Source organism: Bombina bombina, chromosome 8, assembly GCF_027579735.1.
Source record: "Bombina bombina isolate aBomBom1 chromosome 8, aBomBom1.pri, whole genome shotgun sequence".
Taxonomy (NCBI): domain Eukaryota; kingdom Metazoa; phylum Chordata; class Amphibia; order Anura; family Bombinatoridae; genus Bombina; species Bombina bombina.
Genome location: NC_069506.1, coordinates 291,585,638 through 291,729,816, shown reverse-complemented (window position 1 = coordinate 291,729,816; position 144,179 = coordinate 291,585,638). Strand labels below are relative to the sequence as shown.

The 144,179-nt window shown below is 41.5% G+C and overlaps 1 protein-coding gene across 1 annotated transcript; it reads left to right on the top strand.

The window, feature by feature from the left end:
* The first annotated feature begins 61,584 nt into the window (after window positions 1-61,584).
* Window positions 61,585-138,688, top strand: FBXO2 (F-box protein 2). Its single transcript, XM_053691453.1, has 6 exons — window positions 61,585-61,720; window positions 78,081-78,344; window positions 80,046-80,172; window positions 102,225-102,320; window positions 129,027-129,162; window positions 134,456-138,688. The coding sequence occupies exons 2-6, from the start codon at window positions 78,095-78,097 to the stop codon at window positions 134,588-134,590; spliced, it is 744 nt and encodes a 247-aa protein (XP_053547428.1). The 5' UTR covers window positions 61,585-61,720; window positions 78,081-78,094; the 3' UTR covers window positions 134,591-138,688.
* The last annotated feature ends 5,491 nt before the right edge of the window (window positions 138,689-144,179 follow it).

Here is a 144,179-nt window from a genome sequence, read left to right as displayed (position 1 = left end):
ACTGCAGCACAGACACAGATTAGCAGTAACCTGTACACACACACATACTGCAGCACAGACACAGATCAGCAGTAACCTGTACACACACACACACTGCAGCACAGACACAGATCAGCAGTAACTTGTATACTCACACACATACTGCAGCACAGACACAGATCAGCAGTAACCTGTATACACACACACATACTGCAGCACAGACACAGATCAGCAGTAACCTGTATACATACACACATACTGCAGCACAGACACAGATCAGCAGTAACCTGTATACACACACACACACTGCAGCACAGACACAGATCAGCAGTAACCTGTATACACACATATACTGCAGCACAGACACAGATCAGCAGTAGCCTGTATACACACACACATACTGCAGCACAGACACAGATAAGCAGTAACCTGTATATACACACACATACTGCAGCACAGACACAGATCAGCAGTAACCTGTATATACACACACATACTGCAGCACAGACACAGATCAGCAGTAACCTGTATACACACACATCTGCAGCACAGACACAGATCAGCAGTAGCCTGTATACACGCACACATACTGCAGCACAGACACAGATCAGCAGTAGCCTGTATACACACACATACTGCAGCACAGACACAGATCAGCAGTAACCTGTATACACATACACATACTGCAGCGTAGACACAGATCAGCAGTAGCCTGTCTACACACACATACTGCAGCACAGACACAGATCAGCAGTAACCATTATACACACACACATACTGCAGCACAGACACAGATCAGCAGTAGCCTGTATATACACACATACTGCAGCACAGACACAGATCAGAAGTAACCTGTATACACACACACATAATGTAGCACAGACACAGATCAGCAGTAACCTGTATAAACACACACATAATGCAGCACAGACACAGATCAGCAGTAACCTGTATACACACACACACACACACACACACACATACTGCAGCACAGACACAGATAAGCAGTAACCTGTATACACACACACATACTGCAGCACAGACAAGGATCAGCAGTAACCTGTATACACACACACACACATACTGCAGCACAGACACAGATCAGCAGAAACTTGTATACACACACACATACTGCAGCACAGACACAGATCAGCAGTAACCTGTATATACACATATACTGCAGCACAGACACAGATCAGCAGTAGCCTGTATACACACACACATACTGCAGCACGGACACAGATCAGCAGTAACCTGTGTATACACACACATACTGCAGCACAGACACAGATCAGCAGTAACCTGTATACACACACATACTGCAGCACAGACACAGATCAGCAGTAGCTTGCATACACGCACACATACTGCAGCACAGACACAGATCAGCAGTAGCCTGTATACACACACATACTGCAGCACAGACACAGATCAGCAGTAACCTGTATATACAGACACATACTGCAGCACAGACACAGATCAGCAGTAACCTGTATACACACACATACTGCAGCACAGACACAGATCAGCAGTAGCCTGTATACACACACATACCGCAGCACAGACACAGATAAGCAGTAACCTGTCTACACACACATACTGCAGCACAGACACAGATCAGCAGTAACCTGTATACACATACACATACTGCAGCACAGACACAGATCAGCAGTAGCCTGTATACACACATACATCAGCACAGACACAGATTAGCAGTAACCTGTCTACACACACATACTGCAGTACAGACACAGATCAGCAGTAACCTGTCTACACACACACATACTGCAGCACAGGCACAGATCAGCAGTAACCTGTATATACACACACATACTGCAGCACAGACACAGATCAGCAGTAACCTGTATATACACACACACTGCAGCAGACACAGATCAGCAGTAACCTGTATATATACACACATACTGCAGCACAGACACAGATCAGCAGTAACCTGTACACACACACATACTGCAGCACAGACACAGATCAGCAGTAACTTGTATACACACACACACATACTGCAGCACAGACACAGATCAGCAGTAACCTGTACACACACACACATACTGCAGCACAGACACAGATCAGCAGTAACCTGTATACATACACACATACTGCAGCACAGACACAGATCAGCAGTAACCTGTATATACACACACATAATGCAGCACAGACACATATCAGCAGTAACCTGTATACACACACACATAATGCAGCACAGACACAGATCAGCAGTAACCTGTATACACACACACACATACTGCAGCACAGGCACAGATAAGCAGTAACCTGTATATACACACACATACTGCAGCACAGACACAGATCAGCAGTAACCTGTATATACACACACATACTGCAGCACAGACACAGATCAGCATTAACCTGTCTACACACACACACATACTGCAGCACAGACACAGATCAGCAGTAACTTGTATATACACACACATACTGCAGCACAGACACAGATCAGCAGTAACCTGTATACACACACACACATAATGCAGCACAGACACAGATCAGCAGTAACCTGTACTGTATACACACACACATAATGCAGCACAGACACAGATCAGCAGTAACCTGTACACACACACACACACACACACATACTGCAGCACAGACACAGATAAGCGGCAACCTGTATATACACACATACTGCAGCACAGACACAGATCAGCAGTAACCTGTATACACATACACATACTGCAGCACAGCACAGATCAGCAGTAACCTGTATACACACACATACTGCAGCAGACACAGATCAGCAGTAACCTGTATATACACACACATACTGCAGCACAGACACAGATAAGCAGTAACCTGTATATACACACACATACTGTATACTGCAGCACAGACACAGATCAGCAGTAACCTATACACACACACACATACTGCAGCACAGACACAGATCAGCAGTAACCTGTATACACACACACACTGAAGCACAGACACAGATCAGCAGTAACCTGTATATACACACACACATACTGCAGCACAGACACAGATCAGCAGTAACTTGTATACACACACACATACTGCAGCACAGACACAGATCAGCAGTAACCTGTATACACACATATACTGCAGCACAGACACAGATCAGCAGTAGCCTGTATACACACACACATACTGCAGCACAGACACAGATCAGCAGTAACCTGTGTATACACACATACTGCAGCACAGACACAGATCAGCAGTAACCTTTATACACACACATACTGCAGCACAGACACAGATCAGCAGTAGCTTGCATACACGCACACATACTGCAGCACAGACACAGATCAGCAGTAGCCTGTATACACACACATACTGCAGCACAGACACAGATCAGCAGTAACCTGTATATACACACACATACTGCAGCACAGACACAGATCAGCAGTAACCTGTATACACACACATACTGCAGCACAGACACAGATCAGCAGTAGCCTGTATACACACACATACCGCAGCACAGACACAGATAAGCAGTAACCTGTCTACACACACATACTGCAGCACAGACACAGATCAGCAGTAACCTGTATACACATACACATACTGCAGCACAGACACAGATCAGCAGTAGCCTGTATACACACATACAGCAGCACAGACACAGATTAGCAGTAACCTGTCTACACACACACATACTGCAGCACAGGCACAGATCAGCAGTAACCTGTATATACACACACATACTGCAGCACAGACACAGATCAGCAGTAACCTGTATATACACACACACATACTGCAGCACAGACACAGATCAGCAGTAACCTGTATACACACACACATACTGCAGCACAGACACAGATCAGCAGTAACCTGTATACACATACACATACTGCAGCACAGACATAGATCAGCAGTAGCCTGTATATACACACACATAATGCAGCACAGACAAAGATCAGCAGTAGCCTGTATACACACACATACTGCAGCACTGACACAGATCAGCAGTAACCTGTATACACACACACATAATGCAGCACAGACACAGATCAGCAGTAACCTGTATATACACACACATACTGCAGCACAGACACAGATTAGCAGTAACCTGTTTACACATACACATACTACAGCACAGCACAGATCAGCAGTAACCTGTATACACACACATACTGCAGCAGACACAGATCAGCAGTAACCTGTATATACACACACATACTGCAGCACAGACACAGATAAGCAGTAACCTGTATATACACACACATACTGCAGCACAGACACAGATCAGCAGTAACCTGTACATACACACACATACTGCAGCACAGACACAGATCAGCAGTAACCTGTATACACACACACATACTGCAGCACAGACACAGATCAGCAGTAACCTGTATACACACACATACTGCAGCAGACACAGATCAGCAGTAACCTGTATATACACACACATACTGTAGCACAGACACAGATAAGTAGTAACCTGTATATACACACACATACTGCAGCACAGACACAGATCAGCAGTAGCTTGCATACACGCACACATACTGCAGCACAGACACAGATCAGCAGTAGCCTGTATACACACACATACTGCAGCACAGACACAGATCAGCAGTAACCTGTATATACACACACATACTGCAGCACAGACACAGATCAGCAGTAACCTGTATACACACACATACTGCAGCACAGACACAGATCAGCAGTAGCCTGTATACACACACATACCGCAGCACAGACACAGATAAGCAGTAACCTGTCTACACACACATACTGCAGCACAGACACAGATCAGCAGTAACCTGTATACACATACACATACTGCAGCACAGACACAGATCAGCAGTAGCCTGTATACACACATACAGCAGCACAGACACAGATTAGCAGTAACCTGTCTACACACACACATACTGCAGCACAGGCACAGATCAGCAGTAACCTGTATATACACACACATACTGCAGCACAGACACAGATCAGCAGTAACCTGTATATACACACACACATACTGCAGCACAGACACAGATCAGCAGTAACCTGTATACACACACACATACTGCAGCACAGACACAGATCAGCAGTAACCTCTATACACATACACATACTGCAGCACAGACATAGATCAGCAGTAGCCTGTATATACACACACATAATGCAGCACAGACAAAGATCAGCAGTAGCCTGTATACACACACATACTGCAGCACTGACACAGATCAGCAGTAACCTGTATACACACACACATAATGCAGCACAGACACAGATCAGCAGTAACCTGTATATACACACACATACTGCAGCACAGACACAGATTAGCAGTAACCTGTTTACACATACACATACTACAGCACAGCACAGATCAGCAGTAACCTGTATACACACACATACTGCAGCAGACACAGATCAGCAGTAACCTGTATATACACACACATACTGCAGCACAGACACAGATAAGCAGTAACCTGTATATACACACACATACTGCAGCACAGACACAGATCAGCAGTAACCTGTACATACACACACATACTGCAGCACAGACACAGATCAGCAGTAACCTGTATACACACACACATACTGCAGCACAGACACAGATCAGCAGTAACCTGTATACACACACATACTGCAGCAGACACAGATCAGCAGTAACCTGTATATACACACACATACTGTAGCACAGACACAGATAAGTAGTAACCTGTATATACACACACATACTGCAGCACAGACACGGATCAGCAGTAACCTGTACACACACACGTACTGCAGCACAGACACAGATCAGCAGTAGCCTGTATACACACACATACTGCAGCACAGACACAGATAAGCAGTAACCTGTATATACACACATGTACTGCAGCACAGGCACAGATCAGCAGTAACCTGTCCACACACACACACACACACATACTGCAGCACAGACACAGATCAGCAGTAACCTGTATACACACACACACACATACTGCAGCACAGACACAGATCAGCAGTAACCTGTATACACATACACATACTGCAGTACAGACACAGATCAGCAGTAGCCTGTATACACACATACTGCAGCACAGACACAGATAAGCAGTAACCTGTTTACACACACATACTGCAGCACAGACACAGATCAGCAGTAACCTTTCTACACACACACATACTGCAGCACAGACACAGATCAGCAGTAACCTGTATACACACACACATACTGCAGCACAGACACAGATCAGCAGTAACCTGTATACATACACACACATACTGCAGCACAGACACAGATCAGCAGTAACCTGTATACACACACACACATACTGCAGCCCAGACACAGATCAGCAGTAACCTGTATACACATACACATACAGCAGCACAGACACAGATCAGCAGTAACCTGTATACACACACACATACTGCAGCACAGACACAGATCAGCAGTAGCCTGTATACACACACATAGTGCAGCACAGACACAGATCAGTAGTAACCTGTATACACATACACATACTGCAGCACAGACACAGATAAGCAGTAGCCTGTATACACACACATAGTGTAGCACAGACACAGATCAGCAGTAACCTGTATACACACACAAACACATAATGCAGCACAGACACAGATCAGCAGTAACCTGTATATACACACATATAATGCAGCACAGACACATATCAGCAGTAACCTGTATACACACACACATAATGCAGCACAGACACAGATCAGCAGTAACCTGTATATACACACACATAATGCAGCACAGACACAGATCAGCAGTAGCCTGTATACACACACATAGTGCAGCACAGACACAGATCAGCAGTAACCTGTATACACACACACACACATAATGCAGCACAGAGACAGATCAGCAGTAACCTGTATATACACACACATAATGCAGCACAGACACATATCAGCAGTAACCTGTATACACACACACATAATGCAGCACAGACACAGATCAGCAGTAACCTGTATACACACACACACACACACACACACACACACATACTGCAGCACAGACACAGATAAGCAGTAACCTGTATATACACACACATACTGCAGCACAGACACAGATCAGCAGTAGCTTGCATACACGCACACATACTGCAGCACAGACACAGATCAGCAGTAGCCTGTATACACATACATACTGCAGCACAGACACAGATCAGCAGTAACCTGTATATACACACACATACTGCAGCACAGACACAGATCAGCAGTAACCTGTATACACACACATACTGCAGCACAGACACAGATCAGCAGTAGCCTGTATACACACACATACCGCAGCACAGACACAGATAAGCAGTAACCTGTCTACACACACATACTGCAGCACAGACACAGATCAGCAGTAACCTGTATACACATACACATACTGCAGCACAGACACAGATCAGCAGTAGCCTGTATACACACATACAGCAGCACAGACACAGATTAGCAGTAACCTGTCTACACACACACATACTGCAGCACAGGCACAGATCAGCAGTAACCTGTATATACACACACATACTGCAGCACAGACACAGATCAGCAGTAACCTGTATATACACACACACATACTGCAGCACAGACACAGATCAGCAGTAACCTGTATACACACACACATACTGCAGCACAGACACAGATCAGCAGTAACCTGTATACACATACACATACTGCAGCACAGACATAGATCAGCAGTAGCCTGTATATACACACACATAATGCAGCACAGACAAAGATCAGCAGTAGCCTGTATACACACACATACTGCAGCACTGACACAGATCAGCAGTAACCTGTATACACACACACATAATGCAGCACAGACACAGATCAGCAGTAACCTGTATATACACACACATACTGCAGCACAGACACAGATTAGCAGTAACCTGTTTACACATACACATACTACAGCACAGCACAGATCAGCAGTAACCTGTATACACACACATACTGCAGCAGACACAGATCAGCAGTAACCTGTATATACACACACATACTGCAGCACAGACACAGATAAGCAGTAACCTGTATATACACACACATACTGCAGCACAGACACAGATCAGCAGTAACCTGTACATACACACACATACTGCAGCACAGACACAGATCAGCAGTAACCTGTATACACACACACATACTGCAGCACAGACACAGATCAGCAGTAACCTGTATACACACACATACTGCAGCAGACACAGATCAGCAGTAACCTGTATATACACACACATACTGTAGCACAGACACAGATAAGTAGTAACCTGTATATACACACACATACTGCAGCACAGACACGGATCAGCAGTAACCTGTACACACACACGTACTGCAGCACAGACACAGATCAGCAGTAGCCTGTATACACACACATACTGCAGCACAGACACAGATAAGCAGTAACCTGTATATACACACATGTACTGCAGCACAGGCACAGATCAGCAGTAACCTGTCCACACACACACACACACATACTGCAGCACAGACACAGATCAGCAGTAACCTGTATACACACACACACATACTGCAGCACAGACACAGATCAGCAGTAACCTGTATACACATACACATACTGCAGTACAGACACAGATCAGCAGTAGCCTGTATACACACATACTGCAGCACAGACACAGATAAGCAGTAACCTGTTTACACACACATACTGCAGCACAGACACAGATCAGCAGTAACCTTTCTACACACACACATACTGCAGCACAGACACAGATCAGCAGTAACCTGTATACACACACACATACTGCAGCACAGACACAGATCAGCAGTAACCTGTATATACAGACACATGTTTCTCTCCATACTGCAGTGTGTAATCAATAAACAAACTCTTTTAAACCTGTCTTGGTCTGAAGGAGTTATTCAGTCCAGGGTGAGTATATCACCAACACTGTATACACAAACATACTGCAGCACAGACACAGATCAGCAGTAACCTGTATATACACACACATACTGCAGCACAGACATAGATCAGCAGTAACCTGTATACACACACACACACATACTGCAGCACAGACACAGATCAGCAGTAACCTGTATACATACACACACATACTGCAGCACAGACACAGATCAGCAGTAACCTGTATACACACACACACATACTGCAGCCCAGACACAGATCAGCAGTAACCTGTATACACATACACATACAGCAGCACAGACACAGATCAGCAGTAACCTGTATACACACACACATACTGCAGCATAGACACAGATCAGCAGTAGCCTGTATACACACACATAGTGCAGCACAGACACAGATCAGTAGTAACCTGTATACACATACACATACTGCAGCACAGACACAGATAAGCAGTAGCCTGTATACACACACATAGTGCAGCACAGACACAGATCAGCAGTAACCTGTATACACACACAAACACATAATGCAGCACAGACACAGATCAGCAGTAACCTGTATATACACACATATAATGCAGCACAGACACATATCAGCAGTAACCTGTATACACACACACATAATGCAGCACAGACACAGATCAGCAGTAACCTGTATATACACACACATAATGCAGCACAGACACAGATCAGCAGTAGCCTGTATACACACACATAGTGCAGCACAGACACAGATCAGCAGTAACCTGTATACACACACACACACATAATGCAGCACAGAGACAGATCAGCAGTAACCTGTATATACACACACATAATGCAGCACAGACACATATCAGCAGTAACCTGTATACACACACACATAATGCAGCACAGACACAGATCAGCAGTAACCTGTATACACACACACACACACACACACACACACACACACACACACATACTGCAGCACAGACACAGATAAGCAGTAACCTGTATATACACACACATACTGCAGCACAGACACAGATCAGCAGTAACCTGTATACACACACACACACTGCATCACAGACACAGATCAGCATTAACCTGTATACACACACATACTGCAGCACAGACACAGATCAGCAGTAGCCTGTATACACACATACTGCAGCACAGACACAGATCATCAGTAACCTGTATACACAGTCACACACATACTGCAGCACAGACACAGATCAGCAGTAGCCTGTATACACACATACTGCAGCACAGACACAGATCAGCAGTAACCTGTCTACAAACACACATACTGCAGCACAGACACAGATCAGAAGTAACCGGTATATACACACACATACTGCAGCACAGACACAGATCAGCAGTAACCTGTATATACACACACACATACTGCAGCACAGACACAGATCAGCAGTAACCTGTATACACACACACATACTGCAGCCCAGACACAGATCAGCAGTAACCTGTATACACACACACACACACACACACACACACATACTGCAGCCCAGACACAGATTAGCAGTAACCTGTATACACATACAGATACTGCAGTACAGACACAGATCAGCAGTAGCCTGTATACACACACACATACTGCAGCACAGACACAGATCAGCAGTAACCTGTATACACACACACACACACATACTGCAGCCCAGACACAGATCAGCAGTAACCTGTATACACATACAGATACTGCAGTACAGACACAGATCAGCAGTAGCCTGTCTACACACAAATAATGCAGCACAGACACAGGCAGTGTAGGGCACAATTGGGCCTGGAGCAAAGCTAAGGGTTAAAGCTGTAGGGAGAGATACGAGAAGAGGGCTGGCTAGGGAGGTTAGTAGCAACAATGTTGCATGCAGGGGAGGGGCCCACTACTCACCTTAAAAGTGGGGATCTTCAGCTTCCTGGCCCTCTTCTTCCTGGAATCCGGTGCAGACGAGTTCTTTCTGTTATTGTTCAGGGTGATTTTTAATTTCTGGGAACAATGCAGCGATCCAGACGATCAAAGCTCCCTCCACAGCGCTTCCATGAGTTGGTGTTTGAGAAACCTGGATCAGACAAACAGAAAAAACAGATAAGTGCAGCAGATAGTATTGAAGAGCTTGATGATATAATACCACCTACACAGTACACTAAAAAGGCTAGGCCTAGTGCTACAAAAACGCAGATTAGTCACACAGTTAGTAGGTTAGATATACATGCAACTAGTGATGGAGATAATTCAGCCTATGTATCAGTTGCAATGGCTAGGCCTGATGTGACATCGGCCTGTCTCCAGACTCAGGACCAATTGCCCTCACCACAAATAGATGGCCATGAGGGTGATTTGGGGGTTGAATTGCATGCTTCTACTACTAGGCCTCAAGCCTTAGGTACCCCATTGGGCAGGCCACATGCACAGGCTGCGGCCTATTCGGAGGGCATGGCCTCCCCAACTTCCAGGCCTATTTCTGATAGGCCCCCAGCCATAAGCAATCATGATATGGCGGCCTACTACACGGCCTACGTGGCAACCCCAGGCCCTTCCACCTATTCGAGCCCTCAGGCAGTTACTTCTATGGCCCCTCCGGTAGGCCATGACTTGCCCCCAGGCCCCGGTTTGGCTCTAACTAACCCCCTTTAGCGTCGCCTGCGGCTCATTTATCTACCGGTGCCCTCGCTTCCTCCTCAGGCCGCATGCCCCAATTAGGCCGCACGTCGGAACTAGGGCCCGTTTTGGGCCTTCAATCCGGCCTGGCCGACTTAACTGGATCACATTTCCCCGTTTTGGGCCTTCAATCTGGCCTGTGCCTGGGCGACGTAGCGGTCTCATGTGTTCCCCCATCCGGCCCTTCTATGCTGCCCTCCGCACACCATCCGGTACCTTTTATGCCCTTATCTGCTGCCCCCAGCCACCCGGTAATCTTACCTGAATCGGCGGTCTCATCTCTCATATCCGCGATCCCACCGTCGGCTGCGTCGGCTGTCTCCTCGATCCTGGCTTCCATCGTGGCGGCGATGTCTCCGTCGGGTCCTCCAGCTCCTCTTCACGCGATGCTGGTGTCGGGTCCTCCAAGCCAGGCCGCAGGTCCTCCAAGCCGGGTAGTAAGTGCGCAACCGGAAGTTCCGGTCACGCGCCCCTCCATTTCCGGTTCCGGTTTCGTCGAGCACAGCAGCGTCGGGAGTCCAAGGGAGCGGCCGCATCCTCTTCAGCTCCGGGAAGGTGAGCACCAGCAGAGGATGTCAGTCAGGGGAGGGCTAATTGGCCGCAAGGGAGCTCAAGTGCGGCAGCAGAGGGCACCTTCACGGGTCATTAGCAGGTTGGCGGCAGTAGGTAGGGGGCCCCTTGATGGTGGAAGATGCCTTACAATTAGCACAGGGTCCACCAGAGGTTTTAAAAGAATGAGAGGTGTTACCGCTAGGGGTAATAGATTAACCCCTTTGGGTAGAGGAATTCTATCAAGCACTAACGTGCTAGGACAAGGGATAGGCAGTCAGTTAGGTGGGCAAATAAGTGCTATGGAATCACACCAAATGCACGCCCAGGCTCCAGGACAACACAATGTCGCGCTTGAACAGGCCCAAGGGCATATGCAAGCAGATAACAGGACAGCTCATACTCAATTTAGCGCAGCATCACACACAACCAGTAGCTGCACAAATACTCAAAGTATGAATATACAATCTGTGTCAAATGCAGGTATTTCAGATATGAATGCACAATCTGTTTCACACGCTGGTATTTCAGGCATGAATGTACAATCTGTTTCTAATGAAGGTATTTCAGCTATGAATCTACAATCTGTTTCAAATATAGGTCTTTCGGCTATGAATGTGGCACCATCTCAATTGCAAGTTAGTGGTGCGAATGCAGTGCATGGAACATTGGGTCATGATTCCGTTGGGAACCATAACATACAGAGTTCAGCTGGGAGAGCTGGTGTGTCAAGGGGGGTTTCTAGTGTTGTGAATGCCAGTGTGAGTGCCCAGAATCCATCAGGCTTCGGGTCTACTAACCCTCCCTTTACTGGTGTACATAGTGCTTGCAATCTCTTCTCTTTGTTGCAGAACGCAGCGCAGATGGAACCACAGCAGGTTGCTATGCCTTCGGCTTCGTCTACTTCTACTTCAGCGACTCCGCCCGAACAGGCGGGTTCATCGTTACAGCGAGAAGCGTCTACCAACTCCAATCAACGGGAAGATGGTTCGATGCTTGGTCCTTCTGCTTCAGGTCCGGAGTCTCAGGACAATGCAGTTGCCATCCCCGGTAAGTCCTCCACATTTACACATGACCGACATGACCTGGTTGACTCATCCCTTTCAGACTCTGAATGTGACAGCGACACCTCATTGGGGCTGAGGGGTAAGGGTCAGAAGCGCATGTTTGCAATGGTTAAGAAAATGTGGCAGGTAATACAGTCAGGTTCAGTTGGGAACATAGCACAGACGCAGCTGGCGATAGCTCCACCCGATTCCATGCAGGACAGCACTTCCCCAGCGGACCTACGTCCGCCAATTAATTTGCATGGCGATTCCTTACCATCGTACACCCCCTCTTTGCACGGTCATTTGAAACCAAAAACCATTAAAAAGATACAGCAGGGCAAATATGTTAACATATTTGAATTATCTGCTGAGGCATGTAGACAGAGGGAGAAAAGTGCCAATGGCACTGGACCTAAAAGGTTCAAGCGTCCTGAAACATTTGAGGAGTGGTTAATCTGTTTCAGGGTTTTCTCTTGTTATTTAGAGAAATACCCTAGCCAGTGTCATGCCATTCTTAAATACACCGACAATATACACTGGATCCAGAGGAAGTTTGGTGAAGGGGCATGGAGAGAGTATGATGCGTAATTCAGGCAGAAGATGGCTGGTAATCCAGTTCTCACCTTCGATACCACTGATACGCACCTTTGGCAGCGCCTTGGCTCTCATGGGTCCCCCTCCTCCACCAACACCTCTGGTAACCAGTCCTTTCGTGCTTCCAAAGCGAAGCGCAGGGGAGGTACCTGCTGGGCATTTCAAGATGGCAAATGCGACAGAGGTAACTCATGGGCATTCAGGCACGTGTGCAGATACTGTGCCGGGTCCCACACGGGGAGTGAATGTGCCAGAAAACGGGACTCTGCGTCCGGTAGAGCACAGAACAAGCTCGCTCTTGTTCCTAAGAGCACCAACGCCAGTGAAGGTGCACGCTCTTGAGCCTTGGCTCAGAGTGTACCCAGATTTGCGAGCAGCATCTTTGCTTTTCAGCGGCTTTACTGCTGGTTTTCAGATACCAGTGACAAGGGCTCTAGGTGCTACCGTAACCTTAAATCAGCTTACCAATACCCAACAGTTGTTAGGGAAAAGCTGAATAAGGAAATAACAATGGGCCGTGTAATAGGTCCTTTTCCTTCCCCCCCTTTGCCGAATCTGGTAATTTTCCCCTTAGGTGTGGTACCCAAAAAGGAATTGGGCAAATTCCGTTTAATACAACACCTTTCCCACCCCAGAGGCTATTCGGTCAACAATGCCATTGACCCAGAGCTTAGCTCAGTGCGCTATCAATCTTTTGATAGTGCACTGGAATTGGTACGTGGGGTAGGTCCAGGTGCCTTGTTGGCCAAATTGGATATAGAATCCGCCTTTCGTCTGTTGCCCTTGCATCCTTCATCATTTTATTTGATGGGTTGCAAATTTCAAGGGGGTTTTTATGTGGATAGGTGCTTGCCCATGGGCTGCGCGATCTCTTGCGCATTATTTGAAACCTTCAGTACATTCTTGCACTGGGTTTTGGCCCAGCAGGCGGTCACTAACCGCATTGCACACTATCTGGATGATTTCCTCTTAGTGGGGAGTCCGGGAACTGATGAATGCCATCAACTAATGGAGTCCATGAGGATCCTGATGTTGCAATTCTGTGTCCCTTTGGCGGAAGACACGACCGAGGGCCCAGGTACTTGCATCACGTTCCTGGGTATCGAAATTAATACCGTAGACAAACTTTGTAGGCTGCCTTCTGGTAAAGTCCAGGACATGCTTGAGGCGGTTGGAGCGGCCGTTTCCATGGTAACTATTACACTTAGGCAGTTACAGTCATTGCTCGGCCTTCTTAATTTTGCAGGCAGAGTTATCCCCATGGGGAGAGTCTTCAATCGTAGATTGGAGGCTAAACTAAAGGGCAAACTCAGACCTTCGGAAAAAATTTGGGTTTCCGAAGGTATGAGAGCTGATCTGCAAATCTGGAAGAATTTTCTCCAGCATTTCAATGGGTTTCGATTATGGCGATCTGAACCCATTTCCAGTCAGTTGTTGCACTTATTTACTGATGCTGCAGGATCAAAGGGTTACGGAGCATATTTCAAAGGGGAGTGGAGCGCAGGGCCTTGGCCGCTAGACTGGTCAGCTAGGGGCCTAACCCGTAATCTTACCCTCTTGGAGCTCTTCCCTATTGTTTTGGCTATCGAGCTTTGGGGCAAAAAATTCGCAAACAGGACGGTTAACTTCTGGACAGATAATCTAAGTGTCGTTCACGCGGTGAATGGTCTTTCGGCCACATCTGCGGCTGTAGTTTGTTTGTTGCGACATCTGGTGTTACGCTGTCTCGAACTTAACATCCAGTTTCAGGCATGGCATGTTCCTGGGGTCAATAATGTCTTAGCAGATGCGCTATCAAGGTTTGATTGGGTGACGTTCAGACGTTTGGCTCCTCAGGCTGCAGCAGAAGGCTTACCTTGTCCTGGTTTCCTTTGGCAGCTTCTCCGTCCTGGATATCCTTGCTCCCTTTAGTTCAGGCGTCACTTGCCCCCAACACATGGCGCTCCTACGTCAGACTTTGGCATGAGTGGGAAGAGTTTTGCCGACGTCAGAATGTGGAGGCTGCTGAGGCATCACAAGACACGCTTTGTGACTGGCTGGTGAGTCTTTGGCAAGGGGGCGCTCGGCAGGGGCTGTTCATTCTCGGTTAGTGGCCTTATCATTCTTTCACCGTACGCTCGCTTTGCCGGATCCAGCTAACTCAAAATTTGTGCGTCAGGTTGTTAAAGGTTGGGGCAAGCTGCAACCACAACAGAAGGACTCTAGAGAGCCTATCACGCACGACCGGCTTGAGCGGCTGCTGGAAGCTTTGCCGCACATCTGCTCTACTCATTACGAGTTTTTATTATTCAGGGCTGCTTTTGCATTAGCCTATTCGGCAGCGCTACGGATAAGCAAGCTCGTGGCGCCTTCTAAGTCCAGCACAGACAAAGGCCTACAATTTGGCCATGTCAGAGCCGGAACGGATTCGCTTTTAGTTTATTTGCCGAGATCTAAGACTGATCAAGACGGCAAAGGCGCGTGGATTCCCATATCTCAGTCCGATGGTCACTGCTGCCCTGTTAATTCACGCCAATGGAACTTCACTTTCGTTGTTCCAGTTTTGCAGAATCCTAGCTAGGGCTGCCGCCCCCACGCGGGCTTAAACGTGTCTAAAATAGCCCCCCATTCATTTCGCATAGGGGCAGCTACTAATGCTGCTTTGAAGGGTTCTTCAGTGAAAGCCATCTGCCGTTTGGGTAGATGGCGTTCTAATAAGTTTAAGTGTTATATTCAACCGGTTATTGAATAAATGTGTTTTAGTTTCTAATCCCAGGTTGTTGATTAGTGTTATTTCAGTTGCTAATCCCAGGTTGTTGATTAGTGTTATTTCAGTTGCTAATCCCATGTGTCTTTGCAGGACCTCTCAGCGGCGCCAAGAGGATCTGGATTGTGGGGCACTCCTATGTGCATTGGGCCTCCATCCGTAGTTCAGCCCTTCCGGGGGGAGGGGGGGAGCAGAATCTGGGCTTTCCTTCCACTCTAGTATCTGTTAGATGGTTAGGGGAGAGAGGGATGTGTTGGCCCGCAATCCCATCAAGGATTTCGGAGGCCCTAGTACGCTGGGGTAAACCTCACGTAATAATTCTCTATTTAGGTCTTGGAGCTAATCAAGATCATGCAGGCGGATATTGCTTGGATCAGGGCTCGGATTCCGTATGTGTTGGTCGGTTGGTCCAACATAGTTCCCAGGCTGGAATGGCGCCACATGTCTAGCCACAGCGCTCCTTATAAGGTCAGGAAGAAGATAAATTCCTCAGTTGGTAGAACCGTCACGGGTAATGGGGGATTCATAGTTAAGCACGAATCCCTTACAGCCCACAAGGTGCATTATTATAGGAAAGATAGGGTCCATTTAGAGACAGTTGCCCTAGATATTTTTATAAAGGACATTCGTAAGGCCATAGCAACCCTCCTTTAAGTCCGGTTGAGTTTGTCTTTTGTTTGTTGGCGGCACAGTTATCATTACAATGCTATCTGGTGGCGGGAGGTAACGGCCCTGTTGCGTTGGAAAGGGTGAACGGGGGGAGTGATGACCAATCTAAAAGTGAGAGGGGTGGATAGCCTCAAATGCACGTGAGGTGCCCCTCCTTCCCCTTGCGGGTGGGTCACGTGATCTCATTAACCCCTTAGTAGCAATTTTTCTATGAGCAGAGGTCCCGCTCTGCTGCAGTTTCCGTTTGGGCCGTTTACCTTCTGCAGTGCTGGGTTGTCATTATAGCATTCGTTACAGCTGCCATCATCACCTTGTTGGTTCAAAGTTAGTTATTTAATTAATAAATCAGGTTACGGTTAAAAGTTTACCTACAAAAAGTTGTTGTGTTTTTATTATAGAGTTAAGTTGTTAAATGTACCCTTTCTTCGGCTAGCGACCGGTAGGCATTTAATCCCTTAAGATCAGCAGTAGCCTGTATACACACACATACTGCAGCACAGACACACATCAGCCGTAACCTGTATATACACACACATAATGCAGCACAGACACAGATCAGCAGTAACCTGTATACACACACATACTGCAGCACAGACACACATCAGCCGTAACCTGTATATACACACACATAATGCAGCACAGACACAGATCAGCAGTAACCTGTATACACACACATACTGCAGCACAGACACACATCAGCCGTAACCTGTATATACACACACATAATGCAGCACAGACACAGATCAGCAGTAACCTGTATACACACACACACATACTGCAGCACAGACACAGATCAGCAGTAACCTGTATATACACACACATACTGCAGCACAGACACAGATAAGCAGTAACCTGTATATACACACACATACTGCAGCACAGACACAGATCAGCAGTAACCATTATACACACACACATACTGCAGCACAGACACAGATCAGCAGTAACCTGTATACACACACACACATACTGCAGTACAGACACAGATCAGCAGTAACCTTTACACACACACACACACACACATACTGCAGCACAGACACAGATCAGCAGTAACCTGTATACACACACACACACATACTGCAGCACAGACACAGATCAGCAGTAACCTGTATACACACACATACTGCAGCACAGACACAGATCAGCAGTAGCCTGTATACACACATACAGCAGCACAGACACAGATTAGCAGTAACCTGTCTACACACACATACTGCAGCACAGACACAGATCAGCAGTAACCTGTATACACATACACATACTGCAGCACAGACACAGATAAGCAGTAACCTGTATATACACACACATACTGCAGCACAGACACAGATCAGCAGTAACCTGTATACACACACACACATACTGCAGTACAGACACAGATCAGCAGTAACCTTTACACACACACACACATACTGCAGCACAGACACAGATCAGCAGTAACCTGTATACACACACACACACATACTGCAGCACAGACACAGATCAGCAGTAACCTGTATACACACACATACTGCAGCACAGAAACAGATCAGCAGTAGCCTGTATACACACATACAGCAGCACAGACACAGATTAGCAGTAACCTGTCTACACACACATACTGCAGCACAGACACAGATCAGCAGTAACCTGTATACACATACACATACTGCAGCACAGACACAGATAAGCAGTAACCTGTATATACACACACATACTGCAGCACAGACACAGATCAGCAGTAACCTGTATATACACACACATACTGCAGCACAGACACAGATAAGCAGTAACCTGTATATACACACACATACTGCAGCACAGACACAGATCAGCAGTAACCTGTATACACATACACATACTGCAGCACAGACACAGATAAGCAGTAACCTGTATATACACACACATACTGCAGCACAGACACAGATCAGCAGTAACCTGTATATACACACACATACTGCAGCACAGACACAGATAAGCAGTAACCTGTATATACACACACATACTGCAGCACAGACACAGATCAGCAGTAACCTGTATACATACACACATACTGCAGCACAGACACAGATCAGCAGTAACCTGTATACACACACATACTGCAGCACAGACACAGATCAGCAGTAACCTGTATACATACACATACTGCAGCACAGACACAGATCAGCAGTAACCTGTATACACATAAGGGATTAAATGCCATATCCTCCTCTGTGGAAAGAATAACGTAATAACTATTTACATTCTTGGATTAATGAAAACTCAACTTGATTTCTTAACATAGAAATAAAAACGCAGACAACTTCTTGGTTATAAAACCCGCAGGTCACGTTTATTTTGGCAACACAAGAACTAAACGACCGTCTGAATAAACATGGACCAGGGGGGCGGCAATCAGGTGCTAGCTAAACGTAGTAACCCATGCTAACAAGATGGGCAGTACCAGGGCGCAGGAGAAGAAGCAGAGCGTAGCTCAATACTGAAACAGGGAGTTCTCGGCTTCGGAATCACACGGGCAGGGAACACCCCAGACACGCGTCTGAGGACTTCACCCCTGACCGGAAGTGCCGTCACTCTACCTCGATCACATCCTGCCCCCGGACACTGTCCACCCGCCAGCCCAGGGTGCAAATCCACCACTCCGTACCAGTAGGACCAGGATCAACCAGGTGCCAACCAGATTGAAACCCCTGGGGAGCTGAAACTTAACGTCCTCAGGCTTACAGAAATAGGCTGGCTAGCCCTCATCATGCCTTGGACAACCCTAATCCCTGGGGACCACCATATGGATGTATCCCCCTAACGATTGCCGCCTAAAATAATAAACAAGGGAGGGACAGGGTGGGGAAAACTTTGAAGAAAACAGCAGAAAGAGGAATTGTGCTTCCTGTACTGGGCTAAAAAGGGTAAGCTGGAACCTCTCCTTTCTTTCTGCAACATTGTTTCACACACACAACACAGCACTCCCCTCCTCCGTCTTGGCCTTAACCCTTATGTGCATTCCAGGCAATTTGCCTTACATTTCCTCACACATACTGCAGCACAGACACAGATCAGCAGTAGCCTGTATACACACACACATACTGCAGCACAGACACAGATCAGCAGTAACCTGTATACACACACACACACACACACTGCAGCACAGACACAGATCGGCAGTAACCTGTATATACACACACATACTGCAGCACAGACACAGATCAGCAGTAACCTGTATATACACACACATACTGCAGCACAGACACAGATCAGCAGTAGCCTGTATACACACACACATACTGCAGCACAGACTGGGTGGGCCCCAGAGGCGTAAGACATGTAGGAGGAGGGGCCCGTTGACCGGATGGGAGGAGAAGGCCCCGGTCGCTGGGCGGAGCTCAGACAGGAAGTGACGTGCGAAGGCCAGGGCGAGGCTAGGCAGTTCCTGAACTTACCTGGTCGCGGAAGCAGCTCCCGAAGATTGTCCAGCAGAAGAATCGGTGATTGAAGATGGAGATCGAAGATTTGCTGGCGAGGATCCGGTCAGCAGCAGCGGAGAAAGGCTCTTCTTGGATACAGGACCGGATCGGCAGGCTCCTGGGTGAAGAAGAAGGCGGAGTGGAAGAAGGTGAAGCGGCTCCAAGATCCAGACCGGTGCGACAGACACGGCCTCCCAATCGGCTCAGCCCAGAGCACAGGCCACAAGGGACTCGACGCAGACGGAGTCCAAGCAGAGAGGCGAGGCCGGGTAAGAAGTCGGGGAGTGTGTCGGTCGAGCAGGCAAGGGCAGTGGGGGACGCACGGCGGCTCATGGTAGAGGCAGAGGTGGAGGCACAGAAAAAAGGCCCTCAGCAGGTATGAGCAGGGTTAATGCCAACGGCCCAGGGGGGCCTCTTTGTTCAGGGGGGGAAGGGACAGTGGCGAAGGGGGGGGGGGGGCGGAGTATAATAGGTATGGCACTGGGGGCAAAGAAGCAGGCAGCCGGGGAGCAGGAGACACGGAGGGCATGCAGGGCAGAAGGCGGGAAATGGATTCGGAGAATAGCACAGCGGGGCTTCCTTTTCAAGCGGGAGATAGGCAGCCGGAGGAATTAAGGGCGGGGCCGCAGCGGGAACCCATAGTGGCTAATAAAGCAGGCACCCAGCTGGGAGAGCATAGGGAGGGGCAACACAGGGTTGTTCTGGCGGCCCGCGAGGGGAATGTAAACATAAGGGGGCAACATGAGGCTTGGAGGGGCACAGCGGCCCGTGCCGTTACACAAGCAGAAACAGTTTTGGAAGAGGTAGGTAGGGAAAAAAGCCCAATATTATTCAATGATGATGGGGAGGGGGGAGAAATGTTTAATGACGGTAATTGTCATTTCGAAAGGGAGAGGCCCAGTGGGGGAAGCAGGGTGGCGAGTGGGACAAGTCAACATTGGCACAGGGCATCCCGTCCCCTTAAGGGCCGTGGGAGTGGGAGGGGCAGCAATAAAAAATACAACCCGAGTGTATATAGCGAACCAGTTTGCATTGAGGAATTCCCTAGCTCTTCAGACGGGGAAGACATGATTCCCCCGTCCCCTGACCATAGGGGGGATAGTTACAATACAAGTGGGCGGGAGCAGGGTAAAGAAATTAATTTACATGGAAGAGCAGATGTTGGAAAAAATGTGGGGCAAGCTTTGGAAAAAAGGTTGGATATGAGTAACAATCAGGTTATATATTTAACAGATGCAATGGTGTCCAGGTTACAAGGTAGAGAATTCAGGGACGGCGGCGAGGACGAGCCTTTCCGCCTAGCAGAATCTTGGACGGACACTATACAGCTGGACACGGGTGAAGAGACATACAGTGAGCAGCCCTCTCGGGTCGGAATGGTAAGTGGCTACGCAAAAAGGGGTAGTGGGGTAAGGGACAGGGGGGGATATGTTCTACACCAGGTGGGGGAGGCGGTTAGGAGTAGAGTTTTGGGGAGGAGCCCTCTGGGGCAGAGGGGAGGTACGGCCAGGATGGCCAGCAAAGGAAGGGGGAGTGTGACACAGAATAGGAGAGGTATAGCACAAAACAGAATTATGGAAAAAGTGTTGTCAGGGAGCGGGTGGTAAACACAGTAAGTCGGGCAAGCGACGCAATACCAAAAATCAATACGGGACCATTTGCCGGGGGTCATGCAGTTGGTATATTACAGGTTCACCATGAGGACAAAGGGCCAACAGAAAATGACCAAGGGGAGAGACGATCACAGTGTGGGGGACCGCCGCAGACTGTCGCAGAGTTTTTATTCGTCACAGCGGAAGGGGGAAGGGGCAAGTAGTGATAAAGTATCCATGCAGTTGGTGGAAGGGTTGAGGGCGCTGTTGCGGTCAGTTGAGGCTTCAGCTGTACCCGCGAGTACACAGTTGCCGCTGGAGAGGGCATGGGCCCCGAATGGGGCTGAAGGGCCGATGGTGACAGTGACTAGGCCAAATGTGGGGCCACAAACGGACGCGGCAGTAGTCAGCAATGGGGCAGTAGTAGCGAAGGCACCTGCGGTAGGGCAACAAGGGGGGGCCGAACCCTCGGAGCTCCGAGTGGCGGATACAGCCATGGCTAGGTCATGCTTATGCTCGATTGGTCCGTTAGGGCTGCATTTAACAAAGGAGGTTAGGGGCAGGGTATGGTCCAGGGAATATATAGAGTTGTTCTCTTTGCTTCCTTTGGAACAGTCTTTTGAAGTAACAGATGATCCCAAAAAAGACAGCGTTAAAAAAGAGGAAGATGAGAGAAAGAGGCGATATAGGAAGCTACCAAAAACCTTTTCCAATTGGCTTCAATCTTTCGTGATTTACGCTAGTGTTATGTCAGAGAGGTTTCCAGAACAGGGAGCTTCCATGTACTGTTATCTAGACGAGATCGCAGCAGCCCAGCGCACATACGGGGGTATGGCGTGGTGGACATACGACGAACAGTTTCGTCAGAGGATGGCAGTAAAGCCTGCGATGAGGTGGGATGACCGGGACATGGGGCTTTGGTTAAAAATCATGACACCACTGAGATCGGTGCAGTCCTTTCGGTCGGGGGCCGGCAGTCCGGCCACAGCTACTTCCACATCGCAGTCCGCGAGCAGAAAAGGTTTCTGCTTTGCATACAATGAAGGGCAGTGTAAATGGGGAACTTCGTGTAAGTTTCGACACGAATGCTCAGGTTGTGGCGGGGCCCACGCCTTTGCCAAGTGTTTCAGGAAAGGAAAAGTTGGTGGGAAAGCCAAGTCCCCTAAAGAAGGGGGTGTCCCCAATCAGGGTGGAAAAGATGGAGCCCTGGCTAGGTCGTTACGCCAGTAGATGGGGCTGCAGGGAGGAAGCGGCAAGGTTATTACATGGATTTAGGTTCGGTTTTATCATTCCATCGGTTGGAGGTTCTGACCATTTTGCGGGCAATTTGAAATCGGCTAGGGCAGTGCTTTCCAAACTGTGTGTCGGGACACATTAGTGTGTCGGCGGCAGTGTGTAGGTGTGTCCCTGCTTCAGCACAATTTTTTTTTTAATTTAAAATTCTTTTTATTTTTTTTTTTGGGGGTTTCCGACTTTCCGCCTGCCTGCTACGCATATTACGTGGTTGATACCTAGTGGGTCACAGATCATCTTAACCTATTGGTGCAGCTCAGTGGGAACTGAAACTATTCCCATTGGTGGCACATTGGCTCGTGACTGCACGTGTAGTCAGTAAGTGGGAAAGCAGTGTGTTTGCAGCGTGAGCAGTAGTCAGTCGGACTTGCAGAGCTCTGAGGGAAGCAGCTTAAACGCTGAGCTAGCTCCAAGTAGTGCATTGCTGCTCCTGCTCTTGATATATGGATAGGAAGTAGAAGCTTACAAATGCTTGATGATAAAATGTGAGTGTCTTTATCTAATATTCCACCAAATATTCAGAAACTGTGTTCATCCCATCAACCTCATACAGCCCATTAAAATAGTAAGTAGCTGGGGGGGCGGAGCCAACTTTGAAGCCAGACAGTCGCACTTCTTAACAGCTCTATCCATACTGTATACAAAAAACTAAAATTGCGACTGTCTGTGCCCAAATATTAATCTATTTGACCACCATTGAAGACCTGAAGCCTCAGCCGCTCTTACCAACCTTTTTTCTCTGAGAAGGGAGCAGTACTACGGCAACAGACTCCTAAAATCCTAGTAAGTTTAACACCGCATACACGGCCTGCAGCAGCCATCTTGAGGCCTGATCAACACCTCCAGCTGTGAACTAACCTTGACTAAAGATCGGCACTGTGTAACCCCCAACCTAGGGCGCCATTCTAAGCATGGAAGACGCAAATCATATCATGGGGAAAATACATATCTTTTTAGACAGCTATAGTGCTGCATTCGGACATCATATGTCATCGGAGCCTAAGCAGGCAGCGATGCTGTCCACAATCCACGCTGCTCACTCACTCATCCCTGATGGCTCGCAGAATAGAGGAACTACAAGATTGCTGAGCTCACCGCTTAGCCTTGAAAGTAGCATGATGGCGGCTTGGAGAGGATCTGCTGACACAGACGCACAGAGCACCGAACCAACACCTCCAAGGACCGCTCTTATTTTGAAGCCTGAGGTCAGATGGTCAGACCGGATGATATATGTGTCTGCTCAGCTTGAACCCGGGCAAAATCTGACTTCAACACAGACACCAGCCCTTAACCCAGCTCAACAGCGTAAGGTGACTGTGGCAGATGTGTCTGCTCCCGCTGGGCCACGAGATCATGGAGAAGTACTGAGACCAGAGAAGAAATACAATCTTTTATTACGCTTCCGAAGGTCTACAACATTGAAGGTCTGGGTTGGTGTCATGAGCTCGCAAGAGATTTGCCCATATGTCGACACGGACAGTCTTCAAGTGTGGGACTCACTTTGCTTTAACCTCCAACATTTGGCGCTGTCGCTGCATGTCGGTCTGCTTGGTGGCACTCAGCAATGCAGTCTCTCCTGGATACCAGCACAAAATGTCGCTAAACTAGGCATTGGCTGAGTTTCCTGTAGAAATTTATCCTGGGGCAAGTCAGAGACAAGTAAGATATTGACTAAGCTGCCCATACCGATCGATCTTTAACTAGCTAATTAACTGGGACACAGAATTAGATTGCTACGCATACAAATGTCAATTGTTGGTAACATGGACAAATTTTGTTTCTCTCACCTCAGAATTAACGTATCTCAGTGGTAATATCTTGTAAAGGCTCTTACCCTATTTACAGGTTCAATAACCATCCTAGCATGTTTACAGTACCTTATATTCCACAGCTCATTACTCCTCAGGTCACCATGTCCATCCATAGGTAGCTTTCTAACACAGGGCCATCCTATTCTATATTTTATGTTATGTATAGAGTTCGACTTTATGTAATAATTGCCTAATGTTTTAGGTGCACCTATCAGAATGCTGGTAGAGTCTAAAGGCTAAGTTATATGTTTATCTTAGATGCTATGTTACATCTGGTCTTATATATATACTAGATATACTGATTCCTTGTTTTTGCACTCATAGGGATACTAATGGAATATGCAGCTTCTCCTAAAAAAAATATATCCTTTATCCATTTAGGTCAGCAGGACTGGCCATTCATATTAGTCAGCTGAGTATATTCCCTTCATACACACCCTGTTTTCTTTCAATATTGCTTCTTGCAATGTACAGGCCCCCAAGTTGAATTTTCCGTTTCACTCCTATGCCTGGCCTTTGGGATAACACCAGTGTTATTAATATATGGGGGTTAGGCTGCCAGCGGCCGAGGCAGTTGAGCCCTCTTTTCCCTCACTCCAGCTAGGTGCAAGCCCTTATCTATATTTAAAAGTTTTAGCGACATATATCTGCTTATAAACAAGGCTGCCCTTTTCTTTCTCAGTATTTTCACTATGACTACTAAATTTATGGATACCATTATATGAAACATACTTTTTATTTAATCACTTACTATGTCCTAACTTCCACCTCCCCCCCCACCACCCCCCACAAAAAGTCTCCCAATTTGGAAGAATTCACTACGCGGTTTATCTTGCCCATACCGCATCATAATTATTATGCCATACCTACATATTATTTCATATTAGATGGTGCCTTTACGGTATCTACTGTCTGACAAACTAATTGCCATCCTATTCTGAGTCACCATGCTTTATATATTGTACCATACCTTTATATTCTACTATGTTCTTTAAATATTTAATTGGTGACATTTTTGTTGCTATATGTTGGTTGCCATGTTTATTTTTATATATATATGCCGATTACTACATTATACCTACTTATTTTACCATATTTTTCAACTTTGGAAAGGTCCCCACCAGTGTTAATATTATCTAATAGCGTAAGTGTTTATTCACTCTACTTTTGTAGGTTCATTCGCATTTCCCATTTTCCTCTCCTATTGTAAGTATAGAAGGTGCCTTAGTATTAAGCGAGGAAACTCATCTTGTTCAGAATATGACAAAAATAAAAAAAGAGGTTCCAGTTCTTCGTATAACGTTGCCTTTGATAGGAATGTAATCTGTCTTTATGTATGCAGAACCATTACACTGTATCATATATGTCTGGTTTAGGAATTGTTATTCTTCATATGTTGTATTATGTTTGCACAACCTCAATAAAAATCTATATAAAAAAAAAAAAAAAAAAAAAAAATAGTAAGTAGCTATTGGTGATATTAAACTTTTTTTAATTCTTGCACATACTGTTACTTGTAATTACATTTTGTTATTACACAATTTATGTATGTGTCCGTATCTCTTAAAACAAGTTAGTTTAACCTCCTATTTGCTAGTACAACTGAATTACTGTGTTGCAAAATGACGTAGGTCTAAAAAGTGTGTCACCAACATGAGAAGTTTGGAAAGCTCTGGGCTAGGGAATGGTCGCAGGTGGTGAAAGAAAAATTGGGGAAGGAAGTGGAACTGGGAAGGATGGCGGGTCCTTTTGACGCCCCGCCTTTTCCAGGATTAAGGCTATCTCCGTTAGGAGTGGTCCCTAAGAAGGATCCTGGAAAATTTAGGCTGATACATCACCTATCCTTCCCGAAGGGTAATTCGGTGAATGAGGGGATCCCACCTGAACTGGCATCAGTAAAATATGCCTCATTTGACTCAGCGGTGGCTATGGTTAGGGCGGCAGGAAATGGAGCGCAGTTGGCAAAAGTTGACATCGAATCGGCTTTTCGGTTACTCCCAGTGCACCCAATTTCACACAAGTTGCTGGGGTGCTGTTTTGAAGAGAAAGTGTTCGTGGACCTATGCCTGCCCATGGGATGTTCCATATCATGTGCATTATTTGAGAGTTTTAGCACTTTTTTGGAATGGGTGGTCAAGGTGCAGGCTGGATTTTCGTCGGTGGTACATTACCTGGACGATTTTCTATTTGTGGGTTCCGAGGGGACCACAGTTTGCGAAAGGTTGAGAGATGTTTTTTACAGAGTAGCGGAAGATTTTGGAGTACCCATTGCAATGGAAAAATCTGAGGGTCCAGTGACAAAGCTGAATTTCCTAGGCATTACGATTGATGCTAGATTGATGGAGTGCAGGCTCCCGGAGGATAAGGTGCAGGACCTAATAAGCATCATCTTACGATTCTTGTCAGTTTCAAAAGTGCAACTAGTGCAAATGCAGTCCTTGATCGGCAAGTTAAACTTTGCATGCCAGATCATTCCAGTGGGTAGGGTGTTCTGTCGCAGGCTATCATTGGCGACAGCGGGCATTCAACAGCCGCATCATTTCATACGGCTGACGTCGCCCCTTAAGAAAGATCTCAAGGTATGGAAAGTATTTCTGGAGAATTTCAATGGGGCCGCGTTGATTCAGCCACCCAGAATATCGGGTGAGGAGCTTGGGCTAGTGACTGATGCTGCAGGGAGTAAAGGCTTTGGGGCAGTTTTTGGCAATGAATGGTGCGCAGCAGCGTGGCCAACAGATTGGTTTGCGAGTGAATTGATAACAAACTTGGTATTCCTAGAATTCTTTCCGATTTTGGTAGCATTGTTTGTTTGGAGCAGTGAACTTCGGGACAAGTCGCTCCTGTTGTTCACGGACAACATGGGTGTCGTGGCTGCAATTAATAGTTTGTCATCATCCTCTCAGGCGGTGATACGGCTGTTGAGGGTTTTTGTGCTGCAGTGTATGAAATTGAACATCTTGGTCAGGGCAAAACATATACCCGGGGTGCAGAACTCAGTAGCTGACGCACTCTCTCGTTTTCAGTGGCAGCGCTTTCGGGAGCTGGCTCCGGGGGCAGACAAGTTGGGGAAGGAAGTTCCAGAACATTTATGGAGCCTTGGCTCGGGGGATTGGCAGATGTGGTAAAATCTTCACTGGCCCCGAGTTCGTGGAGAGCATACGAAAAGATTTGGAGAGAGTGGGAACTTTTGCTAGTTCAGCAGGGAGTCACAGAGGGCGGACAAGGGTGTCAGAACCTCTTGTTGAAATGGATATGGCAGTGGAAGGGGTGTGGTTTATCCCCCTCCGCTATCGAAAAAAGGCTGACGGCGTTAGCCTTCAGATTTAAGTTGATGGGGATGGTTGATATCACCAAGATGTTTTGCGTCAGGCAAATTGTGAGAGGTTTGAAGAAAAAAAGAAGTGGGGCAGATAGTAGAAGGCCGATTTCCTTTTCCTTACTGGCACATCTTTGGAGAGTACTGAAGGTTGTGTGTAAATCCGAGTATGAAACAATACTTTTCCAAACGGCCTTTGCTTTGGCCTTCTTCGGAGCATTCCGGATATCAGAATTGATAAGTTGCTCGAAGAGTGCGCAAGGTGGAGTGGGTATTTGTGATATCGAGGTGACGGACTCACATGTGTCCATATTTTTGAAATGGTCAAAGACTGATCAAGGAGGAAAGGGCAAAACGGTGAGGTTGTATCCCACGGGAGTAGAGTTGTGTCCGTGTAGGGCATTGCAAGAATTTTTGGCAATTAGGCCAAAGATGGGAGGGTCATTGCTGTTGCATAAGGATAGCGAGGCTTTATCACAATTTCAATTCCGGAGGGTGTTAGGTAGGGCATTAGACACGGCAGGATGCAATCCGGGGGAATTTGGTTCACATTCCTTTAGGATAGGCGCAGCAACCGAGGCAGCCGCTCTGGGATTGGGGGAGGGAGTGGTAAAAGGGGTGGGGAGATGGTCATCCAAGTGTTATCGGACTTACGTCCGTCCTCATCTGTTGCTATAATCATGTGTTTCCCCCCCCCCTCCTCATGTCTCACAGAGCCGCTGCAGGTCTGGTTAGTGGGCCATTCTTTCATTTATTGGGCTCGAAGGGCGGCAGGGTACAAGGAAGACGGCCTGCAGCTAGGTATTCCGAAAGAAAAAGCGGTTCTCCGGTGGTTCGGGATTCGGGGCTTGCGATGGGACCAAGTCGTTTTTTCCGTCGTCGGGTATGCCAAACAATTTACCCGTCCTGACGTATTGGTCATTCATGCCGGTGGAAACGATCTGGGGTCTCTGCCACAAAAAGAGCTGGTCAGGAGGATTAAGAGAGATATGTCAAGATTACGAGAATTATTTCCCGGGATAAGGATCGTTTGGTCCACAATGGTCCCGCGCTTACATTGGAGAACGGCATGGGACCAGGCTAGGTTGGATAATAGTAGGCGAAAAGTGAACAAATTGGTCACAGCATTTATGAAGAAGATTAGTGGGGCAGTGGTCCATCATGAAGACCTAGAGGACGTGGGAAAAGGTGAATTTAACCTACAGGACGGTGTTCACCTGAACAAATTTGGATTACGGCTTTTCATCCTAGCCATTCGGGAAAGACTCCAATTGCTGATGTGATTGGTGGGGGAACTGGGGAAGAGGTGTCTTCCCAGTTGGTGGCGGTGTGCTAGCATCATCAATTGGCAGACCAAGGCAAGAAGTGGCTGGTGGTTAGCCTCCCAATGGGTGGGGATAGCTAGGTAATTGGCTCCTTGGGCACGGGGTCCCTTGGAGCTGGTATTTGGTGGTTGGAACGGACTTAGCGCCTTGCAAAGTCCTGAGAAAAAGACGGCCTGGTCTAGTAGTGGTGATGATGAATTTTAACCCCTTGGGGTGGGGGGTTAAGAAAAAAGGGAGTACAGTGATGCTAGCGCATTGAGAGTTGGGTTATTGTTTTGGTTATTTAAATTATGTTAAATTAATAAACAGGCTGTGGCCAGAATTTTATACCATGATATACGTGTATGTTTCTTTATTCTTAAAGTAATAAGTTAATAATGATGTGGTTTGGTAAAGGGGCCGGTAATTGACGACTCAATAGGTCATGGGTGGGCCCCGGAGGCGTAAGACATGTAGGAGGAGGGGCCCGTTGACCGGATAGGAGGAGAAGGCCCCGGTCGCTGGGCGGAGCTCAGACAGGAAGTGACGTGCGAAGGCCAGGGCGAGGCTAGGCAGTTCCTGAACTTACCTGGTCGCGGAAGCAGCTCCCGAAGATTGTACACACATACTGCAGCACAGACACAGATCAGCAGTAGCCTGTATACACACACACATACTGCAGCACAGACACAGATCAGCAGTAACCTGTATACACTCACACATACTGCAGCACAGACACAGATCAGCAGTAACCTGTATAACCAGTCACACACATACTGCAGCACAGACACAGATCAGCAGTAACCTGTATACAAACACACATACTGCAGCACAGACACAGATCAGCAGTAACCTGTACACACACACACATACTGCAGCACAGACACAGATCAGCAGTAACCTGTATACACACACATATACTGCAGCACATACACAGATCAGCAGTAGCCTGTACACACACACACACATACTGCAGCAGAGACACAGATCAGCAGTAACCTGTATACACACACACACACTGCAGCACAGACACAGATCAGCAGTAACCTGTATACACACACACATACTGCAGCACAGACACAGATCAGCAGTAACCTGTATACACACACACATACTGCAGCACAGACACAGATCAGCAGTAACCTGTATACGCACACACATACTGCAGCACAGACACAGATCAGCAGTAAACTGTATATACACACACACACTGCAGCACAGACACAGATCAGCAGTAACCTGTATATACACACACACATACTGCAGCACAGACACAGATCAGCAGTAGCCTGTATACACACACACATACTGCAGCACAGACACAGATCAGCAGTATTCTGTATACACACACACACATAATGCAGCACAGACACAGATCAGCAGTATCCTGTATACACACACACACACATACTGCAGCACAGACACATATCAGTAGTAACCTGTATACACACACACACATACTGCAGCACAGACACATATCAGTAGTAACCTGTATACACACACACATACTGCAGCACAGACACAGATCAGCAGTAACCTGTATACACACACACATACTGCAGCACAGACACAGATCAGCAGTAACCTGTATACACATACACATACTGCAGCACAGCACATATCAGTAGTAACCTGTATACACACACACACATACTGCAGCACAGCACATATCAGTAGTAACCTGTATACACACACACACACATACTGCAGCACAGACACATATTAGTAGTAACCTGTATACACACACACACATACTGCAGCACAGACACATATCAGTAGTAACCTGTATACACACACACACATACTGCAGCACAGCACATATCAGTAGTAACCTGTATACACACACACACATACTGCAGCACAGACACATATTAGTAGTAACCTGTATACACACACACACACACATACTGCAGCACAGCACATATCAGTAGTAACCTGTATACACACACACACATACTGCAGCACAGACACAGATCAGCAGTAACTTGTATACACACACATACTGCAGCACAGACACAGATCAGCAGTAACCTGTATACACACACACATACTGCAGCACAGACACATATCAGTAGTAACCTGTATACACACACACACACACATACTGCAGCACAGACACATATCAGTAGTAACCTGTATACACACACACACATACTGCAGCACAGACACAGATCAGCAGTATCCTGTATACACACACACACACACATACTGCAGCACAGACACAGATCAGCAGTATCCTGTATACACACACACACACACATACTGCAGCACAGACACAGATCAGCAGTAACTTGTATACACACACATACTGCAGCACAGACACAGATCAGCAGTAACCTGTATACACACACACATACTGCAGCACAGACACATATCAGTAGTAACCTGTATACACACACACACATACTGCAGCACAGACACATATCAGTAGTAACCTGTATACACACACACACATACTGCAGCACAGACACAGATCAGCAGTATCCTGTATACACACACACACATACTGCAGCACAGACACAGATCAGCAGTATCCTGTATGCACACACACACACACATACTGCATCACAGACACAGATCAGCAGTAACTTGTATACACACACATACTGCAGCACAGACACAGATCAGCAGTAACCTGTATACACACACATACTGCAGCACAGACACAGATCAGTAGTAACCTGTATATACACACACACACACACACACACATACTGCAGCACAGACACAGATCAGCAGTGGCCTGTATACACACACATACTGCAGCACAGACACAGATAAGCAGTAACCTGTATACACACACACACATACTGCAGCACAGACACAGATCAGTAGTAACTATATGCAACTAGGTTGTTTGTGTGTCAGAAGAATCACCGGTCAGTAGTATCGCTCTGCAATCAGTGACCCACGGGCTCCGGGACACAGACATCTCTCAAAGAGTCACTGTCACACCTGATTTTGTATTGTGTAGATTAATTATACACTGTAAGAAAAGTACTAGCTCTGCACCTGGCGCACCCGGCTCCTCATGTGACAGCTCAGCACACCCGACTCCTCATGTGACAGCTCAGCACACCCGGCTCCTCATGTGACAGCTCAGCGCACCCGGCTCCTCATGTGACAGCTCAGCACACCCGGCTCCTCACGTGACAGCTCAGCACACCCAGCTCCTCATGTGACAGCTCAGCACACCCGGCTCCTCATGTGACAGCTCAGCACACCCGGCTCCTCATGTGACAGCTCAGCACACCCGGCTCCTCATGTGACAGCTCAGCACACCCGGCTCCTCATGTGACAGCTCAGCACACCCGGCTCCTCACGTGACAGCTCAGCACACATAGCTCCTCACGTGACAGCTCAGCACACATAGATACTCACGTGACAGCTCAGCACACCCGGCTCCTCATGTGACAGCTCAGCACACCCGGCTCCTCATGTGACAGCTCAGCACACCCGGCTCCTCACGTGACAGCTCAGCACACCCGGCTCCTCATGTGACAGCTCAGCACACCCGGCTCCTCATGTGACAGCTCAGCACACCCGGCTCCTCACGTGACAGCTCAGCACACCCAGCTCCTCATGTGACAGCTCAGCACACCCGGCTCCTCATGTGACAGCTCAGCACACCCGGCTCCTCACGTGACAGCTCAGCACACCCAGCTCCTCACATGACAGCTCAGCACACATAGCTCCTCACGTGACAGCTCAGCACACATAGCTACTCACGTGACAGCTCAGCACACCCGGCTCCTCATGTGACAGCTCAGCACACCCGGCTCCTCATGTGACAGCTCAGCACACCCAGCTCCTCATGTGACAGCTCAGCACACCCGGCTCCTCTTGTGAGTGCTCAACACACCCGGCTCCTCATGTGACAGCTCAGCACACCCAGCTCCTCATGTGACAGCTCAGCACACCCGGCTCCTCATGTGACAGCTCAGCACACATAGCTACTCACGTGATAGCTCAGCACACCCAGCTCCTCACGTGACAGCTCAGCGCACCCGGCTCCTCATGTGACAGCTCAGCACACCCGGCTCCTCACGTGACAGCTCAGCACACCCGGCTCCTCATGTGACAGCTCAGCACACATAGCTACTCACGTGACAGCTCAGCACACCCGGCTCCTCATGTGACAGCTCAGCACACCCGGCTCCTCACGTGACAGCTCAGCACACCCGGCTCCTCATGTGACAGCTCAGCACACCCGGCTCCTCACATGACAGCTCAGCACACCCGGCTCCTCACGTGACAGCTCAGCACATCCGGCTCCTCACGTGACAGCTCAGCACACCCGGCTCCTCATGTGACAGCTCAGCACACCCGGCTCCTCATGTGACAGCTCAGCACACCCGGCTCCTCATGTGACAGCTCAGCACACCCAGCTCCTCATGTGACAGCTCAGCACACCCGGCTCCTCATGTGACAGCTCAGCACACATAGCTACTCACGTGATAGCTCAGCACACCCAGCTCCTCACGGGACAGCTCAGCACACCCGGCTCCTCACGTGACAGCTCAGCGCACCCGGCTCCTCACGTGACAGCTCAGCACACCCGGCTCCTCATGTGACAGATCAGCGCACCCGGCTCCTCACGTGACAGCTCAGCACACATAGCTACTCACGTGACAGCTCAGCACACCCGGCTCCTCACGTGACAGCTCAGCACACCCGGCTCCTCACGTGACAGCTCAGCACACCCGGCTCCTCATGTGACAGCTCAGCACACCCGGCTCCTCACGTGACAGCTCAGCACACCCGGCTCCTCGCGTGACAGCTCAGCACATCCGGCTCCTCACGTGACAGCTCAGCACACCCAGCTCCTCACGTGACAGCTCAGCACACCCGGCTCCTCGCGTGACAGCTCAGCACATCCGGCTCCTCATGTGACAGCTCAGCACACCCGGCTCCTCATGTGACAGCTCAGCACACCCGGCTCCTCATGTGACAGCTCAGCACACCCGGCTCCTCACGTGACAGCTCAGCACACCCGGCTCCTTATGTGACAGCTCAGCACACCCGGCTCCTCACGTGACAGCTAAGCACACCCGGCTCCTCATGTGACAGCTAAGCACACCCGGCTCCTCATGTGACAGCTAAGCACACCCGGCTCCTCATGTGACAGCTCAGCGCACCAGGCTCCTCATGTGACAGCTCAGCACACCAAGCTCCTCATGTGACAGCTCAGCACACCCGGCTCCTCATGTGACAGCTCAGCACACCAAGCTCCTCATGTGACCGCTCAGCACACCCGGCTCCTCATGTGACAGCTCAGCACACCCGACTCCTCATGTGACAGCTCAGCGCACCCGGCTCCTCATGTGACAGCTCAGCACACCCGGCTCCTCATGTGACAGCTCAGCGCACCCGGCTCTTCACGTGACAGCTCAGCACACCCGGCTCCTTATGTGACAGCTCAGCGCACCCGGCTCCTCACGTGACAGCTCAGCACATCCGACTCTTCATGTGACAGCTCAGCACACCCGGCTCCTCACGTGACAGCTCAGCACACCCGGCTCCTCATGTGACAGCTCAGCACACCCAGCTCCTCACGTGACAGCTCAGCACAACCGGCTCCTCATGTGACAGCTCAGCACACATAGCTACTCACGTGACAGCTCAGCACACCCGGCTCCTCACGTGACAGCTCAGCACACCCGGCTCCTCACGTGACAGCTCAGCACATCTGGCTCCTCATGTGACAGCTCAGCGCACCCGGCTCCTCATGTGACAGCTCAGCACACCCGGCTCCTCACGTGACAGCTCAGCACACCCGGCTCCTCATGTGACAGCTCAGCACACCCGGCTCCTCACGTGACAGCTCAGCACACTCGGCTCCTCACGTGACAGCTCAGCGCACCCGGCTCCTCACGTGACAGCTCAGCACACCTGGCTCCTCATGTGACAGCTCAGCACACCCGGCTCCTCACGTGACAGCTCAGCACATCTGGCTCCTCATGTGACAGCTCAGCGTACCCGGCTCCTCACGTTACAGCTCAGCACACCGGCTCCTCACGTGACAGCTCAGCACATCTGGCTCCTCATGTGACAGCTCAGCGTACCCGGCTCCTCACGTGACAGCTCAGCACACCGGCTCCTCACGTGACAGTTCAGCACACCCGGCTCCTCATGTGACAGCTCAGCGCACCCGGCTCCTCATGTGACAGCTCAGCACACCCGGCTCCTCATGTGACAGCTCAGCACACCAAGCTCCTCACGTGACAGCTAAGCACACCAAGCTCCTCATGTGACAGCTCAGCGCACCGGCTCCTCACGTGACAGCTCAGCACACCCGGCTCCTCATGTGACAGCTCAGCACATCCGACTCCTCATGTGACAGCTCAGCGCACCCGGTTCCTCACGTGACAGGTAAGCACACCAAGCTCCTCATGTGACAGCTCAGCACACCAAGCTCCTCATGTGACAGCTCAGCACACCCGGCTCCTCATGTGACAGCTCAGCGCACCCGACTCCTCACGTGACAGCTCAGCGCACCCGGCTCCTCATGTGACAGCTCAGCACACCCGGCTCCTCACGTGACAGCTCAGCACATCCGACTCCTCATGTGACAGCTCAGCGCACCCGGCTCCTCATGTGACAGCTCAGCGCACCCGGCTCCTCACGTGACAGCTCAGCGCACCCGGCTCCTCACGTGACAGCTCAGCACACCCGGCTCCTCATGTGACAGCTCAGCGCACCCGGCTCCTCACATGACAGCTCAGCACACCCGGCTCCTCATGTGACAGCTCAGCACACCCGGCTCCTCATGTGACAGCTCAGCACACCCGGCTCCTCATGTGACAGCTCAGCACACCCGGCTCCTCATGTGACAGCTCAGCACACCCGGCTCACGTGACAGCTCAGCACACCCGGCTGAGCTGTCACGCTGTCATGTGACAGCTCAGCACACCCGGCTCCTCATGTGACCGCTCAGCACACCCGGCTCCTCATGTGACAGCTCAGCACACCCGGCTCCTCACGTGACAGCTCAGCACACCCGACTCCTCACGTGACAGGTAAGCGCACCCGGCTCCTCACGTGACAGCTCAGCACACTCGGCTCCTCGTGTGACAGCTAAGCACACCCGGCTCCTCATGCGACAGTTCAGCACACCCGACTACTCACGTGACAGCTCAGCACATCCGGCTCCTCATGCGACAGTTCAGCACACCGGACTCCTCATGCGACAGTTCAGCACACCCGACTCCTCACGTGACAGCTCAGCACACCCGGCTCCTCATGCGACAGTTCAGCACACCCGACTCCTCATGTGACAGTTCAGCACACCCGACTCCTCACGTGACAGCTCAGCACACCCGGCTCCTCATGCGACAGTTCAGCGCACCTGGCTCCTCATGCGACAGCTCAGCGTACCCGGCTCCTCATATGACAGCTCAGCACACCCGGCTCCTCATGTGACAGCTCAGCACACCCGGCTCCTCATGTGACAGCTCAGCACACTCGGCTCCTCATGTGACAGCTCAGCACACCCGGCTCCTCATGTGACAGCTCAGCACACCCGGCTCCTCATGTGACCGCTCAGCACACCCGGCTCCTCACGTGACAGCTCAGCACACCCGGCTCCTCACGTGACAGCTCAGCACACCCGACTCCTCACCTGACAGGTAAGCGCACCCGGCTCCTCACGTGACAGCTCAGCACACCCGGCTCCTCATGTGACAGCTCAGCACACCCGGCTCCTCATGCGACAGTTCAGCACACCCGACTCCTCACGTGACAGCTCAGCACATCCAGCTCCTCATGCGACAGTTCAGCACACCTGACTCCTCATGCGACAATTCAGCACACCCGACTCCTCATGTGACAGCTCAGCACACCCGGCTCATCATGCGACAGTTCAGCGCACCCGGCTCCTCATGCGACAGCTCAGCGTACCCGGCTCCTCATGTGACAGGTAAGCGCACCCGGCTCCTCATGTGACAGGTAAGCGCACCCGGCTCCTCACGTGACAGGTAAGCGCACCCGGCTCCTCACGTGACAGGTAAGCGCACCCGGCTCCTCACGTGACAGGTAAGCAATCCCGGTGTTCTATCGAAAACTCCAAGAAATCGAAAACACACACATTTATATATATATATATATATATATATATATACACATATGCACACACACATACATATACATACATATAAACAGGGCTCAAAATGCCCACTCTTTACTAGCCATTGGCGAGTGGAAATTTAATGGTGGCAAGTTAAATTTAGTGAGTGAATGTTGAATCAACATTTACTCATGGTCCTAAGTATGGTGGCGTGCTGTAGCACTGGCAAACACACATTTTGGCCTATGTGCTACAAATATTATCTGAAGGAATATTATATATCCTAGAAAGGACAAGGTTATGTTATTCCTCTAGGGCTGTAGGAACACCATTAGTGGTTAGACTGTTACTTCTGAGAGGGTAAACAGGAACAGAGAAAGAGAATGGAGAGGAAAAGTGGAGCCTTACGAGAGAGTAAAAAAAAAATAAAAAATGAAAAGATATGAGAGAGGGGAAAGAAAGATGGTGAAGAGAAGATAAGGCCTGAGAGAGAAGGTGGAGGGTAAAAAGGGAGATTGAAGAGAGGGAGAGGAGAAAGATAGTTAAGAGAGAGAAGGGAGAGATGATAATTATTAAAAGAAAATTTCTAGGTCTGCAAAAACCTTCCATGACTTCCTATTTCTATCCAGCTGTAGTCTTATGCAGAACTACAAAGTTGATGTTGTTGCTATGCACTTATTTTTGCTAATCTATTGCTGTATGTAGCATTATTTAATTGGACCAGAAGTGGCGAGTAACATTTTGACCTGCCTAGTAGCAACTGAACTGAAATATTGAGATATATACATAGGCCCACACTAGGCCGAAACGTACGTCTGGGGTTTTGCTGTTTCTCTTGTTCAGAGAGGGATTGCCTGGTATTTCGGGGCTGGACTGTACTGTGAAGTCAGGATCAGACTGATATGCTTCAGGAAAGTTCTTCTCTGTGAAAGGCACATGTTGAGCAAAAAGAGGCTGCTTCTTGGGTGGTAACTAGCCATAGAGCAAGCTATTATGCTATTGTTCGTTCCCAGGTAGAGCGCTTCTCTCTTTTTATTTATACATACATACATACACACACATTTAAACAATAAAATACCACATATGCAGTATAACCTGTCAGTGTCCAGGCCGATGTCAGCAACAGAACAGGCTGAAGTACAAAAGAGTAATCTAGAAGACAAGTCACAGCAAGTCAGAGGTCAATAACAGGATATATAATTCAATAACAGTGCATCCAGAAAGCAAAAGACAATCCTATACACAGGAACTGACAGGAAGCAGCCTTTTATATGCTGCTGATTAGTAAACTGCCTGCAGATGGAGCCACACATGGAAGGTATTAGGGATTCAAAATGCTTAGGAAGGCTTAATTTGTAGGCCACTGGGCTTCCATAAGTATATGGAATGGTCCTATGAATCTAGGACCTCATTTGGAGGAAAGTTGTTTAATTCTCATATTCTTAGCAGATAACCATACAAATTGGTTCAAGTGGTCTTTGGGAGCTGGTCTTCGACGACGATATGCATAATTCTTATGTTCTTGATAAGTCTGAATAAGGACTTCTCTAGTTCTCTTCCAGTGTTTTTGGAAGGTACTTCGATTGCTGAGGGTTAAAAAGGTAAAACCTAAGGCAGCTTGAAATGGAGAACATTTCAAGGAGGAATATCACAATCAGCAAGGGATAGCAACTCACACCTGTTGTGCTCAGTCCACATAAGCTCTTTTATAAGTTTTGAGATCTTGTTCACTCTCTCTGTCTGGCCATTAGACTGTGGATGATACCCTGACGAGAGTGGGTTTTTGATGATCAGGTGTTTACAAATAACCCTCCAGAATGCTGAAACAAATTAATCACCTCTGCCAGAGATTATGTCTTCGGGGATTTTATGCAAGTGGATTATATGTTCAATGAAAAAAGATTACAAGTTTTGCGGTATAGAGGGTACGAAACGAACGCAACAAAAGTGGCGTTATTTCCTCCTCCATATCGCTGCCATTACGAGTTTTGAAAATGCCGCCTTGTGCGTGCGATATGGTTGCGATGAGCTCCATACCGCACAAAATCCAAGCGCTGCTTTGACGTGCTTGTGCATGCTTTCCAATAGACATCAATGGGGAGAAAGTGTTAGAAAAAAACCTAACACCTGCGATTGCGGAATGAAAAGCTCCGTAACGCAGTCCCATTGATGTCTATGGGGGAAAAAAAGTTACGTTTAAACCTAACACCATAACATAAACCCCACATCTAAACACCACTAATCCACTGCCCCTGACATCGCCGACACCTACATGTTATTAACCCTTAATCTGCACTCCCGACATCGTCGCCACAGAAATAAATCTATTAACCCCTAATTTGCTGCTCCCAATATCGCAGCCACTCTAATTAAGTTATTAAGCCCTATTCCCCCGGACCTCAACATCGCCCACACTTTAAAAAAAGATATTAACCCCTATTCCGCCGCTCCCCGACATCGCCACCACTAAATAAAGTTCTTAACACCTAAACCTCTGGCCTCCCATATCACTGCCACTGAATAAACCTATTAACCCCTAAACCGCCAGCCCCCACATCGCCAAAAACTAAATTAAACTATTAACCACTAAACCTAACAACCCCCTAACTTTAAATTAAAATTACAAGATCCCTATCTTAAAATAAATAAAAACTTACCTGGGAAATTAAAACAACCTAAATTTAAACTAAAAATTAAACTGGCATTACTATTATACTACAATTAAAATAACTACAAATTAAAATAATTAAATTACACATTAAAAAAACCTAACCCTACTAAAAAAATCAAATCTACAATTACAAAAAATAAAAAAACTAAATTACAAAAAATAAAAAAAAGACTAAATCAGCTTTTTTCCCTGTAAAAATATACAAAGACCCCCCCCAACAGTAAAACCCACCACCCAACCAACCCTCCAAAATAAAAAAAACCTAACTCTAACAAAATCCTAAGCTACCCATTGCCCTTTTAAGGGCATTTGTATGGGCATTGCCCTTAAAAGGGCATTCAGCTCTTTTTTATTGTCCTTAAAATGGCATTTAGCTGTTTTAAGAATGCCCAAAACTCTAATCTAAAAAAAAACCCACCCAAAAAAAGTTTAAAAAAACCTAACACTAACCCCAACGATCCACTTACAGCTTTTTAAGTCCGGACATCCATCCTTATCCAGGCGGCAAAGTCTACATCCAGACGGCGAGGTCTTCATCCATCCAGGCGGTGTCTTCTGTCTTCATCCAAGCGGCATCTTCTATCTTCATCCCGGTGGTGCGGAGCGGCTCCATTCTCTAGACATCTGGTGTGGAGCATCCTCTTCATACGGTCGCTGCCGTATATTGAATCTTCAATGCAAGGGAGTCTTTTCAAAATGGCGTCCCTTGCATTCCTATTGGCTGATTTGATTTTGGAAATTCAAATCAGCCAGTAGGATGAGAGTTACTGAAATTCTATTGGCTGATTTGAATAGCCAATAGCATTTCAGTAGCTCTCATCCTATTGGAAGCAGATGACTGAGGAACAGGTCTGGAAACTGGCTTATGACTTATGAGTACTATGTCACCTCTATGAAAGGCAATGAAGAAGGTAGCACTTTTATAGAAAGGAAAACACCTTTATTAGAGCAACGTTTCGAGGGCGTCCTGCCCCTTTCTCAAGCTATTATGTCACCTCTGGCACTCTTTTTCTTGTTGCTGTTCGCAGTAATTTGTGTCTATCCAAATATAAAGCGTAATGAAGTCTTCCAGGCTCTCTGGAATTTCTTCACTCGGTCAGAAAGGCCCCTATGAAAGGAGGCTTCAACAGCGCTATTATCCCATGAGATTTTTGCTGCTAGAGTGCAAAAGTCAATGGCATAGGATGCTATAGAATTCTGCCACTGATGTAAATCAAGGATATTTGCCTCTGTAAATGATTTTCTGCCAGGGGTGTCAAATACTTTCTAAAAGGATTCTATGAAGGCGTGATCATTGCACAGCAAGGGAGAATCTTTTTCCAGTAGTGGTGACACCCAGGATAATGCCCTCCCTTTAAGCAGGGATATGATTAAAGTCAGCTTAGCTTGCGGAGAAGAAAAAAATTATGTCTGATTCTGAAGCCGGCAGTAATTGAGGAAACCCTGGCAATCAAAAGCTTTGCCATCATATCGTTCAGGAAGAGGAAACCTAGGGGCTTCAACACCAGTAGATGTTTCAGAAATTTCATATGGCACACTTTGAGAAGCGCCTTGTATTACAGGAACACTAGGCGTAAGTCCCAGAGAGGTAGTTAGTTTTGACACCATAGATAAAATATATTCTACCTTTTCTTCCAAAGCCTGCATACGGTTTGCATGAGGTCCAAACAATTGGCCTTGGTGCGTTACTGCCTGAGCAATTTCTTGGGATCCACGAACATGACCCATGTATACTATCAGGCCTGCAAGAGAATCACCCACACACTCCAATTCTGGCTGGTAGACTTCTTACCCCATCGACAAGTGGCAGCAGCCCAGATAATAGCACAGGGACTCAGAAGACGAAATAGAGACAATCTATACTGGTCTTGATATAACAGGCAGAAAATAAATTCCTCCTTTTGTGACGTAGTAGTCCCTATTTAGTATAAGTGCATGCTCTTTGAGGGTTCTCGTCCTTATATATGCCCCATCTCACTCCCATTGGTCTTTACTGTTCACAATATATTTAACTTAAATGACTCATTATGGAAAACAATTTGGTGAAATTCTATTTAGTTATAATATCCACATTCAGCAATATATATCTATGAATTTTTTTAATAATACTCCACAACAAATATACTAAACTTGAACTACAATACTTAATAAAAACAAATGTTAATATAAGTAAATCAATTTAACGAAGCCTAGTTACCAACAAACCTATGTAAAAAATAATCGGCTAGATTATGAGTTTTGCGTTATGAGTGAAAAAGCAGTGTTATGGCTCTTTTTCACTACCGCTGGTATTACGAGTCTTGTAGGCATAGCTGTACTGCACACCTTTTTGGCTGTAACGCAACGTAACTACCGCACCTTTCAAAAAGTCCTTTTTCAATGGGACTTCCAAAGCGCTGGTATTACGAGTTTACCTGTCCGGCCAAAAAGTGAGTGGTACAGCCCATAACTACAATATCTGTACCGCCACCTGAAAGTAAGTAGTTATGGGTTTTACGCTACAAAGTTGTAGCATAAAACTCATAACTAAAGTGTTACAAAGTACACTAACACCCATAAACTACCTATTAACCCCTAAACCGAGGCCCTACCTCATCACAAACACTAAAATAAAATTATTAACCCCTAATATGCCGCTCCAGATATCGCCGCCACTATAATAAACATTTTAACCCCTAAACTGCCACACTCCATCGCAAACACTAGTTAAATATTATTAACCCCTAATCTGCTGCCCCAATGTCGTTGCCACCTACATACACTTATTAACCCCTAATCTGCTGTCCCTAACATCGCCGCAACTCACATTACTGTTATTAACCCCTGATCTGCTGCCCCCAATGTCGCCGCTTCTATACTAAAGTTAATAACCCTTGAACCTAACCCTAAGTCTAACCCTAACCCCCACTAAATTTAACATAATTAAAATAATTCCAAATAAAAATTACAGTTAATACCTAAATTATTCCTATTTAAAACCAAATAAATACTTACCTGTGAAATAATACCTAAGCTAGCTACAATATAACTAAGTTACATTGTAGCTATCTTAGGTTTTATTTTTATTTTACAGCTATGTTTGTATTTATTTAAACTAGGTAGACTAGCTAGTAAATAGTTATTAACTATTTACTAACTACCTATTAAAAATAAATACATATTTACCGGGAGAAGTCTTCATCCAAGCAGCAAGAAGTCCTCAACGAAGCCGGGAGAAGTCTTCATCCTGACGGCATCTTCTATCTTCATCCTTCCGACGCAGAGCGGCTCCATCTTCAAGACATCTGCCACGGAGCATCCTCTTCATACGGTCCCAGCCGTACACTGAAGGTTCCCTTTAAGGGACGTCATCCAAGATGGCGTCCCTTGAATTCTGATTGGCTGATAGAATTCTATCAGCCAATCGGAATTAAAGGGTAAAAAATCCTATTGGCTGATGCAATCAGCCAATAGGATTGAGCTTGCATTCTATTGGTAGTTCCAATCAGCCAATAGAATGCAAGCTCAATCCTATTGGCTGATTGGATCAGCCAATAGGATTGAAGCTCAATCCGTCTGGAAGAAGACTTCCGCTCGCCTGGAGGTCGCCTTCTTGCCGCTTGGATGAAGACTTCTCCCGGCTTCGTTGAGGACTTCTGCCCGCTTGGATGAAGACTTCTCTCAGCTGGATGAGGATGGATGTCCGGTCTTCAAAAACTGTAAGTGGATCTTCGGGGGTTAGTGTTAGGTTTTTATTAAGGGTTTATTGGGTGGGTTTTATTTTTAGATTAGGGACTTTGGGCAATGAAAAAGAGCTAAATGCCCTTTTAAGGGCAATACCCATCCAAATGCCCTTTTCAGGGCAATGGGGAGCTTAGGTTTATTTAGATAGGATTTAATTTGGGGGGTTTGGTTGTGTGGGTGGTGGGTTTTACTGTTAAGGGGTTGTTTGTATTTTTTTTTACAGGTAAAAGAGCCGATTTCTTTGAGGCAATGCCCCGCAAAAGGCCCTTTTAAGGGCTATTGGCAGTTTAGTGTAGGTCAGAGTTTTTTTTTTATTTTGGGGGGGCTTTTTTATTTTGATAGGGCTATTAGATTAGGTGTAACTAGTTTAAATATTTGATAATTTCTTTTTTATTTTGTGTAATTTAGTGTTTATTTTTTGTAAATTAGTTAATTGTATTTAATTAATGTAATGTATTTAATTTTAGTGTAATGTTAGGTTTAACTGTAAGACAGGTTAGTTTTTATTTCACAGGTAAATTTGTATTTATTTTTGCTAGGTAGTTAGTAAATAGTTAATAACTATTTACTAACTAGTCTACCTAGTTAAAATAAATACAAACTTAGCTGTGAAATAAAAATAAAACCTAAGGCCTAGATTTGGAGTTTGGCGGTAGCCGTGAAAACCAGCGTTAGAGGCTCCTAACGCTGGTTTTAGGCTACCGACGGTATTTGGAGTCAGTCAAAAAAGGGTCTAACGCTCACTTTTCAGCCGCGACTTTTCCATACCGCAGATCCCCTTACGTCAATTGCGTATCCTATCTTTTCAATGGGATCTTTCTAACTCCGGTATTTAGAGTTGTGGCTGAAGTGAGCGTTAGAAATCTAACGACAAAACTCCAGCCGCAGAAAAAAGTCAGTAGTTAAGAGCTTTCTGGGCTAACGCCGGTTTATAAAGCTCTTAACTACTGTGCTCTAAGTACACTAACACCCATAAACTACCTATGTACCCCTAAACCGAGGTCCCCCCACATCGCCGCCACTCGATTAAATTTTTTTAACCCCTAATCTGCGGACCGCCACCTACGTTATACTTATGTACCCCTAATCTGCTGCCCCTAACACCGCCGACCCCTATATTATATTTATTAACCCCTAACCTGCCCCCCACAACGTCGCCGCCAGCTACCTACAATAATTAACCCCTAATCTGCCGACCGCAAAGCGCCGCTACTTACGTTATCCTTATGTACCCCTAATCTGCTGCCCCTAACACCGCCGACCCCTATATTATATTTATTAACCCCAAATCTGCCCCCCACAACGTCACCTCCACCTGCCTACACTTATTAACCCCTAATCTGCCGACCGGACCGCACCGCTATTATAATAAAGTTATTAACCCCTAATCCGCCTCACTAACCCTATAATAAATAGTATTAACCCCTAATCTGCCCTCCCTAACATCGCCAACACCTAAATTCAAACATTAACCCCTAATCTGCCGACTGGAGCTCACCGCTATTCTAATAAATGTATTAACCCCTAAAGCTAAGTCTAACCCTAACACTAACACCCCCCTAAGTTAAATATAATTTACATCTAACGAAATTAATTAACTCTTATTAAATAAATTATTCCTATTTAAAGCTAAATACTTACCTGTAAAATAAATCCTAATATAGCTACAATATAAATTATATTTATATTATAGCTATTTTAGGCTTTATATTTATTTTACAGGTAACTTTGTATTTATTTTAACCAGGTACAATAGCTAAAATAGTTAAAATAATTACAAAATTACCTGTAAAATAAATCCTAACCTAAGTTACAATTAAACCTAACACTACACTATCAATAAATTAATTAAATAAAATACCTACAATTACCTACAATTAAACCTAACACTACACTATCAATACATTAATTAAATACAATATCTACAAATAAATACAATGAAATAAACTAACTAAAGTACAAAAAATAAAAAAGAACTAAGTTACAAAAAATAAAAAAATATTTACAAACATCAGAAAAATATTACAACAATTTTAAACTAATTACACCTACTCTAAGCCCCCTAATAAAATAACAAAGACCCCCAAAATAAAAAAATGCCCTATCCTATTCTAAATTACTAAAGTTCAAAGCTCTTTTACCTTACCAGCCCTGAACAGGGCCCTTTGCGGGGCATGCCCCAAAGAATTCAGCTCTTTTGCCTGTAAAAAAAAACACATACAATACCCCCCCCAACATTACAACCCACCACCCACATACCCCTAATCTAACCCAAACCCCCCTTAAATAAACCTAACACTAAGCCCCTGAAGATCTTCCTACCTTATCTTCACCATACCAGGTTCACCGATCGATCCAGAAGAGCTCCTCCAATGTCCTGATCCAAGCCCAAGCGGGGGGCTGAAGAGGTCCATGATCCGGCTGAAATCATCATTCAAGCGGGAGCTGAAGAGGTCCATGATCCGGCTGAAGTCTTCATCCAAGCGGGAGCTGAAGAGGTCCATGATCCGGCTGAAGTCTTCTATCAACGGCATCTTCAATCTTCTTTCTTTGGGAGCCATCATCTTCCATCCGACGCGGAACATCCTCTTCTCCCGACGCCTACTCGCCGAATGACGGTTCCTTTAAATGACGTCATCCAAGATGGATCAGCCAATCGGATTGAACTTGATTCTGATTGGCTGATTCCATCAGCCAATCAGAATATTCCTACCTTAATTCCGATTGGCTGATAGAATCCTATCAGCCAATCGGAATTCGAGAGACGCCATCTTGGATGACGTCATTTAAAGGAACCGTCATTCGGAGAGTAGGCGTCGGGAGAAGAGGATGTTCCGCGTCAGATGGAAGATGATGGCTCCCGAAGAAAGAAGATTGAAGATGCCGTTGATAGAAGACTTCAGCCGGATCATGGACCTCTTCAGCTCCCGCTTGGATGAAGACTTCAGCCGGATCATGGACCTCTTCAGCTCCCGCTTGGATGATGACTTCAGCCGGATCATGGACCTCTTCAGCCCCCCGCTTGGGCTTGGATCAGGACATCGGAGGAGCTCTTCTGGATCGATCGGTGAACCTGGTATGGTGAAGATAAGGTAGAAAGATCTTCAGGGGCTTAGTGTTTGGTTTATTTAAGGGGGGTTTGGGTTAGATTAGGGGTATGTGGGTGGTGGGTTGTAATGTTGGGGGGGGGTATTGTATGTGTTTTTTTTACAGGCAAAAGAGCTGAATTCTTTGGGGCATGCCCCGCAAAGGGCCCTGTTCAGGGCTGGTAAGGTAAAAGAGCTTTGAACTTTAGTAATTTAGAATAGGGTAGGGCATTTTTTTATTTTGGGGGTCTTTGTTATTTTATTAGGGGGCTTAGAGTAGGTGTAATTAGTTTAAAATTGTTGTAATATTTTTCTGATGTTTGTAAATATTTTTTTATTTTTTGTAACTTAGTTCTTTTTTATTTTTTGTACTTTAGTTAGTTTATTTCATTGTATTTATTTGTAGATATTGTATTTAATTAATGTATTGATAGTGTAGTGTTAGATTTAATTGTAGGTAATTGTAGGTATTTTATTTAATTAATTTATTGATAGTGTAGTGTTAGGTTTAATTGTAACTTAGGTTAGGATTTATTTTACAGGTAATTTTGTAATTATTTTAACTATTTTAGCTATTGTACCTGGTTAAAATAAATACAAAGTTACCTGTAAAATAAATATAAATCCTAAAATAGCTATAATATAAATATAATTTATATTGTAGCTATATTAGGATTTATTTTACAGGTAAGTATTTATCTTTAAATAGGAATAATTTATTTAATAAGAGTTAATTAATTTCGTTAGATGTAAATTATATTTAATTTAGGGGGGTGTTAGTGTTAGGGTTAGACTTAGCTTTAGGGGTTAATACATTTATTAGAATAGCGGTGAGCTCCAGTCGGCAGATTAGGGGTTAATGTTTGAAGTTAGGTGTCGGCGATGTTAGGGAGGGCAGATTAGGGGTCAATACTATTTATTATAGGGTTAGTGAGGCGGATTAGGGGTTAATAACTTTATTATAATAGCGGTGCAGTCCGGTCGGCAGATTAGGGGTTAATAAGTGTAGGCGGGTGGAGGCGACGTTGTGGGGGGCAGATTAGGGGTTAATAAATATAATATAGGGGTCGGCGGTGTTAGGGGCAGCAGATTAGGGGTACATAGGGATAATGTAAGTAGCGGCGGTTTATGGAGCGGCAGATTAGGGGTTAAAAATAATATACAGGGGTCAGCGATAGCGGGGGCGGCAGAATAGGGGTTAATAAGTGTAAGGTTAGGGGTGTTTAGACTCGGGGTACATGTTAGAGTGTTAGGTGCAGACGTAGGAAGTGTTTCCCCATAGCAAACAATGGGGCTGCGTTAGGAGCTGAACGCGTCTTTTTTTGCAGGTGTTAGGTTTTTTTTCAGCTCAAACAGCCCCATTGTTTTCTATGGGGGAATCGTGCACGAGCACGTTTTTGAGGCTGGCCGCGTCCGTAAGCAACTCTGGTATCGAGAGTTGCAGTGGCGTTAAATATGCTCTACGCTCCTTTTTTGGAGCCTAACGCAGCCATTCTGTGGACTCTCAATACCAGAGTTATTTTAAAGGTGCGGCCAGAAAAAAGCCAGCGTTAGCTACGCGGGTCGTTACCGACAAAACTCTAAATCTAGCCGTAAGATAGCTACAATGTAACTATATATTATATAGTAGCAAGCTTAGGGTTTATTTTATAGGTAAGTATTTAGTTTTAAATAGGAATTATTTAGGTAATAATAGTAAGTTTTATTTAGATTTATTTTAATTATATTAAAGTTAGTGGGTGTTAGGGTTAGGGTTACGTTTTACAGTTAGGTTTAGGGGTTAATAACTTTAGTATAGTGTTGGCAACATTGGGGGCAGCAGATTAGGGGTTAATTGCGATGTGGGAGTGCAGCGGTTTAGAGGCTAATATGTTTATTATAGTGGCGGCGATGTCTGGAGCGGCAGATTAGGGGTTAATAATTTTATTTTTGTATTTGCGATGCGGGAGGGCCTTGGTTTAGGGGTTAATAGGTAGTTTATGGGTGTTGGTGTACTTTGTAACAGTTATGAGTTTTATGCTACAGCTTTGTAGCGTAAAACTCATAACTACTGACTTTAGATGGCGGTACGAATCTTGACGGTATAGGCTGTTCCGCTCACTTTTTGGCCAGAGAGGCAAAACTCGTAATACCAGCGCTATGGAAGTCCCATTGAAAAAGGACTTTTTGAAAGGTGCGGTAGTTACGCTTCGTTACGGCCCAAAAAATGTGCGGTACAGCTATACCTGCAAGACTCGTAATACCAGCGGTAGTGAAAAAGCAGCGTTATGAGCCATAATGCAAAACTCGTAATCTAGCCGACAGTTTCTCATTTGTAGCAACTCAGTTTCCAAAAGGTATCTGATATTCTTATTTACATATACCCAATAGTATCAAAAGTGTCAAAGGTATCAAAAATACGAGAAATATCAAACATATATACAACATTTTTACCAAGATACAAATTAGACTGAGAAAGACAATAAATATATAGGAATTGATTCACATTAGACAAAATTAAGTGATTCATATATATTCTTTGTCATTCATTGAGAACTATATATCTATTTAGATATAAATATAGGTGTAGAGATACATGAAAGGAAATTTAGCTGCATTAAAAAAGGGTCTATATAGTGCTTAAATAGTTACTGAGATGCAATATTTAAAGTAGGAATATTTCATTCTCATGAGACCATGGGGGATATTTATCAAGCTGTCAACCGCAAATATGCTGGAATTCTGCAGCGTAATTGTTTCAAGCTTGATTCGACCTAGTTATCAAAGCCTACAGACCAGCAAATATTGAAATTTGTGACGTAACATACGATCCACTGGTCTCAATCCAACACAGATTGATGCTTACGTCATTACAGATGTTCCGAATACACATTCAGCACTATTTGACACTTTTTCAAAGTTATCAAATAGTTAACTGGTACGCTTGCGGCTATTCCGGCCCAGTGTACCTGGTTTTCAATCCGCCACCCTGGAGGCCGCGGATGCCATAGGAATCAATGGGAGTCAGAAAGCAGCGAAAGCTTATGTTCGATGCTGCCAGATATCCCATTGATTTCTATGGTAGAAAAACAGTTACATTTACACCTAACATAAGCCCCAAGTCTAAACACCCCTAATCTGTCGCCCCCACATCGCCACCACCTACATAATGTTATTAACCCCTATCCCACTGCTCCCCGACACCGCCTCAGCTAAATAAAGTTATTAACCCCTATCCCACCGCTCCCCGACACCGCTAAATAAAGGTATTAACCCCTAAACCCCTGGCCTCCCACATCAGTACCATTAACTAAACCTATTAACCCCTAAACCGCCAGCCTCCCACATCGCCATAAACTAAATTAAGATATTAACTCCTAAACCTAACAACCCGCTGTCGCGATCACTCAGCTGATCGCTCTTCCGACTTTCCTCTTCGGCGCTTTTGCGCTATGTTCCGTTGCCTAGCAACTTGGCTGAAGCCGTCCCTTTCGTCTGACGTCAGAATGGCTTCTTATTCCGGCGTATCCTCTCCTCCGGTGCCTGTTTGTTTTTCCTCGGTGGCTAAGTGAGTACTCTTTTGAATCTGTGTTATTCTGAACCTGTGCTTGTTTAATCTCGACCCTGGTTAATCCCTACCTGACTGATTACACGTTGCTGGACATTGCTTGCTGGATTACTCTTTTGGTTAACCCCTACCTGCCTGATTACACATTGCTGGACATTGCTTGCTTGATTACTCTATTGGTTAACCCCTACCTGCCTGATTACACATTGCTGGACATTGCTTGCTTGATTACTCTATTGGTTAACCCCTATCTGACTGATTACACGTTGCTGGACATAGCTTGCTTGATTACTCTATTGGTTAACCCCTACCTGCCTGATTACACATTGCTGGACATTGCTTGTTTGATTATTCTATTGGTTAACCCTATCTACACGAAGTCTCTTCTCCTGACCCTGCTGTGCCAACTCCCAGTCTATTTCAATGAGTATTTTATACTGTAGCTGTCGCAGGGTCAGGTCCTGGTATATACTCACAGTGCTAGGGTGTAATAATCCTCATTCTAGCATTTGGGTCTAACTATCCTGACACCCGCTAACTTTACATTAAAATTACAACATCCCTATCTTATAATAAATTAAAACTTAGCTGTAGAATTAAAATAAACTATATTAAACTATTAATTAACCTACCCTAACTATTATACTACTAATAATAATTACATTAAACTAGCAATTAAATTAACTATATTAAATATTAAAAAACACTAACTCTACTCAAATTATTAAAATATACTATTACAAATTATTAAGTTAAAAAAAAAACGCCCACAAAAACAAAACAAACCACAGTATCAAAAATAAAAATGAATTACACCTAATCTAATAGCCCTATTAAAATAAAAAAGCCCCCCAAAATAAAAAACCCCTAGCCTACAATAAACTACCAATGGCCCTTAAAAGGGCCTTTTGCGGTGAATTGCCCCAATCAGCCAATAGGATGAGAGCTCAATCCTATTGGCTGATTGGAACAGCCAATAGCATTTTAGCAGCTCTAATCCAATTGGCTGAATGGAAACTTTTATCCAATAGGAATGCAAGGGACGCCATCTTGAAAGACGTCACTTGCATTGAAGTTTCAGTTTACGGCGGCAACCATATCTAAACACCCCTAATCTGTCGCCCCCACATCGCCACCACCTACATAATGTTATTAACCCCTATCCCACTGCTCCCCGACACCGCCTCAGCTAAATAAAGTTATTAACCCCTATCCCACCGCTCCCCGACACCGCCGCCGCTAAATAAAGGTATTAACCCCTAAACCCCTGGCCTCCCACATCAGTACCATTAACTAAACCTATTAACCCCTAAACCGCCAGCCTCCCACATCGCCATAAACTAAATTAAGATATTAACTCCTAAACCTAACAACCCGCTGTCGCGATCACTCAGCTGATCGCTCTTCCGACTTTCCTCTTCGGCGCTTTTGCGCTATGTTCCGTTGCCTAGCAACTTGGCTGAAGCCGTCCCTTTCGTCTGACGTCAGAATGGCTTCTTATTCCGGCGTATCCTCTCCTCCGGTGCCTGTTTGTTTTTCCTCGGTGGCTAAGTGAGTACTCTTTTGAATCTGTGTTATTCTGAACCTGTGCTTGTTTAATCTCGACCCTGGTTAATCCCTACCTGACTGATTACACGTTGCTGGACATTGCTTGCTGGATTACTCTTTTGGTTAACCCCTACCTGCCTGATTACACATTGCTGGACATTGCTTGCTTGATTACTCTATTGGTTAACCCCTACCTGCCTGATTACACATTGCTGGACATTGCTTGCTTGATTACTCTATTGGTTAACCCCTATCTGACTGATTACACGTTGCTGGACATAGCTTGCTTGATTACTCTATTGGTTAACCCCTACCTGCCTGATTACACATTGCTGGACATTGCTTGTTTGATTATTCTATTGGTTAACCCTATCTACACGAAGTCTCTTCTCCTGACCCTGCTGTGCCAACTCCCAGTCTATTTCAATGAGTATTTTATACTGTAGCTGTCGCAGGGTCAGGTCCTGGTATATACTCACAGTGCTAGGGTGTAATAATGCTCATTCTAGCATTTGGGTCTAACTCTGGACTTTACCTATCCTGACACCCGCTAACTTTACATTAAAATTACAACATCCCTATCTTATAATAAATTAAAACTTAGCTGTAGAATTAAAATAAACTATATTAAACTATTAATTAACCTACCCTAACTATTATACTACTAATAATAATTACATTAAACTAGCAATTAAATTAACTATATTAAATATTAAAAAACACTAACTCTACTCAAATTATTAAAATATACTATTACAAATTATTAAGTAAAAAAAAAAACGCCCACAAAAACAAAACAAACCACAGTATCAAAAATAAAAACGAATTACACCTAATCTAATAGCCCTATTAAAATAAAAAAGCCCCCCAAAATAAAAAACCCCTAGCCTACAATAAACTACCAATGGCCCTTAAAAGGGCCTTTTGCGGTGCATTGCCCCAATCAGCCAATAGGATGAGAGCTCAATCCTATTGGCTGATTGGAACAGCCAATAGCATTTTAGCAGCTCTAATCCAATTGGCTGAATGGAAACTTTTATCCAATAGGAATGCAAGGGACGCCATCTTGAAAGACGTCACTTGCATTGAAGTTTCAGTTTACGGCGGCAACCATATTGAAGAGAAGCTCCGTGCCGGATGTCTTCAGGATGGACCCACAACGGCTGGATGGATGAAGATAGAAGAGGCCTCATGGATGAAGACTTCACCAGATGGATGAAGATAGAAGAGGCCGTCTGGATGAAGACTTCTTTCCGCCCGGATGAAGACGTCTTGTCGGCTGTTTGTATCCTTCAAGTAGAACTTCAAAAACTGTAAGTGGATCGTCAGGGGTTAGTGATAGGTTTATTTAAGGGTTTTTTGGGTGGGTTTTATTTTTAGAGTAGGGTCTGGGCAGGTAAAAGAGCTAAATGCCCTTTTAAAGGCAAAGCCCATACAAATGCCCTTTTCAGGGCAATGGGGAGCTTAGGTTTTTTAGATAGGGTTTTTATTTGGGGGCTTGGTTGGGTGGGTGGTGGATTTAGCTTTTGGGGGGTGTTTGTATTTTTTTAACAGGTAAAAGAGCTGGGGCAATGCCCTCCAAAAGGCCCTTTTAAGAGCCATTGGTAGTTTATTGTAGGCTAGTTTTTTGTTTTTTTTGTTACTTAGTAATATTTAATAGTATATTTAAATAATTTGAGTAGGGTTACGGTTTTTTAATATGTAATATAGTTAATTTAATTGCTAGTTTAATGTAATTGTAGTATAATAGTTATAGTTTATTTTAATTCTCAAGGTAAGTTTTAATTTATTATAAGATAGGGATGTTACAATTTTATTGTAAAGTTATAGGGTTGTTAGTTTTAGGGGTTAATAGCTTAATTTAGTTTATGGCGATCTGGGGGCTGGCGGTTTAGGGTTTAATAGGTTTAGTTAATGGTAGTGATGTGGGAGGCCAGAGGTTTAGGGGTTAATACGTTTATTTAGGTGGCAGCGGGGTCCGGGAGCGGTGGGATAGGGGTTAAACATTTTAGTATAGTGGGGGCGTTTGGTGACAGGATATAAATTAAGTTGTGAAAAACCCAAATAGCAGCGAGATCGATGACTGTTAGATAACAACAGTCCAATGCTCATTGCCCCGTACTTGGTGCGCGGCTTTTCAACTGCTTTTTTTATAAATATGGAGAGCGTATTCAGGTACGGAGCCGCGATGTTAGGTGAGCGTATTGGTGCCGGCGAATGCAGCATAGTTGAGGCTTTCATAAATATCCCTCAATGACAAAGTTAAATATTTAACACTCTCTCATTATGTGACTAAAAGACATGGACATTGACACATACAAATAACATTAGACATAAAACATCTTCAGGATTATACAAGTGATAAATACAAATCTTGAAAAAAGCGATGAAGTTCCAAGGAGAATCCAAAGTATAAAGTAAAAACCAACTTTTATTTCAATACACGATAAAAACATGGATACAGTAGGATGGAAAAAGCAATCCAATCCAAAAACATGTCTGACTGGTTTCAGTCCCAGAGACCGTAATCATAGACATAAAAAGTAACACTTGTGTGTAGAATTTAAAGGATAAAACCACTGGCTAGTAAATTAATGCCTCTTAAAGACACAGATACATAGAAAGTAAACAATGTATATATAAAAAGAACAGAATTTCCATCAAGTGCAAAAAGTGGATATTATGGAACATGATAAACAGGAGCAATAAATACATAATAGCCCCATTAGCGCATAGCAAATAACATATAGCCATGTATACATTAATGGACATAAATATTTCACTCTATGGGGCCTATTTAACAAAGGTCTGTCGGACCTGATCCGACAGTGCGGATCAGGTCCAACAGACCTTACTGAATGCGGAGAGCAATACGCTCTCCGTATTCAGCTCACAAGAGCTGCTGGTGCAACGCCACCCCCCTGCAGCTTCACAGCCTATCAAGCAGGGGGTTATCAATCAACCCGATCGTACTCGTTCGGGTTGAATTGCGGTGATGTCTGTCCACCTCCTCAGAGCAGGCGGACAGGTTATGGAGCAGCGGTCTTTAGACCGCTGCTTCATAACTGGTGTTTCTGCAGGCTCGCCAGAAGCACGGACCCTCAAACTCCACCTGGAGTTTGATAAATGGGCCCCTTTACCTTTACTCTAAACATTATAGACATGTATATATATATATATATATATATATATATATATAAAGCTCACATTATGTAAAATTGTGCACACTGTGAATACAAGATAAACATAATATTTACCTACATAATAGACCTAGGTGAGAATACAGAGGATAATGAGCAGAAACATATGCATGTAAACATATAATCTAGTTCCCAATCATGTATACATATACACACCAGCTATCTTAGAAGGGAGTATTAATACAGAGCAAGATGCATGCATATGACGTAATCCTAAATGGAGAATGGGTATATATATTACAGAAGTTATGCCAAGTTAATAAGGCCTAATAACTTCAGATTAAATCTGTGTATATAGAAAGTAATTGTCTAAATGTAGGGAGAAGGTTAGAGTAGTCCCTCCATAGATGCGGAGTCAGAGAAATTACCTTACTGGACACAGGCTGAATTAGCGTTGCCAATAATTAATTATATCATATTCCGAGTTAAAACCTGACAGAACCAAGCTATTCAGCCGGAATATACAGTAAATCTCCTGCCAGCAAAGCAGGGATAATTTATCTCCCCCCCCCCCGGGGTTCTTTTAATTTGTTCAATAGCTCTCCAACTGAAACTACTCACATCCTGGTTATGTACATCCAGGAAATGTCTAGATAGCGCAGAGCAGGGTTTTTCACTCAATATATAGGAAAGGTGTTCCCTAATCCGGGTACCTACTTCTCTAGTAGTTCTACCTATATAATGTCGGGAACATTGTGTACATTCAATCAAATAAATGATAAATGTACTTTTACAACTTGACACAACCTTTTGTTTCAAAAACCTCCCCAGAATGAAAGGAGGTAAATGTTTTTCCAACCTGGATGTGATCACACGTGGTGCACACATGTCTCCCACATTTATAGGTGCCATTACAATGTAGCCATGAGTTCTGAGATGCACCATCCTTGAGCATACTTGGAGACAGAATATTACCCAGAGTGGCACTCCTCTTGGCTATAAACATGCACCCATTCTCAATTGTATGTATGAGTTTTTTGTCCCCCATCAATATAGGTAGATTCTTACTCACAATTTTGCAAACTTGGTTATATTGGTTAGAGTACGAGGTAACAAATTTTGTCTTTCCTTGTCTAAATGGATAAGCGTACCCTTGAATTTCAGAATTAGTCAAAAGGGACTTTCGTTCCATTTTGATAACCTCCTTAAAAGCTTTGTCTACCGTGCCCTTGGGATATCCCCTCTCTCTCAATCTGGTTTTAAGGTCTCTACTCTCTTCAAGAAAGGTCTCATCCCAGGTGCAGTTACGTTGTAACCTTATAAACTGCCCCTTGGCTATGCCCTTGAAAACATGCCTGGGGTGATTACTGTTTGCATGCAATAAGCTATTGCCAGCAATAGGCTTCCTGAAGAGAGCAGAGACCACGTTTTTTCCAATGGTAGTCCCGTGAGGGAGATATCCAAAAATGAAATGGCATCCCTTTGCCATTCATAGGTGAACTGCAAACCAACATCATTGATGTTGAGATTCTTGACAAAATCATCTGCCATGGATGAATCAGCTGACCACACCATGAGCAGATCATCAATGTGCCATACATATTTTACAATATGCACTGATGGAGAAACGGTACTACCTCCATAGACGTGGGACTGCTCCCACCACCCCATAAAAAGATTAGCGTAGGAGGGAGCAAATTTTGCCCCATAGCAGTCCCACGCCTCTGGAGGTAGTAACGCCCTTGAAACATAAAAAAATTATGTTCCAACAAAAATTTAACTGCTTGCACCACAAATTCTTTCATTTCAGATGATAGATCTGTATAAAGGTCCAAAAAGAATTGCACTGCTCTAAGGCCATAACTATGGGGAATAGAGGAGTACAGTGATACAACATCAATTGTTAACCAGCTGTACTCCTCTTTCCACAAAACATTCTCTATCTGGCACAATGTGTGGGTAGTATCCCTAACATAGCTGGGTAGCAAGGGGACCAAGGGTTGTAAAAAGTGGTCAACCCATTTAGATAAAGGTTCCATTTGAGAGCCAATCCAAGCTATGATAGGTCTATCTTTAATGTTAGTTTTACTCTTATGGACCTTAGGGAGGTGGTGGAAGATGGGAGTAACTGGATTAGCAACCTGTAAATGGTTAGCTGTCTCATAGCTCAATAACCCATCCTTCACCGCCTCATCAATAAGGTGCCTCAACTCAATATAAAACCTCTGGGTAGGATCCCGGGGAAGAAGCAAATAAGTATCTGAATCTTCTGAATGGCGATGTGCTTCTGCCAAATAGCTGTCCCTGTCCATCACCACAACACTGCCACCCTTGTCCAACTGTTTAATGACAATCTGGTCATTATTCTGAAGGCGAGTAAGTGCTGCCTTTTCTTTTACAGTTAGATTATGGGGTTCAGCAGCCGTGGTTATGGACAGGTCTGTTAAATCTTCAACCACCCTCTCATGAAACACTTCAAGGGACTTGCCCCTGACATGGAGTGGATAGAATAAAGATTTGGGCTTAAGGGTAGATACAATTACTCCTGCCTCAGTTTCTTTAATGTCCCTCCCTTCATAATGAAGGCCCTCAAGAGAAATCAAGGTATAGGTGTCCTCAAAGTCTAGTTCAGACTGTGAACCAGACTTATAAGGTACTATATCTACACATCTATCAGTATTAGCATCTGTATTGTATAGTTTTTTTGAGTAAGGAAGGGACGAATTCTGGAAATGTTGCGTAGGTGTGAATGGCAGGATTTGGTAAGCACTTGTATATTTAGGTTAAATGTGAGTTCTGAGTCTAGTGTGACCCCAAGACAGCGGACCTGGGGTTAGGTGTTGAGAATAGAGTCTCCAACCATCAGAGAAATGTCAGATGTTGGATGTTTCGAAGGGGGGGGGATAAGAAGAAGCTCAGTTTTGGACAGATTGAGTTGGAGGTAGTGTGAAGACGTAGAAGGGAGTTAAAGGTTGAGAACAGCTTTCTGGGGTTGGATGCATGAGATGACACAAGGGAGGAGAATAGACTTGTTTGGCCAGGCTGAGCGCAGAGTTGTAGGACTTATGGGTGAATTTATAATGCTGGAAATCAGCACAGGTGCGTGATTTCCTCCACTACCGTTCAGCAGCCATGAGCATCACTGAATATATTTGGTCTGTTTAGTGTGCCATGATTTCCGTTGAGTGATTAATGTACGTCAAAGAGTGGAGGGTGCAGTTTTGTCAAGTGTTGATTTTAGTGCCAAATTATACTGTAGAGTCACAAGGTTTGGACAAGAGAGGGATGAAATATCAGAGAGCAGAGGACTCAGTTGAGTGGAAAAGTCTGTGAGATCCAAGTCATTTAAATTCCTGTACGGTAGCAGTTTTTTGGGGGCTTGCAAAGATGTATCTGGTAGAGTAAGAGAGAAAGTTAGTAGATGGTGGTCAGAGAGAGGAAAGGGGAGGTTAAGGGAGTTGGAAACAGCACAGAGATTTGTGAAGATCAGGTCTATGAAGTTGCCTTTACAGTGTGTTGGAGATGTTGTCCATTGGGACAGGCCTAAAGAGGTGGTAAAGGATAGAAGTTTAGAGGCAGCAGGCATGTTAGGATTATCAAGGGGTATGTTGAAGTACCCTAAGATGAGAGAAGGCAGGCTTCAAAGTGGTCCAGAAATTGTGATGCTGGGCCAGGGGGCCGACAGATAACTGCAACACGAAGAGCTATAGGGGAGAAGAGGCGGATGGCGTGAACTTCAAAAGATGAGGAAAGAGAGGGGGTGAAGGAATGCAGTGAAAGGTACTGTGTGGAGACAAGAGAATTCCTACTCCTCCACTTTGTTTGTCTCCAGGCCTGGGAGTGTGACTGAAATGCAGGCCGCCATAGGACAGAGAGGCTACAGCAGTTGTGTTAGAGGAGGAAAGCCAAGTTCAGTTAGGGCTAACAGGTTAAAGGTACACTGAACCCAATTTTTTTCTTTTGTGATTCAGATAGAGCATGCAATTTTAAGCAACTTTCTAATTTACTCCTATTATCAAATGTTCTTCATTCTTTATTTGAAAAGCAAGAATGTAAGTTTAGATGCTGGCCCATTTTTGGTGAACAATCTGGGTAGCTCTTGCTGATTGGTGGATTGATTTAACTGACCAATAAACAAGTGCTGAACCAAAAAAATAACTTAGATGCAAATAAAGATAGCAAGAGAACAAAGAAAAATTGATAATAGGAGTAAATTAGAAAGTTGCTTAAAACTGCATGCCCTATCTGAATCACAAAAGAAAAAAAAATTGTGAAAATAAATAAGTTGTTAATAGATGTTAACTTATTGCATACCGAGCGTGCATTCCAAAGGGCACACGAGAATTGGGGTGTACTAATAGAGGTGCAGTTAATGAGGTTTAGAGGGTTACGTGTGCAAGGTGTATGAGGTGTCATTTGGGGTAGTGATCTGAGGGAAGCAGAGGGTGGACCTGGGTTAGGCGAGACATCCCCAGCTGCAAGAAGAAGAAAGATGGTGAGCAAAAGGAGATGAGAGTGTGTCTTATGTGAGTGTTTAAGTTTAGGATCAGTGAAGCATGGCTGGCTGAGGGATGTGACATAGGAATAGAGTTTATGTGTGTTGTAGAGAGGGGAAGGTAGAAGAGAAGGAGAAATATGAATGTTCTGAGTGCTGTTTGTGAATGGAAGAGCTGTGACTTTAAGGAGAAGGGAGTAAGAGGTAAATATATTAGAAAGTGTAGCATGTTTGCATTTAATTTTGGAAATTTGAAAGTACTTATCTCTGTTGTCCAATCCTTTGTCTAACTCTGTTGTTATAACTCTCTCTACACTAATGAGCTAGCACACTTGCAATGCTGCACTGATCTAACAAGCTAAGCTTGATGTAACAAGCAGGGGATATTCAATTTAAAGTAATAACAGTCACATGCTTCTAATTAGCATAGGTCATAAATTAGAGCAGGATCAAACAAGGCATAAATAAACATTGCAGATGGCACCTTTCTTATCAAACTGGAAGACAGAGAATATAAAGTTTTTTTTAAGGGAATAGATACATTATACTTATAGTATGTGAAGCAGGGTTAAAAAGGAGTCCTTATGCACATACCTGGTGAGAGAGGAGAGACAGCAGTGTAAGCAGTGTTAAAAAGTTCCAATTATGTATTGTATAGTGTGTGGTGCTTTCCCAATACAGCATCACTAACCTTATGAAATTGATAAAAAAAAGGTCCCTTGTATTATGTATATACTGCCCTGTATATATTAATACAAGTGGCCTAGAACAGTGGTTCTCAACTCAAACTACCTACATTTTAGCCAAATCTGAAAACTTATATTAAAATATATAAGTGCAGATACACAGACGGTAGGTAGCCCTGAGCCTCGCCCTTGCAGATGCACAAACGGTAGGTAGCCCTGAGCCTCATTCTTGCAGATGCACAGACGGTAGGTAGCCCTGAGCCTTGCCCTTGCAGATGCACAAACGGTAGGTAGCCCTGAGCCTCACCCTTGCAGATGCACAAACGGTAGGTAGCCCTGAGCCTCGCCCTTGCAGATACACAGACAGTAGGTAGCCCTGAGCCTCGCCCTTGCAGATGCACAGACAGTAGGTAGCCCTGAGCCTCGCCCTTGCAGATACACAGACAGTAGGTAGCCCTGAGCCTCGCCCTTGCAGATGCACAGACAGTAGGTAGCCATGAGCCTCGCCCTTGCAGATACATAGACGGTAGGTAGCCCTGAGCCTCGCCCTTGCAGATGCACAGACAGTAGGTAGCCCTGAACCTCGCCCTTGCAGATACACAGACGGTATTTAGCCCTGAGCCTCACCCTTGCAGATGCACAGACGGTAGGTAGCCCTGAGCCTCGCCCTTGCAGATGCACAAACAGTAGGTAGCCCTGAGCCTCGCCCTTGCAGATGCATAGACTGCAGGATGATGTAAGGAGGTTGAGATGCTGCTATGCTGACACAATATGTGAGTAGCTGCCAGAACATGACCCTAGAAGAGATAAGATGGTCCAGAGAGCTGCTCAGTCACTGGGTACAGGATTGTGGCTTCCTGCTATGTGCAGTGTTTGTATCCCACTGAGGCAGACTGTGCTGATTCATAGTTAACTCGCTAGCAGGATAGGAGGTGAGTTCTGTGCTGGAAATGCTAAACAAACCAGATTGATATCATTGCATTAGTATAATGTACTGCATTATTTTTTTTCTACCTATTGTATCACTATGTTATCAGAGACACAAGTTTTATATTAGTGTGAACTGAGCAGCAGGTTAGATAGTGCATTTATTTAAAGGAATATTACAATATTTTATACATGCACATGATATAACACTTTAAGGTTTGCAAACAAAATAACTGAACTTTGATGAATTTTAAAGTGATTATTCTGCAAAAATTGCATTGCTTAGTAGTCTAAGGACACACCTCTTTAAAAGCCTCTTATTTTATTTACTGTGGCTACTTAGAAAGAGATATAAATGAGCTGCTACACTGATCAAGCATTACAAGTATAGCATGTTTCAGGGTCAGTGTCTGAATCCTGCAGGGTGCACACTACCTTTTTAGTTAATTAACCCTTTAAGGACACAGCTTTCAGTTTGCTCAATTGTTTTATGACAGAAACATTCCGTCATATGTCCTTAAGAGGTTAAAGGGATTTCTCTTGGTTGTTTCTTTGTAATCAATATAGACCTTCACTAGATTTCCTCCTTTATCTTGGATCATTGTGAAAAGCATTCTCATTTGGCACTATATACTTTATTTAACAAATATTTGATACACAGTTACACAGAGTGTTGATTCATTTATCATTTGGACACTTTTTTCTTTTACAGAACACGCACTGTTAAGTGCTTCATATAATTTTGTATAATTAAAGGGATAGGAAAGTCATTTGCATGATTCAGATAGAACATGTCATTTTAATATACGTTTAGATTCACTCCTATTTTCCAATGTACTTTGTTATCTTGGTATCCATTATTGGAAAATAATATGTATATATCCTACATTAGTGGGAGCTATCTGGTGATTGGTGCCTACACACATTTGTCTCTTGTGATTGGTTGATTAAATGTGTTTAGCTACTCACAGTAGTGCATTACTGCTCCTTCAGCAAAGGATAACAAGATAATACAGCAAATTTGATAATAGAAGTAAATTAGAAAGTTGTTTAAAATTGTATGTTCTATCTGAATCCCAAAAGAAAGAAATTGGGTTTCATGTCCCTTTAAGTTACAATGAAAGCACAAAAACAAATAATGAACGTACATTACAAAGTTTTTTTGTTTACTATCTAGAATTTATGAGGGAACAGTGAGGTGCTTAACCTGACATGGTGCACAATTTGTTTTGCTTTCACACAGAGCATACACATTCAAACAACTTTCCAATTTACTTCTATTACCGCATTTGAAAAGCATATTTGTGTATGCTCAGGAGCAACAATACACTACTGGGAGCTAGCTGCTGATTGGTAGCTTCACATGTATGCCTCTTGTCATTGGCTTTCAGTTGTGCTCAGCTATAGCTCCCAGTAGAGCTTTGTTGCTAAAGGATACCAAGAGAATAAAGAGATCTTTATAATTGAAATAAACTAGAAAAGGTGTTTAAATTGTATGTGCGTCTAAATCACAAAAGAGATGTCTTGTGTTTTATGTCTCTTTAGTGGTAAAGGGTGAAATATTGGCTAATTAACAGCACATTAGGTAGTTTATGGTGATAGCTCTAGAGAAAATCGGTTTAAAAATAAAGTATTATAAGGAACAGGGACGAAACTACAGGGGGTGCAGAGGTCGCAATTGCAACTGGGCCCCCAAGGGTGAGGGCCCAGCTTCAATTTTTTTTTTTTTAAATAAAAAACATTGACCTGCCACTGCCTGCACTGATATCCTGTGAGTGTGACATGATGCTTCACTAGTGTCTCTGACTACAGGGGTTAGTCTGTTTTACTGATTGGTGTTTATGTGTGTGTGTATGTATGTGTGTATGTATGTATGTGACTGTGTGTGTATTTATGCATGTATGTGTGTGTGTATGTATGTATGTGACTGTGTGTGTATGTGTATGTTTGTGGAACCAGCAAATTACAGACCTTGTTAATACAGCATGGGGGTGGGGGGTAAACAGTGTCACTATACAGTACCACTATATACAGTACGGGGGGCTGGACCATGTCACAGACTACTGTGGTCATTTTATAAAGTACTGGGGAGGGTAGGGTCAGGCAAGCCATCTCACCGGCAGATTACAGACTGTGTCTGACCCACTATATACAGTATTGGTGGGTTAAGCAGTGTCACTATATACAGTAATAGGGGTCAGACCATCTCACAGACTGCACAGGGTGCCTCCTTTTGCACACATGTAATCTGATTCACATTTTTTTTCTGTGTTAAATGTAAAAAAAAAAAAAGATATGTATCAAATTCACTTCTTTTTTTTTTTTTTGGGGGGGGGGGGGGTGGGTCTTCTTAGATTCTTGCACCTGGGCCCTGTGAATTCTAGTTACGCCTCTGATAAGGAATTCATCACAAAAGTGTTCAGATTTCTGTGCAATTTACATAAATGGGTTCATTTTAATTACCCTTGCTAAGAGAATGTATACAAAGTACAGTCACTGCTCTATAAAAACCTGCAGTTGAACAGCTCTCTGTATAAATCCTGCAGTTGCACTGCTATCTATGTAAAAATTATGGAAATGGTCAATCACTGCTCTCAAGATATGTTGTAAGAAAGGGAGAAATGAATGTTCTGCAAATATATATATTGTACTAAAGGGGCTAAGCAATGTAGATATAATTATATATATATATATATATATATATATATATATATATATATATATATATATATATATATATATAATTATTATTATTATTATATTATACTGTACAGGGAGTGCAGAATTATTAGGCAAGTTGTATTTTTGAGGATTAATTTTATTATTGAACAACAACCATGTTCTCAATGAACCCAAAAAACTCATTAATATCAAAGCTGAATAGTTTTGGAAGTAGTTTTTAGTTTGTTTTTAGTTTTAGCTATTTTAGGGGGATATCTGTGTGTGCAGGTGACTATTACTGTGCATAATTATTAGGCAACTTAACAAAAAACAAATATATACCCATTTCAATTATTTATTTTTACCAGTGAAACCAATATAACATCTCAACATTCACAAATATACATTTCTGACATTCAAAAACAAAACAAAAACAAATCAGTGACCAATATAGCCACCTTTCTTTGCAAGGACACTCAAAAGCCTGCCATCCATGGATTCTGTCAGTGTTTTGATCTGTTCACCATCAACATTGCGTGCAGCAGCAACCACAGCCTCCCAGACACTGTTCAGAGAGGTGTACTGTTTTCCCTCCTTGTAAATCTCACATTTGATGATGGACCACAGGTTCTCAATGGGGTTCAGATCAGGTGAACAAGGAGGCCATGTCATTAGATTTTCTTCTTTTATACCCTTTCTTGCCAGCCACGCTGTGGAGTACTTGGACGCGTGTGATGGAGCAATGTCCTGCATGAAAATCATGTTTTTCTTGAAGGATGCAGACTTCTTCCTGTACCACTGCTTGAAGAAGGTGTCTTCCAGAAACTGGCAGTAGGACTGGGAGTTGAGCTTGACTCCATCCTCAACCCGAAAAGGCCCGACAAGCTCATCTTTGATGATACCAGCCCAAACCAGTACTCCACCTCCACCTTGCTGGCGTCTGAGTCGGACTGGAGCTCTCTGCCCTTTACCAATCCAGCCACGGGCCCATCCATCTGGCCCATCAAGACTCACTCTCATTTCATCAGTCCATAAAACCTTAGAAAAATCAGTCTTGAGATATTTCTTGGCCCAGTCTTGACGTTTCAACTTGTGTGTCTTGTTCAGTGGTGGTCGTCTTTCAGCCTTTCTTACCTTGGCCATGTCTCTGAGTATTGCACACCTTGTGCTTTTGGGCACTCCAGTGATGTTGCAGCTCTGAAATATGGCCAAACTGGTGGCAAGTGGCATCTTGGCAGCTGCACGCTTGACTTTTCTCAGTTCATGGGCAGTTATTTTGCGCCTTGGTTTTTCCACACGCTTCTTGCGACCCTGTTGACTATTTTGAATGAAACGCTTGATTGTTCGATGATCACGCTTCAGAAGCTTTGCAATTTTAAGAGTGCTGCATCCCTCTGCAAGATATCTCACTATTTTTGACTTTTCTGAGCCTGTCAAGTCCTTCTTTTGACCCATTTTGCCAAAGGAAAGGAAGTTGCCTAATAATTATGCACACCTGATATAGGGTGTTGATGTCATTAGACCACACCCCTTCTCATTACAGAGATGCACATCACCTAATATGCTTAATTGGTAGTAGGCTTTCGAGCCTATACAGCTTGGAGTAAGACAACATGCATAAAGAGGATGATGTGGTCAAAATACTAATTTGCCTAATAATTCTGCACTCCCTGTACAGTGTACTGGAGGTGACCAGTGATTCCAAACTTTCTTCAGTGCTCTCACCGGCTGACTTGGGACGACCATGAGCACTCACATTCACCCATGCCTCGTGGTTCTGGCGTTCCAGGTGCAGTTAGGACACATTCAATGGCAGTCTTTCCTCCAATATCCTAACCACCATTCCCACTACACCAGTTCATAGACACTCGAACAGGGATCGGGCAATATCACCATGCATTATGCTTTAAAACCAATTAAATGGACTACATTATCTTTTCATACTAATTTGCATATAAAAATGACGACCCTAAAATCTGACACGTTTATACAGGAATATGCAGCACCAATCAGTATGTCTGAATACCATTCACTTGTGAATAACATGACTGTTAGCCATTTTCCCTACCCGGTGCCATGTGACTAATTAGTGTTACAAGGTCTCAGGTGTGCATGTGGAGCAGGTGTGTTACATTTTGTGTTATTACTCTCACACTCTCTCATACTGGTCACTGGAAGGTCAACATGGCACCTTGTGGCAAAGAACTCTCTGAGGATCTGAAATAAAGAATTGTTGCTCTACATAAAGATGGCCTAGGCTATAAAAAGATTGCCAAGGCCCTGAAACTGAGCTGCAGCATAGTGGGCAAGACCATACAGTTGTTTCACAGGACAGGTTTCACTCAGAACAGGCCTTGCCATGGTCGACCAAAGAAGCTGAGTGTACGTGCTCAGCATCATATCCAAAGGTTGTCTTTAGGAAATAGACGTATGAGTGCTGCCAGCATTGCTGCAGAGGTTGAAGGGGTGGGGGGTCAGCCTGTCAGTGCTCAGACCATATGCCACACACTGCATCAAATTTGTCTGCATGGCTGTCATCCAAGAAGGAAGCATCTACTAAATATGATGCACAAGAAAGCCTGCAAACAGTTTGCTGAAGACAAGCAGACTAAGGACAAGGATTACTGGAACCATGTCCTGTAGTCCGATGAAACCAAGATAAACTTATTTGGTTCAGATGGTGTCAAGCGTATGTGGCGGCAACCAAGTGAGGAGTACAAACACAAGTGTGTCTTGCCTACAGTCAAGCATGGTGGTGGGTGTGTCATGTTCTGGGCCTGCATGAGTGCTGCCGGCACTGGGGAGCTACAGTTCATTGAGGGAACCATGAATGCCAACATATACTGTGACTTACTGAAGCAATGCATGATCCACTCCCTTCGGAGACTGGGCCGGAGGGAAGTATTCCAACATGATAACGACCCCAAACACACCTCCAAGACGACCACTGCTTTGCTAAAGAAACTGAGGGTAAAGGTAATGGACTGGCCAAGCATGTCTCCAGACCTAAACCCTATTGAGCATCTGTGGGGCATCCTCAAATGGAAGGTGGGGGAGCACAAGGTCTCTAACATCCACCAGATCCGTCATGTCGTCATGGAGGAGTGGAAAAGTGCTCCAGTGGCAACCTGTTAAGCTCTAGTGAACTCCATGCCCAAGAGGGTTAAGGCAGTGCTGGAAAATAATGGTGGCCACACAAAATATTGACACTTTGGGCCCAATTTGGACATTTCCACTTAGAGGTGTACTTACTTTTGTTGCCAACGGTTTAGACATTAATGGCTGTGTGTTGAGTTATTTTGAAGGGACAGCAAATTTACACTGCTATACAGGCTCACTACTTTACATTGTAGCAAAGTGTCATTTCTTCAGTGTTGTCACATGAAAAGATATAATAAAATATTTAAAAAATGTGAGGGGTTTACTGACTTTTGTGACATACTGTAAGTATTGTCTATCAGCTTAGTTGCTATCAATGGCATGGAACCACTACCCTATCTAACATATCAGTTCTATAAGACAACATTATATAAGTCCCTAGTATATATGACATTTGGGTCCTCGGTCAGAGGTAGTGTTGTTGTTCTATCTCTCCTTTCGGTGACCATAGATCCATCCAAATATAAGCCATATACATTTTTAACGGATATATTTTTACGCTGGGAGAGGTTTATTAAGAGGCCCTGCCCACTTATACTTTTAAGAGGGTATGACCAAGAGAAGGACCCTGGGGTATCTGCAGTCTACATTCTCTCTAGAGGACCTTAGAGTTCATCACACTATATGCTCTTAACATCAAGACCCTGTCATGTTGAAGGTGTCCTTTCTACCCTCTCTCAACCATAGATGTAAGGACCTTCAGATAAGTAAAAGTAGCCAGCATGTCAATAAGGAGTTGGGGTTCCCACGAGGGGCTATTAGGTATAATCATTCAGGAACTATTAGTCAGGATCTCACCACATAGGTCTAAAACATTATCTTACTAATGTATAGTCCTCTGTTGTACTATACTCAATTTTACTGTTATCATTATTTCCATTTTATCTATACGCTATCATACCATATACTACATAATACACTAAATTTTTATTGATATTATCATTCTCATTTTATCTATACCCTACCTCAAGCTTTTTACTCATATTGCTAGTTTTATGACTGCTCACTACTGGCGCATTGCTTTACCATGTAAGTTATCAAAATCTTAAAGCTAATAGCTGTAAATCTAGTTTATGCACACTTTTCATGATATTTTACAGCCTACCAATTCTACATAGCTTGACATATCTTAATTTTATGAGCAGCCTTAGCCATTAATAGCACTGCGGTAATTCTCTATATATTGCAGTACAATACATTTGTTATATCACAGTTTGCTAGTGCTGCATAGTTTTACTGAGAGAGCTGTCATAACCAAGTATCTGTTTTTAAATACTTTGAATATCCGCCTTTAGAACATAAGACCCATTCCGTTTCCTCTGCTCTACGATCACTACAGTACCCCAACTTATGACTAAGCCATCCTAACTATCAATATGCCCATAAAAAAGATGGCGAATAATTCAACACATCTATGCCCTCTCTCCGGTCACCAGAAATGACATATCAAACAAATGCGGCGACCGGAAATGACTAGACCCAGTGACACGCAAACCGGAAGTTTCAGAATCCGGTAGTCACTGAATCAGTAATGCTTTGCAGTACTGAGTCTTTTGGTGGCAATTATTCTTTGGCAGTTTTATCTGCCACACCTCCCTTTTCTTCAATAGGCTAACAGCCTTATAAATATGTTCTCAACCTTTGGAACTGGTAGTCTTGATAAAGGCCTTATTAAAGGCTGAAACGCGTCAACACTCTTTCTGACTAACCAGCCAGTGTTTCCAGTGAGATCTCAAGGTAAGCCTATTTCCCTATAAGCTCCACTTGCCACCCAGATTTGTTTTACCTGTTTTTCCTTTTTCTCCACAGGTTTTTTTAAAGACTCTTCACCTAATCTATTTGGACGCCCCTTCCAATACCCTCACACTTTGGAACTCTTCTACTACTAAAAAATTATATTGCTTCTTTCAAGGTATTTGGAAAGGACTCAAATGTGTGTGTGTGTGTATATATATATATATATATATATATATATATATACAGTATATGTATGTATATGTGTGTGTATATATATATATATATATATATATATATATATATATATGTGTGTATATATATATATATATATGTGTGTGTGTGTGTGTGTGTGTGTGTGTGTATAGGTGTATACATGTGTATTTATGTGTTTATATGTTTATTATTTATGTATGTATGTGGGTACACATATAACCACATATACTTATGCATACACTTGTATAGACATATACATCAACATATACTGTAAATACACACATACACATATTTAGACATATCTATATACATTGGATACCTTTGAAGTCAAATACTTTGCCATATACCATATCTCTTTTAACCTTTTAAAACCTTTGTATTAACATTTAAATTATATATATTTTATAATAATTGTATATATGTGTGGAATACTTTATTTTAATGTGTATTACATGTGTTTAATCCAATTATTTTTTATTACCCTTACAGTTTACTTCAGATCTGAGGTCACGCTAAATATTCTAGCGCTTTACCATGGACTTGTAATATCAAAGTGGCGTGCCAATGGTAGCGTGGTCAAGCTAAACTGTTTATTGTGTGCACACCATAATTAGAGCGCCACTTGTATTCTAGCCCTATATGGGTTTTTTGCTTGATTGTCCATGAAGATGTTTGTGTGTGTGCATGTGGACATCTATAGATACCTGTGTTTGCATGGGGATGTCTATGGATACCTATGTGTGTCAGAGCATGTGGATGTCTATGGGTTGCTATGTGTTTTTGTGCATGTGAATGCCTACGGCTGCCTGTGTGTTTCTGTTCATGTGAATGTCTACGGCTGCCTGTGTACTTGTGTGTATGTGGATGTCTATGGGTTAATGTGTGTGTCTATGCATGTGGATGTCTGACTGCCTGTGTTTGCATGTGCATCTCTATGGGTGCCTGTGTGTGCATGTCTATGGATGTGCATGTTGATGTTTATGGGTTATTGTGCTTATTTACTCTTGTGATGTCTATGGCTGCCTGTTTACTTTTGTGGATGTCTATGGGTGCCTGTGTGTGCATGTGGATGTTTATGGGTATGCATGTGGATGTTTATTGGTGTGCATATGGATGTCTATGGCTGCAGTGTGTGCATGTAAATGTCTAGGGGTACCTGTGTGTTTGTATGTGAATGTGTACGAGTGCATATGTACTTGTGTGTATGTGGATGTGTAAGGGTGCCTATGTTTATGTGGATGTCTATAGGTGCCTATGCATTCATATGGATGTTTAAGGGTGACTGTGTGTTTGTGTGCATGTGAATGTCTATGGCTGCCTGTGTGTGCATGTGTATCTCAGTGCCAGTGTGTGCATGTGAATGTCTACGGCGGCCTGTGTACTTGTGTGTATGTAGATGTCTATGGGTGCCTGTGTGTGCATGTGAATGTCTATGGGTGACTGTGCTTATTTGTATATATATATATATATATATATATATATATATATATATACAGTATATATATATATATATATATATATATATATATATATACAGTATATATATATATATATATATATATATATATATGTAAAAAGTCTCAAAATGGATTTGCCCCTAAACTGCCAACCCCCCACAACGCATTAAACCTAATTTACCTATTAACTCCTACACCGCCAACCCCCACAACGCAAAAAACTAATTTAACGACTAAGCCCCCTAACACTAGGCTTACCAGAAGTCCCACTTTTACTGGGATTGTCCCTGTTTCGAGGTGCTGTCCCAGTGTCCAACCCGGCTGTTCATTCTGTCCCAGTAGGGTTGCCACCTCTGGGTTTCAAATCATGTGTTTGGGTTTCAGACCGCCTGGAACCTGGACACATTATTCAAAATGACTGGACTGTGACTCTCCAGCATAGTTGGATGCTGGTACTTTGTTACATACAGCCCTGCTTAGCTTAACGTTCGTGGCCTTCAAAGTTTACATTTAGTAATACAGGCTGAGTGAGCAGCATAGGGTTTTTTAATTTTATAGTACTACTTGGTTTATTTTTCTAAGAATTTAACACCCCCCGACTCCTGGTGACATCGCCGTTTATACACCTTTAGGGGAATCATATGGGTAAGACCAGGAAGTGCAGACAGGCAGGATTTTTGGCGTGGATCTTGCTTTACTTCATGCAAAATAGCATTTTGGCTGTAATCAGGAAGATTACAGCCAAAATGCTATTTTGCATGAAGTAAAGCAAGATCCACGCCAAAAATCCTGCCTGTCTGCACTTCCTGGTCTTACCCATATGATTCCCCTAAAGGCATTATGGTATAGAGTAGCCTCTTAAACAGCTTTAGAAGGTATGTGTTTCTTTTTTACTTATTTAATTCAATGTTGTATTTATGCCTATTTTTCCCTATGGGGTGGTGTTACTGTCTATTTAAACTGTGTGATTAACTTGTTGTTTGACTGAGGAAGGGTAGAGTATCCACGAAACATTGCGCACATAAAAGATACTACTTTAAAAGGACTGTTAATAGCCACACCCCCTTGACCTTAACCCTGACTACACCCCCACTGGCACCGCACCAGGTGGTCCCAGTTTCACCTCTAAAAAATATGGTAAGCCTACCTAACACCCCCTAAATTAACCCCTTAATTACAATAAAAATAAACTACATTACAATTAAAAATACATTAAAAAAATAAGCGGAGGTCCGGAGCGGTTTTCCCAGCAGTGGTGATCCTCAGCAGCAGTCATCGGCGGCGGTGGCGCTCGTTGTTGGTCCTCGGTGAAGGCATGGAGGTTCCTCCGCTGCACACTGTAGAAAGAATTCAAGGTACTCCATATTTATTGGGATACCTTGAATTCCTATTGGCTGAAATTTTCAAAAGCAGCCAATAAGATGAGAGCTACTGAAATCATATTGGCTGATTTGAACAGCCAATAGGATTTTAGTAGCTCTCATTCTATTGGCTGTTTTGAAAAATTCAGCAGCCAATAGAATGAGAGCTACTGAAATCTTATTGGCTGATTTGAACAGCCAATAGGATTTTTTTTTTTTTTTTAATTTTCAAAAGAGCTTTATTTAAGTTATATATAACAATACACGTCATGAATTGAATGTACAAAATATACACCAGAAAAGAAGCAAAGTAAAACATCACCATTATAGTACATTGTACAGGCTCTGAGAGAACATAACACATACTTAATCATTATTAGTGAGGTGCAAAAAAAATAACCATATGCTTTAAGTCAGTGTATTTCCTTTTTGTTCCCATTCTTGACTATCTAGGCTGCTCATGGATATAATTACTAGGGCTGATAAACGTAGTACTTGGAACTCAGAACAAAAAAACAGAGAAAAACCCCCAGAAAGAACAAAAGGAACTGGGGGGGGGGGGGAAAGGAAAAAAGAAAAAGGAGCTGTGACGATGTGAGTGATATACACTAGCTTAGTTTATGTCTGAAAGAGCCTCACATCAGCTTGTTCCAAACTCACACATAGTCTATACTTAAAACTTTGAGGGGTATGGTTTGGGTTATACTAGGGAATTGATAAAAATTAAAATTGGTACTGGGCGTTAATAATATATGTGCAAAAACATATTGTATTTTGGTGCAAGGATCTTTGTGGGAGGTAAAGATAAAGCAAATGGATGTACTTTGAGCTATATCCCTGACATGGGGGCAAAAAGAAGAAAAAAGATTAGTGCTTATGGCTGCTGCCCTGTTAGGATATTAAGCTGTCCCGCCGCCGCAGGTCCCGGCCGCAGGCCTCACGGAGGGGAGGGAGATCACACCTTGAACAATCTGTCGGATCTAACTTATATGTTTTAAAGCAACAGCCTTTATAAATAGCTCTAATGGTAATAACCCTCTGGTGCAAAATATATAAAAACAAAAAAAAACAAAAAAAAACAAAACAGAAATTGAGCTACAGGGGAAAATTTGTGTATATGAGCCCTACAACACAACATATCTTATGTAAACTCTTTGGAAAAGGTATAATAAACATGCTAAGATACTACCTAAAACAGTGTCGGACTTTACCATATATTTGAACTGATGTAGTCTGCTCTAATATGCTTTCCTTGGCGACAAAAATAACTTCCTATACCCCCAGGGTCTTGAAAATAAAACTTAAGACTATAAAACTTGCAAAATAAATGATTTACATATTCAACGGGAACAGGCAATAGTCTACTGTAGGACCAGGCTGGACAAGGGTGTATCGTCCAAGAGGGGCATCTGCAGACTACCCGTCTCCTATTATTGGGAACTGGTCATCACTTTGAGAAAGTCTTATGTCCCCACCTGTGGCAAATGCATATCTCCGCCATCTGAGTCCGGCCGAATTGTTAGACCCCCGGTCTAAGAGCATGGCGGGGAGTTTTTTTGTCTGCTTTAACACCTGCTGTGAAGTCTCTGAGAGGATAACCATGTCGACTCCGTATGTATGCACAGAGCCCTTGTGTACAATATCTTGTTGCTTAGAGGTGTCAGCCATGTTACCCGGCTTTGTCTCCGTAGTCTCGTCCGGCTGGGAGCTGCCATCTGGTTCGCTGTGCCTTCTAGTGAGTGCCGGTGAATGTGGAAAGGTTGATGTCGGGTAGTGGTCCCTAATGCAGGTCGGAGCTAGTCCTGTTTTCATGGTAAGCTTGCGGTCCGAATTATGTCTAGAGTTCTTTGGTGGTTGCGAATCTCCATAGCAGGGTATAATGCTGTGTCGCCCTGCATAGTTTTTGCGAGGGGCACTGCTAGGTGCTATAGGCTCCATAGAGCCATCTCCATTTTGATTGCGGGTTGCAAAGGTTCTTTCTCGCTGACTACTCGATGCACTAGCGAAGCAAAGTTTGTTCAGTAGGTAATCATATGGCGCCTTGTCAAGTAACTTTTCAAAGATTTTCTCCAGCTTTTCTATGTATGATGTATTTCCAATTCTCCCATAGTAATCTTTGTCAAAGATAATGTAGAAAGAGAGTTCTGCACACTACCTCCTATTATTTAGTTTCTGAGGTGTTGCCAGATATATAAATCCCAATTGATTATAGATGTTGAAGAGACTCAGTAAGCCGTTGTTCTCCGGCAGCACTGATAACCCGGCTCTTCCCGGGGAGAGGGTGGAAACCTGGCATTAGGTCGCCGCCTCAGGCCTTACTCCGATCTGTGCCCCCAATGTCATAAATACAGCAAAATAAGATGATTTTGAGTCCCAGATGCCTGATCTGTGGTGTTATCAATAAATAAGTCTTTGTTCTTGCTGTTTAAAGCCAATAATCGGTGGATTATTGAAGATTCTTTTGGAGCCTACAGAGAATGCGTCCTACTCAGAACGCAGCACGGACACGCCCCCCAGCCAATAGGATTTTAGTAGCTCTAATTCTATTGGCTGTTTTGAAAAATTCAGCCAATAGGAATGCAAGGTACCCCAAATTGATTGCGGTACCTTGCATTCAATATTCAGTATACCATGGACATAGGATGAAGAGGAGCCTCTATGTCGCCGAGGACCGCTGCCGCCACCGAGGATCACAACATCGGGGAAGACCGCTTGCTCCGTGCCGCCTTCGCTGTGGATGAAGATGATGGACCCGCCTTCTCCGCCGGACCTCTGAAACTGTGAGTACCTATTTGGGGCTTTAATGTTAATTGTTTTTTTTAAAATTTATTTTTATTTTTTTTATTTTTTAACTTAGGGTTTTTTCGGCACTTTGAAAAAGAGCTGAATGTCTTAAGGGCAATGCCCATACAAATGCCCTTTTCAGGGCAATGGGTAGATGAGGTTTATTAGTGTTAGGGGGTGTTTTTATTTTGGGGATCTTTTTTATTTTCATATAGATTAGCTTTAATTTTTTTATTTTGGATAATGTGTTTATTTTTTTTCTGTATTTCTATATTTTATTTTTTGTAGCTTGAGGGGTTGTATTTACAACTCATACACTGTCCTCTGGACAGGCTTATCAACTAGTATATTTATAAAACACAAGAATGGACCGCACTCAGACTGGACTGAGTACACATCCTAAGCCACTGTAAACTCCACAGCCCTGAACACTGACAGACAGCTGCACAGTTCCCAGCAACCCAGGCAGTTATCCCCTGAGCAGCCTGAGTGATAGGCCCACAGAAAAGCATTACAAACATTATCAAGACAACACATAAAAAAACTGCCACTCGCCAGCAAATTCACAGTAATGTTTAAAAGCAAAACCAGGGGAAGTCGGTTACATTTGGCACCAAAGGATCAAGCCTAGGACCAAGTCAAGGTCTCCCTCTTCCTGGGACCCTAAACCAGCAGCCACAGAATGCATACTTTCAAACAAACCAACTGGAAGTGTTTATATATATATATTGTACAAAAATACCATCAGATATATGTAGAAATATGTATTTATGAATAAATAGAACATATTCTGCTATTGGAATGTGAAATATTCATATTTTAATGTCAGGATAATGCAAATTAGAATATGTGTGTGAGTAGGGTGTTAGGTTTTTTGCACTTTTTTGCTCCATTGACTTTTGTGGGAATAGGTTATCATATGCACCATATTGTTCTCATTTATGAACTTCTTCAGAGACAAGATTTCCTCAATCTGAACCGCTATCACAGCAGGCCAAACAGTTACACACCAGAACCACTACAATGGAATGCCAGATTGCCCCAGTTTATGGTCAACTTTTACAAATGTGGATATAACAGAAGTTAAAAACACCATACAAAAGTTGCACCCTACTAAGTGCGACTTAGACCCTGCTCCAACTCAGCTCATATCTGGATGCATTGAAACACTCGCCCCAGTCTTCAAAAAAATAGTGCAGTGTTCACTAAAAACAGGAGACTTTTCAGATCCTCTAAAAGAAGCTGTGGTAAAACCACTCCTAAAGAAACCTTTATTAGACCCAGACTGCATGACTAATTACAGACCAGTATCCAACCTCCCATTTCTGGGGAAAATAATTGAAAAAGTAGTGGCAACTCAACTGGAAGCCCATCTATCACGCCTAAACATATTCGATCCTTTCCAGTCAGGCTTCAGATGCCGCCACAGCACTGAAACAGCGCTAGTCTGAGTGCTAAATGATCTCCTCATGGCAAGAGACAAAGGTGATTACTCCATTCTAATCCTCCTGGATCTCTCAGCTGCATTTGACACCATTGACCATAGGATTCTAATAGAGCACTTGCAGTACATCTGTGGTCTAGGAGGCACAGTCCTTAACTGGTTTAAATCTTTCCTCGCTGGTAGAACACAGAGAGTAATATCAGGATCAAGCTCATCAGCACCAACAGAACTGGCCTGCGGAGTTCCACAAGGATCTATCCTGTCTCCCATGCTATTCGCAATTTACTTACTACCACTGAGGGACATCATTAACCGACATGGCCTAAGGTATCATTGTTACGCTGATGACACACAACTCTACTTCTCCTTTGCTCCAGATACTACAGACCCAGCATGCCGCATAAACAGTTGCTTAACAGACCTCATAGAATGGATGAATGCTAGCTGTCTCAAAGTGAACCCGGGCAAAACAGAGTTACTCTTGGTGAGGGGACCCTGGGCATCAAAAATATCCCACAATCACCAAACTGGCCTGGAGCTTGGAGGCTCTGAACTCGTTAGTTCAGCAAAGGTACGAAACCTCAGAGTGCTGATTGATGCTGGACTATCTTTTAAACAGCAGATTTCCTCCGTAATAAAATCTGCCTACTTTCATCTGAAAAACATAGCCAGGATCCGCCGGATGATATGCCAACATTAATCCAGGCATTTGTATCCTCTAGGCTAGATTACTGCAATGCACTTTACTTGGGCCTCCCAAAAAAAGAACTCCATCGCCTTCAGACAGTACAAAACGCAGCAGCCAGACTATTGACCAATCAAACTCGCTCCTGCCACATAACACCTGTTCTCCACTCCCTGCATTGGCTTCCAATTAAATGGCGAACATATTTTAAAATTGGCCTGCTGACCTTCAAAGCCTTAAACAACCAAGGCCCACAGTACCTGAAAGAGCTCCTGACACCCTACATCCCATCCCGTTCACTTAGGTCAGCCAACACATCCCTCTTCTCAGTGCCAAGAATAAGGACAAACTCAGGCTCCAGAGCATTCTGCCACGCTGCCCCTACTTTCTGGAACTCTTTACCATGCGCAATCAGAGAGGCATCGTCCTTACAGACTTTTAAAAAAAAGCTAAAGACCCACCTCTTCCATCAGGCATTCAGTCCGCTTATCTGACCTTCAGAAACTCCTAACTTTTATGTCTTATGTTGGTATATTTGTAAAGTGCTTTGAGTCTTACAGGTAGAAAAGCGCTATATAAATTGCAAATTATTATTATATTATTATATTGTAAATTCCGCTTTTTAGGTTATCATGCATGCAAACAGATTACTTCTAGCGCAGTTAACGCTTGAACAGGAGCATTAAATAGCGCACAACTTGCAATCTAGCCCTTTATGTCCTTTAAGATTATGTTTGCTATCTCTAGGCTACATGAGGCAGATAACTGAGGTCCTCAGTAGCAGGTGATATATATTTAGCACACCACCTTGTGTAATTAGTTAGTGGCCGTAAAAATAAACTTTTTGTCTTTTTTTCCAAAAAGTATCAACCAGTTTAATGGAGACAGTGCCTGAGGCCGCGCTGATACGTATCCTGGCTGAGCTGCCGGCTGAGGATTTGGTTCTTATATGTCGCTTGGTCTGTCACCAGTGGAAAACAATCGTGGATGGGGCAGAACTTTGGCAAAGGAAATGCCAGCAAGACGGCTTCATTAACAAAGAGAGAGAAAGTGACCCGGACAACTGGAAAAGTGTTTACTTCCTAAGCAAGAGAAAGAGAAACCTTATTAAGAACAGCTGTGCAGATGGTGAGCACCATATGAACCATTTACATCATATACACGATTTGCACCATATACATCATATGCACCATTTTCTTAAAATATGCCATTTACACCATATACACCATTTACACAATATGCTCCATTTACACAATATGCACCATTTACACAATTTTTACACCATTTACACCATATACGCCATTAACACCATATGCACCATTTAGACCCTTTGCACCATATACACCATTTACATTATTTGCACAATTAACACCATATCCACGCAAGCGATATTTAGCGCTCCACTTGTAATTTTGTCCATAGTGAGGGATGCTATTTCATAAGCAGACTGTTATTGGCTATAGCTGATCTATTATACCATATATAGTGAGGGATGCTATTTCATAAGCAGACTGTTGTAGGTCATAGCTGGTCTAGTTTACAATATATAGTGAGGGATGCTATTTCATAAGCAGACTGTTATTGGCCATAGCTGATCTATTATACCATATATAGTGAGGGATGCTATTTCATAAGCAGACTGTTGTAGGTCATAGCTGGTCTAGTTTACAATATATAGTGAGGGATGCTATTTCATAAGCAGACTATTGTACGTCATAGCTGGTCTAGTTTACCATATATAGTGAGGGATGCAATTTCATAAGCAGACGTAGCTCATAGCTGGTCTAGTTTACAATATATAGTGAGGGATGCTATTTCATAAGCAGACTGTTGTACGTCATAGCTGGTATAGTTTACCATATATAGGGAGGGATACTATTTCATAAGCAGACTGTTGTAGCCAATAGCTGATCAAGTTTACCATATATAGGTAGGGATGCTATTTCATAAGCAGACTTTTGTAGGCCATAGCTGATCTAGTTTACCATATATAGTGAGGGATGATATTTCATAAGTAGACTGTTGTAGGTCATAGCTGGTCTAGTTTACCATATATAGTGAGCGATGATATTTCATAAGCAGACTGTTGTTGGCCATAGCTGGTCTAGTTTACAATATATAGTGAGAGATGATATTTTATAAGCAGACTTCACTGATGTAGGCCATAGCTGGTCTAGTTTACCATATATAGTGAGGGATGCTATTTCATAAGCATACTTTTGTAGGCCATAGCTGATCTAGTTTACCATATATAGTGAGGGATGATATTTCATAAGTAGACTGTTGTAGGTCATAGCTGGTCTAGTTTACCATATATAGTGAGTGATGATATTTCATAAGCAGACTGTTGTTGGCCATAGCTGGTCTAGTTCACAATATATAGTGAGAGATGATATTTTATAAGCAGACTTCACTGATGTAGGCCATAGCTGGTCTAGTTTACCATATATAGTGAGGGATGCTATTTCATAAGCATACTTTTGTAGGCCAGAACTGATCTAGTTTACCATATATAGTGAGGGATGATATTTCATAAGTAGACTGTTGTAGGTCATAGCTGGTCTAGTTTACCATATATAGTGAGTGATGATATTTCATAAGCAGACTGTTGTTGGCCATAGCTCGTCTAGTTTACAATATATAGCAAGAGATGATATTTTATAAGCAGACTTCACTGATGTAGGCCATAGCTGGTCTAGTTTACCATATATAGTGAGGGATGTTATTTTTTAAGCAGACTGTTGTAGGTCATAGCTGGTCTAGTTTACCATAAAATGTTTTAGAGTTCTGAGAACATATATAAATGTCCTACAACAATGTGGTTTTCAGCGGATTTGGAGTTCTGGGAAGATGTGAAGTGTGGAGGTGACGGCTGGAACATTGAAGAGCTCCCTGGAGACAATGGACAGGATTTCCCCACTGAAGAAGTCAAGAAATACTTTGCTTCATCTTTTGAGTAAGTAATCAAATATGAATATTTTATTACATCTCTTGTTTTCTTTTGTGGGTTCTTATAAAATAAATGATGAAGACACAGAAATCTATAAATGAATAACCGTTTTACTTATTTAATCATAATTCCAGCATTACAAGAACATTCCCTTCCTGACTTCCTAGTAACATGACACTGTTCAGACTGCAACATGTTGCTAATGCCATCTTAGCTCCTAAAGCAACATGATAACTTTACATATTACCTTCTATTTACATATCATTACACCTTCACCTCTTAAGAAAATTACATTGTTTCACAAAACATGCATAAAGCCTAACATGTATATATATATTCTAACAGGTGTTTAGGCATTCTTTTTAAACTATTCTGAAAAGGTAATATTAACATGACTGTATCAGTTTTGCTGGACTTTGGCGTTCAGGAGTCAGGAGGCAGCCACCTCAGGAGTCAGGAGGCGGTGAAGTCCTCATACAGGCGGCAAGAAGTCTTCATCCAGACGGCCTCTTCTATCTTCATCCAATGAAACTCCAAAAGAAAGGGTGCTCCAGTCTTTGCAGTTTAAAGTAAAATTACCTTTATTGTGCCATGGTCCACCAAACAAACAACATTTCAGACCTACATTAGGTCCTTAGTCATGTCTCATGACATGTATGAGGACTTCGCTGCCTGGATTAAGATAGAAGAGGCCGTCTGGATGAAGATCGTTCAAGCGGGACTTCAAAAACTGTAAGTGGATCTTCAGGGTTAGTGATAGGTTTTTTAAGGTTTCTTTTTGGCTGGGTTTTTTTTTTAGTTTAGGGTTTTGGCTTGTAAATGAGCTAAATGTCCTTTAAGGGCAATGCCCATACAAATGCCCTTTTCAGGTTTTTTTTTAGAGTTAGGTTTTATATTTTGGGGGATTGGTTGGGTGGTGGGTTTTACTGTTGGGGGGTCTTTGTATTTTTTTTTTATAGGTAAAAGAGCCGTTTAACTTAGGGCAATGCCCTTAAAAAGACCCTTTTTTGGGCTATTGGTAGTTTATTGTAGGCTAGGGTTTTTTGTTATTTTGGGTGGGCTTTTTGATTAGGTGCAATTCTTTTTTATTTTGGATAATTTCGTTTGTTATTTTTCGTAACTTAGTGTTTGTTATTTTTTGTAATTTAGTCTTTTTTATTTTTTGTAATTAGATAGTTTGTAATTTTTAGAGTACTGTTAGGATTTTTTTAATGTGTATTTTAGTTTAATTTAATTGGTAGTTAGTTTAATTTTAGTTTAATAATTATATTAGTTTTATTGTTAGTTTAAACTTAGTTCTTTTAATTTGACAGGTAAGTTTTAATTTAATTGAAGCTAGGAAAATTGTAATTTTAATATAAAGTTAGGGGGGGCATTCGGTTTAGGGGTTACTAGTTTAATTTAGTTTATTGCGATATGGGGGCTTTCGGTTTAGGGGTTAATAGTTTACTTTAGTATATTTCGTTGTGGGGGCTTGCGGTTTAGGGGTTAATAGGTTTATTATATTGGCGGCGGTGTAGGGCTTAATAACTTAAGTATAGTGTGGGCGATGTGGGCGGACGGTGGTTTAGGGGTTAATAGCTTTATGATAGTGGTGACGATGTCGGGAGCGGCATATTAGGGGTTAATAAGTTTAATATAGTATTTGCGATGTGGGAGGGCCTCGGTTTAGGGGTTAATAGGTAGTTTGTGGGTGTTAGTGCAGTTTGTAACAGTTTAGTTATGAATTTTATTTTACAGTTTTGTAGCTTAAAACTCATAACTACTGCTTTCAGGTGGCGTTACGGATCTTGTCGTTATAGGGTGTAACGCAAGCTTTTTAGCCTTACTGCAAAACTCTTAATAGCTGCGCTATGGAAGTCCCATGAAAAAACGTAATTTTTACGTGTGTGGGACTGACGTTGCGTTACAGGCTAAAAGACTTGCGATACAGCTGTACCGACAAGACTTGTAATGGCTGTGGTGCTGTTTTAACGCTGAAATGGCCATTTTTTCAGCATTAAAAAAACAAACGCAAAACTCGTAATCTAGGTGACAGTGATTATATTTATGCAGTAAACTGAATATCACCTATGACCATAAATATATATATATCAATTGATTATTACAATATTAAAGTAATTTAACACGCTATAAAAACCTTTAGATCAAATAATATTCAATTAAATCGTCTGGTACCCTGGATACGGACACAATATAATCTATAAATTTACCTTAACTCAAAATGAATTAACTATCTAATATCACAATTAAATTTTACTAGAATAATTTATAATTAGACGGAAATATTAACCAATTCAATATATAGCGTATTTAACAACGTTTGGACATCGCATATATCCAAATCTCACAATGAAATCTTATCTTAACGCTTACAATCTAATGGAATTTCCAGGAAAATATAATTTACTATTTAGGCCAAAATAATCTTATGTACTTCAATTAAACAACCAGAGATTTAACACTATATTATCAATTCAACTTATATAAATTGATTATTTATAGACTACACAGGTCTATGGAATATTAACTTATAACTATAAATTACACTTTTAAATCACAGCTTCAATTAAACTACTGACATAAAGAATATCTTTGCTAGAGTTTTAGTATCCAAAATTCCTCTATTGTCATATAAAGGAAATATTGCACAATTTTGGTTGAGAAGTGAGCCCAATAATCTCTTATCCAGGAAGAGGGTTCCAAACCAGGGTTTATCTTACAAAAGACTGTGTCTGCACACTTGCATCTTTCTGTAAGCAAAATGGCAGCAAAGTAGGGTTGCAACAAGATAGCAAGCATGGCTTCACTCCCTGTACAGAGAGTTTTTGTCAGAGACAAACTCCTCCCCATTTCTAATCACTCAATAGAAAGATTCTGATGGTCTGGATAACTCTCATTGGCTATGGTAATTTTGCAGGCCTGGTAACTTTATCCCTCACAACAAAATACCTGTTTGGCTGCAGTTCTCGCATCAACCACCGGGGGCAGGCCCTTGAAAGGAGTTTTTATTCAGTAAATTATTAACTGCTTTTCAACTACAGAGACATATATAAATATATGTCTTTTATATATATATATTTATAAATGTGCACATTCAATACACTTATTATTCCCAGCTTTAAAGGGACATTAAACACTTTGGGATGGTTATATAAAATGATAAATCTGATATATAAAAAAAACCTCTGCAATATACTTTCAGTATTTATTTTGTACCCCTTTTCTGTAATTCCATTATGAAATCATGAGCTTTTCAGTTCCTGTTAGAAATGGAAGTGCAGAACATTGTTATATTCCACACAGTCAGTGGGGTCTAGTTATCAAGCCGTCAAACTCAAATACGCTGGAATTCCGCAGCGTATTTGTGGCGAGGCTGATTCGCCTTAGTTATCAAAGGCTAGAGACTGGCAAAAGTAGAATTTTGTGACGTAAACTTCAATCCGCCGGACTCAGTCCGACACAGATCGATTCTTACGTCACTCCAGATGTTCTGCACACAAGTGCGGCACAATCTGACTACTTTTGCTAGTTATCAAAAAACGAGCAGGTACGCTCGGCACTTTTATGGCCCAGCGTACCTGGTTTTCAAACCGCCGCCCTGGAGGCAGCAGATCCCATAGGAATCAATGGGAGTCTGACCATAGCGAAAGTACAAGTTCGCTGCTGCCAGATATCCCATTGATTCCTATTGGAGCTGTCTACACCTAACACCCTAACATGTACCCCGAGTCTAAACACCCCTAATCTGTCCCCCCTACACCGCCGCAACTAAATAAAGTTATTACCCCCTAAACCGCCGCTCCCGGAGCCCACCGCAAGCTACTCTATACATATTAACCCCTAAACCGCCGCTCCCGGAGCCCACCGCAAGCTACTCTATACATATTAACCCCTAAATCGCTGCTCCTGGAGCCCACCGCCACCTACATTATACCTAGTAACCCCTATCCTGCCCCCCTATACCGCCGCCCTCTATAATAAAGTTATTAACCCCTATCCTGCTGATCCCGCACCTCGCCGCAACTAAATAAATAGTTTAACCCCTAAACCGCCTCTCCCGGACCCTGCCGCAACCTATATTAAATTTATTAACCCCTAATCTGCCCCCCCTACACCGTTGCCACCTATAATAAATTTATTAACCCCTATCCTGCCCCCCACTACACCGCCGCCACTGTAATCAATTTATTAACCCCTAAACCTAAGTCTAACACTAACCCTTACACCCCCTAACTTAAATATTAATTAAATAAATCTAAATAATATTTCTATTATTAACTAAATTAATCCTATTTAAAACTAAATACTTACCTTTAAAATTAACCCTAATATAGCTACAATATAAATAATAATTATATTGTAGCTATCTTAGGATTTATTTTTATTTTACAGGCATCTTTCAATTTATTTTAACTAGGTACAATAGCTATTAAATAGTTATTAACTATTTAATAGCTTACCTAGCTAAAATAAAGATAAATTAACCTGTAAAATAAAAACTAACCTAAGTTACAATTACACCTAACACTACGCTATACTTTAATAAATTATTCCTATTTAAAACTAAATACTTACCTGTAAAATAAACCCTAAGATAGCTACAATGTAATTAATAATTACATTGTAGCTATTTTAGGAATTATATTTATTTTACAGGTAACTTTGTATTTATTTTAGCTAGTTAGAATAGTTATTAAATAGTTATTAACTATTTAATAACTACCTAGCTAAAAGAAATACAAAATTACCTGTAAAATAAATCCTAACCTAAGTTACAATTAAACCTAACACTACACTATCATTAAATAAATTAAATAAATTAACTACAAATAACTACAATTAAATACAATTACATAAACTAACTAAAGTACAAAAAATAAAAAAAGCTAAGTTACAAAAAATAAAAAAAATAGGTTACAAACATTTAAAAAATATTACAACAATTTTAAGCTAATTACACCTAATCTAAGCCCCCTAATAAAATAACAAACCCCCCCAAAATAAAAAAATGTCCTACCCTATTCTAAATTAAAAAAGTTCAAAGCTCTTTTACCTTACCAGCCCTTAAAAGGGCCTTTTGTGGGGCATGCCCCAAAGAATTCAGCTCTTTTGCCTGTAAAAGAAAAATACAACCCCCCCCAACATTAAAACCCACCACCCACATACCCCTAATCTAACCCAAACCCCCCTTAAAATAACCTAACACTAATCCCCTGAAGATCATCCTACCTTGAGTCGTCTTCACTCAGCCGAGCCACCGATGGAACTGAAGAGGACATCCGAAGCGGCAGAAGTGATCCTCCATGGGGCGCTGAAGAAATCTTCCATCCGATGAAGTGATCCTCCAGTCGGCGCTGAAGAAGTCTTCCATCCGGGCGATGTCATCTTCCAAGAGGCGCTGAAGAAGTCTTCTATCCGGGCGATGTCATCTTCCAAGCGGGGTCTTCAATCTTCATCCCGCCGACGCGGAACATCCTTCTTTACCGATGGACTACCGACGAATGAAGGCTCCTTTAAGGGACGTCATCCAAGATGGCGTCCCTTCAATTCCGATTGGCTGATAGGATTCCAGATGGCTGGATGCTATATTGCAACCCTTAGTACAGAACCTGTCAAGCTACCTGAGAGACACGAAACAACATCTGATAGAAGTGGATTCTCTCAGTCGGAGTGAGAGCTATAGTTGGGTATCCTTGGATGTTACAGCCCTGTACTCCAGTATTCCACATGGTGCAGGTCTGGAGGCAATTGCATTTTTTCTGAGGAGATCTACCAACTATAATCCCCAATTCTGTCAATACATTCTCAGGGTCACTGAGTTCCTCTTAACCCATAATTATTTTGAGCTTCAAGGGGTCCATTACCTCCAGAGATGTGGGACAGCCATGGGGGCGAAATTTGCGCCCTCCTACGCCAACCTATTCATGGGTTGGTGGGAGCTGTCCCACATCTATGGAGATGATGGTCCCTGGAAATCAAAGATAAAATATTACAGAAATAGCAATAAAGCAGGCATCAGACTAACCCATGATGTTGGGAAAACCCACATAAACTTTCTAGATGTAACATTAATAGGAGGGCAGGGAAGAATACATACCAAAGTGTATAGGAAACCAATCAGTGGGAATACACTCCTACACACGAAAAGTAATCACCCCAAAAGGGTATTCTTTTCAGTAATGAAGGGACAATTCATACGTTTAAAACGGAATTGTTCAACCCAGAATGAATTTGAACAACAATCTTTGGACCAAGAAAATCGCCTTTGCAGTAGGGGTTATGATAAAAAAGAGGTTTCAAGAGTAAGAGAGACTATCTCTAGAAGGGAAAGGAATGAATTCCTTATCCCAAAAGATCCAAATTGGAGGAATTCCAGTATTGGAAAAGTAACTTTTGTAACAAAATATAGCGCACAGTACCATCAGGTATGTAATATCATACGTAAGCACTTTTGTATGCTTACAGCAGATGAGGGACTTGCAAATACAGTATCCAAAGGGTGCAGGTTTGCATACAGGAAGGGCATGACTATTGGCAACATGGTTGCCCCCACACAATTGAGGGCGAATCAGGTTTCCAGCTCTTCCTGGTTAAGGCACACAGGTGTCTACAGATGCAACTATGGCCCATGTATAGCATGTGGCTATTTACAACCAGGTGAGGGTTTCAATAGTACAGCCACAGGAGAAAACTTTAGACATTACTCATGTCTAAATTGCAGATCGACCTAAGTAATTTATTTGTTGACCTGTGCATCTTGCCAAGTACAATATACAGGTCTTACCACCAGGGAGGCAAGAGGAAGAATTCGAGAGCACATTACCAATATCAAAGCAGGCAAGCTTACAACTCCCCTAGTACAACACTTCAAAAATAAACATAATAAGAATGTAAGTTCGTTAAAATGGACTGTCATAGAACAAGTGAAGTGTAAGAAAAGAGGGGGAGACAGAGACAGTCTGCTAGCCAAGAGAGAGGTGTTCTGGATACACAGGCTAAAAACTAGGGTTCCCATTGGATTAAATTCTGAATTTGATTTCATTAATTTTTGGGAATAACCCACTTGGCCTTAATGTGTCCAGAGCACCTCTCTCTTTTGTCTCTCTTTCTGTCTATTTTATATCTTTATTAAATTTTTTACACACTGGATTGAATTTAAGAATTGAAATAAAATTTGTTGAGATTAGGAAATGCTGTCACTATTTCTGTTCAAGTGACAACTATTAAATTCCTATTTCAATTTTTTTTTTTTTTTTTTAAGTTCACTTCAAGCTCTTATTATCACATCACACCTGGCCATTTAATTTATGGCAAAAATGAACAAAGTTTAGGTTTAAATAGAAAATAAGTGATGTTTTTGAAGAGAAAAGTGTGAATATGTCAATCAACAGGTATTGTGGAAATGGAAGCTGGCACATTTGTGTTAAACAAGAAACAGTTAACTTGGAGCCACACAGACAAACACATATGATTAAGTTTTAAACCAATCACAAGTAGCACAGGGGTTTAAAAGGTGAATTAAGGATAGACACTTCAACTAAGATTACGGCCAGAAGGGCCGAAACATGTTAGCAATTTGTCATTTATGTGAGTTTGTCTAGGCACTGTATATGTCACGATACTTTCCTGCACATTTTTTGAAGACTGTACACAGCTGTCAATAAAAGCAGTTTTAAAAGCATTTTGAAACTGGTGCTGCTTCAAATTTTTGTTTTTGCACCTTGCCTTGTAGCAAGCAGATCTTCTTTAATAGGTAAATTAGAGACATCTTCCCATAAGAATCTGTGCTGGCGAATAACCACAATCAAGTGACCTACTCCAATATGCTAGCAGTCCTTTATAAAAATCCCCCAACTGTCTTCAGTCTCTCATTTTCACAATTTGACTTAACCCATTAGACTGGGGAAAATGAGGGCTAGATGCAGTATGTGCAAAGTCCCAATCTTTGGCAAACTTTTTGAAGTGGACATTGTCAAATTGTGGACTATTGTCTGCAAACACTTCATTAGGTATTCCATGTCTAGTAAATACTGACTTCATGCATCAAATTTCTGGATACAAAGAATGATAATCTGTAATAATGACAAAATCTGTGTTGTTGCATGTAAACAAGTCAACACCGGTTCTTTTGCATTGCTCATCTAGTACTTTAACCATGTATCACAGGAGGACACTATGTCTGAAAAGTCTTGGTTCATTTGTGGCCAGAACATAACTTCTCTTGCGCGTTTCCTGCATTTTTCAATGCCCAAGTAACCTTCATGTATTTTTTTCCAGCATGAGCTTGAGGAGACTTTGAGGAATCACAATTTTACTGCCTTTAAAGATAATCCCTTCAACTACAGTCAGTTCAGGTCTTCAGTTCCAGTATTCTTGTACTCCCATTATGCAACTCTATTTGACATCTGGCCATCCAATTTGGATTGCTCATTTAACCTTTTCTAATGTTTAATTTCGTTTCTGTCTCTTATCGGATCAGCTGCATCTTTGAATCAGAAATAGGCATAGCTGAGGTGATCATATCCACATAAGCTTGAATGTCTTCATCTATCTTCTCATTTGGAACATGTGCTTGATCCACTGCTTTAGACAATATATCACCATATACATCAGTTTTCCTGGTGTGTATTTCACCCTAAGGGTATAGTGTTGCAACTTGATCATCCTCCTCTGAATCCTCAGAGGACAGTCATTAAGAGGCTTTGTGAACAATGCAATTAATGGCTTATGACCGGTTTCAACATTGATTAGTTGTCCTGCAAAAAACTGATTAAATCTTTCACATGCAAATGTTATGCCGAGAAATTATTTCTCTATTTCAGCATATCTTGTGTTAGCACCTGTCCTGGAGTGGGAAGTATACGTTAATGGTTGAAAATTACTACCATATTCGTGTAGTAGAACTGCTCCTAATCCAGTTTGTGATGCATCTGAAGATATCTTTATGGGTCTAGCAGGATCATTAAACTTTAACACTGGTTCATTAGTAAGCACCTCCATGCTGTTTCTTGCTCACAATTCCAGTCCCATGCATTTTTCTTTTTAGATAACCATTTCAGAGGAGCTATTTTCTCAGACAGGTTGGGTATGAACTTTCCATATAGTTTACCATACCCAGAAATCTCTGTACATCTTTTATATTTTCAATATCTTCAATGTGTTTGTATATCATGTGAATTGTTTTGTAATATATTTCTGAGGTGAATGCAACCCCAAATGGTAATCTTAAGAATCTGTATCTGGCATATGGTGTATTGAATGTACTCAACTGGCTTAATCCAACTTCAATTGCCAGAATCCAGAGGAAGCATCTAATTTCAAGTATTTAGCATTTGCAAATTGCCACATGATCTCTTCAAAAGTAGGTGACTTCAAATGTTCTCTGTTTATTGCTTTGTTCAAGTTGCGAGGATCAAGGCAAATCCATAATTTTCCATTTTTCTTTTCTACTATTACCAGAGAATTCACCAACTCTGCTGGTTTATCCATTTTTGTGATGATTTCCATGATTTATATTCTGTCAAGCTCTGCTTTAATCTAGTCTTGGTGTTCCCCTGGAAGACACCCAAGTCCTTTAAATAGATCACTTTATATTCTGGATCACTTTCAGTTACTAGCATGAGTTCTCTTTTCACCAGATTCAGTCTCTCACAGATGATAAGCCTAATTTATTTGAACATTCTGTGAGACCACTATAAATGATAAATTGCACACTTTATTTGTGTATGTTACTTGTGCCACACATGTATTTGTCACTGGTATATTTGCACTGGAGTATCCTGTGACTCTGATATTAGTTAATTTTAGGTTTTCCCTCTAGAAATTCAAAGTTATTTTATATTTCTAGTGCTTCTTAACCCACTACAAGCAGAAATAATCAGGCCTTTCATTTTTTCACTTTTTCTATCAGTATCAATTGCAGAGAGATATAATTTAAATATTTGTTTAAATCTCCTACAACATTCCCAGATAAATTAAGGCCTAGATTTAGAGTTCGGCGGTAGCCGTCAAAACCAGCGTTAGAGGCTCCTAACGCTGGTTTTGGGCGCCCGCTGGTATTTGGAGTCAGTGATTAAAGGGTCTAACGCTCACTTTTCAGCCGCGACTTTTCCATACCGCAGATCCCCCTACGCCATTTGCGTAGCCTATCTTTTCAATGGGATCTTTCTAACGCCGGTATTTAGAGTCGTTTCTGCAGTGAGCGTTAGAGCTCTAACGACAAGATTCCAGCCGCCTGAAAAAAGCAGGAGTTAAGAGCTTTCTGGCTAACGCCGGTTTATAAAGCTCTTAACTACTGTACCCTAAAGTACACTAACACCCATAAACTACCTATGTACCCCTAAACCGAGGTCCCCCCACATCGCCGCCACTCGATTAAAATTTTTAACCCCTAATCTGCCGACCGCCACCTACGTTATACTTATGTACCCCTAATCTGCTGCCCCTAACATCGCCGACCACTATATTATATTTATTAACCCCTAACTTGCCCCCCACAACGTCGCCGCAAGCTACTTAAAATAATTAACCCCTAATCTTCCGACCGCAAATCGCCGCCACCTACGTTATCCCTATGTACCCCTAATCTGCTGCCCCTAACATCGCCGACCCCTATGTTATATTTATTAACCCCTAATCTGCCCCCCACAACGTCGCCGACACCTACCTACACTTATTAACCCCTAATCTGCCGAGCGGACCTGAGCGCTACTATAATAAAGTTATTAACCCCTAATCCGCCTCACTAACCCTATCATAAATAGTATTAACCCCTAATCTGCCCTCCCTAACATCGCCGACACCTACCTTCAATTATTAACCCCTAATCTGCCGACCGGAGCTCACCGCTATTCTAATAAATGTATTAACCCCTAAAGCTAAGTCTAACCCTAACACTAACACCCCCCAAAGTTAAATATAATTTTTATCTAACGAAATAAATTAACTCTTATTAAATAAATGATTCCTATTTAAAGCTAAATACTTACCTGTAAAATAAATCCTAATATAGCTACAATATAAATTACATTTATATTATAGCTATTTTAGGATTAATATTTATTTTACAGGCAACTTTGTAATTATTTTAACCAGGTACAATAGCTATTAAATAGTTAAGAACTATTTAATAGTTACCTAGTTAAAATAATTACAAATTTACCTGTAAAATAAATCCTAACCTAAGATATAATTAAACCTAACACTACCCTATCAATAAAATAATTAAATAAACTACCTACAATTACCTACAATTAACCTAACACTACACTATCAATAAATTAATTAAACACAATTGCTACAAATAAATACAATTAAATAAACTATCTAAAGTACAAAAAATAAAAAAGAACTAAGTTACAGAAAATAAAAAAATATTTACAAACATAAGAAAAATATTACAACAATTTTAAACTAATTACACCTACTCTAAGCCCCCTAATAAAATAACAAAGACCCCCAAAATAAAAAATTCCCTACCCTATTCTAAAATACAAAAATTACAAGCTCTTTTACCTTACCAGCCCTGAACAGGGCCCTTTGCGGGGCATGCCCCAAGAATTTCAGCTCTTTTGCCTGTAAAAAAAAAACATACAATACCCCCCCCCCAACATTACAACCCACCACCCACATACCCCTAATCTAACCCAAACCCCCTTAAATAAACCTAACACTAATCCCCTGAAGATCTTCCTACCTTGTCTTCACCATCCAGGTATCACCGATCCGTCCTGGCTCCAAGATCTTCATCCAACCCAAGCGGGGGTTGGCGATCCATAATCCGGTGCTCCAAAGTCTTCCTCCTATCCGGCAAGAAGAGGACATCCGGACCGGCAAACATCTTCTCCAAGCGGCATCTTCTATGTTCTTCCATCCGATGACGACCGGCTCCATCTTGAAGACCTCCAGCGCGGATCCATCCTCTTCTTCCGACGACTAGACGACGAATGACGGTTCCTTTAAGGGACGTCATCCAAGATGGCGTCCCTCGAATTCCGATTGGCTGATAGGATTCTATCAGCCAATCGGAATTAAGGTAGGAATTTTCTGATTGGCTGATGGAATCAGCCAATCAGAATCAAGTTCAATCCGATTGGCTGATCCAATCAGCCAATCAGATTGAGCTCGCATTCTATTGGCTGTTCCGATCAGCCAATAGAATGCGAGCTCAATCTGATTGGCTGATTGGATCAGCCAATCGGATTGAACTTGATTCTGATTGGCTGATTCCATCAGCCCATCAGAATATTCCTACCTTAATTCCGATTGGCTGATAGAATCCTATCAGCCAATCGGAATTCGAGGGACGCCATCTTGGATGACGTCCCTTAAAGGAACCGTCATTCGTCGTCTAGTCGTCGGAAGAAGAGGATGGATCCGCGCTGGAGGTCTTCAAGATGGAGCCGGTCGTCATCGGATGGAAGAACATAGAAGATGCCGCTTGGAGAAGATGTTTGCCGGTCCGGATGTCCTCTTCTTGCCGAATAGGAGGAAGACTTTGGAGCACCGGATTATGGATCGCCAACCCCCGCTTGGGTTGGATGAAGATCTTGGAGCCAGGACGGATCGGTGATACCTGGATGGTGAAGACAAGGTAGGAAGATCTTCAGGGGATTAGTGTTAGGTTTATTTAAGGGGGTTTGGGTTAGATTAGGGGTATGTGGGTGGTGGGTTGTAATGTTGGGGGGGGGGTATTGTATGTTTTTTTTTTACAGGCAAAAGAGCTGAAATTCTTGGGGCATGCCCCGCAAAGGGCCCTGTTCAGGGCTGGTAAGGTAAAAGAGCTTGTAATTTTTGTATTTTAGAATAGGGTAGGGAATTTTTTATTTTGGGGGTCTTTGTTATTTTATTAGGGGGCTTAGAGTAGGTGTAATTAGTTTAAAATTGTTGTAATATTTTTCTTATGTTTGTAAATATTTTTTTATTTTCTGTAACTTAGTTCTTTTTTATTTTTTGTACTTTAGATAGTTTATTTAATTGTATTTATTTGTAGCAATTGTGTTTAATTAATTTATTGATAGTGTAGTGTTAGGTTAATTGTAGGTAATTGTAGGTAGTTTATTTAATTTTTTTATTGATAGGGTAGTGTTAGGTTTAATTATATCTTAGGTTAGGATTTATTTTACAGGTAAATTTGTAATTATTTTAACTAGGTAACTATTAAATAGTTCTTAACTATTTAATAGCTATTGTACCTGGTTAAAATAATTACAAAGTTGCCTGTAAAATAAATATTAATCCTAAAATAGCTATAATATAAATGTAATTTATATTGTAGCTATATTAGGATTTATTTTACAGGTAAGTATTTAGCTTTAAATAGGAATCATTTATTTAATAAGAGTTAATTTATTTCGTTAGATAAAAATTATATTTAACTTAGGGGGGTGTTAGTGTTAGGGTTAAACTTAGCTTTAGGGGTTAATACATTTATTAGAATAGCGGTGAGCTCCAGTCGGCAGATTAGGGGTTAATAATTGAAGGTAGGTGTCGGCGATGTTAGGGAGGGCAGATTAGGGGTTAATACTATTTATGATAGGGTTAGTGAGGCGGATTAGGGGTTAATACATTTATTATAGTAGCGCTCAGGTCCGCTCGGCAGATTAGGGGTTAATAAGTGTAGGTAGGTGTCGGCGACGTTGTGGGGGGCAGATTAGGGGTTAATAAATATAACATAGGGGTCGGCGATGTTAGGGCAGCAGATTAGGGGTACATAGGGATAACGTAGGTGGCGGCGGTTTACGGAGCGGCAGATTAGGGGTTAAAAGTGTAATGCAGGGGTCAGCGATAGCGGGGGCGGCAGATTAGGGGTTAATAAGTGTAAGGTTAGGGGTGTTTAGACTCGGGGTACATGTTAGAGTGTTAGGTGCAGACGTAGGAAGTGTTTCCCCATAGGAAACAATGGGGCTGCGTTAGGAGCTGAACGCTGCTTTTTTGCAGGTGTTAGTTTTTTTTTCAGCTCAAACAGCCCCATTGTTTCCTATGGGAGAATCGTGCACGAGCACGTTTTTGAGGCCGGCCGCGTCCGTAAGCAACTCTGGTATCGAGAGTTGCATTTGCGGTAAATATGCTCTACGCTCCTTTTTTGGAGCCTAACGCAGCATTTGTTTGAACTCTCGATACCAGAGTTAAATTTATGGTGCGGCCAGAAAAAAACCCGCGGAGCGTTAACAGCCCTTTTACCGCCGAACTCTAAATCTAGGCCTAAGTTTTGCTGGTGGTTTTAGACCCTCCAGTTTGTCTCCTGCTTTGAGTTTGCAGATTTTTTTCAGTTAAAACCTGCAGCTTTCAGCACAAACCCAGGAGTAGTCTCTCTTCAGTGCAGCACTTCTGACACTATGGGGTAGATTTATTAAAGGGCAAGCAGCGAATCATGTCCGCTCAACCTCACTAAATGCCGACAGCATACTCTGTCGGCATTTATCATTGCACAAGCATTTCTAGTGAAATGCTTGTGCAATTCTGCCCTCTGCTCACTGGTGGTCAATCGGCCGTTAATAATCCAGATGGTATCGTATCAGAATGATTTGTCTGCTTCCTACAACCGCTGCTTCCTAACTTCCATTTCAGGCGGACCGGAAACGATCGAGCTCTGAAGCAGCATCCAGTGATTAATAAATGGAGCCCTAAGTCTTGTTTTCTTTTGTGGGTTCTTGTAAAATAAATAATGCTGAAAAGCAAATCATTTAGGCCTAGATTTAGAGTTCGGCGGTAGCCGTCAAAACCAGCGTTAGAGGCTCCTAACGCTGGTTTTGGGCGCCCGCTGGTATTTGGAGTCAGTGATTAAAGGGTCTAACGCTCACTTTTCAGCCGCAACTTTTCCATACCGCAGATCCCCCTACGCCATTTGCGTAGCCTATCTTTTCAATGGGATCTTTCTAACGCTGGTATTTAGAGTCGTTTCTGCAGTGAGCGTTAGAGCTCTAACGACAAGATTCCAGCCGCCTGAAAAAAGCAGGAGTTAAGAGCTTTCTGGCTAACGCCGGTTTCTAAAGCTCTTAACTACTGTACCCTAAAGTACACTAACACCCATAAACTACCTATGTACCCCTAAACCGAGGTCCCCCCACATCGCCGCCACTCGATTAAAATTTTTAACCCCTAATCTGCCGACCGCCACCTACGTTATACTTATGTACCCCTAATCTGCTGCCCCTAACCCCGCCGACCCCTATGTTATATTTATTAACCCCTAATCTGCCCCCCACAACGTCGCCGACACCTACCTACACTTATTAACCCCTAATCTGCCGAGCGGACCTGAGCGCTACTATAATAAAGTTATTAACCCCTAATCCGCCTCACTAACCCTATCATAAATAGTATTAACCCCTAATCTGCCCTCCCTAACATCGCCGACACCTACCTTCAATTATTAACCCCTAATCTGCCGACTGGAGCTCACCGCTATTCTAATAAATGTATTAACCCCTAAAGCTAAGTCTAACCCTAACACTAACACCCTCCTAAGTTAAATATAATTTTTATCTAACGAAATAAATTAACTCTTATTAAATAAATGATTCCTATTTAAAGCTAAATACTTACCTGTAAAATAAATCCTAATATAGCTACAATATAAATTACATTTATATTATAGCTATTTTAGGATTAATATTTATTTTACAGGCAACTTTGTAATTATTTTAACCAGGTACAATAGCTATTAAATAGTTAAGAACTATTTAATAGTTACCTAGTTAAAATAATTACAAATTTACCTGTAAAATAAATCCTAACCTAAGATATAATTAAACCTAACACTACCCTATCAATAAAATAATTAAATAAACTACCTACAATTACCTACAATTAACCTAACACTACACTATCAATAAATTAATTAAACACAATTGCTACAAATAAATACAATTAAATAAACTATCTAAAGTACAAAAAATAAAAAAGAACTAAGTTACAGAAAATAAAAAAATATTTACAAACATAAGAAAAATATTACAACAATTTTAAACTAATTACACCTACTCTAAGCCCCCTAATAAAATAACAAAGACCCCCAAAATAAAAAAATTCCCTACCCTATTCTAAAATACAAAAATTACAAGCTCTTTTACCTTACCAGCCCTGAACAGGGCCCTTTGCGGGGCATGCCCCAAGAATTGCAGCTCTTTTGCCTGTAAAAAAAAACATACAATACCCCCCCCCCAACATTACAACCCACCACCCACATACCCCTAATCTAACCCAAACCCCCTTAAATAAACCTAACACTAATCCCCTGAAGATCTTCCTACCTTGTCTTCACCATCCAGGTATCACCGATCCGTCCTGGCTCCAAGATCTTCATCCAACCCAAGCGGGGGTTGGCGATCCATAATCCGGTGCTCCAAAGTCTTCCTCCTATCCGGCAAGAAGAGGACATCCGGACCGGCAAACATCTTCTCCAAGCGGCATCTTCTATGTTCTTCCATCCGACGACGACCGGCTCCATCTTGAAGACCTCCAGCGCGGATCCATCCTCTTCTTCCGACGACTAGACGACGAATGACGGTTCCTTTAAGGGACGTCATCCAAGATGGCGTCCCTCGAATTCCGATTGGCTGATAGGATTCTATCAGCCAATCGGAATTAAGGTAGGAATATTCTGATTGGCTGATGGAATCAGCCAATCAGAATCAAGTTCAATCCGATTGGCTGATTGGATCAGCCAATCAGATTGAGCTCGCATTCTATTGGCTGATCGGAACAGCCAATAGAATGCGAGCTCAATCTGATTGGCTGATTGGATCAGCCAATCGGATTGAACTTGATTCTGATTGGCTGATTCCATCAGCCAATCAGAAAATTCCTACCTTAATTCCGATTGGCTGATAGAATCCTATCAGCCAATCGGAATTCGAGGGACGCCATCTTGGATGACGTCCCTTAAAGGAACCGTCATTCGTCGTCTAGTCGTCGGAAGAAGAGGATGGATCCGCGCTGGAGGTCTTCAAGATGGAGCCGGTCGTCATCGGATGGAAGAACATAGAAGATGCCGCTTGGAGAAGATGTTTGCCGGTCCGGATGTCCTCTTCTTGCCGGATAGGAGGAAGACTTTGGAGCACCGGATTATGGATCGCCAACCCCCGCTTGGGTTGGATGAAGATCTTGGAGCCAGGACGGATCGGTGATACCTGGATGGTGAAGACAAGGTAGGAAGATCTTCAGGGGATTAGTGTTAGGTTTATTTAAGGGGGTTTGGGTTAGATTAGGGGTATGTGGGTGGTGGGTTGTAATGTTGGGGGGGGGTATTGTATGTTTTTTTTTACAGGCAAAAGAGCTGCAATTCTTGGGGCATGCCCCGCAAAGGGCCCTGTTCAGGGCTGGTAAGGTAAAAGAGCTTGTAATTTTTGTATTTTAGAATAGGGTAGGGAATTTTTTATTTTGGGGGTCTTTGTTATTTTATTAGGGGGCTTAGAGTAGGTGTAATTAGTTTAAAATTGTTGTAATATTTTTCTTATGTTTGTAAATATTTTTTTATTTTCTGTAACTTAGTTCTTTTTTATTTTTTGTACTTTAGATAGTTTATTTAATTGTATTTATTTGTAGCAATTGTGTTTAATTAATTTATTGATAGTGTAGTGTTAGGTTAATTGTAGGTAATTGTAGGTAGTTTATTTAATTATTTTATTGATAGGGTAGTGTTAGGTTTAATTATATCTTAGGTTAGGATTTATTTTACAGGTAAATTTGTAATTATTTTAACTAGGTAACTATTAAATAGTTCTTAACTATTTAATAGCTATTGTACCTGGTTAAAATAATTACAAAGTTGCCTGTAAAATAAATATTAATCCTAAAATAGCTATAATATAAATGTAATTTATATTGTAGCTATATTAGGATTTATTTTACAGGTAAGTATTTAGCTTTAAATAGGAATAATTTATTTAATAAGAGTTAATTAATTTCATTAGATTTAAATTATATTTAACTTAGGGGGGTGTTAGTGTTAGGGTTAGACTTAGCTTTAGGGGTTAATACATTTATTAGAATAGCGGTGAGCTCCGGTCGGCAGATTAGGGGTTAATAATTGAAGGTAGGTGTCGGCGATGTTAGGGAGGGCAGATTAGGGGTTAATACTATTTATGATAGGGTTAGTGAGGCGGATTAGGGGTTAATAACTTTATTATAGTAGCGCTCAGGTCCGCTCGGCAGATTAGGGGTTAATAAGTGTAGGTAGGTGTCGGCGACGTTGTGGGGGGCAGATTAGGGGTTAATAAATATAACATAGGGGTCGGCGATGTTAGGGCAGCAGATTAGGGGTACATAGGGATAACGTAGGTGGCGGCGGTTTACGGAGCGGCAGATTAGGGGTTAAAAGTGTAATGCAGGGGTCAGCGATAGCGGGGGCGGCAGATTAGGGGTTAATAAGTGTAAGGTTAGGGGTGTTTAGACTCGGGGTTCATGTTAGAGTGTTAGGTGCAGACGTAGGAAGTGTTTCCCCATAGGAAACAATGGGGCTGCGTTAGGAGCTGAACGCTGCTTTTTTGCAGGTGTTAGGGTTTTTTTCAGCTCAAACAGCCCCATTGTTTCCTATGGGAGAATCGTGCACGAGCACGTTTTTGATGCCGGCCGCGTCCGTAAGCAACTCTGGTATCGAGAGTTGCATTTGCGGTAAAAATGCTCTACGCTCCTTTTTTGGAGCCTAACGCAGCATTTGTTTTAACTCTCGATACCAGAGTTAAATTTATGGTGCGGCCAGAAAAAAGCCCGCGGAGCGTTAGCAGCCCTTTTACCGCCGAACTCTAAATCTAGGCCTTAGTGATTTAGTTATGTGATCATAAATCCAACATGACAGGAACATTCCCTTTCTGACTTCCTAGTCACATGACACTGTTCAGACTGCAACCTGTTGCTGATGTCATCTGAGCTCTTAAAGGAACAGTCTACTCCAGAATTTGTATTGTTTAAAATGACAGCTAATCCCTTTATTTCCCATTCTCCAGTTTTGTATAACCAACACAGTTATATTAAAGGGACATAATACTCATATGCTAAATCACTTGAAACTGATGCAGTATAACTGTAAAAAGCTGACAGGAAAATATCCCCTGAGCATCTCTATGTAAAAAAGGAAGATATTTTACCTCACAATTTCCTCAGCTCAGCAGAGTTAGTTCTGTGTAAAAAGTTATACTCAGCTGCTCCCAGCTGCAGGTAAAAAAAAATAAAAAAAAATGAAGAAATGAACAGCAGCCAATCAGCATCAGCAGTGCTGAGGTCATGAACTCTTACTGTGATCTCATGAGATTTGACTTAACTCTCATGAGATTTCATAGTAAGCTTCCTTTACCTGATTGGTGAAATAATATGAGAGTGCACGATGCTAGTCCCTTCAGATGTCCCAGGACAAACACACTAAAATGCTGCTTAGAAATCCTTTACAATGGGAGGTGGCTACTGAGGAACTTTTGAGGTAAAATATCTTTCTTTTTTACATAGAGATGTTCAGGTGATATTTTCTAATCAGCTTTTTACAGCTATGCTGCATCACTTTCAAGTGTTTAAACATTTGGGTATTATGGACCTTTAATATACTTTTTACCTCTGTGATTACTGTGTATCTAAGCCTCTGCAGACTGCCCCCTTATTTCAGTTCTTTTGACAGACTTGAAATAACTCCATGGGAGTGAATAGGAATGTTATCTATATTGCACACATGAGCTAGCGCAGTCTAACTGTGAAAAACTGTCAAAATGCACTGAGATAAGAGGTGACTTTCAAGGGTTTAGGAATTAGCATATGGACCTACCTAGGCTTAGCTTGCAACAAAGACTACCAAAAGAACAAAACAAATTTGATGATAAAAGTAAATTGGAAATTTGTTTAAAATTACATCTCCTATCTGAATCATGCAAGTTTATTTTTGTCTAGACTTTCCCTTTAATGCACATGATAACTTTACATAATACGTACTATTCACACATCAAAGGCAAAGAGATTATTTGTAAATAATTTAATACATGGCAGGTAAAATGGATCATTGGGAACACAATAAGTGGTGGTGGGCGATTTTACACTGCACTGTGCCTTTAAGTCTCTTCTGTCAGATGTTTTCCTGATCCATAGATTCTCAGTCAAGAATCACAGCAAGTTCTTTAAAGAGATTTTGTTTATTGATCATCAAAGCAAATGATAATTTGGAGAATTAAAGGGACCGTAAACACCTTGAGATTGTTATATAAGGGCCGAATTATTGTGCGAGTGGACATGATCCAATATTGCAGATCATGTCTGCTGCACATCGATAAATGCCGACACCATACGCTGTCAGTATTTATCATTGCAATGCTGCCCCCTACTGATTCTGGTCCAATCGGCCGCTAGCAGGGGGTGTCAATCAACCCGATCGTATTCGATCGGGTTGATTTCTGGCGATGTCTGTCCACCGCATCAGAACAGGCAGTCAGGTTATATAACTTGTGTTTCCGGTGAGCCTCCAGGGCCATACAGAGCTTGATAAATATGCCCCATAATATGTTGAGTTATTTGTAATGAAGCAACTTGGCAATATGCTTTCATTATTTATTTTGCACCTTTTCATGTAATTTAGCTCTGAAAATTGAGCAATTTCTAATTATCAGAAAAGGAAATGCACTTGCTGACTTCTCAAGGCTAACCCTGCTACATGTATGTCCCTATTTGGCTTTATCAAATAACTACTGCAAAACATGGTACTTTATACTAACTGTATGACTGTAGCTAGCCTTATTGTCTGCAAACTCAAGCCCTGATTGGCTCCTCCAAATAAGGCAAACGGTGGGTGAAGTTTTGCTTTTGAAAAAAATAACTGCAGTAAAAAGGATGTTAATTTTGTAAAAAAAAATTAAGACTTGGCTGATCTGTTATTTTATAACAACACAACAGAAATGTCTTGTAATTACACAGTGTTTACTGTCCCTTTAAGCACCAGCTGGGCAGTCCAGCATTCAGTTATACACAGGTTAGATCATTTGGTTACACCTGTAATATTTAACTTAATAATTTTATTATCTGGTTGCTGGGCTATTTGGATTGTCTAATACATTGGTATTCCTATACTTGCTACAGTTGAAAGAAATAAGGAACCATCTGTTTGATAGTTTCTGTTTACGTCAATCATGGAGCAGAATTTTCAAGAAAAGCCATTGCTTCAATTCCTCTAAACGTATTGACCTAACTTATAAGAAATCATGTTGTGTGTACAGAGAAAACATGACACCTAACTGTACATTATTGCTACAGATGGCTGCATATCCCAGTATCACACAGAAAGGTAAACACATTAACAAAAGCGTTAGACAGAACAAAGCAACAAAACAAACAGGCAATAAAGTATAAGCACAAACACCAACTGTGGCCCTAACTGACTAAAAAGTCCCTTAAAAATACCAGCAGCTACCTTCATTGGTTTACAGTCCCTCCACTGATACTACTGTGAGCGCACACAAAGGGTATCACAAATCTGTAACTTGTATGGTATTTAGGTGAGAGATATCCCCATTACTTTCTCTGCTTGTGATCTGTAGAGGGCAGGACATGCATTACAGACAGAGTCCTTGATTGTGTATTGGAGTCTGGTCTGTTTCTTGGAGAAGCATAGCCTGGTCGGGGGTAGTTGAGGCACACAGCTTCTGCAGCTTGAAACAGCAAAGTACAAGGAAAATAAACATCATGAGTATAACAAACATATATTAGGCCATGTAAGATCTTAGTACCTAGTTCACCTAACCATTCTCCCAGCCCAAAAGACCAGTCAAACCCTTGAGGAACTTCTCTTAGATGCTGCTTTTCCTCTTTTGTGTTATCTACATGTTCCTCACTAAATGCAGAATTGTTAGCAAGATAGATACAACTATCGTGGACGAATGCGCACACACTTCTCTCAACAGACTGCTTCCCTTGGTCTGAAGAGTCCACCCAAAGTTTGCTGCCCTAGACTTCACATTGCACAAACAGCAGCTACAAGGCTCTGTCCATTTGTGAGCCATATGATAGATACAAAGCAACTAGCTCTTGTACAATAAGTGTCACATGCCATAAAGACCCAACTGAGGTTATTTTTGTGTTTGCAGATGGTGCAGTAAAGCTCAGGTCATTGATCTCCTTAATGAAGGTTACTGGGAAGAACTACTGGACACAGACCAGCCAAACATTGTGGTCAGTGACTGGTAAGACAACTTACATAAAGAGAGAATGGGCCAGATTAATTAAAATGTGTTGCTAAAGTGTTGCAGAATCCATAACAGTTAGAATCACATCTCTGTAGATTGCTTAGGGCTGTTTTCTGCTTTCGAAAGTTATCATTTTTATAACATTGGGTATTTTGTATAAATCATAGCAAATAACTACATTTTGTATATCTTGTTTTCCTACTTGAATCCCTGTTTATCATAGTGTGAACAAGGCTCTCAGAAAGAGAACCTGTCCACACACTTTTAGGGTCTGAGGTGCAGCATTGGCTGCTGGAATTTCACATTGCTTGAGCAAATGCACATGTAACCACACCCTCTGCTTTTGCACAACCAATTACATGACAGCTAGGCTTGTCAGTTGTCCCTGATAAATGAAAGAAGGTTGTATGAGATCCTCAACCTCTGAGGTTACAGAGAAGTTAAAAAGCAGCGTTAGTAAGAAGAAGATAAGAACCAGAAGGCTCATTGAGTCTGCCATGTTCCATTCATTCTAAGGATAACTTTTTATATCAGACATTCTGTGTTGTCATTAGAAGTCCATTCCATGGGGCCTATTTATCAAGCCGTTAACTTACTTGCATTCGACGGCACTAATACGCTCGCCTAAGATCGCCTAACATTGCTGCCGCGGACCTGAATACGCTCTCCAAAGTTACCATAAAATCTGTCAAGAAGCCGCGCACCAAGTACGGGGCAATGAGCAGTGGATTGTTGTTAACTAACAGTCATCGATCTCGCTGCTCTTCGGCTTTTTCCCAGCTTTATTGGTATACTGTGACTAAACACTGCCACTATACTACACTGTTTTACCCCTATCCCGCTGCTCACGGACCCCGCCACAACTAAATAAAGTTATTAACCCCTATACCGCTGCTCCCGTAGCCCACCGCAACTCTAATAAACTTATTAACCCTTATCCTGCCGCTCACGGAGCTCACCGCCACCTACATTGTTATTAACCCCTAATCTGCCCCCCCTACACTGCCGCCACCTACATTATGCTTATTAACCCCTAATTTTCCGTCCCCAACTTGCTGCCACTATATTAAATGTATTAACCCCTAAACCTAACACCCCTAATTTAAATCTAATTTAAATAAATCTAAATAAAATTCCTATCATTACCTAAATTATTACTATTTAAAACTAAATACTTACCTATAAAATAAACCCTAAGCTAGCTAAAATATAACTAATAGTTACATTGTATCTAGCTTAGGTTTTATTTTTATTTTACAGGCAAGTTTGTATTTATTTTAACTAGGTAGAATAGTTACTAAATAGTTATTAACTATTTAATAACTACCTAGCTAAAATAAATGCAAAAGTACCTGTAAAATAAAACCTAACCTAAGTTACAATAACACCTAACACTACACTATAATTAAATAAATTTACTAAATTAAATACAATTAACTAAATTATATACAATTATCTAAAATACAAAAAAAAACAAAACACTAAATTACAGAAAATAAAAAACAAATGATCAGATATTTAAACTAATTACACCTAATCTAATAGCCCTATCAAAATAAAAATAATAATGAAAAGGGCATTTGGATGGGCAGTTAGCTCTTTTACAGGCCCAAAGCCCTAAACTAAAAACAAAATCCACCCAATACACCCTTAAAAAAAACCTAACACTAACCCCCTGAAGATCGACTTACCGGGAAACGTCTTCATCCAAGCCGGGCGAAGTGGTCCTCCAGACAGGCAGAAGTCTTCATCCAAGCCGGGCAGAAGTGGTCCTCCAGACGGCAGAAGTCTTCATCCAAACGGCATCTTCTATCTTCATCCATCCGGCGTGGAGCGGGTCCATCTTCAAGACATCCGACGTGGAGCATCCTCTTCTGCCGACGACTACCCGACGAATGAAGGTTCCTTTAAGTGACGTCATCGAAGATGGCGTCCCTTAGATTCTGATTGGCTGATAGAATTCTATCAGCCAATCGGAATTAAGGTAGAAAAAAAATCCTATTGGCTGATGCAATCAGCCAATAGGATTGAAGTTCAATCCTATTGGCTGTTCCAATCAGCCAATAGAATGTGAGCTCAATCCTATTGGCTGATTGGATCAGCCAATAGGATTTTTTCTACCTTAATTCCGATTGGCTGATAGAATTCTATCAGCCAATCGGAATCTAAGGGACGCCATCTTAAATTACGTCATTTAAAGGAACCTTCATTCGTCGGGTAGTCGTCGGCAGAAGAGGATGCTCCGTGTCGGATGTCTTGAAGATGGACCCGCTCCGCGCCGGATGGATGAAGATAGAAGATGCCGTTTGGATGAAGACTTCTGCCGTCTGGAGGACCACTTCTGCCCGGCTTGGATGAAGACTTCTGCCTGTCTGGAGGACCACTTCGCCCGGCTTGGATGAAGACGTCTCCTGGTAAGTCTATCTTCAGGGGGTTAGTGTTAGTTTTTTTTAAGGGTATATTGGGTGGGTTTTATTTTTAGGTTAGGGCTTTGGGCCTGCAAAAAAGCTAACTGCCCTTTTAAGGGCAATTCCCATCCAAATGCCCTTTTCAGGGCAATGGGGAGCTTAGGTTTTTTAGTTAGTATTTTATTTGGGGGGGTTGGTTGTGTGGGTGGTGGGTTTTACTGTTGGGGATTGTTTGTATTTTTTTTACAGGTAAAAGAGCTGATTACTTTGGGGCAATGCCCCGCAAAAGGCCCTTTTGATAGGGCTATTAGATTAGGTGTAATTAGTTTAAATATCTGATCATTTGTTTTTTATTTTCTGTAATTTAGTGGGTTTTTTTGTACTTTAGATAATTGTATATAATTTAGTTAATTGTATTTAATTTTGGTAATTTATTTAATTATAGTGTAGTGCTAGGTGTTAGTGTAACTTAGGTTAGGTTTTATTTTACAGGTCAATTTGGATTTATTTTAGCTAGGTAGTTATTAAATAGTTAATAACTATTTAATAACTATTCTATATAGTTAAAATAAATACAAACTTGCCTGTAAAATAAAAATAAATCCTAACCTAGCTACAATGTAAATATTAGTGATATTGTATCTAGCTTAGGGTTTATTTTACAGGTAAGTATTTAGTTTTAAATAGGAATAATTTAGTTAATGATAGGAATATTTATTTAGATTTATTTAAATTAGATTTACGTTAGGGTTGTTAGGGTTAGACTTAGGTTTAGGGTTAAATACATTTAATATAGTGGCGGCGATGTTGGGGACGGCAGATTAGGGGTTAATAAGTATAATGTAGGTGGCGGCGGTGTAGGGGATGGCAGATTAGGGGTTAATAAGTATAATGTAGGTGGCAGCGGTGTAGGGGGCGGCAGATTAGGGGTGTTTAGACTCGGGGTACATGTTAGGGTGTTAGGTGTAAACGTAACTTTATTCTCCCATAGGAATCAATGGGATATCGGGCAGCAGCGAACATGAGCTTTCGCTGCTTTCAGACTCCCATTGATTCCTATGGCATCCGCCGCCTCCAGGGCAGCGGATTGAAAACCATGTACGCTGGCCTGGAATAGTGGCGAGCGTACCTGGTAGATATTTGATAAGTAGCAAAAGTAGTCAGATAGTGCCGAATTTGCATTTGGAACATCTGTAGTGACGTAAGCATCAATCTGTGTCGGACTGAGACCGGCGGATCGTATGTTACGTCACAAAATTCTACTTTTGCCGGTCTGTAGCCTTTGATAAATAAGGCAAATCAGGCTCGCCACAATTACGCTGCGGAATTCCAGCATATTTGCGATTGATGGCTTGATAAATAGGCCCCCATGAATGCACCACTGTTTTTTTACACATATTACCCTCAAAATTTTAATGAGATTATGACCTCTTGTACTGATGTTGCTCTTTTGGTTAAATATACTTTATCCTTAGCTGTATTAAATCCCTTAATTTACATATCAATGAAAATGAATTAGGATTGTAATTACATGACTCAATGGGGTAGATTTATCATAGTGCGAGCAGACATGTTACGATCAGTGACGTGCAGTGAGGTCAGAGGCAGGTGAGGCACTGGCTAGGATATGACTTCATTCTTTAGATATCCTTTGTTGAAGAAATAGCAATGCACATGGGTGATCCAATCACATGAGGTATCTATTGTGCAGCCACCAATCAGAAGCTACTGAGCATATTTAGATATGATTTTCAACAAAGGATATCAAGAGAATGAAGGAAATTAGATATTAGATGTAAATTGGACAGAGGGGGTGGGAGAGACAGGGAGAGAGAGATAGATAGAGAGACAGAGGGAAAGAGAGAGACAAAGAGACAGAGGGGGAGAGAGAGAGACAAAGAGAGACAGACAGTAGAGAGACAGAGAAAGAGACCATGGGGGAGAATGAGACACGTAAGGAGAGAGAGAGAGGGGGTTGGAGAGACAGGGAGAGATGGATAGAGAGAGAGAGAGACAGAGGGGAGAGAGAGAGAGACAGACAGAGGGGGAGAGAGAGAGAGACAGACAGAGGGGGAGAGAGAGAGAGACAGAGGGGGAGAGAGAGAGAGACAAAGACAGAGGGGAGAGAGAGAGAGACAGAGGGGGATGGAGAAAGGGAGAGACAAAGACAGAGGGGAGAGAGAGAGAGAGAGAGAGAGGAGAGAGAGAGAGAGAGAGAGAGAGAGAGGAGAGAGAGAGAGGAGAGAGAGACAGAGGAGAGAGAGAGGAGAGAGAGAGACAAAGGAGAGAGAGAGAGACAGATGAGAGAGAGAGAGACAGATGAGAGAGAGACAGATGAGACAGAGGGGAGAGAGAGACAGATGAGACAGAGGGGAGAGATAGAGACAGAGGGGAGAGATAGAGACAGAGGGGAGAGATTGAGACAGAGGGGAGAGATTGAGACAGAGGGGAGAGACAGAGACAGAGGGGAGAGACAGAGACAGAGGGGAGAGACAGAGACAGAGGGGAGATATAGAGACAGAGGGGAGATATAGAGACAGAGGGGAGAGATAGAGACAGATGGGAGAGATAGAGACAGAGGGGAGAGACAGAAGGGGGAGAGAGAGAAAGGGAGAGACAGAGACAGAAGGGAGAGAGAGAGAAGGGAGAGAGACAGAGGGGAGAGAAAGAGACAGAGGAGAGAGAGAGAGAGAGACAGAGGGGAGAGAGAGAGACAGAGGGGAGAGAGAGAGAGACAGAGGGGAGAGATAGACAGATGAGACAGAGGGGAGAGATAGACAGATGAGGCAGAGGGGAGAGATAGACAGATGAGACAGAGGGGAGAGATAGACAGATGAAACAGAGGGGAGAGATAGACAGATGAAACAGAGGGGAGAGATAGACAGATGAGACAGAAGGGAGAGATAGACAGATGAGACAGAGGGGAGAGATAGAGACAGAGGGGAGAGATAGAGACAGAGGGGAGAGATAGAGACAGAGGGGAGAGACAGAAGGGAGAGAGAGAGAAAGGGAGAGACAGAGACAGAAGGGAGAGAGAGAGAAGGGAGAGAGACAGAGGGGAGAGAAAGAGACAGAGGAGAGAGAGAGAGAGAGACAGAGGGGAGAGAGAGAGACAGAGGGGAGAGAGAGAGACAGAGGGGAGAGATAGACAGATGAGACAGAGGGGAGAGATAGACAGATGAGACAGAGGGGAGAGATAGACAGATGAGACGGAGGGGAGAGATAGACAGATGAGACAGAAGGGAGAGATAGACAGATGAGACAGAGGGGAGAGATAGAGACAGAGGGGAGAGACAGAGGGGAGAGATAGAGGGGAGAGACAGAGGGGAGAGACAGAGGGGAGAGACAGAGGGGAGAGACAGAAGGGAGAGAGAGAGAAAGGGAGAGGCAGAGACAGAAGGGAGAGAGAGAGAAGGGAGAGAGACAGAGGGGAGAGAGAGAGACAGAGGGGAGAGAGAGAGAGACAGAGGGGAGAGAGAGAGACAGAGGGGAGAGAGAGAGAGAGAGAGAGACAGAGGGGAGGGAGAGAGACAGAGGGGAGAGAGAGACAGAGGGGAGAGAGAGACAGAGGGGAGAGAGAGACAGAGGGGAGAGAGAGACAGAGGAGAGAGAAAGACAGAGGAGAGAGAGAGACAGAGCAGAGAGAGAGAGAGACAGAGGAGAGAGAGAAGGAGAGAGAGAGAGAGAGAGAGAGGAGAGAGAGACACAGAGAGAGAGAGACAGAGGAGAGAGATAGAGAGACAGAGGAGAGAGAGAGAGACAGAGGAGAGAGATAGAGACAGAGAAGAGTGAGAGAGAGAGAGACAGATGAGAGAGAGAGAGAGACAGAGGAGAGAGAGAGACAGAGGAGAGAGAGAGAGACAGAGGAGAGAGAGAAAGCCAATATGAAGTCATTCACATGCACAGTGACAGCTCTGTCAAAAGTGAGCATAAATTAGCACTTAGCAGAGGTGCTAAACAAAGCCCATTTCCCAGCCTGTCCCCTCATCATGTTACTCCTTTCCACAGTCTTTATCTCTTTCACTTCTCTGACCAAAAAATATAGAAATCCTATTGCTCCTTGGAACAGCTCCCTCCCTTATCCACAATCAATCTTTATAGCCAACATTTTAATATACGTGCATTTTTGACCCCATAGTTTGTATAGTTATGTACACCCTCTAAAATCAAGCAAGTTGTCAGTTACTAATATATTGTTCATTCATACAGCAAAGACAATTAAATTATTCCTTAAGATGTCACTGCTGGCCTGGGCTTGCAGTTATTTATCTTTTTCGGCATCCATCATTGCATGATGGCATTGCTTGCTATGCATGCAATGATGGATGCCAAAAAAGATAAATAACTGCAAGCCCAGCAGTCACATCTCATTCTTATGGAATAATGTAGTTGTCTTTGCTGTTGTACTTTTTACTTATAAGGCCTAAAGTAAAGTTAATTTAAACTGGTCTGGTGGTGATGGTCCTTCCTTACCTAAAGGCAAGCTTGGTGATGAGGTCGGTCCCGTCCAATCGCGTCAGTCAGTGTCACTGTCAGACACAGAAGACTGAGAGACTGTCACTAACTTGTCATGACTCCTGAGTCCTGAATCCATTCCACTGGGTCCACCCACGTGGCACTGGCTCCGCACCACCGTCCCGGCGTCCTCCTCCTGAGTCTCAGTCTCCTTTCCTCCAGCACACACTAAGCAGTAAGCTGTAAGCACAGTCCTCCAGGACCTCTGACTCACGACTGAGCAGGGAGTGAGAGAGCAGCACAGGCACCGGGCACTGAGGGAGGGCAGGGCAGCACGTCCACGCACAGTAGTTGCTCTTCTAGCAGCAGCTCCCTCCAGTACTACGTTTTCCCACCAGTCTGACTGTGTCAGCGCGAGAGACGTCACATGACCCCCAGCAGCCCAGCAGCAGGCACCCCTCCCAAGTCCCCACAGTGCTGCTGATTGGCTCAAAAATCTAGCTCATCATGGAGGCGGTTTTGAGAACCGCCTCCATTAGAGCTTGTATGCGGCCGGGCGAGTCACCAGTGGGTGGCGCAGCTGTCAATGTGTTATAGATCCATGTTGCGCAATTAATGGAGGGCAGCGGACCGGCTCACTGCCTCCTAATTGCGCAACATGGTGAATTTGGCAGCGCAAGCGCAGACTGGTATACACAGTACAGTGACTGAGTAATCGCCATTGGGGGTGGGGGGGGTTACCCTTGGGGCGGGGTGGGCGGGTCCAAAATATAATAAAATAAAAATCACATTTATTTTTTTTTAATAAATAATATTTTCAAATTTTTTTTCCCTGATTGGACAGGGGAGGCACTGCCTCCCCTGCCTCCTATTACTGCACGTCACTGGTTACGATGTAGCGTAGCATGTCCGCTGCACATCAATAAATGCAGACAGCTTACGCTGTCGGCATTTATCATTGCACCAGCAGTTCTTGTGAATTGCTGGTGCAATGCCGCCCCTGCAGATTTGCGGCCAATCAGTCGCTAGCAGGGGGTGTCAATCAACCCGATCGGGTTGATTTCTGTTCGTGGCCTCAGAGCAGGCAGACAAGTTATGGAGCAGTGGTCTTTAGACCGCTGCTTCATAACTTCATAACATACGGAGCTTGATAAATCTGCCCCAATAGCCCTGATGATAAAAACATTGTCAGACCCATGACCAATTGCCGTTTTGCCCTTGCCAGTCTTGCAATCTGTGGGTCAAGCAATATTTTAAAAGAAGGAGGGCTGACCCTCTCTGTACTGACGAGTGGTGATGTTTCTTCCATAAGAAATAATAGGGATCATAGTATCAGAAAAAGTCAACCAACATCACGACTTGTCTCCAATCTTGGCTGGAGGGGGCTATATTTAAAGTATGTTTACACAACATGTGCTAAAACATAAAATGGTTTCTGTGTAGTAAAACGCAAATAAGGTTTATGTACGTTTAACTGTACATTCACTAGGCTTCTTACAATGGGAATTCCTGCCACTGAAATCTTGCGAGAATGATATGGCTAAAAAGATGCATCCAAATAGTCTCGGCAATGTTTCCCTATTAAAATACAAGTTGTCACATGAAATGGCCACGTAATGCTTATATATTCCTTATATCTGCGATCTCCATTGTTAGAAACAACCCAAACAAAACGTACTATTATATATATAGCAGCTGTGGGGATGTGGGTATATTATACATGTACTGTATATACAATGATTTATTTATATGTAATGTTTTTTACAATGCTTGATACATATTTCATGCTGATTACAAATATTAGCTGTTATGAGATGGCAGAGGAAGTGGTACTCAGTACCAGTGAATAACCCCACAAAAAAGCCCTGTTTAATTTATTGTATAATGCTATAATATATATTTTAAATATTGTGTTTTAAAACCCCCCCAAAAAACATTTTTGTTAATATTTATTCTATTTTAAGTATTTTTGATAAAAAGCTTATTTTTTAAAAAGTATACTGTTCTTTTAAACTTAGGGGGTCTTAGGCTAAAGGTCTTGGGGATTAGCGGTTAAGGGGTTCATAGTGTAGGAATTTAATATTGTGATGGGGGTTCTGGTGGTTTAGGGGTTAATAGTGTAGTGGGGTTATATTGTGATTGGGTTTTGGTGGTTTAGGGGTTAATAGTGTAGTGGGGTTAAACAGTTATTTTGAAATGAATACTTTTTTTGGCCACTTTGAAATGGCTGCCAGGCTCCACCCACTGATGACATCAAGATATGTGCTGCATATTGCATCCAATCACAAAAGACTAACTAGTTGGATTCAACAGACTCTTGTACATGTAAATGCTACTCATCAGAGTGCTTAGATGCAACCCAGATCATGATGCCATCAGTGGGCTGAGCTTAGCATACATTTCAAAGTGGCCAGAAACAACATTCATTTTAAAATAACCTTTTTACTGTCCTTCTGCAAGATATAGAAAGGGGCGCAGGAGGATATTGCAGCTTAATCTAAGGTAAGACTTTAAGATGACTAAGGTGTAGACTGTCCCTTTAAGCGCAATTCAAAATACCACTGTACAATGTAGTGCTTTTTCAGACCTAAATTAAAATGTAATTATTAATATTATAGCACAGAACTACATGGACAACTCCATCGGCTTAGCGAATTCTCCTCTTAGCTCAAACCATCTTCCGAGTGGTGCACTAATTGTTGCGCACAAGTGATAATGGGTTTATTGTGGCTCTTTGCGAGCATCGGAAGTAGCGTGCTATTACGAGTTGCAAGTAAATGCGAATGCGACTTCAGAGCTGTGGTAACTGTTACGCGAGACAAATAAGTGCCATAAAATACATCAAAAATACATTTAAAAGTACAGATACACTCATAATAACACTGTCTAATAATAATGATTCAAAAAAATATTGCATATATATATACACACACATACACAGTATATACACATACATGTATATGTATGTATCTCTAGATTAAAGCCTTTTGCCTGAAATCTCATATCTTTGAGCCTTTATAACTTTGCGCAATATTTGTTTACATTTTATTTTATTAGATGGTGTTATTATGAGTGTAACATTACTGTGTAATGTATTTTGGACGTGTTTTGTGACACTTTTTTGTTTTGTAAAACTGTTAACCAGAGCTCTGAAGTTGCGCTAACTCAACGCTCATTAACTTCAAATGGGCTCATGCGATCTCGTTTACTTTCAACTTGTAATTTGAGCCGAAAACCACACACACACAGTTGCGCCACTCGTAATCTAGCCATAAATTGGTTTTGAGTCTAATATAATTACAAATAAAATATAAATCTGCATTATAAATAATTAAATAAGCATATCAGAATCAGGATTTAGGTTTTATTTGTGAATACTGCATAAAGCCAAATACATAGGTAACAATTACATACACACAGCCTTGGTGATATTAAATGCAAAAAACAAAGTAGTTAAATGCACGTTCATATGCTAATTGGTTGTTAGTGATTATTTCTGTGTGTACTCCACAAACACAGTGAAAACCTCAACTCAGCTTCTGATTTTTTAAATGTATGAATTTTATTACAAGAACAAAGACTCATATTTTGCTTAACTTTCAATCTACTGCTCTGACAGCTTTTAAAAGAATACATAATATCGTAGGACATTAAAAAGTACATAACAGTGAAAAGTGACCAATGAACAGAGGCATTTAGATGGAACAGCCAAGATCAGCCAATGGGATTGGTCAAAGTAAACTGCCCAGAGAGCACCAATACCTCCTCTTTCTTTTTGCTGCTCTGAAAAGTTAGAGGACCACAAAATACAGTAGAGTTGCATAATTTACAAGTGCATGATAAAAAGACAGTGCAATAACACTTACTCTGAATTTCACAAAAGCAGTCATTTTTTTTTTCTGTCAAATTTATTTTTTCTCCAATTTGCCAGCCCACTGTACATGTGACAGACATCAGCCAATCACAGACAACTATACTTATAGACCTCAGGCAATCATAGTATACGTATACCCTGAGAGCTTGTGCACATGCTCAGTAGGAGCTGGTGCCTCAAAAAATGTGCATATAAAAAGATTTTGCAAAATTTAATAATGGAAGTACATTTTAAAAATTCTTAAAATTGTGTGCTCTTTCTGAATCATGAAAGTTTAATTTTGACTTGAGTGTTCCTTTAAGTAGCTCTTAGAAAGTTTTAATTTTGTTGCATTTTATCTTTTATTCCATTTTTTTTCTCTTACTTGTATATATTTTGCCTCATTTCCCATCATATTCTCCTTTGTATCTGTTATTTATAAATGTAATTACAAATTTCCTTTTTTTTGTTTCCTTATTTACTTTCCGCTCCCTCTCTTCTCTTTTCCTACCTTTGTCATTTTTCTTTCTTTCTTGGTGGGCAAAATCTGTTCTTGCTCTCCTTTGATTGGCACACGCTGTCCCCCATGGCCATCTTGTCCCTCCCTCCCGCCCTTCTTCCCTCTTTGGTGACTCGATACCAGCAAATACTCTGTCTCCGCCTCATTTTCTTTCAGACTAACACTTCCATTTTGTTTTACTTTGTAAGTTTTAATTCAGTTTACTTTCATTTTCTCCTCAAGTTTTATTTTTCTGCCACTGAGTGTCACTGTTTCTCTCTTTATATCTCTCAGGTTCTACATTTCCAGCAAAACCCTTTTAGTCTCATTTGTTTTGTTATTTTAACTGTTATCATTATTATTATTTTATTTTCTGCTTCCCTTTTTAGATATTTTGGGATAGACTACTAGTGTTACGCTAAAGTTAGCATGGGTTGTGATAAGCAATATCGCAACCAAGCTAAGTTGCACACGTAAGTTAAAAGTAAACGTGAGCGCTCAAGCGCAAACAAAAATAGTCTGGTTAGCGGAAGTGAAGAGCTTGCATAAAGTAAGTTGTTTTTTTTTTTATTTAAAAAGTGCACCACACACATCAAATACATTGACATAAAGTGTAACACTCATATATACTGTTCTGATAAACATTACTATTTTGCTTAAATAAATTGTGATTTTTTTTTTTATTGAAGACCTGGTGAGTTCTTTCTTTTTGGGAGTGATATATATGTATATATAAATCTACACACATATATAAATAAAAAAAATCCAACCCCGTTAGGCGCACTCTCACCATCAAACTCAGTCACAATACCAGGGTGCAGTCTTCAATCAATGCATTCGCTTAGGGATATTTATTGCATAAACTATTTTGAGCTGCGGAGAATTCACTAAGCTAACCTTCCTAGCAAACCTAGGTAGTTTTAATAATGAGATTAAAATGAAAATGAAAAAATGTAAATAGAGAAATAAGTAATTTTATATATATATATATATATATATATATATATATATATATATATATATATATATATGATGCTTGGTCCAAATGGTCTAGCTGGTGTACTCAGATTAATTTGGATCCCTTTTCAGTCTTTCTGTGTCATATCTTAGATTACCTTTCTTTTTTAATCAGGTTCAGCTTATAGATCCATTAATTTACCCTGTTCAGATATTTCTGCTGACCACTCTCTTATCAACAATACATCCTTTGGTCAACTTCACCAAATTTATAGAGTCCTCAAGGCTACTCATATTCAGAAACCCCATTCTTCTACATACTTTTTCTTCTGGGACGTATATTTGGTACTTTCTTTCTTGTGTGACTGCCCCCTAATAATTTACTCTCCATCGAACAACTGTCTACTAAATTTACCACTCTTCTCTGTCTTCTATAGATTCGTAGAGTCTCTGACTGTTCTATTGATGTTAATACTCAAATGTTCTCATTTTGGTGTCATCTTTATTCTTACTAAAAGAACTAACTTTCTCAATCTATCTTCTATCCTTATTTCTCTGATCTAATTTCTTTCTGTTGTCCAATGTTAAAAGAATATATCACTTGAACTAAATTGTTACATCAATCTACTTCTTTTCAACTTCTTATTTTATTTGTTTTCCCTTATAAACTCATATCTTCTACCTCTATAGCCAGGTGGTAAAGTGGCTTTATGTTTTCAGCTGGTGTGGAGGAATATTTTTAGGCTTACCCTGTTCGAGGAGCCTCCGCTTCCAAAGCTTTTCTTAAATCTTCATCCCACCAAGATATTCTAAATACAGCTTGTTGGTCTTCAGATTCCACTTTCAGACAGTTTTATATTAAACCAATTAATAATGCTTCTTCTCTCCTAATTAGATGATCAATTTTACTTTAAATTAGCAATATATGAGTCTTTGTTCTTGTAATAAAATTCCAATTATCCTTTTGTGTAGGTATAATCTAGATTTCATTAAAGACGCAGAGACAAATATTCCCCCCCCTGGCATTCTCCTTTCTCCATTCTCCTTTATCTTCATACATCTTTATATACTTTTTTTTCTTTATAGCAATATTTTCTATTTCAGCGTCCACTTCCCACAATGTCTCCCTTGGTTAATTTGGATTTGCTACTCTTCTCCTCTCATCAGTTCCTACAGTTCTTATATTAGATTTCCTTTACTTTTGTTTTGGTGTTTTAATATGTATTTTCCTTATTTGCTCTCTTTTTTACCTTTCTGCATCAAACAAGAAAGAGGAGGTATTTGTGCTCTCTGGACTGTTTATGGACACTATGACCAATTCAATTGGCTGATCTTGTCTTCTCTATCTCAATGTCTGTTCATGTAAGGTTTGATAAGATCTGTTCTGAGTGGATCACAACTCCAGTTCAGTTTTGGTATGGTATATACCTTCAAAAATTAGGTTTGTATCACTATGACTCTGTAAACAACTATATTTAAGTAGTTTTCAAGAGTTGGTAGTGAAATAGATAGTCTTTTTGTTGTGGTAGATGATAATTCACATGAGTGTATGTTCACACTGCGAATGGACCAGTATGAGCTTTGGAAATAACCTTAAGTGAAAACAGCAATTGATACAAAGTACCTTGGTGAAACAAAACAATGTTTCAGTAAGCTGGATCACTGTGGAATGACTGCTTCTTCCTTCCGCTCTTAGTAAGTTTGTCAGTGGTTTCGGTAGAGGCAGGGAGGAGTGGCTGACAGATAACGATACTCCTGGGGGCGGAGCCAAAGTTCAGGTCGATGTTACTGAATGAGTAACCGGAATGTTCAGTAGAACATTTAAAACAGTCACTTGATTTTTGGAGTGAACTCTTTAATATATAACTTACTATGAAGCAATGAGGTAAGAATTAGGTAGAGATGATAGTTCCGATGCGCACTGCATCCACGGTGTGTTAGATGTGATATTGCCGACAGGCTGGTTGAAATCCTGTGAATACACTCGCACACACGCTGAAGAATGTTTGTTAGGCAGTTTCAGTGAGTTTGTTTTGAATGAGAGTCTGAGGAGCTGCTGGCAGGCTGTGACTCTGAATCAGTTTGGCAAGTGCTTGTGATGATTCTCTAAAAAAATGCCTATGAAGTATTGTGAAATACGTTAAAGTTCAAGAGGTGGCAACAAGATTGTTTTAACCTGTGAATTTCAGTCCGTAGAGAACTCTGCTAGAGCAGAGGGAGCAAAAACTATTCAAAGTTGGATTAGGAATCCTTCTATCCAAATAATAATCTAAGTTTATAGAGCTCAGGAGTAATGCTAGTGTTTAGTACAACTAACTCACAATACTAAGCACCTGACTGAGGGTGCGTCCATGATTTAAAGGCAGCTAAAGATCCTGACATGACCCCGTTAAACAAGCTGTCCCACAGCTTGAGGACGCGGACGGTCCGGGTACCGGTGATGAAAGAGGGAAACCAATGTGGGAGTCCTGAGATTAGTGAATGGTTCCCAAGTATCATCCTCAGGTGAGAATCCCTTCCAACAGATTAGATATTGCAATTGACCTCTGTAATATCTCAAATTGAGTACTGACTGTACTTCGTACTCAGTGTCCAATAGTTGTGGTACGGGAGGTAGAATAGGTCCTGGTATTCTCGCAGGCCTAGAGGGTTTTAAAAGATACATGGAAAGTAGGATGTATCTTTAAGGCGGCAGGTAGTTGGAGAGTGACAGCATTGGGGTTCGGAACCCTTTGAATAAGGAACGGTCCTATGAAAAGACCAGACAGTTTTTTTTACTGGGGATTTGAAGTTTTAGTTTTTTTGTGGACAACCAAACCAAATCTCCAACCGAATATGATGGGGGAGTCCGCCTGCGGAAGTCATAGTACTTTTTTTTGAGATTGTTGTGCATCCTCAATGTTCTGGCGTCAGATCTTGAAGTGGTCTAGAAGTGAGTTAGTTAACTCTTCAACTAATGGGGAGGCTGAACCCCCTGGCAATGTCATATTGAATGTGGGATGGTAGCTATAGTTGTCGTAAAACTGTGTCATCTTAGTGGAGGAATTAACAGAGTTGTTGAATGCAAATTCGGCCATTGGTAGGTACTGTACCCAATCACCTTGTTGGTATGAGCAATAACACAGGTATTGCTCCAACCATTGATTTAACCTATCTGCTCGACCATTGGTCTGTGGGCGGAAGGAGGTGCTGAAACGGTGGTCAATGTAAATAAATTCATAGAGTTTCTTCCAAAACTGTGAGGTGAACTGACTGCCTCTGTCAGTGGTAAGTATAGATGGAATTCCGTGCAGTCTCACTATATTGTTTAGGAAGAGTTGTGCAGTTTCAGAAGAAGTAGGCAATTTGTGGAAAGGTATAAAGCCATTTTAGTAAATAAGTCAATAACCACAAGAATGGTATTTTGGTTTTCTGATGTAGGAAGTCCATACCTATACGTTGCCATGGTTTCTCTGGAATAGGTAGAGGTATTAGTAATCCATAAGGTGGTCTTTTCTCCAATTTAGAAGTGGCACAAACAGTGCTAGTTTGTATGTATTCTTGTACGGTCTTCTTCATTGCTGGAAACCAGAAATCTCTTGTAATGATTTTGAGCATTCGTTGTTCACCTGGATGTCCAGATAGAAGTGAATCATGATGGTATTTGAGTATCAAATGTCGTAGATCTGGTGGTATGTATAATTTATTGTCATGGTAGTACTACCCATTACTGTCTTTATTTAGGTATGGATAAGGAATGTTGTTAACATCTCAGGAACGCTTTAGCTCTTCTGAATGATGAGTGGAGAGTCTGACAAAACATTCTGTAGGTATGATCCTGGTAGTAGAAGTCAACAACTTGGGTTTCTTATCCTTACGGGAGAGGGCATCTGCTTTGCCATTTTTATTGGCTGGTCTATAAACTATATTAAACTTGAATCGAGCAAAGTACAAACTCCATTGTACCTGACTGGGGCAGAGAGTCTTATTCATTTGTAAATACTCCAGATTCTTGTGATTAGTGAATATAATAATTGGTAGTTCAGTACCCTTGAGGAGATGTCTCCAATGTTCTAAGGAATGTTTTATAACTAGAAGCTCTTTCTCCCTGATGGGGTTATTCATTTCAGCTGAGTTCATCATTTTTGAAAAATATGCAACAGGATGAATTTGGTCGGAGAGTGATGTTCGTTGTGAGAGTACAGCTCCTAGGGCGTATTACGATGAGTCGACTTCTAGGATAAACTGTAATTTTGGGTCTGGGAACCAGAGAATAGGAGCTGTAGTGAAACAGGTTTTAAGTGTATTGAATGTGGTTGTGGCATCAGGACTCCAACAGAAATGTATAGTGGAACTCATAAGACGAGTGAGAGGAATCCCTTGATACATTTTCTGTAATATTTGGAGAACCCGAGGAAACGTTGTAGGTCTTTTTTATTAGTGGGTATGGGCCAGTTCTTTACGACATCAACTTTATTGTTTTGCATTTGGATGCCGGATGGAGTGATATTGTATCTGGGGAATGAAATTTCATTAGTATGGAAAACACACTTCTCACGCTTTGTGTATAGGTGGTGTACTCTAAGCCTGGATAGAACTCAATAGACATGCTTGACATGTTCCTGTTTTGTTTAAGAATAAATTAGTATATCATTGAGATATACGACCATGCAGACGTCGAGTAGATCCCTGAACACATCATTAATAAAATGTTGGAAAGTGGCTGGGGCATTGCATAGGCCAAAGGGCATGACCAAGTATTCGTATAATCCATATCTTGTCCTGAAAGCAGTCAACCACTCATCCCCTTCTCGAATACGGATGAGGTTGTACGCTCCCCTTAAATCGAGCTTGGTGAAAATCTTTGCTTGGTATAGTCGTTCGATGAGCTCTGGAATTAATGGTAGGGGTACCTGTTCTTAAAAGTCCTCTTGTTCAGCTCCCGTTAATCGATTATTGGTCTGAGCGATAAATCTTTATTCTTTACAAAGAAGATTCCTGCTCCTGCAGGCGACGTGGATGGCCTAATAAAGCCTTTAGATATGTTCTCTTCCAAGTAGGTTTTTAGATAGTTGAGTTTGGGTTGGCTGAGTGGGTACAGATGCCCATATGGAATGGTTGCACCAGGTTGTAACTCAGAAGGGAAATCGTAAATACGATGCGGTGTTAAACTTTCTACCTCCTTTTTACTGAAGACATCAGTAAAATCTGAGTATTCATCAGGTAGGTTGTACTTGTGATTTGGGACTTGAAGTAAATGTTGTGGGAAACAAGTTTGTTGGCAATATGGTGAATCAAAGCTTACTTGAAGAGATGTCCAATCTATAACAGGTTGGTGTATTTGTAGCCATTGTATACCTAGAACAACAGGGAAACGAGGAGAAGGTAAGACATCAATGTTAGGTATTCAGTTTTACTAGTATGGGAATTGTATGATGTGTAATGGGTCCTGTACTAATTGTTGAGCCATCAATGATGCAAATAGACACAGGTTTTTTCTTCAATACCAACAGACTTTTATTTTTTATAACTATAGCCTTATCGATAAAATTTTTGTATGCTCCGGAGTCGATTATGGCTTCAGTATTCAGTCTGTTTTGGTCCCACTGCAAGAGGAGAGACAAAAGACAGTAAGATGGTATTTTATCACTTGGCTGAGATGAGTATTTATAGAAGTGAACTTACATTTCTTAGACTGCAGTAGTATAGGACAATCCTTGACAGTATGCGTGGGGATGGCACAATACATACACAGCTGTTTACTCCTCCTACGAGTCCTCTCATCAGCTGTCAATGGTCCCCTGATAACACCTATTTCCATAAGTTCCACAGAGCTTCTGGGGGTGGATGGTGATTAGGTAGTACTTTTGCTTGAGTAACTCTTATAGTTTTGTTCTGAGGCATAGCGTTCATTTTTCCTCTCTCTGAGTCTCCGATCTATCTGTACAGCTAGCCTCATGAGGCCTTCTAGTGTCTTTGGTAGTTCTGTGCGGGCTAGCTCATCTTTTATAGTTTCTGCAAGCCCCAATCTGAACTGGTTCCTGAGAGCTATGGGGTTCCACTGTTAATCTGTAGCACATTGTTTGAAGTCTGTTATATAGTCTTTGACAGGCCGTTTGCCTTGTTTTAGGCTTCTCATATTGGCCTCTGCGGTTATCTGGAGATTAGTGTCTTGGTATAGTTCATCCATGGAGGTGAAGAAATCATCCAGGGATCTGAGAATGGGGTCATCGGTTTCATAGAATGAATCTACCCAGACTCTAAGTTCTCCTCTCAGGAATTACATTTAAGTTAATACATTTACCCTTTCAGTGCAATACGTTCTTGGTTTTAAATTAAAAAGTAGTTGGCAGGCATTTTTAAATTGACTATATAACTTCCTATTGCCTGAAAAAGTATCTGGAAGTGAGACCTGTGGTTCTGGTGTTGGTTCTAGTTGATTGGATTTCAGAGCTATAGAATCTCTTATGTTTCGTATGGATTGGTTCTTAACTTGTAGGTCCATAAGGCCTTGTCCCAATTGATCTACCTTTTGGGAAAGGTTATAAACAATCTGAGGTAATTCTGCTGGATATATACTTTTTGGCCTAGTATTATGTAAGGTTTCATAAGATCTGTTCTGAGTGGATCACAACTCCAGTTCAGTTTTGGTATGGTATATGCCTTTAAATATTAGGTTTGTATCACTATGACTCTGTAAACAACTATATTTAAGTATATTAGAAGTAGTTTTCAAGAGTTGGTAGTGAAATAGATATTACAAGGCATGCAGGAAGTTAGGAACTGTTCCATTCATTGAGGGAAAGAAATGTTTTATTTTTCAAGATTATTCTGCAGAGGTAGTGAGTAAAAGAAAATTATTAAACCCTCTTTGCACTGAATTAATTAATGCCGGCATCAATGCCACTATTATTTATCCAGCAAAGCTTAAAATTACATTAGAGAATGAGGTAATTTTTTTTGACAATTTGATCTCAGCTCAGGAATTTGTACATAATAGAGGGATTCTTGTGTGATTTTGAACATGCAAATGAGTTGTTTATTATTCCTCCATAGTACTTAGAAGGTTACTTATGTTTTTGAGTTTTTTGTTTCTTTTCTCTCTCTTTGTTGATGGTGGATTTCCCCTCCCCCCTTTTTTTTTCCATCTCTCCCTCCCCCTCCCGCCCCTTCACCTTAATTTCACAATGTTGTAATAAGGTCATTGGCTTAGTGCAGTTTTGCTTTTAAAAATAAAAAAAAGTTTGAATATAATTTCTTGGAATGTTGGAGGGATAACCTCTCCAATTAAAAGGAAAGTAATTTTAAAACATATCAATAATATGCGGGTGGATATTGCATTCATTTAGGAGACCAATTTAATTAAAATAGAGTCTGAAAAATTAAAAGTGGGATGGGTAGGGGAGGTCTTCTTTACACCTTGTAAGAAAAGAGCAAAGGGGACAGCTATTCTTTTTAAAAAGTCTCTAAAGGTAAATATAATTTCACAAGAAATTGATAGGGATGAAAGATATGTTATTCTACAATTTAAAATATTTAATCAAATTTATACTCTTTGTAACTTATATGGACCTAAAAAGTTGGATATACATTTTAGGGATAAAATACAAAATAGGTTAATCGTGAATTTGAGTGACAACATTATCATCGGAGGTGATTTAATATTACCCCCTTAGACAATTTGGATAGGATGAGAGTGTCAGACATTAATCTTAAAAATACTAGGAATAGTGGAAGAGAGACTAAATTATACAAACCCTTACTTAACAAATTGAAAGTTATAGATATATGGAGAATGAGGAATCCCAATGAAAGAGCATTTATATGCGTTTCTAAAGCGCATAAATCCTCTTCACGCATAGATTACTTTCTGATATCCCCTTCTCTCTCAGATTATGTAAAAAAATCAGAAATTAAGGAAATAACCATTTCTGATCATTCACCAATAACATTAGAACTTAAAGGGACAATAAGCCCTAAAAAAAAGTTTCATTATTCATATAGAGAATACAAATTTAAACAACATTATAATTTACTTCTATTATTTATTTTGATTCATTTTTTAGATATTCTTAGTTGAAGAAAAAGCAATGCACATGGGTGAGCCAATCACATGAGGCTTCTATGTGCAGGAACCAATCAGCAGCTACTGAACCTATCTAGATATGCTTTTCAGCAAAGAATATCAAGAGAATAAAACAAATTAGATAATAGAAGTAAATTAGAAAGTTGTTTAAAATCGCATGCTCTTTCTAAATCATGAAAGAAAAAATGTGGGTTTCATGTCCCTTTAAATTTGAACATCGACAAAAAAAATGTAGGACTTCGGTTCCCAAAATATCTAGTTACTAATAGAAAATTCCAGCAATTTTTGAAAGATAAATGGGAAGAATTTCATTGATTCAATAAAGATTATTTAGATAAGACTGGAATATACTGGGAAGCTTTCAAAGCAGTAATCAGCGGAAATATATTAGCATATCTTAAAATTAATAAAAAAAAAAAGAGGAAATTTAGAGAAGATCAATTAGCGAAACAATTAACTAATGCGTATGATAAATATTTAAGGGAAAGGAACCCAACTAATTGGAAAAAATATATTAATGCAAAGGAAGCAAGAGAAATTTTTATAGTGGAACAAATACAACAAAACGAAAAAATATCAAAGAGTATATTCTACAGATTTGGAAACAAGTGTGGAAAGTACTTGGCTAACCTTGTGAAAAACCAAAAATACAATAATTATATATCGGCAATAAAAGTGGGAGGTAAACTGATTTCCTCCACGGAGAAAATCAGTCAAGAATTTTTAACTTACTATCAAGGAGTATATAATAGGTCAGATATTGATGAAGAGAAAAAAAAATATTTTGGAGCAGAATAGAAATTCTGATTATTACCAATGAACAGTTGAAAATGATGGAAGCACCCATATCTGTTGAGGAAGTCGATTCAGCTATTAAAAATTAATCTTGTAATAAAGCTGCGGGACCTGATAATTTACCAAATGAATTCTATAAAATTCTTAAAGACTCAGTAGGACCAATTTTAGTGAATCTATATAATAATTATTTAATAAAGTAAAATGAACCATCTAAATTGTTTTTACAATCATATACATCTCTTATTTTAAAACCAGATAAGAGTCCAGAAGATATGGGTGCTTATAGACTGATTGCTTTATTAAACATCGACTATAAAATTCTTACGTCTTTTATAGCTAACAGAATGCAAAAGTTGATGAAAATTATTATACACAAAGATCAAACTGGTTTCATAAATGGTAGGTCATCAATATCTAACCTACGTAAGGTTTTCGTCTTATTATCATATTTAAATGCACAAGACTCAATAGGTGAAGACATGAAATTGACTGATCCCATAATTTTATCATTAGATGCTGAAAAAGCTTTTGATTATATTTATTATGATCATTTATTTACAACCCTTCATAACTTTGGCTTCAAAGGTAAAATATATATATATATATATATATCTCTTCCCAACTTCCTCTTTAATAATTAATTCATCTATCTCTAGGCCTTTTACCCTATACAGGGAGTGCAGAAGTATTAGGCAAATGAGTATTTTGACCACATCATCCTCTTTATGCATGTTGTCTTACTCCAAGCTGTATAGGCTCGAAAGCCTACTACCAATTAAGCATATTAGGTGATGTGCATCTCTGTAATGAGAAGGGGTGTGGTCTAATGACATCAACACCCTATATCAGGTGTGCATAATTATTAGGCAACTTCCTTTCCTTTGGCAAAATGGGTCAAAAGAAGGACTTGACAGGCTCAGAAAAGTCAAAAATAGTGAGATATCTTGCAGAGGGATGCAGCACTCTTAAAATTGCAAAGCTTCTGAAGCGTGATCATCGAACAATCAAGCGTTTCATTCAAAATAGTCAACAGGGTCGCAAGAAGCATGTGGAAAAACCAAAGCGCAAAATAACTGCCCATGAACTGAGAAAAGTCAAGCGTGCAGCTGCCAAGATGCCACTTGCCACCAGTTTGGCCATATTTCAGAGCTGCAACATCACTGGAGTGCCCAAAAGCACAAGGTGTACAATACTCAGAGACATGGCCAAGGTAAGAAAGGCTGAAAGACGACCACCACTGAACAAGACACACAAGCTGAAACGTCAAGACTGGGCCAAGAAATATCTCAAGACTGATTTTTCTAAGGTTTTATGGACTGATGAAATGAGAGTGAGTCTTGATGGGCCAGATGGATGGGCCCGTGGCTGGATTGGTAAAGGGCAGAGAGCTCCAGTCCGACTCAGACGCCAGCAAGGTGGAGGTGGAGTACTGGTTTGGGCTGGTATCATCAAAGATGAGCTTGTGGGGCCTTTTCGGGTTGAGGATGGAGTCAAGCTCAACTCCCAGTCCTACTGCCAGTTTCTGGAAGACACCTTCTTCAAGCAGTGGTACAGGAAGAAGTCTGCATCCTTCAAGAAAAACATGATTTTCATGCAGGACAATGCTCCATCACACGCGTCCAAGTACTCCACAGCGTGGCTGGCAAGAAAGGGTATAAAAGAAGAAAATCTAATGACATGGCCTCCTTGTTCACCTGATCTGAACCCCATTGAGAACCTGTGGTCCATCATCAAATGTGAGATTTACAAGGAGGAAAAACAGTACACCTCTCTGAACAGTGTCTGGGAGGCTGTGGTTGCTGCTGCACGCAATGTTGATGGTGAACAGATCAAAACACTGACAGAATCCATGGATGGCAGGCTTTTGAGTGTCCTTGCAAAGAAAGGTGGCTATATTGGTCACTGATTTGTTTTTGTTTTGTTTTTGAATGTCAGAAATGTATATTTGTGAATATTGAGATGTTATATTGGTTTCACTGGTAAAAATAAATAATTGAAATGGGTATATATTTGTTTTTTGTTAAGTTGCCTAATAATTATGCACAGTAATAGTCACCTGCACACACAGATATCCCCCTAAAATAGCTATAACTAAAAACAAACTAAAAACTACTTCCAAAACTATTCAGCTTTGATATTAATGAGTTTTTTGGGTTCATTGAGAACATGGTTGTTGTTCAATAATAAAATTAATCCTCAAAAATACAACTTGCCTAATAATTCTGCACTCCCTGTATAGAGGGATAAGATAGGGTTGCCCCCTTTCCCCTCTTCTATTTGATTTTGCGATACTAGATTAAGATCTAGTATTGAAGGAATACAAATTTCAGGGAAGGAGATATTAATCTCTCTTTATGCAGATGATCTTCTACGTATGAATAAGGCAGCTATATATATCCCTATAGTTCTGGATTTGATCAATATTTTCGGATCTTTTTCCGGATTTAAAGTGAATATACTTAAATCTTAACTAATGTGGTTATTTAGAAAACACTCTAAAATAAAACAACCTTTTTGGGAAGTTAAAACTTATTTGAAATATTTAGGAATAAAAATCTCATATCTGCCAAAATTATGGTATGAGCTCAATTACAAGGAGAAACTAGAAAATATGTCTGATAGCTTAAAAAGATGGTCAAAATTGCCATTGTCACTGCTGGGTAAAGTTAATATAGTACAAATGGTTCTATTCCCAAAAAATGTATATTTAATGCAAGTAATCCCCACTTCCATTACATAAACTTGATCTCACCCTCCTGAACAAAAATCTAATTAACTTCTTGTGGCAAGGCAGAGAACCAATGTTAAGCTTAGAAAAACGTCAAATGCCGAAGGATAAAGGGGGAAGGAATCTTCCAAATTTTATGATATACAATAAAGCAGCTTTAGCCAAATATGTGATTGATTGGGTAACAGAAGGAAATTATTATACAAATATAGAAATTGAGCAAGGAATTGTTACTCCTTTTTCACTCTCTGCCTTAATTCACATTCAACTTAAAAATATGCCTATTTGCAGAAGAATGTCTGTTTTCAGAGAACCCATAAAAGCATGGTAAAATCTTTGTTCTTTATCTAAGTCAGATTTTAGTATATCAGAATATTACCCCATACAGGGGAACCCTCAGTTTATAGTTGGAATGACTTCAAAGCCCTTTAAAGAATGGACTGGAATGGGGCTGATAAATTTGGCACAACTGATCAATAAACAAAAGAAAACATATAAAACATTTCAAGAGCTTAAACATGGATTTGGGATTCCAGATTATGATTTATTTGCCCATTATCAGGTAAGAAGCTACATAATAAAGTTACTAGAACAATATGGAAACAACTGGGACTCTGAATTCATGGTAAAAATCTTTTCTCAATTTAGAAATGGAATTTTCTCGATCCCTTTTCCTTATAAATTTATAATGAATAAGAAAAGTGAGGAAACATTTATGAAAAGTCATAACAAATGGAAGAATTTGCTTAATGTGAGTATAGCGGATAATTTAATAACTCAAAGTACTTCAAGGGTAAAGAAGGCATCCCTCGCAGCCTATTATACGGAAGCACAAATAAAAATAATCCATATGGCTTACTTGACTCCTGAAAGAATGACAACATTTGCTAGTAATAAAGTGATCTATTGCATAAAGTGCGGTTCTAGTGGAGCAAATATACTACATTGTTTTTGGTATTGTTATAAAGTCAGGACATTTTGGTATAAAATATATAACTGGCTAAGCTCCATTCTACAGAAACAAATCGAACTAGAACTTCAAGACATCTTTTTTCTTTTACATGGCACTAGATTCAAGGAAAATACTAAATTTTTTAATCTAGTTATTTTAATTTGTAGGAAAAGGATTCTCAGATTATGGAAATCCAAGAAGGCTCCCACTTTAAGCAAGTTTTACTAGAACTTCGTAGTCAGCTTGCAACTGAACAATTAAATAATTTATCCCTCTCAAATAATGGTTTAAAAACATTTATACAGAAATGGGAACAATTTATTTTGATACAGGAAATTGGGTTTCAAAAACAAATCCTGTGCCCTTTTATACATACAGAATTATTGATGAATTATAGACTCAGAGGCCAATGATCCTTCTTAGATGAATGATGTGCAAAGCGACCGTTGGGGAGGGACCCCCTTTTTTTTAACACATATTTCAGTGTTCATTTTCTATTCTGTTCTGATTTTGTTCTTAATACTAATGACAGAGATATGCAATTCCTGTTATTGAGTATAAACTGACAATTGTATACATTGTATTATTTCACTTCTGAAAATCAATAAAAAAAAAAATAGAAAAAAAATAACTAGAAAATAAACGATCTGAGGTAATTCTGCTGGATATATCCTTTTTAGCTTAGTATTATGTAAGGTTTGATAAGATCTGTTCTGAGTGGATCACAACTCCAGTTCAGTTTTGGTATGGTATATGCCTTTAAATATTAGGTTTGTATCACTATGACTCTGTAAACAACTATATAGAAGTAGTTTTCAAAAGTTGGTAGTGAAATAGATAGTCTTTTTGTTGTGGTAGATGATAATTCACATGAGTGTATGTTCACACTGTGAATGGACCGGTATGAGCTTTGGAAATAACCTTAAGTGAAAACAGCAATTGATACAAAGTACCTTGGTGAAACAAAACAATGTTTCAGTAAGCTTAGTAAGTTTGTCAGTGGTTTCGGTAGAGGCAGGGAGGAGTGGCTGACAGATAACGATACTCCTGGGGGCGGAGCCAAAGTTCAGGTCGATGTTACTGAATGAGTAACCGGAATGTTCAGTAGAACATTTAAAACAGTCACTTGATTTTTGGAGTGAACTCTTTAATATATACCTTACTATGAAGCAATGAGGTAAGAGTTAGGTAGAGATGATAGTTCCGATGCACACTGCATCCACGGTGTGTTAGATGTGATACTGCTGACAAGCTGGTTGAAATCCTGTGAATACACTCGCACACGCTGAAGAATGTTTGTTAGGCAGTTGCAGTGAGTTTGTTTTGAATGAGAGTCTGAGGAGCTGCTGGCAGGCTGTGACTCTGAATCAGTTTGGCAAGTGCTTGTGATGATTCTCTAAAAAAATGCCTATGAAGTATTGTGAAATCCGTTAAAGTTCAAGAGGTGGCAACAAGATTGTTTTAACCTGTGAATTTCAGTCCGTAGAGAACTCTGCTAGAGCAAAGGGAGCAAAAACTATTCAAAGTTGGATTAGGAATCCTTCTATCCAAATAATAATCTAAGTTTATAGAGCTCAGGAGCAATGGTAGTGTTTAGTACAACTAACTAACAATACTAAGCACCTGACTGAGGGTGTGTCCATGATTTAAAGGCTGAGTGGGAAGGGCTTATGCAGCTAAAGATCCTGACAGTTCATTGGTCTTTTCTTCATTTTTTTCTGTTTATATCACTTTTATGTACTTTTTAATATTCTAATGTGTTATATATTGTTGTAAAAGCTGTCAGAGCAGTAAATTGAAAGTTACGAAAACAGTTCACCTCTATGTCTAATAAAATCTTGATATCTACACAAATGCTAGGATAATCAGAATTTTATAAAATGACGGCTAGTGTTTCTGGGTGATTACAAATGAGATTTGAGCTTTAATAAACAAGGAAATGATTGTGTTTATTAATGAATCACATTAGAGTCTGTGTTTTGCTTCAGGTACGCGGCGAGGTCTGACTCAGGATGCCTCTATGAACTACACGTGCAACTACTCTCTGACAATCAAGATGTTGTGACAGAATTTCAAAGTGAGATTATCACCATCCCGCAATTCAGTGACGCCAGCTGGAACCAGGTGGGCATAGACAGCCATCTTTTATAGCTTAGCCTCATACACTTTACGGTGCAGCCAAATGATCCAGGATGTTGTGTGCCTGTATTTGAAGATTCCTCAGCCAGAAAGATCCTTCATTTATTGACACTTAGTAAGAAAGTTAGACACTAATCTAGAAACCTTAAAGGGTCAATAAAACCATAACTTGCATCAGTAATTAAGCACTGCATTTCAAAATAAATAAAACTTAATAAATAACAATCACTAAGATTACAAGTTGTGCGCTAAACCTGGTGCGTAAATAATGCTAAATATTTAGCGGTACCGCACTTTCTATAGCGCTGCCATAACAAGTTACAGAAAAACCTTCTTTTGTTGTGCGATAGGGTGCGTTAAGCTCCATACCGCACAAAAGCCAAGGCCTGACTTGACGTGCTTGTGCACGTTTTCCCCCATAGACATCAATGGAAAGTGTTAGAAAAAAACTAACACCTGCGATTGCGGAATGGCGATCGCTATAACACAATCCCCATTGATGTCTATGGGGACAAGAAGGTTATGTAAAAACCTAACACCCTAAATATCCCTAATCCGCTGCCTCCTGACATCGCTGACACTAATTAAAATTAATAACCCCTAATACGCTGCACACCCGCATTGCTAACACCTAAATAACCCTATTAACCCCTTAACCGCCGCCCCCACATCGCAAATACTAAACTAAACCTATTAACCCCTAAACGGCCGGCTCCCCACATATCAAATACTAAACTAAACCTATTAACCCCTAAACTGCCGGCCCCCCACATCGCAACACATTAAATTAAACTATTAACCCCTAAACCTAACACCCCCTAACTTTAAAGGGACAGTCAAGTCCAAAAAAAAAAACTTTCATGAATTAAATATGAAATGTAATTTTAAACAACTTTCCAATTTTTTTTTTTATCAATTTTGCTTTGTTCTCTTGGTATTCTTAGTTGAAAGCTAAACCTAAGAGGTTCATATGCTAATTTCTTAGACCTTGAAGACTGCCTCTAATCTAAATGCATTTTTACCACTAGAGGGCATTATTTCATGTGTTTCATATAGATAACATTGAGCTCATGCACGTAAAGTTACCCTGGAATGAGCACTGATTGGCTAAAATGCAGGTCTGTGAAAGGGACTGAAATAAGGGGGCAGTTTGCAGAGGCATAGATACAAGGTAATCACAGGGGTAAAAAGTGTATTTCTATAACTGTGTTGGTTATGCAAAACGGGGGAATGGGTAATAAAGGTTATCTTTCTTTTTAAACAACAAAAATTCTGGTGTTGACTGTCCCATTAAGTTAAAGTTACAATATACCTACCTTAAAATAAAATAAAACATACCTGTGCAATAAAAAAAAACTAAGCTTAAACTATATAAATAAACCTAATATAACTATTTTAAAAAACTAAAATAAACGAAAAATAAAAAAACCTAAGTTACAACATTTAAAATCCTAACACTACGAAAAAACAAAACAAAACTAACATTACAAAAAATAATAAAAATTAAACCTAATCTAATACCCCTGTAAAAACAAAAAAGCCACCCCAAAATAAAAACACCCCCTAATTTAACAAACTATCAATAGCCCTTAAAAGGGCCTTTTGTAGGGCATTGCCCTGAAGCAATCAGCTCTTTTACATAAACATTTTTACAAAGTCACCCTAACAGTAAAATCCCCCCATCCAACCAACCCCCCAAAGTCTAAAAAAACCTAAGCTACCCATTGCCCCTAAAGGGGCATTTGTATGGGCAATGCCCTTAAAAGAGCAATGAGCTCTTTTGCTGCCCATAAAAAAATAAAAAAGCCATAATCTAAAAAAAAAAAAACTCACCCCAAAATATTAAAGAATCAACCTAACATTAACCCCAAAAAATGTACTTACTGTTCCTGAAGTCCGGACATCCATCTTCATCCAGGCGGTGACATCTTCATCCATCGTGGGGGCATCTTCTATCTTCATCCCGGTGGCACGGAGTGAGCAGGACCGGCGACGACGATGACATCCAGCGTGGAAGCTCCTCTTCATGTGATCTCCGCCGCACACTGAAGATGGAATGCAAGGTACCCCTTTCATATTTGGGGTACCTTGCATTCCTATTGGCTGAAATATTCAAATCAGCCAATAGGATGAGAGCTGCTTAAATCCTTTTGGCTATTCAAATCATCCAATAGGATTTAAGCAGCTCTCATTCTATTGACTGATTTGAATATTTCAGCTAATAGGAATGCAAAGTACCCCAAATATAAAAGGGGTACCTTGCATTCAATCTTCAGTGTGCGGTGGAGATCGCTTGAAGAGGAGCCTCCATGCCGCTGAGGAGGACCACTGCCCCGGATCCGCGCATCGAGGAAGACCGCTCCACACCTCCGGTAAGAAGATAGAAGATGGTCCCGCAATGGATGAAGATGGCCTTACAAAAGGCCCTTTTAAGGGTTATTGGTTGTTTATTGTTAGTTTAGGGAGTGTTTTTATTTTGGGGCATTGGGGTATTAGATTAGGTTTAATTTTTATTATTTTGGATAATTTTATTATTTTTTGTAATCTTAGATTTTTTTATTTTTTGTAATTTTAGTGTTTTTATTGTAATGTTAGTTTTTTTTAAATTTTTTCGTAGTGTTAGAATTTTTAAATTTTGTAACTTAGTTTTTTTTTATTTTTCGTTTATTTTATTTTTTCAAAATAGTTATATTAGGTTTATTTATAGTTTAAGCTTAGTTTTTTTTATTTCACAGGTAAGTTTTTTTTATTTAAAGGTAGTTATATTGTAACTTTAATTTAAAGTTAAGTTTTTTTTTTAATAGTAGCGATGTGTGTGTGCGTGGGGGGCGGCGGATTAGGAGTTAATACTTTATTTTAGTGCTGAAGATGTGGGTGTGCGGCGGATTAGGGGTTAATAAGTTTAATATAGTATTTGCTATGCGGGGGGATGGTGTAGTTTATGGGCGTTAGTGTACTTTGTAACATGTTTGTGAAACATTTTTGTTTCACAAAATCCATAACTACTGGTCTTTGATCACGGAATGGATTGTTGCAGTATAAGCTATAATGCTAGCGTAATAGCCTGACCGAACAACTTGTTATACAGGACACCTGAAAATTCCACTCTCAAATGCAAATTTTTGAGTGTGGAATGGAGTTGCAGTACAGTCTAAAACGCTTGCGGTATAGCTGTACCGCCGTGACTAATACGGGAGACTTGCCATTCCGTGCACGAAGGCCAATTTTTCAGCGGTATAACCGTACCGCACAACTTGTAATCTTGCCGAATGATAAGTTAATGTGTATGTGTATATATATATGTACTGTATGTGTGTGTATATATATATATATATATATATATATATATACACCGGTATATATATAAAAAACCACATACACACATTTTCTTAAATAAACATTTTATGGAGAGAATAACTGTGGACTTTGACTTTTCAGCGAATTTAAGTACCATTAATTCACTGTAAGGGTTCGATTTATCAGCTGCCGCCCACTTTTATTATGCCTCGCTCCTGCTCTCACGCAAGCAGCTGCACAAGGGCACGGCCTAGTCCACGTGTAGTTTTGTAACTTGCATTTAGCATGAGCAATACAGCAACTCAAAGAAATTTCCAAATGTAATATCTCTCTATCTATATATACACAAACATGCATTTCCTGTTAGTCTGAATTGAAATTTAAATAGGTTTTACTTTACTTTTTGACAAACATGTTTTATATTTAACTGCTGTGATTTTACATGTAACAGAAAATGTTTTCCTATAATGTTCCGTTTACCTATTTCATTGTCATTATGTTGTCAGCTCGGTGGGACAGGCGTTGTTTATTGATTATTCTTTAAACAGGTATTTAATCATTTTTTTAAAGAAATATATAGTCATGACTTTCTGAGTATGTGTGACATCCCTCATTTAGTACAATAGATGTCACTTTGTAACGCAAGTCCCCATTAGTAATACAGCCAATGAAAACATGCTAGACTAAACTCACACCTCAGCTCCCAGTATGTGTACAGCTCTGCAAGTTAATTCTAAGTTTTTTAACCTTTAACTAATACAAAAAAAAAAATGGACTTTGAATCGTGAATGTTTAATTTTGCCTTCAGATTTATCATAGTGCGAGCGGACATGATATAATGTAGTAGTGTATCATGTCCGCTGCACAGCATACACTGTCGGCATTTATCAATGCACCAGTAGTTCTTGTGAACTGCTTTTGCAATGCTGCCCCCTGCAGATTCACGGTCAATTGGCCGCTAGCAGGGGGTGTCAATCAACCTGATCATATTCGATCGGGTTGATTTCTGTCCGCGGCCTCAGAGCAGGCGGACAAGTTATGGAGCAGCGGTCTTTAGACCGCTGAAACAGGGGCATCAAGCTCCATTAGGAGCTTGATAATTCGGCCCCAGAGAATGCAATTTTAAAAAAAAACATTCTAAATTCTCTTCTAGATAAGCTCATGAAAGCGTATGTTGCTTTTTCAGCACAATATGGCAGCAGTGTTTGTAGCAATGTTTATAACATTTTTATATATTGTTGCAAACACTGGTGCTTGCTCTGTCTGAACTATGAAAGTTTAAAGTGATGGTAACGTTTCCTATTGTAGAAGTAATAAATAAAATAAACATTAGATTTTAGTATAAGGTTCATTGATAAGCTCTTCATTTTTATGCGCCAAACTAAAGTTCTAGTTCAATCTGACATCCTTTTGTTCGCATACCTCCCTCCGCCCTTCAGTAGACTGTTTTTTTCTTCTTCCTCTGTAGTTTTGTGCTTCAGTCAATAAAATTGCATGCCGTACGGCACTTCAAGAAGAAGCTATAGTATAGCAATGCAAACTGATTGGCTGTCGCACGAAAACTACGAAGGAGTTTAGCGAAGAGCGGTGGGAGGTACGCGAACAAAAGGATGTCAGATTAAACTATAACTTTGGTTTGGTACATAAAAAGTAGGAGTTTATCAATGAACCTTATTCTAAAATCTAATGTTTATTTAAATCATTTCTACAAGGGGAAACTTGACCATAACTTTCATCTTGCTGTTCATGTTCCTATAATTTGTGGATTTATTATCAGTACAATGGATTACTAATATTTATGTTACAATGTTTACACTATTTTAAGGTGTATATTATTGTGTAATTAGACTAAAAGCCAGAAGCTATAGATTAGTAACAAATACACAAGATTCCAACATGGAGCTGATGTCAGAATAGAACTGTTTAGACATTTTTCTTCAGTGACACTAAGGTATTTATTTACTTTCCTTCCCATTGTTAGATCAGCTACACATTCTCAGGCTATGGTCCAGGTGTGCGTTACATTCGGTTCCAGCATGGTGGACAAGACTCTGCTTACTGGAAAGGTTGGTACGGGGTGCGAGTAACCAACAGCAGTGTGACAATCGAACCTTAAGGTGACATCATCAAGCCAAGACACCTTGACAAGCTAAAGTTCCTGATTACTGAGCATGTGACTGCTTTCACAATGTCTGGTAAAGGACAAGGATGCCAGATGGTTTGATACAACAGACAACAGTCCAGCTGAATTTACGTTTTTACACTGTTACTTTTAGCTCTGTAAGTGAAATGTGCTACAGTAGCAGCCAAGAGATTATTAATATTCAGCTTTTCCATGATTTGAGTTTCATAGCTATTTGAGACTGTGCAAAAAAAACGTTGAGATATGTTCTTCTTAAATATGCTGGTAATTTACTAATAATCAACCATTATAGCGAAGTTATGGCTAAACAAAAACAGGTTAATCTTAAACAATGTTAAAAAGACAGACAGAACTAATATGTTAGACATATGCAAAGCTAACAACATAAACAGACATACATAGAGCAAACATGTTAAACAGAGATACATAGACAAACATGTTAAACAGACATCGCAGAGCTAACACCTTAGACACAGGCAAACATCTTAAACAGACACAGGCAGAGCTAACACCTCAGACATAGACAAACATGTTAAACAGACACAGGCAGAGCTAACACCTCAGACATAGACAAACATGTTAAACAGACACAGGCAGAGCTAACACCTCAGACATAGACAAACATGTTAAACAGACCCAGGCAGAGCTAACACCTCAGACATAGACAAACATGTTAAACAGACACAGGCAGAGCTAACACCTCAGACATAGACAAACATGTTAAACAGACACAGGCAGAGCTAACACCTCAGACATAGACAAACATGTTAAACAGACACAGGCAGAGCTAACACCTCAGACATAGACAAACATGTTAAACAGACACAGGCAGAGCTAACACCTCAGACATAGACAAACATGTTAAACAGACTCAGGCAGAGCTAACACCTTAGACACAGACAAACATGTTAAACAGACACAGGCAGAGCTAACACCTCAGACATAGACAAACATGTTAAACAGACACAGGCAGAGCTAACACCTCAGACATAGACAAACATGTTAAACAGACACAGGCAGAGCTAACACCTCAGACATAGACAAACATGTTAAACAGACACAGGCAGAGCTAACACTTCAAACATAGACAAACATGTTAAAGAGATACAGGCAGAGCTAACACCTTAGACACAGGCAAAGCTAATACCTTAGACACAGGCAAACATGTTAAACAGACAAAGGCAGAACTAACACCTTAGACACAGGCAAACATGTTAAACAGACAAAGGCAGAGCTAACACCTCATACATACACAAACATGTTAAACAGACACAGGCAGAGCTAACACTTCAAACATAGACAAACATGTTAAAGAGATACAGGCAGAGCTAACACCTTAGACACAGGCAAAGCTAATACCTTAGACACAGGCAAACATGTTAAACAGACAAAGGCAGAACTAACACCTTAGACACAGGCAAACATGTTAAACAGACAAAGGCAGAGCTAACACCTCATACATAAACAAACGGATAACAGACACAGGCAGAGCTAACAACTCAGACATAGACAAACATGTTAAACAGACATAGGCAGAGCTAACACCTTAGACACAGGAAAACATGTTAGACACAGGCAGAGCTAACACCTCATACATAGGCAAACATGTAAAACAGACACAGGCAGAGCTAACACCTTAGACACAGGCAAACATGTAAAACAGACACAGGCAAGCATGTAAAACAAACACAGGCAGAGCTAACAACTCAGACATAGACAAACATGTAAAACAGACATAGGCAGAGCTAACACCTTAGACACAGAAAAACATGTTAAACAGACACAGGCAGAGCTAATACCTTAGACACAGACAAACATGTTAAACAGGCACAGGCAGAGCTAACAGCTTAGACACAGGCAAATATGTAAAAAAGACACAGGAAAACATGTTAGACACAAGCAAAGCTAAAATCTTAGACACAGGAAAAACATGTTAAACAGACACAAGCAGAGCTAACACCTTAGACACAGGCAAACATGTAAAACAGCCACAGGCAGAGCTAACAACTTAGACACAGGCAAACATATTAAACAGACACAAGCAGTGCTAACACCTTAGACATAGACAGACATGTTAAACAGACACAGGCAGAGCTAACACCTTAGACACAGGCAAACATGTTAACCAGACACAGGCAGAGATAACAGCTTAGACACAGGCAAACATGTTAAACAGACATAGGCAGAGCTAACAGCTTAGACACAGGCAAACATGTTAAACAGACACAGACAGAGCTAACACCTCGGACATAGACAACCATGTTAAACAGACATAGACAGAGCTAACAGCTTAGACACAGGCAAACATGTTAAACAGTCATAGGCAGAGCTAACAGCTTAGACACAGGCAATCATGTTAAACAGACACAGGCAGAGCTAACACCTTAGACATAGACAAACATGTTAGACACAGGCAGAGCTAACACCTTAGACACAGGCAAACATGTAAAACAGACACTGGCAGAGCTAACACCTTAGACACAGGCAAACATGTAAAACAGACACTGGCAGAGCTAACACCTTAGACACAGGCAAACATGTTAAACAGACACAGGCAGAGCTAACACCTTAGACATAGGCAAACATGTTAGACACAGGCAGAGGTAACACCTTAGACATAGACAAACATGTTAAACAGACACAGGCAGAGCTAACACCTCAGACATAGACAAACATGTTAAACAGACATAGGCAGAGCTAACACCTCATACATAGACAAACATGTTAAACAGACACAGGCAGAGCTAACACCTTAGACATAGAAAAACGTAAAACAGACACAGGCAGAGCTAACAACTCAGACATAGACAAACATGTTAAACAGACACAGGCAGAGCTAACACCTTAGACACAGGCAAACATGTTAAACAGACACAGAGGCCTATTTATGAAAGGTCTTGCGGACCTGATTCGACAGTGCGGATCAGGTCCCCAATTCCTTGCTGAATGCGGAGAGCAATACGCTCTCCGTATTCAGCATTGCATCAGCAGCTCACGAGAGCTGCTGGTGCAACGCCGCCCCCTGCTGACTCGCGGCCAATCGGCTACCAGCAGGGAGGTGTCAATCAACCCGATCATATTTGATCGGGTTGAATTGCAGCGATTCTTGTCCGCCTCATCAGAGCAGGAGGACAGGGTTATGGAGCAACGGTCTTTAGACTGCTGCTTCATAACTGGTGTTTCTGGCGAGTCTGAAGACTCGCCAGAAACACGGCCCTTCAAGCTCCATACGGAGATTGATAAATGGGCCTCACAGGCAGAGCTAACAGCTTAGATACAGGCAAACATGTTAGACACAGGCAGAGCTAACAGCTTAGATACAGGCAAACATGTTAGACACAGGCAGAGCTAACAGCTTAGATACAGGCAAACATGTTAAACAGACACAAGCAGAGCTAACATCTTAGACATAGGCAAACATGTTAGACACAAGCAGAGCTAACATCTTAGACATAGGCAAACATGTTAGACACAGGCAGAGCTAACACCTTAGACATAGACAAACATGTTAGACACAGGCAGAGCTAACACCTTAGACATAGACAAACATGTTAGACACAGGCAGAGCTAACACCTTAGACGAAGGCGGCCTATCTATCAAGCTCCGAACGGCAGAGCTAACATGTTAAACAGGCTGATCATATACCAATAAAGAATTAATAATAAAAAACAATCTTACTGTTTGATTATCTTATATAAGACAGCTAAGAAGCATGAATAATGCGGAGGCTAAAAAATATCACTACAGTTAACCAAAGGGAAAAATATGTTACTAGTCAGGAGGGAATAAGTTACTCAAGTATAGGAAAAAGACTAATATCTTACTTGTTCACTGCAATGTCTTAGTTCAGCGCTATATATATTCTTGCTATGCTTAAACGCTGCCCTGTATTGCCGTGAGAGAGGCCTTGTTTAAATATATGTACACACATGCACATGTTTTACTACAAATCACATAAAGGCTTACACCATTGGTGAACAGCTGAATAAATTAAATGGTTTTCAGGTAAAGATTCCATCCTGTTTATAACTGCTGGATTATATAGATTAAGTAAAGAGGCAGTAAAACAACCTTGTAATCTACTTGTATTTATTTATTTTGCCAAATATCTGTCTGCATTTTGTTATCTTAACTTTTGTGCTGAGGCCAAACAAATGAGATTTTGTTATCAAAATGACAGTGGTAAGCCTTGTCTTCTTCAGATTTAAAGGAACATTAAACCCCCCAAAAATATTTCATGATTCAGACAGATAATTCAAGTTTAAACAACATGCCAATTTACTTATATTATCTAATTTGCTTCATTCTTTAGATATCCTTTGATAAAGAAATAGCAATGAACATGGGTGAGCCAATCACACGAGGCATCTATGTGCAGTCACCAATCAGAAGCTACTGAGGCTATCTAGATATGCTTTTCAGGAAAGAATATCAAGAGGATGGAGCAATTTAGATAATAGAAGTAAATTAGAAAGTTGTTTAAAATGGTATTCTCTATCTGAATCATGAAAGAAAAAAATTTGGGTTTAATGTCCCTTTAAGTCTGCATTGGCTCCTCCAAACAAAGAAAGCGGTGTATGGGGTTTTACCTTTGAAAAAGAATACAGCAAACAAGATGTAAGTCTGTTCTAATAACATTCATATTCTGCTGATATGTTAATCTATTGGAAAATTGCAACAAAATGTATTTACAAGGTGATTACTGCCACTTTAAACATTTCCAATTGGATTTATTTATTTTTATCAAACCATAGTGGGACACTGCTTAAAGGGACACTGAACACAAATTTTTTCTTTCGTGATTCAGATAGATCAGCAATTTTAAGCAACTTTCTAATTTACTCCTATTATCAATTTTTCTTCGTTCTCTTGCTATCTTTATTTGAAAAAGTAGGCATCTAAGCTTTATCTTTGGTTCAGACATCTGGACAGCACTTTTTTATTGGTGGATGAATTTATCCACCAATCAGCAAGAACAACCCAGGTTGTTCACCAAAAATGGGCCGGCATCTAAACTTACATTCTTGCATTTCAAATAAAGATACAAAAAGAATGAAGAAAGTTGATAATAGGAGTAAATTAGAAAGTTGCTTAAAATGTAATGCTCTATCTGAATTACGAAAGAAAAAATTTGGGTTCAGTGTCCCTTTAAGGCTTGAAGAGCTGATCCTTTTCTGAACACTATCTACTGATAACTTAAGTTCATATGAAACTTTGCAATTCCAGTAATGAAGCTGGTTCTTTTATATCAATTAATTTCTCTTATCAACTTGGGCTACTTTACTGGATATGCTTTAACAGCCCCAGACCTGGCATTGCGCTCACAGTGACCATAAGTAAATACACACTTAAAGCAGAGTTACAGTTTTTTTGCAAGACCTCACCTTGAGTATGGAGTGCAGTGCCGATTTTAAAAAAGGGACATTGTAGAATTAGAAAAAGTTCAGAGAAGGACCACAAACTAATAAGAGGAATGGAGGATTTAAACTATGAAGCAAGGTTAGCCAAATTGGGTCTGTTTACTCTCGAATGATTACTTTATATAAATATATTCAAGTCCCGTATACAGAGTTGGCGGAAGCGCTCTTTAGTCCAAGGCAGTTTGTGACAAGAGGTCATAATATACATATTGATGAAAGAAGATTTAATCTCCAGCAAAGTAATGGTTTGTTTTACTAGAAGAGCAATGTTTAGGAATAGGGATTGGGGTTAGCGATAGAGATTAGGGTTAGGACTAGCAACTGGGGTTAACAAAATAATTACTTTTAGTGCTATAGAATTGGGTTAGGGTAATGGTTAGTATTAAGATCTCAGGTTAAATTAGTAGGTTTAGAGATAAAAATTGGAGATTATTATGCTGGGGCTAGGGTTAACGATTAGTGTTATTGACTGATTGGGTTTATGGTTAGTGTTAGGGATTAGTGTTATTGACTGGGTTTATGGTTAGTGTTAGGGATTAGTGTTATTGACTGGGTTTATGGTTAGTGTTAGGGATTAGGGTTATTGACTGATTGGGTTTATGGTTAGTGTTAGGGATTAGTGTTATTGACTGATTGGGTTTATGGTTAGTGTTAGGGATTAGTGTTATTGACTGATTGGGTTTATGGTTAGTGCTATTGACTGATTGGGTTTATGGTTAGTGTTAGGGATTAGAGTTATTGACTGATTGGGTTTATGATTTGTTAGGGATTAGGGTTATTGACTAATTGGTTTTATGGTTAGTGTTAGAGATTAGGGTTATTGACTGATTGGGTTTATGGTTAGTGTTAGGTATTAGTGTTATTGACTGATTGGGTTTATGGTTAGTGTTAGGGATTAGTGTTATTGACTGATTGGGTTTATGGTTAGTGTTAGGGATTAGGGTTATTGACTGGGTTTATGGTTAGTGTTAGGGATTAGTATTATTGTATGGGTTTATAGTTACTGTTAAAGTGAATGTCAACTTTCATGATAAAGTGCCCGTTTTTTAAAAAAAACTATTAAAAACAGGGGCACTTTCATTCATGAAAGTTTACATTGCACTGGATTTTACAAATAATTACCTTCTTCTCCTGAAATGCTAGATCACTGATCCCCCCACCTGCTTCTTCCTGCTGTACTTACACAGCAATGACAAAACTGGCTTCTTCTAATCATGGCGTGGCCTCACTAGATGGACAATCCTGGGGGGAAGCCGTGATTGGAGGATGCCGGTTTCGTCATTGCTGACGAAGTACAGAGGACCTGCAAGCAGGGGATCGGCGATCCGGCGTTTCAGGAGAAGAAGGTAATTATTTGTAAAATCCGCTCCAATGTAAACTTTCATGAATGAAAGTGCCCCTGTTTTTAATAGTTTTTTTTAAAACCGGGCACTTTATCATGAAAGTTGACATTCACTTTAAGTATTAGGGTTATTGATTGGGTTTATGGTTAGTGTTAGGGATTAGGGTTATTGACTGGTTTTATGGTTAGTGTTAGGGATTAGGGTTATTGACTGATTGGATTTATGGTTAGTGTTAAGGATTAGGTTTAATAGATGGGTTTAAGGTTAGGATTAGTGTTATTGACTGACTGGGTTTATGGTTAGTGTTAGGAATTAGGGTTAGGGTTAATGGATACATTTTAGGGTAGGATTAGTGTTAGAAATTAGGGTTGGGGTTAATGAATAATTTTAGGTTTAGTGTTAGAGATAAGGGTTAGAGTTAGAGATTGGGGTTAGTGTTAGAGAGCATGGTTAGGGTTAGTTTTAGAAAGTTAGGATTAGTGTTATATACTGGATTATGGTTAGTGCTAGAGATTAGGATTAGTGTTATTAACTGGTTTTATGGTTAGTGTTAGAGATTCAGGTTGGGGTTAATGAATACGTTTATAATTAGAGGGATATGTATCAAAGCGTCAACACACTCGCCTAACATCATGGCACGGATCTGAATAGGATCTCCATATTTATGAGAAAAGCCATCAAAAACATGTGCACTAAGTACAGGGCGATGAGCATCGGACTGTTAACTAACAGTCATCGATGACGCTGTTATTCGGATTTTTCCCTATTTTATTTATACAATTTCACTAAATTCATAACTAAACTGCTACAAAGTACACTAACACCCATAAACTACCTATTAACCCTTAAACCGCCACCCTCCCACATCACTGCCACTATAATAAACATATTAACCACTAATCTGCAGCTCCCGACATCGCCGTCACTAATATAAATATTAACCCCTATTCCGCCGCTTCCCGACATCGCCGCCACTAAATAAACTATTAATCCCCTAAACCTCTGGCCTTCCCCATCACCACAACTAAACCTATTAACCCCTAAATCGTCAGCCCCCCACATTGCCAAAAACTAAATTAAGCTATTAACCCCTAAACCTAACAACCCCTTAACTTTAAATTAAAATTACAAGATCACTATCTTAATATAAATTAAAACGTACCTGTAGAATTAAAATAAACTAATTTTAAACTATAAATTAACCTACCCTATTATACTAAAATTAAATTAAACTACAAATTAAATAAACTAAATGACATATTAAAAATTCTAACACTACTAAAATTATTTAAATATACCATTAAACATTATTACAAAGTACTAAATTACAAAAAACAAACAAACACTAAGTTACAAAAAATAACAAACACTAAATTACGAAAAATAAACAAAATTATCCAAAATATTTTTTTTTTAGACCTAATCTAATAGCCCTATCAAAATAAAAAAAGCCCCCCAAAATAACAAAAAACCCTAGCCTACAATAAACTACCAATAGCCCTTAAAGGGCCTTTTGTGGGGCATTGCCCCAAAGCTATCAGCTCTTTTACCTGTAAAAAAAAAATACAACCCCCCCCAACAGTAAAACCCACCACCCAACCAACCCCCTGAAATAAAAACCCTAACTCTAAAAAAACCTAAGCTACCCATTGCCCTGAAAAGGGCATTTGGATGGGCACTGCCCTTAAAAGGGCATTCAGCTCTTTTACATTTCCCAAACCCTAAACTATAAAAAAAAACACCCAAAAAATGTTAAAAATCCTAACACTAACCCCCAAAGATCCACTTAGAGTTCTGAAGTCCAGACATCCAGGCGGAGACAACTTCATCCATCCAGGCGGCAGAAGTCTTCATCCAAGCGGCATCTTCTATCTTCATCCCTGTGACACGGAGCTGGTCCATCTGAAGCCATCCGACGTGGAGCTCCTCTTCTTACGGTCGCCGCCGTAAACTGAAGCTTCAATGCAAGGGACGCGATTCAAGATGGCGTCTCTAGCATTCCTATTGGCTGATTTGAGTTTTAAATTCAAATCAGCCAATAGGATGAGAGCTACTGAAATTCTATTGGCTGATTTGAACTTCAGAACTGTAAGTGGATCTTCGGGGGTTAGTGTTAGGATTTTTTTTTAAAAATGTGGGTGTTTTTTTTATAGTTTAGGGTTTAGGCAATGTAAAAGAGCTGAATGCCCTTTTTAAGGGCAATGTCCATCCAAATGCCCTTTTCAGGGCAATGGGTAGTTTTTTTTTGTTTTGTTTTTTAGAGTTAGGGTTTTTATTTGGGGCAATGCCCCACAAAAGGCCATTTAAAGGGCTATTGGTAGTTTATTGTAGGCTAGGGTTTTTTTTTATTTTGGCGGGGGGCTTTTTTATTTTGATAGGGCTATTAGATTAGTTGTAAAAAAATTATTTTGGATAATTTTGTTTGTTATTTTTCTTAATGTAGTGTTTTTTATTTTTTGCAACTTAGTTTTTAATTGTATATTTAAATAATTTTAGTAGTGTTAGGTTTTTTAATATGTAATTTAGTTTATTTAATTGGTAGTTTAATTTTAGTATAATAGTTAGGGTAGGTTAATTTATAGTTTAAAATTAGTTTATTTCAATTCTACAGGTAAGTTTTCATTTATATTAAGATAGGGATCTTGTCAATTTCATTTAAAGTTAAGGGGTTGTTAGGTTTGTGGGGGGCTGACAGTTAAAGGGTTAATAGGTTTAGTTAGTGATGGTGGTGTGTGAGGTCAGAGGTTTAGGGGTTAAGTTTATTTAGTTGCGGCGGTGTCGGGGTGCGGTAGGATAGG

Coding starts and splice junctions, on each gene's coding strand:
- FBXO2 (XM_053691453.1), top strand. CDS start 78,095: ATGGAGACAGTGCCTGAGGCCGCGCTGATACGTATCCTGGCTGAGCTG. Junction 78,345..80,045: donor TAAGAACAGCTGTGCAGATG/GTGAGCACCATA, acceptor TGTGGTTTTCAG/CGGATTTGGAGTTCTGGGAA. Junction 129,163..134,455: donor GTGACGCCAGCTGGAACCAG/GTGGGCATAGAC, acceptor TCCCATTGTTAG/ATCAGCTACACATTCTCAGG.